The following is a 144179-nucleotide window of genomic DNA, read 5'->3' as shown; positions in this document are numbered from 1 at the left end:
TATAATAGCATCTAAAACAATAAAACACTTATGAATAAATTTAAACAGGAGGTGAAAGACCTACATGCTGAAAACTATAAGAAACTGTTGAAAGAAATTGAAGAAGACATAAACGGGAAGATATCCTGTATTCTTGGATGAAAAGATTAATATTGTTAAAATGTTCATTTTACCCAAAGTGATCTATAGCTTCAGTGCAATCACTATGAAAATTCCTATGGGATTTTTCATAGAAATAAAAAAAAAATCCTGAAATCTATAAGGAGATACAAATGACTCCAAGTGGCTAAAACAATCTTGAGCAAGAACAAAGATGGAGACATCATACTTTCCTGATTTCAAATTATATTACAAACTAATAATTATCAAAACAGCATGGTGCTGGCATAAAAACAGACATTGATCAATGGAATAGAATAAAGAGCACAGAAACAAACCACACATACATAGGCATAGCTTGGAAATATGCTAGTTAGGTTCCAGACCACCTCAAAAAAAATGAATATTGCAACAAAGAAAGTGACATGACTTTTTCTGGTTTCCCAGTGTGTATAAAAATTATGTCTACACTACACTGTAGTTTACTGTGTGCAATAGCATTATGTCTAGATAAACAATGTGCATACTTCAATTTAAAAATACTTTATTGTTAAAAAATGTTAGCCATCATCTGAACCTTCAACAAGTCATAATCTTTTTGCCAGTGGAGGGACTTGCCTTGATGTTGACGGCTGCTGACTGATCAGGGTGGTTGTTGCTGAAGGTTGGGTGGCTATGGCAGTTTCCTAAAATAAGATGACAATGAAGTTCAACGTATCGATTGACTCTTTGACTAACAATTTCTCTGTAGCAAGTGATGCTGTTTGATAACATTTTACCCACCACAGAACTTCTTTCAAAAGTAGAGTCAATCCCCTCAAACCCTGCTATTGGTTTATCAACTAAGTTTATGTAATATCTGAAATCTTTTATTGTCATTTCAACAATCTTCACAGCATCTTCACCAGAACCACTTTCTTGCTCATCCATAAGAAGCAACTTTTCACCTTTTAAAGTTTTATCATGAGATTGCAGCAATTCAGTCACATCTTTCAAGCTGCGCTTCTCAATTTTAGTTCTCTCACTATTTCCACATGTGTCATTGAAATAATAACATCAAAGATCACAGACCACAGACCAAAGATCACCATAAAAATATAATAATAATGAAAAAGTTTGAAATACTGGTAGAATTACCAAAATGTGACACACAGACACAAAGTCAGCAAATGCTATTGGAAAAACGGAGCTGATAGAGTTGCTCAAGACAGGGTTGCCACAAATTTTCAATTTGCAAAAAAACCCAGTATCTGTCAAGTGCAACAAAGTGAAGTGCAATAAAATAAAGTATGCCTGTACATTTAACTAATCTTTGGCAAGGATGACAAGAAGACACAATGGTAAAAGACTAGTCTCTTCCATAAATGGTGTTGGAAAAAATGGATACCAACATGCAAAAGAATGAAACCAGATCCCTATCTTACACTGCACACAAAAATTTACTTGAAATGAATTAAAGGTCTAAATGTAAGGCCTGAATCATAAAACCGTAAGAAACCTAGAAGAAAACCTAGGACAAAAAGCTCTTAGACATTGATCTTGGCAACTTTTATCATTTTTGGTTTTTTGGATATTACACAAAAAGCGTAGGGAAAGAAAGCAAAAACAAACAAGTGGGACTACATTAAGCTTAAAACCTTCTGCACAGCAAAGAAAACCATCTGCAAAATGAAAAGGCAACCTACAGAACAGGAGAAAATACTTAAAAACCACATATCAGATAAGGGGTTAACATCCAAAATATATAAGGAATTCATACAACTGTATAGCAAAACAACAACAGCATACACACAGAAAAAACAAATTCCCAATTAAAAAAGCAAAGGGCCTGAATCGACATTTTTCCAAAGACATAACACAAATGTCCAGCAGGTACATGCAAAGGTGCTCAACATCACTAATCACCAGGTAAATGCAAATTAAAGCCATAAAGAGATATCATCTCATACCAGTCAGGATGGATATTATAAAAAAGACAAGAGATTAAGGAGGATGTGGAGAAAAAGGAACTTTGTACATAGTTGGTAGGAATGTAAATTTGGATAGTCACTGTGGAAATCAGTATGGAGGTTTGTAAAAAAAATTAAAAATAGAACTACCATATGATCCAGTAATCACTCTTACGGATATATACTCAAAATAAATTAAATCAGTATCTCGAAGAGATATCTTCACTCCCATTATCATTGCAACTTTATTGACAATAGCCAAAATATGGAAACAGCCTATGTTCCCATCAACAGATGAATAGATAAAGAAATTGTGATATAGATGTAACATCAATTAGAATATAGCTTATCTGAAATGACCCAATTAAAATGTTGCACTCTCAGATTACCTTTGATTAGATCTCTTTGTTGTGGAAATCCAGCTACTCTCTGTTATTGTTTCTATTATTCAGAATTCCTAGCCAAACATTTACAGTATAAACACCCAAAGAGGATAGATCTGATTGGTTCATTTGTCAACACCCAATACATAGTGACCCTATTGATTAAAATGTCAGCGTCTCATTATCCTATTGACGGGATTGTTCATATTTTTTTTCCCTCAGATATATTTACACAGGTAATTGGAACATGTGATACAAAGCATAGTAAACTCTGTGGGGGAAAAAAAAAAAACTTTCAAAACAAGGATTGAGTTCCAGTTAATCTAAATTTTCCCAGGCAAAGTTACCTTAATTGGTAGATACCTTGTATGGCTTTTACAGATAAGTCTTTCATAAGTTTGCCTGGAATGAAGTGAGCCCTTTCAGACTTTGTAGATGTCTTACAATTATGAATTTATTGTTCCTTCTCTTTCCAATCACTTTTTATCATCCATAGTGAACTGGTCAATTTGCACTATCATTAGCAATGTATATAAATTCCATTTTCACTACAAACTTACCTGCAGTTGAAATTTCCACCTCTTGCTGAATTTGTCATTCTTTTTTTTTTTTTTTTTTTGCGGTATGCGGGCCTCTCACTGCTGTGGCCTCTCCCGCTGCGGAGCACAGGCTCCGGACGCGCAGGCCCAGCGGCCATGGCTCACGGGCCCAGCCGCTCCGCGGCATGTGGGATCCTCCCGGACCAGGGCACGAACCCGTGTCTCCTGCATCGGCAGGCGGACTCTCAACCACTGCGCCACCAGGGAAGCCCCGAATTTGTCATTCTTAATGCACTGATTTGGGATGCTAACATCATTATATAGCAAGTCCTTATATTCGCATGTCTCAGTTTCTGGGATTTCTATTCTGTTTTTTTAATCTATTTTTCTAATACTGCTATAGTTGCTGCACAATTGCATGTTGTTTTAACACTATGACTTCATAATATAACTTGATATTTTTTAGACTTTGCTCCTTTGTGAAGAGATTCTTAGAATCCCCTGAAATATATTTTCTTCCTGTTCCCAAATAAGTAATTTTGTTCACTAGAAATTATTTGTTTTCATGGATATTCGCATGCATTGGCTAAACTTTCCAAAACACTGTTGAATAGCATTGACAATGGACACCTTGCCTTGTTACTGATTTTAGTTTTATGTTTTGTAAAGTTTCCACATTTAGTATGATTCTTGGTCTAAGATTTTGGTAAATATCTTTTGCCAGTTTAAGGAAATACTCCTATTTTTTATTAAAAAGCTGATTGTTTTTATTTCTTTGCTTACTTGTTCATTTTATCATATGTGGGTGTGGAGTTTTGTTAAAATGCTTCTTAAATTGTTTGATGGTATCTAAGCAAATGAGAGGGAAAACGGTATAAAAGTTGACTTATATTGTCAACTTTCCTAGTGTTGAACCATTTTCATTTATCTGGGATACACTCCCTGGTCATTTGGCATAGTTTCAATTGTCCTTTCTTTTTTTTTCCTTTTGGCTTTTGTGTTTTTTAAGTTAATAGTTTTAATTAGGCCCTATTTTATTTTCCAATATCCTTTTTTCCTGTTATGTGATCAAGGTTTTCTTCACTTGATAAAATACATTAGCTAAATTTTTCTTTTATATATTCCCTGAACCAGTTTATATATTGTAGACAGAATCCATTTCATGAATGTTTGGCATACTGTGCATGTAAAACATATTAAGCATGGTGCATTTTGGGGGTGCAGGACATTTTTATATTTCTTTCATTTCTTTAATCTTTATTGGTTGTGCCATAATTTTAAATATGTATAAATACATTCTACCATATGTACTGTATTTTAATTATAATCATTGCTTAAAAATTTTTAGTTTAAAATTTTAAAGATTTGTAAAAATGTTATTCTGAATATTCAGTTAAAATAACTGTTCTATTCAAGATAGTTAATTTAGGATAAATTCCGGGAATTATAAGATGGTTCAAAGACTTTACTATATTTTAGGACTTTGTATTACCAAGTTGTCCTTCATAATTTTGCAGTTATGGACACAAAATGCTTTCTGGGTACCCAATATCTGAAGCAACTGAGCTGAAAAAAATCTTAGTTGTTTCCCTTCTTATTCAGTACTGGGAATTTAAAAGAGGTCAGCATATTTGCGCAAGTTAGCAACAGCACACATTTTGACACTAAATACAGAAAGTTAGGATTGTTCAGTGGACAAATGATCCAATTGAACAAGCAGAAACCAGAGTCATTCTATAGAACTGAAAGCAATGCCTCCTGATCTCTAGTCTGTAGTACACTGTGACTTTATCTAAAACCCTACAAAAGAGAAAGCATGGGGATATTTAAAGGACATTACCTTACACATTTAAATAATGGGGATTCTGAGAAGTATTCATGTAGAGCAATTTCCAGGAAGACAAGACTGCCATCTAGTCAAGTAGATAGTATTTTAAGACATAATTTTTAAGATATTGCTATAAAAGAGGTCTCTATACCATACATTAAATATCAGTTTCATAACATATATTTAGTGTGCCTTCAAAATTAATTGTTTTATATTTAATACTTCTTTTTATTAACCTAAGGAATTTAATCAATATTATGTATAATTGAATCAATTTATTTATCAAAATCAAGAGATGGCAAATTATTATTTTTTCTTCTTTTTTGAAATATTGTACTGTGGCATAGTTGATTTACAATATTGTGTTAGTTTCAGGTGTACAGCAAAGTGAATCTGTTATACATATGCATATATGCACTCTTTTTTAGATTCTTTTCCCATATAGGCCATTACAAAGTACTGAGTAGAGTTCCCTGTTCTATTCAGTGGGTCCTTATTAGTTATCTATTTTATATATAGGAAGGTGTATACGTCAATCTCAATCCCAAGTTATCCCTCCCCAACACTTACCCCCCGTAACCATAAGTTTATTTTCTACATCTGTAACTCTATTTCTGTTTTGTAGATAAGTTCAGTTGTACCCTTTTTTTTAGATTCCAAATATAAGTGATAGTATATGATATTTGTCTTTCTCTGACTAACTTCACTCAGTGTGACAGTCTCTAGGTACATCCATGTTGCTGCTAATGGTATTATTTCATTCTTTTTTATGACTGAGTAATATTCCATTGTTTATATGCACCACATCTTCTTTATCCATTCCTCTGTTGATGGGCATTTAGATTGCTTCCATGTCCTGGCTATTGTAAATAGTGCTGCAATGAACATTGAGGTACATGTATCTTCTTGAACCATGTTTTTGTTGAATATATGCCCAGGAGTGGGATCGCAGGATCATATGGTAGCTCTATTTTTAGTTTTTTAAGGAACCTCCATACTGTTCTCCATAGTGGTGCTACCAGTTTACATCCCCACTAACGGTGAAAAAGGGTCCCCTTTTCTCCACACCCCATCCAGCATTTATTGTTTGCAGATTTTTTAATGATGGCCATTCTTACCTGTGTGAGGTGATACCTCATTGCAGTTTTGATGTGCATTTCTCTAATAATTAGTAACAGTTAACACCTTTTCATGTGCCTCTTGACCATCTGTATGTCTTCTTTGGAGAAATGTCTATTTAGATCTGCTCCTTTTTTGTGTGGTATGGGAGCCTCTCACTGTTGTGGCCTTTCCCATTGTGGAGCACAGGCTCTGGATGCGCAGGCTCAGCGGCCATGGCTCATGGGCCTAGCCACTCCATGGCATGTGGGATCTTCCAGGACTGGGGCACAAACCTGTGTCCCCTGCATCAGCAGGCGGACTCTCAATCACTGTGTCACAGGGAAGCCCTTCTGCCCATTTTTTGATTGGGTAGTTTGTTTTTCTGATATTGAGCTGCATGAGCTGTTTGTATATTTTGAAGATTAATCCTTTTTTGGTTGATTCATTTGCAAATATTTTCTCCCATTCTGAGGGTTGTCTTTTGGTTTTGTTTATGGTTTCCTGGTTGTGCAAAAGCTTTTAAGTTTCATTAGGTCCCATTTGTTTATTTTTGGTTTTATTTTCATTACTCTAGGAGGTGGTGGATCGAAAAAATCTTGCTGTGATTTACATCAAAGAGTGTTCTGCCTATGCTTTCCTTTAAAAGTTTTATAGTATCTGGCCTTACATTTAGGTCTTTAATCCGTTTTGAGTTTATTTTTGTGTATGGTGTTAGGGTGTATTCTAATTTCATTCTTTTACATTTAGCTCTCCAATTTTCCCAGCACCACTTATTTAAGAGACTGTCTTTTCTCCAATGTATATTCTTGCCTCCTTTGTCATAGATGAGGTGACCATAGGTGCATGGGTTTTTCTCTGGACTTTCTATCCTGTTCCATTGATCTATATTTCTGGTTTTGTGCCTGTACCATACTGTTTTAACAACTGTAGCTTTGTAGTATAGTCTGAAGTCAAAGAGCCTGATTCTGCCAGCTCTTTTTTTCCCCTCAAGATTATTTTCACTATTCAAGGTCTTTTGATTTTCCATACAAATTGTAAAATTTCTTGTAATTCCATGAAAAATGCCACTGGTAATTTGATAGGGAGTACACTGACTCTATAGATTGTTTTATGTAGTATAGTCATTTTCACAATATTGATTCTTCCAATCCAAGAACATGGTATATCTCTCTATCTGTGTCATCTTTTATTTTTTGCATCAGTATCTTAGTTTTCTGAATATAGGTCTTTTGCCTCCTTAGATAAGTTTATTCCTAGGTATTTTATTCTTTTTGATATGATGGTAAATGGGATTGTTTCCTTAATTTCGCTTTCTGATCTTTCATTGTTAGTGTATGGGAATGCAAGAGATTTCTGCATATTAATTTTGTATCCTACAAATTTACCCAATTCATTGATGAGCTCTAGTAGTTTTCTGGTAGCATATTTAGGGTTTTCTATGTATAGTATCATGTCATCTGCAAACAGTGACACTTTTACTTCTTCTTTTCCAGTTGGGATTCCTTATATTTCTTTTTCTTCTCTGATCGCTGTGGCTAGGTCTTCCAAAACTATGTTGAATAATAGTGAAGAGAGTTTACATCCTTGTCTTCTTCCTGATCTTAGAGGAAATACTTTAAGTTTTTCACCATTGAGAATGATGTTTCCTGTGGGTTTGTCATATATTGTCTTTATTATGTTGGGTAGTGTCCCTCTGTGCCCACTTTTTGGAGAGTTTTTTTCATAAATGGGTGTTGAATTTTGTCAAAAGCTTTATCTGCATCTCTTGAGATGATTATATGTATTTTATTCTTCAATTTGTTGTTGTGGATTGATTTGCAGATATTGAAAAATCCTTGCATCCCTGGGATAAATCTCACTTGATCATGGTGTATGATCCTTTTAATGTGCTGTTGGGTTCTATTTGCTAGTATTGAGGATCTTTGCATCTATGTTCATCAGTGATATTGGCCTGAGGTTTTCTTTCTTTGTGACATCTTTGTCTGGTTTTGGTATCAGGGTGATCGTGGCCTTGTAGAATGAGCTTGGGAGTGTTCCTTCCTCTGCAATTTTTTGAAAGAATTTCAGAAGGGTAGGTGTTAGTTCTTCCCTAAATGTTTGATAGAATTTTCCTGTGAAGCCATCTGGTCCTGGACTTTTATTTTTTGGAAGATTTTTAGTCACAATTTCAATTTCATTACTTGTGATTTTTCTGTTCATTTCTTCTATTTCTTCCTGGTTCAGTCTTGGAAGCTTATATCTTTCTAAGAATTAGTTCATTTCTTCTAGGTTGTCCATTTTATTGGTGTATAGTTTCTTGTGGTAATCTTTTATGACCCTCTGTATTTTTATGGTGTCCATTGTAACATCTCCCTTTTCATTTCTAGTTTTATTGACTTGAGGCCTCTCCCTTTCTTTCTTGATGTGTCTGGCTAAACATTTATCAATTTTGTTTATCTTCTCAAAGAACCAGCTTTTAGTTTCATTGATCTTTGCTACTGTTTTCTTCATCTCTATTTCATTTATTTCTGCTCTGATTTTTATGACTTCTTTCCTTCTATTAACTTTGGGTTTTAATTGTTCTTCTCTCTCTAGTTGCTTTTGGTGTAAGGATAGGTTGTTGATTTGAGATTTTTCTTGTTTCTTGAGGTAAAATTGTATTGCTATAAACTTCCTTCTTAGTTTGCTGCACCCCATAGGTTTTGGATCATCGTGTTTTAATTGTCATTTATTTCTACATATTTTTTTTTATTTCCTCTGTAATCCATTGATTATTTAGTAACATATTCTTTAGCCTCCATGTGTTTGGTTTTTTTACAGTTTTTTTCCTGTAATTCATTTCTAATCTTGTAGCATTGTGATTGGAAAACATGATTGACATTATTTCAATTTTTGTAAACTTACTGAATCTTGACATGTGCTCTATCCTGGAGAATGTTCCATGAGCACTTGAGAAGGAAGTGTATTATGCTGCTTTCAGATAGAATGTCGTATAAATATCAATTAAGTCTATCTGTTCTAATATGCATTTAAGTCTTATGTTTCTTTATTAATTTTCTGTCTGGATGATCTGTCTATTGGTGTAAGTGGGGTGTTGAAATCTACCGCTATTATTGTGTTACTGTCGATTTCCCCTTTTATGGCTGTTAGCATTTGCCTTATGTATTGAGGTGCTCCTATTTAGGTGCCTAAATATTTATAATTGTTATATCTTCTTCTTGGATCAATCCCTTGATCATTATGTAGTGTCCTTCCTTGTCTGTTGCAAAAGTCTTTATTTTAAAGTCTATTTTGTCTGATATGAGTATTGTTACTCCAGCTTTCTTTTGATTTCCATTTTGCATGGAATATCTTTTTCCATCCCCTCAGTTTCAGTCTCTATGTGTCCCTAGCCCTGAAGTGGGTTTCTTGTAGATAGCATATATATAGGTCTTGTTTTTGTATCCATTCAGCCAGTCTATGTGTTTTGGTTGGAACCTACAATCCATTTACATTTAAGGTAATTATTGATATGTATGTTCCTATTGCCATTTTCTTAATTGTTTTGGGTTTGTTTTTGTAAGTCTTTTTTCTTCCCTTCCTCTTTTGTTCTCTTCTCTTGTGTTTCCTGCCTAGAGAAGTTCCTTTAGCATTTGTTGTAAAGCTGGTTTGGAGGTGCTGAATCCTCTTGGTGCCTGTCTGTAAAGCTTTTGATTTCTCCATCAAATCTGAATGAGATCCTTGCTGGGTAAAATATTCTTGGTTGTAGGATTTTCCCTTTCATCACTTTAAATATACCATGCCACTCCCTTCTTGCCTGCAGAGTTTCTGCTGAAAACATCAGCTGAAAACCTTGTGAGGATTCCTTTGTATTTTATTTGTTGCTTTCCTCTTGCTTCTCTTACTTTTTTTGTATTTAATTTTTGTTAGTTTGATTAATATGTGTCTCAGTGTGTTTCTCCTTGGGTTTCTCCTGTATGGGACTCTCTGCACTTCCCGGACTTGGGTGACTATTTCCTTTCTCATATTAGGCAAGTTTTCAGCTATAATCTCTTCAAATATTTTCTCAGTCCCTTCTCTTTTTTTTCTGGAACCCCTCTAATTCGAATGTTGGTGCATTTAATGTTGTCCCAAAGGTCTCTGAGATTGTCCTCATTTCTTTTAATTCTTTTTTCTTTATTCTGTTCTACAGCAGTGATTTCCAGTATTCTGTCTTCGAGCTCACTTATCTGTTCTGCTTCAGTTATTCTGCTATTGATTCCTTCTAGTCTTTTTTCATTTCAATTATTGTATTGTTCATCACTGTTTGTTTGTTCTTTAGTTTCTAGGTTCTTGTTAAACATTTCTTGTATCTTCTCAATCCATGCCTCCTTTCTCTTTCCAAGATCTTGGATCATATTTACTATCATTACTCTGAATTCTTTTTCAGGTAGATTGCCTATCTCCTCTTCATTTTGTTGGTCTTGTAGGTTTTTACCTTGCTCCTTCATCAGCAATATATTTCTCTTGCCTCATTTTGTCCAACTTACTGTGTTTGTTGCCTCCTTTACACAGGCTGTAGGGTTGTAGTTCCTCTTGCTTTTGGTTTCTGTGCCTTGGTGGGTGAGGTTGGTCCAGGGGCTTGTGTAGGCTTCCTGGTGGGAAGGACTGGTGCCTGCCCTCTGGTGGGCAGGGCTGTGTCCAATGGTGTGTTTTAGGGTGTCTGTGAGCTTTGTATGACTTTAGGCAGCCTGTCTGCTGATGGGTGGGGCTGTATTCCTGTCTTACTGAATGTTAGGCCTGAGGTGTTCCAGCACTGGAGCTTGCAGGTTATTGGGTGGAGCCGAGTTTTGGTGCTGAGATGGGGACTTTGGGGAAGCTCACACTGATTAATATTCCCTGGGCTTGGAATTCCCTGGTGGTCCAGCAGCAAGGACTTGGTGCTCCCATCACAGGGGCTTAGGTTCAACCCCTGGCTGGAGACCAGGACCCTACAAGCTGCATGACATGACCAAAACAAGACAAACAAACAAACAAGCAAAACAAATAATAAAAACAAAACTAAGCCAAAAAAAAAAAGAAAACAATAAACAAACAAGAAACCCCCAAACCAAAACAATAAAACAAAACTAACAAAAACCAAAAAAGCAAATAAAACAACAAAAAAGCAAAAAAAAAAGAAAAATAAAAAAACAAAAAAAGCCAAAAACAATAAAAAATTAAACAAAAAATATATCACAAAATTTTAAAAATAAATATAAAAACAAACAAGAACAATATCTGGGGCCACTATTATAAGTGTCCTCACCCCCAAGATGAGCCACAGACAACCCCCACATTCCCAGGAAGTCTTGCAAGACCTCTATATAAGTCTCTGGACCTGCTGTGGGCACTGTGGGGTAGCTGATTGTGATCTGACCCAACTCCCATATGTACATGCCCACAAAGTCCATAGCTGCTAAAGCTAGACTCATCTCAGTTGTGGGAGTATTCATCATCCATTAAGATGTTCCTCAGGCACTGGGTTTACCAAGCTGATCACAGGGGTTTAATCCAGGGTTTGTGCAGCTACAAGGAGAGATTTCTGTTCTTATTCCTTAGTTGCACAGCCCCTGGGGCTCAGCTTTGGTTTCAGCCCCACCTCTATGTCTGGGCCACCCTCAGGCAACTGCTCACCCTCCCCAGGTGAGAGGGGGAGAAGGCAGCGACTGACTGGGGCATGTCTGTTCTCTTAGGTGGGAGGGGCAAGAGACAGCAACCAACTGGGGTGTGTGAGCTGGTTCTGGCAGGAGACCCTACCAGTGCCTGCAGAGGCAGAGACTGGCATGTGGGGAGAGAGATCATGATGGCAGCCCTGCCCTTCACATGCCACTCAACAATGGCACCTCCCTTACACAGCAGCCTGTGCTTCTTCCAGGAGCATTCCCAGCTGTGGAGCCCTTCACTCATGTCCCCTCAGGCTGACTCTGTGTAGCCAACAACAGTCCTCTCCCCTGGTCCACTCTCCAAACCCCATACTTAAGCACCCAGCCCTTGCCAGCACTGGCAGACACATGTCTCAGTTTGGGGCATGCAAGGATGTTGCACTGACCTTCCATATAAGTATCATTCTGTCCTGCCTGCCACAGACTGGCCACTGCACTTTCCACTGATAGCCCCCAAATCTCCCCTTCTATTTCAGCTGATCTTGCCACCAGTGAGGGGTCTTCCCTGGGTGCGGTAATCTCTCCTCTCCTTCAGCTGCCCCCAGGGGTGCAGGTCCCATCCTGTGCCCTCTTTTCTTTTTCTTCCTTTTTTCTCTTTCATCCTACCTGGTTATGCAGAGATCTTTTCTTGTTCTTTTAAGTGTCTGTGGTCCTCTGCTAGTGTTCATGAGGTGTTCCGTGTGAATTGTTCTACTTGTAGACGTATTCTTGATGTAATTGTGGGGAGAGGTGAACCCCAGGTCTTCCTATTCTGCCATCTTGACCCAAACTCCATCTAAATTCTTTTGGCAATTTATTTTTATAAGCTGAATCAGACCCACAGCCTGTTTTTGTACTACCCATAAGCTAAAAGTGTTTTTTATCTTTGAAAAACATCAAAAGAAGAATAGTATTTTATGCCATCTAAAATTACATGAAATTCAAATTGTGTCCATAAATGAAGTTTGTTGGGACACAGTCACTCATTTGTTTACATACTCTTTATAGTTGTTCTAATGCTATAACTGCAAGATAGGTGGGACAGAGACTATATAGCCCACAAAGCTCAACATATTTACAATTTGGCTCTTTACAGAAAAAGTTTGCAAACCCCTGATCAAAACTAAAGACAGAATTTGGACTTCTTTTCATAGTTGGTAAACTGTTTTCCTCTTTTTGACATTTCTCTTTTCTTTATCCCAAACTCTGACTTCCTCTTCATAATTTAAATGTCAGTGTTCTCCCTCATACTTTATTTTTTGGCCTGTCAACTCATCAACTAATGTTCAGATATTAGCAGTGAACCACAAAATGCCTTTTATTAATGTTTAAATTCATTCTTGATCTGTTTTAAGAACTTCCACAACATCATTTCATGTATACCATTAATTACCTTTAAGATATATAACTGTTTTTATAAATAACCATATTCATATTCAATATTATTAACTAAGAATATATTTTAGGTATTTATATGTATGTATTTCCATATTTATTATTTACTGATTTGTTTTGCTTCACTCCACTCTCTAACATTCCTTCATTGCTATCAGCAGAATGCATCTTTGTGAAGTTTGGTGTTTTGCTTTCTTGTTTGTTTGTTTGTTTAACTTTGCATGTCTGAGAATGAAGTATATATCTTACAATTAGAAGCAAATGTCATTTTGGACTGGAAAATATTTTTTAGACCATGCACTTCATTTTTAAGGCTATACTCTGTGTTGCCTTAGGTTGATATAGTTTATAAATTTGAAACAACATAGATTTTTATTTATTTTTTTTAACATCTTTCTTGGAGTATAATTGTTTTACAATGATGTGTTAGTTTCTGCTTTATAACAAAGTGAATCAGCTATACTTATACATATAGCTCCATATATCCTTCCTCTTGCATCTCCCTCCCACCCTCCCTACCCCACCCCTCTATGTGGTCACAAAGCACCGACCTGCTTTCCACATTTGAAGCCAATTACTTCCCCTTATAAGTTTGGATGATTCTTTACTTTTTCTTTATAAACATAATAGAATGGACTTTGGTAATATTTTCTCTTTGTTCTTTTTACATGGGACAAGTGCAGGTTCCAATTATTTCTAGTCATTTCACTTAAGATTTTATAAAACATTTAAAATTTAACCTATATTGATTGTCTTCATTTTGTTCTATGTTCTAGCTCCATGAAAACAATGACTCTAATGTTGAACCACTATGTTCTGTACCCCATGTCTATCTTTCCTCCCAATATATTTACTATCATATTCATTTTTCTGAATTCTTTGTATTTCTCATTCTATATTTTATTTTAATTCAGCATATGTGTTTTATCAAACAATTGTTTTCATATAGATTCTACCAGCTAACACTTCCAGTGTTACTTTGAATTGTACCATGGTCAGAATTTAATTCATTTCATCCTAGTTTCACAGATTCAACACATTTTCTTTTAATCCCCTTGAGAAGAGAAAAAAAGTAATTTTATATACTGTATGTGGATTTCCTGTGAAAGATCTATATTTGAAAGAATTTTGAGTAACACAATATATAGAGATACTTTACTCTTCAATAACTGTAGAACATTTAAAATGTAAGTATGTCAGTTCAATGTGTATACTGTTAAGTAGCCTCTTTCCTACTACATATTATCCTGGAAACTCATGGCTGTGGCTTCCTGTGCTGCATTTGCTTTCTATCTTCCATAAATTTCCTCCATGAATGCTTTCTCTGTTTTGTACCACATTTGTTTCTTCTATAAGTGACTTGAAATTCTATGTTTACTAATGATTTCCATCTACTTTTCTTTATTCTCTAGGATCATCTATTTCCCATTTTCTATCCTAATATTTTCTTGGGATATCATGAGGGAAAATGAACAAATTAGTGCAGATAATTTCTTAGAATAATCAGCAGTTTCAGTGATTCGTTCATTATAGTTATTTAACTTTAGTGTCTAATACATATGCATATATTTCCCACATTTTTCTCACAATGATTTGCTAGTCATTAATATCAAAATGATTATAATCTCAAAAAAGTAATTGTTTTGATACTTGTAGATGTAATGTGGTGGGGAAGGGTAACTGTTCACAGTACGGAAGTCCTTTCTCTGAGCCAATAAATATCTGGAGCTAAACTCTGGTTATCTGAAAAGCCTTTGCACCAACCCCCTTTGACTACTTTCCTTTTCATCACTTAGCTTGGAGGCCAAAGCCAGCCCTTGATGGAAGCATTATCTCAGTAGAAACCAGCTGCATACCTTTGATATGATTTTATTTGAAGTCAGTCCTGGGTCTTCTGAAGCCTATCCCATCTACTTTGTTCTTGAATAGTGTTTGTGTTTGTTCTTGAATTTGTGTTTGAATTAAATAGTCACCCATTTTGGTGCCAATGGTAGGGAAGTGATTCAAATCAATTGATATTTTCTTTTAGGATGACCTTGTAAAAATAATAAATGCTGGAAGCTAATGATTTCATTTTGTTTTGATGAGAAAATAGAACCTGGGGTTGCTAGCATTTTTACTTTTCTTTATTGTCCCATAAGTCCTAGTAAACCTATTTTTCTTTTGTTTTCCTATTTTATTATTTTATAATTATAGCTGACTTTTATTGGGGGGAATATTTTTGTGTCAGAAATTTTGCTGCATTCTTTATACATATTGTCTCATACAATTCACATAAAAGCCTATAAATTATTATTCGTGTATCCACTTCAAAGAGAGAAAACTAAATCTCTTACTGGTTATGTAAATTACTAAAGTGGACACAACTGGTAAATGACACACTCAGCAGTCAAATCCAAATCTATGAATATGAGATGCTGTGTTATACCATCTTTTTCACTGTGACAGTAGTAAAGTAGAAAGCAGGTACTTTGGCTTAACTTTTGTCCTTCACCTTTTTGCAAAGCCTAGTAAGTTATGATGAACATTCTCACTGTTCATTTATTTTCTTAACTGGGTTATACTTTTAAAATAAAAAATTAATTTATCCTATTTATTCCACGTTAATAATAAAATTCAAGATACTTCTTTTTACTGTAACAAGATATATACAATTCTAGAATAACTTTAAAGTCTAATTCTTAGAGTGGGAAAAAAGTAAATACATAAAATCTTTTTCTGAAATTCCTTTTTGTGCTCTGGGGTTGGAAGATTGCTGACATATGAAATAGTACCATATTTGCATGTCATGACATCTTTGCAAAGAGGGGAGTTATCTGAATACTTTTTCTTTCATATTGTCACCTAGATATGACTTATATACATAGATTTTATATTGCAGGAGACTTATGGGTAATTATCCTTTTTATGTTGATTTTATGTTATGAGAATTTACTTATATTTATTAAGCATGTAAAATATGTATTAAGAAATGAATAATGTAAGACAAATTATTGCTAATCACTCCATGTAGAACTTATCAAAGAGATTTACAATGAAAAAAATTAAAACACACACAACAATAACAAAACAAATTATAAATTAGAACCATCAATACTACATGTTGTTACCTTCCAGTATGTGCAAAAAGGTTTGGAGATAGTTTCATACTTTTCTCCTCATTCCTACAGATTTCTTTGCAACATGAATTTGTCCTTGATGTTAGTGGAACCACTAGTCTTAGATTAGCTCAGTGAGTAAATCCAAATAGAAATTGGCTTATTTAGCTGTATCTGAATCTAGCATATATAAAAATCCTACTGAAGAGCTAATGCTGTGACAAAGTACTACAAACTGAGTGTCTTAAAACAATAGAAATTTATTGTCTCACAGCTCTAGAGGCTAGAAGTTCAATCAGTGTGTTGGCTCCCTCTATGTTACCTATAGGGGAGAATCCTTCCTTGCCTTTTGCAGCTTCTGATGGTGGCTGTCAATCCTTGGTGTTCTTTGACTTGCAGCTACATTGTTCCAGTCTCTGCATCCATTGTCACATGGCACTCTCCCTCTATGTCTGCATCGCAAAAAGTAGTAAACATCACCTTGCCACTCAGCTTAGTAACTGATGCACAAATTTTCTTTCTAAATTAATATGTATTGATATCAAATGATATCAGAATGATATTAAGAACAGGTGAATAAAGTATCAGAATCTGCAGCACAATAACTGAACGACCACTGCCAATTTTCTGATGACCCTTTTTGCTTACTCTTTTTTTTCCCTTGAACTTCAAAATTCAGGAATTAATTTAACTAAAGATGTGAGAGAACTGTACTCTGAAAATTTTAAGACATTGAGGAAAGAAACTGAAGATTATCCAAATGAATGGAAATATATACTGTGCTCATGGATTGGAAGAATTAATATTGCTAAAATGTTCATACTGCTTAAAGCAATCTACAGATTCAATGCAATTCCTATAAAGATATCCATGGCATTTTCCAAAGAACTAGAAAAAATAATTCTAAAGTTTGTATTGAACCACAAAAGACCCCAACAACTAAAGCAATCTTGGGAAATAAGAACAGAGCTGGAGGTATCACTCTCCCTGATTGCAAACCATACTACAAAACTATAGTAGTCAAAACATTGTGGCACTGGCACAACAGACACAGTGGAACAGAATGGAGAGCTCAGAAGTAAACCCACACTTGTATGGCATATTAATCTATGACAATGGAGGCCAGAATATACACTAGGGAAAAGTCTCTTTAATAAATGGTGTTGGAAAAACTAGGCAGGTATACACAAAAGAATAAAACTAGAACACTGTCTTACAACATATGCAAAAATAAATTCAAAATGAATTAAAGAACTAAATTTAAGACCTGAAACCTTAAAACTCATAGAAGAAAACATAGACAGTAATCTCTTTGACTTTGGTCTTCACAGTATTTTTTTGGACATGTTTCCTCAGGCAGAGGCAACAAAAGCACAAATAAACAAAAGGGACTACATCAAACTAAAAAGCTTTTGCACAATGAAGGAAATCATCATCAGAATGAAAAGGTGATCAACTGAATGGGAGAAGACATTTGCTAATGGTACACCTGATAAGGCATTAATATCTAAAACATATAAAGAACTCATACAACTCAATATTTAAAAATTTGATTAAAAATATTTCCTGCAGACCTGGAAGTTCAAGTTAATAATAGAAAGTTGCTTAGTTTTCAAAGATTGTTGACATCATGTAGTATTAGAACAAAGAAGAAAGAACTGAAAAGACATTTTTGCAAAAAGGCATACAAATGGCCAATAGGCACTTGAAAAGATGCTCAGTGTTGCTAATCATCAGAGAAGTGCAAATCAAAACCACAATGAGATATTACCTCACACCTGTCAGAATGGCTATCATCAAAAAGACAACAAATTACAAGTGTTGTCAAGGATGTGAAGAAAAGGGAACCCTCCTGGACTATTTGGACTACTTCTGGGAAAGTAAATTGGTATGCCACTATGGAAAATAGTATTGAGAGTCCTTAAAAAAATAAAAAATAGAACTACCATATGATCCAGAAATTCCACTTCTGAGTTTTTATCTGAGGAAAGCACTAATTTGAAAAGTTACAGTCACCCCAATGTTAATTGCAGCATTATTTTCAATAGCCAAGATATAGAAGCAACCTGGGTGTCCATTGACAGATGAATGTATACAGAGATTGTATAAGCCTTTTCTAGTTAAACTTAGCAAACAAGAAAACTTTAATGAATTATCTTATTGTCCTCTCACAAACCAATCAATAGCAACTCCTTCCCTCTAGAGATAATTAAAGTTGATCAAATTAGATTGCCTTCACTTACAAGCATCATGTAGAGTTAATTTATTATCACACCTAGTTCACCTATGGGGATTATTATACTGTAATAATGGAATTATTTTTGCAAATCTTACAACAAACTATGTACAGACACCTGATATTTTTGCTTGAAGAATGATTTTTTTCTTTGTTATGAGTTATAAATCATAAATATAGCTCATTATCTGTGGCACCATGTAAACCTGGTGTTATGTTCCATTAGAACATTAGAATGTTAGAATTAACAGAACTTGATGATAGATTGGATATAGGGTATGAAGGAAAAGATGCCAATTGTGAGCCATAAGTTTTTAGTATGTTTTAAGCCATAAGTTTTAGTTTTTAACACTATGTAAATTATGTGACATTTATTCAGGTGGGAGATTACAGAAGGCACAGGTATGAATCATAGGATAGATGGTCATACATGTCATCTCAATTTGCCCAGGAAAGCTCTGTATCCCAGCCACTTTAGCATCATTTTATATTAAATTTTTAAAATAAGGAATATCAATAGTGTTTTTATTCAAATGAGATTGGATGGGCTTGTCTTCATAGTGTAGTTGCAGCTTCTGCCTTTGTCTTATCTAATAGTGGGCATAATGGATGTGCATTTTCCTTGTAGTTATATCAGTTTTTGCTTCACATATTTTGAAGCTGTTAGTTGCATATACATTTATGATTGTTTATTTTCCTGATAAATTGAGCCCTTAGGATTATGAAATGATTTGATTTATCGTTGGTGATATTCTTTGTTCTGAAATATACTGTGATATTAATATCAGACTTTCTTTTGATCAGCTCTCACATGGCATAACTTTACTATTATTTACTTTTAACCTATTTAGATCATAATAGTTAAAGTAGATTTCTTGTAGGCAGCATATTGTGTGCAATTTAAAAAAATCCAATCTGAAAATCTCTGTCTTTGAATTGGTGTGCTTATACCATTTGCATTTACTGTAAATATTGATATGGTAAGATGTAGGTCTACCATTTCATTATTTGTTATGTTTGTATTTTTTCCCTCCACTCTCTGTTTACTTGCCTTTTATTTTTTACTTCTTATGTTTTACTGTCTCATTTTAATCTATTTACTGGCTTCTTTGCTATATCACTTTGTTTTAAATTTCTAATAGTAATTTCTAGGGAAAGTATACACATACTTTAATCTACTTAGAGTTAATATATAAAATCATAAGTAAAACATAGAACTTGACTACAACATAGGTCCCTCCCACAACCCATTATTTTAATTTAATTTAATTTAATTTTTTTTTTTTTGCGGTACACGGGCCTCTCACTGTTGTGGCCTCTCCCGTTGCGGAGCACAGGCTCCGGACGCGCAGGCTCAGCAGCCATGGCTCACGGGCCTATCTGCTCCGCGGCATGTGGGATCTTCCTGGACCAGGGCACGAGCCCGTGTCCCCTGCATCGGCAGGCGGACTCTCAACCACTGTGCCACCAGGGAAGCCCCAACCCATTATTTTATACTTCTCATATATGTGATATCTGCATACATTGAAAATCACCTACACAATCTTATTTTGTTTTTTATCAATCCTACATACCTAGGGAATTTCAAAGATGAATTATAGGCTGTTATATTTACCCAGATATTTGCCATTTCTGTTGCTTTCTCATTCCTGAAGTTCCATGTTTCCCTTTGGAATCATTTCCCTTCAACCTAGAGGCCTTCCATTAGCATTTATTTTGAAATAGTTATGCTAGTGATGAATCCTCTTAGTTTTCCCTAATTTTTTAAATTTAGCTTTATATCTAAAGAATACTTGCATTGGATATAAAAATTGGGGTTAACATTTTATCTAATACCTTATAGATATTGTTCCACTGTCATGTTTTTTGTTAAAAAATCTGCTATCATTTGAATCATCATTCCTTTATATATAGTATGCCATTTTTCTTTTATTGTTTTTTTTCCTTTATATTTTATTTTCTGTAACTTGATTATAATATATTTGGATGGCTTTTTATATTCTTTATTTTTTGATGTTTATCCTCTATGGGGTCTGCTGAACTTCTACAATAATTTAATTTATGCTTTTCATCCAACTTGCAAGATGTTCAGAATTTATTTCTTCAAATACTTTTCATGTGTCAATCATCTTATCCTATCTCTCTGAGATTGCAATGACAAGACCATTAGCTCTTTTGATATTGCCTTACAGGTCTTTGTGAATCTTTTCTTTTTCTTTTTACAATCCATTCCTCATATTTGTATCAGATTCCCAGGGCTTCTGTAACAAAGTACCATAAACTGTGTGGCTTAAAACAACAGAAATATATTCCCTCATGGTTTTGAGGCTAGAAGTCTAAAATTAAGATGACAGCAGGGTCATGATCCCTATGAGAATCTGGGTAGCATCCTTCCTTGCTTCTCCATAGCTTCTGGTGGTAGCCATCAATTCTTGGCATTGCTTGATCTGCACATGCATTGCTCTAAACTCTGCCTGTGTCATCACATTGTATTCTTCATGTGTGTGTCTGTCTCCCCTTATAAAAACACTAGTCATGTTGGATTAAGAGCCTAATCTACACCAGTTTTGATTCATCTTAACTAATAACGAGTGTAATGACTCCATTTCCAAATAAGGTCACATTGTAAGGTTCTGGGAAGAACAGAAATTTTAGGGGAACACTGTCTAACCCAGTACAAAATTGTATAACTTCTATTGATCTATTGAAAATTTCACTGGCTCACTGGCTCTTTCTGCTGTCATCTCCATTCTGATACTTAACCTATTACAGTGGATTTTATATATTTCAGATATTGTAATTTTCAGTTAAATTTTTCAATTGTTCCTTTTCTTTTACTTTCTAATTTTCCTGCTGAGAACTTTTCATTTTCCATCCATTTTAGCATTATTTAGTTTTATGTTATAAAAAATGGTTATGATAGCTGAGTTGAAGTTTTGTTTTTTTTCTGATAATTCCAACATCTGAGTTATCTCAGATGAAACAGCATAACTTCTCCAAGAAAAATGCTAAAGGAAGGTCTTCACATTAAAAAGAAATAATATAATCTAGGTATTGGTATGATTTGATTGCCCTTTCTCTTAAGTATTGTTCAGAATTTCCAATTCTTTGTACGTCAGAAATTTTGGATTCTATTCTGGAAGTTTTGCACATTATTTCTTAATCTGATTCCTTTAATAATCCTACAGAAAAAGTTATTTCTGTTTTACTTTGTTTTATTAGATGTTATGAATGTAATTGTGTCTCTCAAAATTCATATGTTGAAGTCTTAACTCCCAATGTGACTATATTCTAAGATAGGGTCTTTAAGTAGGTAATTAAAGTTAGGACGTAAAAAGTGGGGACCTAATACAATAGTATTGATGTCCTTATAAGAAAGAAAGAGAAACCACAGCTCTCTCTCTCTCCACATACATACAGAAGAAAGGTCATATGAAGACATAGCAAGAAGGTGGCTGTCTGAAAGCTTGGAAAAGAGATTTCACCAGAAACTAAGACTTCTGGCATTTTGACCTTCAACTTCTAGTCTCTAGAACTGAAAGAAAATACATTCTTGTTGTTTTAGCCACCCAGTATTGTGATATCTTGCAATATTAGACTGATAATGCAGTAGGCAACCAACTAGTTTAAGGGTAAGACTAAAAATTTTATCTTGCCTTCTGGGAGTAGCAGCTCCAATGTAAATTTATTTTTCACTTTCTTTGCTGTGTTTGGATCCACCAGCACATGTACCATTCAGAAGATACAGAAGATATTCTGGTATTTGGTCACGGTTTATGAGATATTTCAGTTCCTAATGGTTTGATTATGCTTTTAAAAATGTTTTGGTGTCTGTTACACATGTGTACAGCTTGAACATAAATAAGCCCAAGACTAATGTCAATTCATATGCAAAATTAGTGAAGACCTTTATCTTTGGGGCTCATCCCATACATTCTGAAACCATTTTCTAGTTTCCCTGTCCAAAAGATATAATTTTCTTAGAGTTTTATCCTCTTCTACTGTTGTGTATTGCCATTTTACCATGCCCCGATTTTAAAGACTGTCACATTCTTTGGACAGTGGACCTTCCTTCATTTTCAAAGTCATTAAAGGGGGGTAGAGTACTTTTCACTTCCTATCATTATGACCCAGTCTCCAGTATCCTTTATCTGCCTTTAAAATTCAAATGATTAGATTGGGTTTATCCTGTTAATCTAGGATAATCTTCCTATTTTAAAGATAGCTGATTGGAAACCTTAATTACATTTGTAAACTTAATTATCTTTTGTCATGTAAGGGAATATATTCACAGGTTCCAGGCATTAGGATGGGGACATCTTTAGTGAATTAAATTTGCAGGGAAATAAAAGCTCTTAAAATTCATATTCTAGTACCCTAGAAATTTGTGTTTTTTTAAATTTTTTTGTTTTTTTTTGAGACCAAAGACAGGTAATTCAGTGACTATCCTATACTTTGATCATCTTTTGGCACACCTATGTCTAGGTTGGTGTAGGAAACAGGAAAGGAGTACAAATGTTAGTCATATCATTTGTGGAGGGATTCCCATAGGAAGTGGGACCTGTGTTGAGTTTTGAAGGATAAGTTGTAGGAATAAAGATAAACAGAGAAGAAAGTGCATTGAAGGACATTGCAAATGAGATACGACACACAATTTTTGAAATGCAAGTGGTTTACTATGGCTACAGAGATGCATGTCTATGAGTATTAATTTGATGACACCAGCAAGCTGTAGATGATCTCATGTTTGAAGGAACATGTAAGCTCAGTGCAGGAAGGTTACTTGGTTTTTAAAAAGCCACAGGAAACTAAAATTTTATGTTTTATGCGGATCAGTGACTGGATTAGATAAGATCCTCCTTCCACAACTACTACTATGGGTAGCAGTGTGGCAGTTCTAAAAAAGAGCAGGAAAATTAATTCTTTAAATCCATGCAAGAAATGATGTGAGTTTAATGAAGTAGTAGCAGTGGAAATAGAGAGAAGGATAAAATACTTTTAGGAATTGAGGGTTGATTGGATGTGCTGGGATGAGAAAGATAAAAGAGACTAGGATGATTCCTAAATTTATGTCTTTGAAAAATTCAAGGACCTAGATAAAATTCACTCAGGTAAAAGGTATGGAAAGAGGAGAAGAGTGGCATGAACATATAATAATTATGGTTTTAATATGCAGGGTTTGAGTAGATATGGAATATTCTAGGAGCTATTTACAGTAGGCAGGTGAATATACATGTTACATTCATGAGAGAGGCCTGTACTAGATATAATTTGCTAATTATCATTGTTTTCTGAAGCTTAGAATGTAAGCCTCATGAGAAGCAGACTGTGTCTGCTTTGTTTACTACTGTATTTCCAGCACCTAGTAAGTTTTCTTCCATAATTATGCATTCAATAAATGTTTGTTGAGCAAATGAATCAGTTTGTATTTGACATTTAGTTATAGGTGTTGATGAGATTACCTAAGTAGATTATATAAAATGAGAAGAGCAGAGGACCAAGAGCAGAGCCATGAGGAAAAGAGACCTTTATGTAATGTCAATTTCATTACAAACAATCAAAATTTGGGAAGGAATAGCCACTGACTTAAATGGAAACCCAGAAAATGAAGCATCCAGAGGTAAAGAAGGAGAGAATTTCATAAAGATCGTCAGAATGATGTCAATGGCTACAGAGAAGTCATGTCAGGAAACAAAAAGGGTCTGCTGATCCAGGTGTCAACACAAAGATTGGAGGTGACCACATGATTAGACAAAAGTTAGATCAAATTATGTTGAATGATGAAACAGAAAGGAGCAAGTGAAACATGTTAACTTACTTGCTGTGAAACAAAGGCAAAATATGAGTTATAGCAAAAGCAAGGTATAAAATTAGCCATTGTATACTGAAGGGAATGAGACAATAAAATGGAAAAAAATAGAGGATACAAGAAAAAGCAGTCAAAAAAGAAGTAAAAATTTACAAAATTTAAGTTCAAATGCTATTTCTGTATTTAACAGTGTGTTTCTGAATGCATGCACATTGTTGAATGGGCAGTTATACATAGGATTAAACATATTTTTAGTTAAGAGGGTTTTTGCTCAGTGCCTTGCAATGAATGCTAATGAGGTCTATTGCATACATTGATACTGATTTTCATCTGTGCATCAACCCTGTTAATAATAGCATCTAATTAAGACATTCATTAAAAGTCTATAATGTTAATTTAATGGGAAAAATTCCAATAGAATGCCATTAGGTTTTCCTTGTTACTTTAAAATTATACAAGTAAAACAAATGCCTTAATTAGTTGGTAAAAGAAAGGAATATAATAAAATTTAATTTAGTATTATTTAATGTAGGTAATAGCATTTTCCAGGGCTAATGCTTTATTTTAGTGATGTATATAATACTGTGGAGCATGTGGAAAGTAATATATAAAATAAAATTCTAGAGAGACCTTTATAAAGCCTTTATGGTAGTCCTTATGTAGGTAAAATTCTCATTATTTTGTTTCCTTCTTAAATGGAAGTTCAAGATGGTAATAGAAATTTGCTTAGTTTTCAAATATTGTTGACATCATGTAGTATTAGAACAAAGAAGAAATAACAAAATTAAATTTTGTTGAGATAAAATACTTTTGGTTTTCATTAAGTAGGTACAATCATTATGCTTTTAGTTCTGATTGCAGCTGTGGTTGCATTTTTTCCTCTTAATTTTAATCCTATGATTCTCATTTTTTACATATTCTGTTTTTTTCTTAAGAGGTATTTTGATGATAACATTTTATGATTAATAATGTTAATAATTAATTATTAATAGTAACATTAATAAAAGTATTCACCTGCAAATTGTCCATAATAAAAGACCTGACACAGTTCTACAACTAAAAATCAAAGAATTTGGAGAAGTCTTACTTCTAATGCACATTAAAAATTATAATACTCCTCAGTAAGTTCAGAAGGCTAAAAATTAACCAGAACTAATGAGCTTAGTAACTTGCCTTTTCCTTTTGGATTCAGATGATATAAAAAGTCTTAGGGAAAATAATATCTATTCAAAACCCAAGTAATTCCTATAATCTGATGACATTCTGGATGTCAGAGAAATATGTCATGTCTCCTGGATTGTCAGTCTGGGAATCTTGACTGGCTTACTATTGAATGGGAATAACAGTTTCCTTTCAAGTAAGCTTCCCCACAAGCAAAGCCTGAGATGGGGATTGTTGGTCAAGTGCTGTACTGTGGGAGTGAGGGAAGAGAAGTGAGGGAAGCAGGGTCGAAGAAGGAAAAAAAGTGAAGTAAGCTTGCTGTTTTAGCTGGAGACTAGCTGCAGTTTGATCACACAGGGAAGAGTTGATGTATAAATTGCACCACTGAGTTAGTACCATGTTGAAGCAAGAGGAGAACTTTTTATTCCTTTCTGTCAGTTAGTTGACTCAGGGCTGCCTCAGAGCAGGAGGAGGAAGCCATAAGGCCTCCACATGCAGCGTGTGTGTATCCCAGGTCAGTCACTGGGTGAAAGGGAACCTGGAGTAATTAGTGAACATTCATAGCGGCTGATAAAGCATTTCTGGGTGTTTATTTTTTGAATAGTCATTCTCCTTTACTTAGTCAAATGTTCCCTTAGTTCTTGCTTTTACTAGATTTTCTGAATTATTAGAACTTGTATTTGAGTGTCTGAAAGTGCCTGTAGTTGATTTTCAAACTATTACACATGCATATTGTTTTTCCTTATAATGAAATTAAAAGTATGATATAGTCACAGATTGGATCTTTTGTGATTTTTTACCCCCAAATGCCTAATTCAGAGTTTATTGATCAAAGAAATAAACATGTGAACAGAGACTGAACCACAATTTCTGAGTAAGCTATCAGAACATTTTTACAGACTAGAGATAATAAAGCCAAATACATTGCAATAGCTGTTCCATTTTGTTAAAATTTTACTAAAAGACATGCCAAATAGCACAAATGTAGCAGAAGAGCTAAAACAAACATGGAAAGATAAACATATTACAACACATTTTTCCTCCAAATTAATGAAAAATTATATATAAAATAGCTGATTATACTTTAAAATACTTTCTTTCATTTTTACATAAATAGGTGGTATTGTTCCTATTGTTCCACAATTTCTGGAAAAGCTTTCTACAGGAGGGTTTGTGGGACACACTACAACCCCTGCAGCTGTAATTTGTCCTGAGTGTAAAGCTGATATTCTTTAACTTTATTTTGGAGGGGTTACTCAAGCCTTTGAAGGCAGCCCTAATCTCAATCATTTCCTCAAGGATGTGATATTTTTGTTACTATCTTGGTGGGCAGCTCTGTGTGTGAGAGAGCAGTTTCAGCATGTGTAAGGCAATATGCAAAGTAACTCAGAACTTAACAAATTTATTTAAACTTGTCAATTGAAGCAAACAAACACTAATTACAAAGTCAAACACAGGAACAAGCAAGAGCTTAAAGTTAAGGGTGGCTAATGAAGTATTCATGGAGGAGGTGGGAAATGACAATGTATGTTCAAAGAATAGTAGAAACTGGGCAGAGAGGCATGGGAAAGTTTTAAAATATGAAGGTAAAATAATGTATGGGGGCAGAGATGTGAAATGCATGTGTTAGGAGCAGCAGACCAAGCTGGAATTGGGTGCTGTTGTAGAGAAAGAGAAAAATATAACAGTAGGAAGGGAATTGTAAAAGGTCTTGCATCATATGCTCAAGGAATTATTCTTAGAGAGCAAAACTATTTGACAGAACTTTGAAATACAGAATGATGAACAGAGCTTGACTTGTAAAGATGGACATGGCCACAGTGATACTGAATGGTATGGTGAAAGAATGATATGGAGAGGCAAACAAGAGCAACAATTTTAATGTGGTTCTGAATTACACCCTAAAAATACAGTAAAGATTTAATTTTATAATTGCTATTGAAAAAATTGCAGATGTTCCAGTCACATTGCACGTTGCATGCAGATTTCTTTTCATTACAAGCACATCACAGATGTCACTGACAGGCTAAATCCCACCTCTTCCTCCAAGGAAATAAAGAATAAAGAGTGTACATATGTGCTGGATGCATATATTTCTTCTGTTTCTTAGCCAAAAACAATATGTGCATATATGCTATCGGTAAGGTTTCCATTCTTATTTCAAAGTAATGTTGAGGTCATAAAGGTTATCACAGTGATAACAAAAATGAACCACCTTGATATTTAGGATATATGTAAATATATAGATATATTATTCCATATTGCATGCATCACAGAATCAAAAATTTTTATGGACTAATGCCAGAAAATTGAAAATAGAATTTCATACAGTGCCAAAACAAGAAACACATCACTCAGCTGGCTGAATCATGGAGAATGTAGAATAAAGGAGCTTCAATAGGAATTAAATTGTTTTGATTCAAAGTGTCCTTGTAGCTATAAGTCTCAGTTCCTTGGCACAGAAATGAGATTGTGAATACAAAGGGCAGGGATGGTGTCTTTGCAACCATAGTAGCATGCACTATGTACAGCATTTTCAAATACTGTGTTCTAAATTGAATTATTAATATTTAATTTTAAAAGTCAAAGAAAAGAACAAAAAAATATTTGCCTGTTGCTTACAAATGGGTTGGATTCCTAAAAGTTACATAAACCAGTGACTTAGAACACCAGATGCATGTTTCTCATCAAATCAACAAAAATTGAATTTATCCACTTATTCATTTCAATAATTATTTATTGAGTACATACTTAGTCACTCTGCTAAATATTGCTAGTAAAATATTGAAAAGATATTATTCCTGCTCTTAAAACTGCCCTTTTATATAGCTTAGTGGAGAAGAAAACATGTCAACAAGTCGATCAACACAGCCTGTCAAATTCATAGTATAATAAATGTATGACTGAGGTGCAATGGAACAAGAGAGGCAGGTGCTTTTTTTCTACTGAGGTAAATACATGATTGAACAAAGAGAAAATTGGGAGACACTTAGGCCAGATAAAATGGCCTTACACATGTAGGAGACTGAGGAGTTACTGAGAAGTTTTATGCGGTGGAGAAATAAGATACCAAATCATCAATGTCCCAATGGAGACAAGACAGAAAGAAGAGAGAATAAAGAGGATTTTACAATAGCCAAGGTCAAAAAAACGTGAGACTACAAACTAAGGCAGTATCTTGAAGTAAAAAGTAATACTTTGTATTTTTTTTAAAGATATTAGAGCAATTGGATGTTAAAGGGGGAGCATCAAATCCAAGAAAATTCTTACCTTTCTGGGTTAAGTGGCCAGTGGCTGGATGACAGTGTTTCATGCCAACATATAAGGTTCTATTTAGTGCACAATAAAGCCACATTATTGGGCTTTCATATCCACAATCTGATGTCAGTGTTGTTTCCCTTGGAATGCTGGACTCCAGAACCAAGTAGAGATTTCCCTTAATTTCCATGTTCCTGTATCAATGGTTAAGGCAGCATGATAAAGCTGTGGTGGTGAAAGAGAGAGAGACAGAGAGACAGAGAGACAGAGAGAAACAGAGAGACTTTTATCTTTTCCTCTTTCAATTCTCTGGGTGGAAGATATTTGAGCTAAAGCACTTCTGCTTCTTTTGTTTCTAAAATGCACTTTTTCTCACGCTTTGTGTGTCATAGAAAGACTTAACCTGCAGAAACTCTTTTGTAACTTATGATTATGTTCCTACTTTAAGCTATATTACATATATAACAAATTTTGTTCTATATAAGAACATCTACAAAACTTTGAAATCAATACAAGTTCTCCCAGAGAGAGTGAACATTATATAATCAGATACTATGGAGGATGGAGTTATACTCAAGTTTCTGGCTTCTCTGGATTCATAAGTAAAAGAAGGTGAAACAATGGAAGATGTAATACAGGTTGAGTGGGCTTTATCAAAATTGAACAGGCCAATATACTCCTTTTTAAACTTTTTTTTTCCTTCTTTGTCACTTCATTTTCTCATTTTCTTCAGCCAATTCTGTGTTTCTTTGATAAACCTTATGTTTAGGACATGTTTTAGCACAATCACATCTCATAATAAGTATTAATACCATGAAATGTCTATTTAATGTATTCATAAGTCTACATTTTAGTGTCAGATAACAAGTTAATCTTCATATGCAGATAAGAAAGCCACTGCCAGCAGGACCAATCAAATCACTGCCAGCAGGACAAACCCTTCTGAGAGATACTAACGGTAAAGTGAGAGCATGTAACAGATTAAATGTTTTTAGCAAGGAAAGAAAATGATCTTCCACCATTTCTCAATTCCTAAGTGTTTCAATGCAGTGGTGTACAATGGTAAATAAAGTGAGGCATAATGGATGTACAACTTAAGTGAACTGTTATCTTGGCTGACTTGAACCAAGGTCAGTGGAAGAAAAACAAAACAAAACAAGAAAAGCAATAACAACCAATAGGTTTATGACCAACTAAGGTATCCTTAATCACAAAGCTATTGTTAATCTTTTCCTATCAATTTTTATCCTTAATTAAACCATATTATATCATATTGCATGAACTCCATCCACATATCTTCCCAATTCTTTTCCCCAGATAGAGCCAATTATACTATGCATTGTTCTACCTCTAATTACTATTTAATTATATTTTATGGTTTTTCAATAATAAAGCCATCATCATAAGATAGGTGTCATATTTCCAGGATACACAGTTAGTGTATTCATGGATCAGACTAAGCTAGATATGCTGTTATCTTTGGTCAAACTCCTTCTTCTAATACAATAGATTTTCTCCTATGAATTATTCCAGGACCGTGCTGTTCACACAACAGAAAAAAAAAATTAAAGGACATTATTTTAGTGTGTTGTAAACCATTTAAATAAGTTTAAAGATTTATCCATACTACTGCCAAATGTGTAGCAAAAAATACTATTCCTGCATTTTCCTAAACTATTCTAATTTATTTCAGTTGAAGACAATATAAATTTTGATTAACTGCAGTAATTTTAGTTTGATCTTGCAATTTGAGCATTCTTTTTAAGTAACTCTTTCTCTTTTAGATGAATGTCCAATCTTTAAGAACTCCTCTCTTTTCATCCTCTTCTCCAGGTTTAAGTGCTCCCTTGTGTCCTATTGGTTGAAGGAAGGAAAGTTCCTCTGATTTGGACTTGATATATTTCAACTGCCCTCAGTCCTAGTATCTACCATGACTAGTTTCTTTCCTGAGAATTAGGTCAAAATTAACTTCCAGTGGTTGAAGAAGAAGAAACTCATAGTCTGCTCTCTCTCTCTCTCTCTCTGCTTAATACAGTACTGTAGGCTGTAGTCCTGGGATGGCTTTGGTCCAGTGGTGCTGTAGATTTCTTTAAGTTCAAATTTAAACTCACATAGTACCCAGTCCAGGTTGTCTGCTCTTCCACCCTCCATCACACAACCACTTTGTACCTTCTAGTAGAAATTTCCTTCAGGCAAGCCATCTGGTTAGAGCCCCTTAGCTAAATACCACACCTGTCACAGGGGCAATCAGGAACTTTCTGGTCTCCTTATGAGTCAGGAGAACTAGGGGAAAATAAAAACTCCTAGGCTTTATACACAAATTATTTTACCTTGATGTCCCACCCCATCTAGTCTGGGGAGCCAGTAACATGATCTCTTTCAAGAGTCTCAAACATAAAATTTGAATTCAGACAAAACCCCCATGCCTATTTTTTTTTCTTAAATTAACCTAACACACCTTAATCACATTTCACCTAACACCAAAGAGCAGAGATCACTATGACACATGTCTTTCCTCCCTTTTTTTCCTTTCTTTCTTGTATAATCATCCTTGTCAGAAGAGAAATTCTTTTGCTCTTCCTTCCATTTTTAATTGGGATTAATCTATTTTATATCCTCTTCCCCAGGACAAAGGCCCTCATTGCTTATACCGTGGGCACAAAGTCTATCTTTTCTACCTTGAGGCTGAAAGTTGATCTGAATCATTCACTGCTGATAACTGATATGACAAGAAATTCAGAATCATTTTTCTCTATATAAACATGGCTTTTACGCATGTGGTGATGCTGTAAAATAGGATTTTAGATGTAAGAATTTCTATATTAAAATTTTAGCCATACTAAGGGTATTAAAATCCTATTCTGGATCAGAATTTGATTTTTTTTCTTCATTCCTATTAAAATAACTGTAAAGTATTCCCTTTCCCTCTGCCCAAACCACCTCCTCAAAAACAGACAAACAAACAAAAACATAGAAACCTCAGATAATTAGATGCCTCAGGCTGGCTGGACAAATAATACATCAGCAAATATTCATTAATATTTCTCAAATTATTGCCCATATTTTACATTTTGACAGTTATATACTCATATCCATAGTTAATCCAGATTGTTTTTATGATATTAACATTAAAACAGTAATTTAAACCTGATTCTACTTACCCAGTGAAAGTGTTTACTTTACTGTTTCCTTGTGACTCAGGTCTCCCTTACTTATGTGTCCATGGAAGGATTTTGGTTAAGAATCCCCTAAATCTGAGCACAGAGATTTTATGTATGTGCATTTATTAATCATTTTCTGAGGAAAAGAGCAATGTTTTCATCAGTTTCTCACAAGGGACTATGACAAAAAATATTAAGTATCTTTTCACTGAAGTGAATAGGAAAAAACAAGGTGTAAGAAAGCCAATTAAAATAAGTAAACAAAAACATAGAGAAAATACTCCTTAAAAATTAAATTGGCACAGGTGAACTTGTATTGGTGTAAATGATTATTTTTTTAATGCTCTTTAACTCCCCATCTTTGTTTTTTTTTTTAACATCTTTATTGGAGTATAATTGCCTCACAATGGCGTGTTTGTTTGTGCTTTATAACAGAGTGAATCAGCTATACATATACATATATCCCCATATCTCCTCCTTCTTGAATCTCCCTCCCACCCTCCCTATCCCACCCCTCTAGGTGGTCACAAAGCACCGAGCTCATCTCCCTGTGCTATGCGGCTGCTTCCCACTAGCTATCTATTTTACATTTGGTAGTACTTATAAGTACATACCACTCTATCACTTCCTCCCAGCTTACCCCTCCCCCTCCCTATCTCCTCAAGTCCATTCTCTATGTCTGCATCTTTATTCCTGTCCTGCCCCTAGGTTCTTCAGAAACATTTTTTTTTGTTTTTTACATTCCATATATATGTGTTAGCATATGGTATTTCTTTTTTCCTTTCTGACGTACTTAACTCTGTATGATAGAATCTAGATCCATCCACCTCACTACAAATAACTCAATTTCATTTCTTTTTATGGCTAAGTAATATTCCATTGTATATATGTGCCATATCTTCTTTATCCATTCATCTTTCGGCCACTTAGGTTGCTTCCATGTATTGGCTATTGTAAATAGAGCTGCAATGAACATTGTGGTACATGACTCTTTTTTTTTTTTTTTTTTTTTTTTTTTGCGTTATGCGGGCCTCTCACTGTTGTGGCCTCTCCCATTGCAGAGCACAGGCTCCGGACACGCAGGCCTAGTGGCCATGGCTCACGGGCTTAGTTGCTCCGCGGCATGTGGGATCTTCCCGGACCAGGGCACGAACCCGTGTCTCCTGCATCGGCAGGCGGATTCTCAACCACTGTGCCACCAGGGAAGCCCCATGACTCTTTTTTTTGTGTGTGTGGTATGCGGGCCTCTCACTGTTGTGGCCACTCCCATTGCAGAGCACAGGCTCCAGATGTGCAGGATCAGTGGCCATGGCTCACGGGCCTAACCACTCCGCAGCATGTGGGATCTTCCCGGACCGGGGTACGAAGCCATGTCCCCTGCATTGGCAGGCGGACTCTCAACCACTGCGCCACCAGGGAAGCCTGTACATGACTCTTTGAATTATGGTTTTCTCAGGGTATGTGCCCAGTAGTGGGATTGCTGGGTCATATGGTAGCTCTACTTTTAGTTTTTTAAGGAACCTCCATACTGTTCTCCATAGTGGCTGTATCAATTTACATTCCCACCAACAGTGCAAGAGGGTTCCCTTTCTCCACACCCTCTCCAGCATTTATTGTTTGTATATTTTTTGATGATGACCATTCTGATGGGTGTGAAATGATATCTCATTGTAGTTTTGACTTGCATTTCTCTAATGATTAGTGCTGATGAGCATTCTTTCATGTGTTTGTTGGCAATCTGTATATCTTCTTTGGAGAAATGTCTGTTTATCTTCTGCCCATTTTTGGACTAGGTTGTTTGTTTTTTTTTGATATTGAACTGCTTGTAAATTTTGGAGATTAATCTTTTGTCAGTTGCTTCATTTGCAAATATTGTTTCCCATTCTGAGGGTGGTCTATTGGTCTTGTTTATGGTTTCCTTTGCTGTGCAAAAGCTTTTAAGTTTTATTAGGTCCCATTTATTTATTTTTGTTTTTATTTCCATTTCTCTAGGAGGTGGATCAAAAAGGATCTTGCTGTGATTTATGTCACAGAGTGTTCTGCCTATGTTTTCCTCTAAGAATTTTATAGTGTCTGGCTTTACATTTAGGTCTTTAATCCATTTTGAGTTTATTTTTGTGTATGGTGTTAAAGAATGTTTTAATGTCATTCTTTTACAAGTAGCTGCCCAGTTTTCCCAACACCACTTATTGAAGAGGCTATCTTTTCTCCATTGTATATTCTTGCCTCCTTTACCAAATATAAGGTGACCATATGTGCGTGGGTTTACCTCTGGGCTTTCTATCCTGTTCCATTGATCTATATTTCTGTTTTTGTGCCAGTACCGTACTGTCTTGATTACTATAGCTTTGTAGTATAGTCTGAAGTCAGCGATCCTGATTCCTCCGACTCCATTTATCTTTTTCAAGATTGCTTTTGCTATTCGGGGTCTTTTGCGTTTCCATACAAATTGTCGATTTTTTTGTTCTAGTTCTGTGAAAAATGTCATTGGTAATTTGATAGGGATTGCATTGAATCTGTAGATTGCTTTGGGTAGTACAGTCATTTTTACAATGTGGATTCTTCCAATCCAAGAACATGGTATATCTCTCCATCTATTAGTATCATCTTTAATTTCTTTCATCAGTGTCTTATAGTTTTCTGCATACAGGTCTTTTGTCTTCTTAGGTAGGTTTATTCCTAGGTATTTTATTCTTTTTGTTGCAATGGTAAATTGGAGTGTTTCATAATTTCTCTGTCAGATTTTTCATCATTAATGTATAGGAATGCAAGAGATTTCTGTCCATTAATGTTGTATCCTTCTACTTTACCAAATTTGTTGATTAGCTCTAGTAGTTTTCTGGTAGCATCTTTAGGATTCTCTATGTATAGTATCATGTCATCTGCAAACAGTGAGAGCTTTACTTCTTGTTTTCCAATTTCGATTCCTTTTATTTCTTTTTCTTTTCTGACTGCTGTGGCTAAAACTTCCAAAACTCTGTTGAATAATCGTGAGAGTGGGCAGTCTTTTCTTGTTCCTGTTATTAGAGGAAATGGTTTCAGTTTTTCACCATTGAGAATGATGCTGGCTGTGGGCTTGTCATATACAGCCTTTATTTGTTGAGGTAAGTTCCCTCTGTGCCTACTTTCTGATTTTTTTTTTTTTTTTATCATAAATGGGTGTTGAATTTTGTTGAAAGCTTTCTCTGCATCTATTGAGATGATCATATGGTTTTATCCTTCAATATGTTAATATGGTGTATCACACTGCACTGATTGATTTGCATATATTGAAGAATCCTTGCATTCTTAGGATACTAACCACTTGATCATGGTGTATGATTCCTTTAATGTGCTGTTAGATTCTGTTTGCTAGTATTTTGTTGAGGATTTTTGCATCTATGTTTGTCAGTGATATTGGCCTATAGTTTTCTTTCTTTGTGACATCTTTGTCTGATTTTGGTATCAGAGTGATGGTGGTCTCGTAGAATGAGTTTGCAAGTGTTTCTCCCTCTGCTATTTTTGGAAGAGTTTGAGAAGGGTAGGTGTTAGCTCTTCTCTAAATGTTTGATAGAATTCACCTGTGAAGCCCTCTGGTCCTGGGCTTTTGTTTGTTGGAACATTTTGAATCACAGTCTCAATTTCAGTGTTTGTGATTGGTCTGTTTATATTTTCTATTTCTTCCTAGTTCAGTCTCAGAAGGTCATGCTTTTCTAAGAATTTGTACATTTCTTCCAGATTGTCCATTTTACTGGCATATAGTTGCTTGTAGTAATCTCTCATGGTCCTTTGTATTTCTGCAGTGTCAGTGTTACATCTTTTTCATTTCTAATTCTATTGATTTGTCTTTTCCTTTTTTTTCTTCATGAGTCTGGCTAATGGTTTATCAATTTTGTTTATCTTCTCAAAGAATCAGCTTTTAGTTTTATTGATCTTTGCTATTGTTTCCTTCATTTCTTTTTCATTTATTTCTGATCTGATCTTTATGTTTTCTTCCGCTAACTTTGGGGGTTTTTTTTGTTCTTCTTTCTGTGATTGCTTTAAGTGTAAGGTTAGGTTGTTTATTTGAGATTTTTCTTGTTTCTTGAGATAGGATTTTATTGCTATAAACTTCCCTCTTAGAACTTCTTTTGCTGCATCCCATAGGTTTTGGGTTGCCGTGTTTTCATTGTCATTTGTTTCTAGGTGTTTTTTTAAAATTTCTTCTTTGATTTCTATAGTGATGACTTCGTTATTATGTAATGTATTGTTTAGCTTCCATGTGTTTGTATATTTTACAGATTTTTTCCTGTAATTGATATCTAGTCTCATAACATTGTTGTCAGAAGAAGATTCTTGATACAATTTCAATTTTCATAAATTTACCAAGGCTTGATTTGTGACTGAAGATATGATCTATCCTGGAGAACATTCCGTGAGTGCTTGAGAAGGAAGTGCATTATGTTGTTTTTGGAGGGAATGTCCTATAAATATCAATTAAGTCTATCTGTTCTAATATGCATTTAAGGCTTATGTTTCTTTATTAATTTTCTGTCTGGATTATCTGTCTATTGGTGTAAGTGGGGTTTTAAAGTCTCCCACTATTACTGTGTTACTGTCGATTTCCATTTTTATGGCTGTTAGCATTTTCCTTATGTATTGTAGTGCTCCTATGTTGGGTGTATAAATATTTACAATTGTTATATCCTCTTCTTGGATTGATCCCTTGATCATTATGTAGTGTCCTTCCTTGTCTGTTGCAAGAGTCTTCATTTTAAAGTCTATTTTGTCTGATATGAGTATTGTTACTCCAGCTTTCTTTTGATTTCCATTTGCATGGAATACTTTTCCCATCCCCTCACTTTCAGTCTATATGTGTCCCTACGTCTGAAGTGAGTCTCTTGTACATAGTATATATATAGGTCTTGTTTTTGTATCTATTCAGCCAGTCTTTGTCTTTTGGTTGGAGTAATTAATCCATTTACATTTAAGGTAATTATCAATAGGTATGTTCCTATTATCATATTCTAAATTGTTTTGGGTTTGTTGCTGTAGGTCTTTTCATTCTCTTGTGTTTCCTGCCGAGAGAAGTTCCTTTAATATTTGTTGTAAAGCTGATTTGGTGGTGCTGAATTCTCTTAGCTTTTGTTTTTCTGTAAAGGTTTTAATTTCTCTGTCGAATCTGAATGAGATCCTTGTTGGGTAGAGTAATCTTGGTTGTAGGTTTTTCCCTTTCATCACTTTAAATATGTCCTGCCACTCCCTTCTGTCTTACAGGGTTTCTGCTGAATGATCAGCTGTTAACCTTATTGGGATTCCCTTGTAAGTTATTTGTTGTTTTTTCCTTGCTGTTTTTAATTTTTTTCCTTGTATTTAATTTTTGATAGTTTGATTAATATGTGTCTTGGTGTGTTTCTCCTTGGATTTATTCTGTATGGGACTCTCTCTACTTCCCGGACATAATTGACTATTTCCTTTCCCATATTAGGAAAGTTTTCAACTATAATTTCTTCAAATATTTTCTCAGTCCCTTTCTTTTTCTCTTCTTTTCTGGGACCCCTATGATTCAAATTTTGGTGTGTTTATTGTTGTCCCAGAGATCTCTAAGCCTGTCCTCAATTCTTTCATTCATTTTTCTGTATTCTACTCTACAGTAGTTATTTTCACTATTTTATCTTCCAGGCCACTTGTCCATTCTTCTGCCTCAGTTATTCTGCTATTGATTCCTTCTAGAGAATTTTTCATTTCATTTATTATGTTGTTCATCATTGTTTGTTTGCTCCTTACTTCTAGTTCCTTGTTAAACGTTTCTTGTATTTTCTCCATTCTATTTCCAAGGTTTTTGGATCAACTTTACTGTCATTATTCTGAATTCTTTTTCAGGTAGACTGCCTTTTTCCTCAACATTTGTTTGGTCTGGTGGGTTTTTACCTTGCTCCTTCATCTGCTGTGTGTTTCTCTGTCTTCTCGTTTTGTTTCACTTACTGTGTTTGGGGGGTCTCCTTTTCACAGGCCTCAGGTTTGTAGTTCCCATTGTTTTTGGTGTTTGCCTCCAGTGGCTAAGGTTGGTTCAGTGGTTTGTTTAGGCTTCCTGGTGGAGGGGACTAGTACCTGTGGTCTGGTGTATGAGGCTGGATCTTGTCTTTCTGGTGTGCAGGACCATGTCCGGTGGTGTGTTTTGGGGTGTCTGTGACCTTATTATGATTTTAAGCAGCCCCTATGCTAATGGGTGGCATTGTGTTCCTGTCTTGCTAGTTGTTTGGTATAGAGTGGCCAGCACTGTAGCTTGCTGGTCATTGAATGGAGCTTGGTATTAGTGTTGAGATTGAAATCTCTGGGAGAGCTTTCGCCATTTGATATTACGTGGAGCCGGTGGTCTCTGGTGGACCAATGTCCTGAACTCGGATCTCCCACCTCAGAGGTGCAGGCCTGACACCCAGCCAGAGCACACATGGCTCAGAGGAAAAGGGAGACAAAAAGAAAGAAAGAAAGAAAAAATAAAATAAAGTTATTAAAATTAAAAGTAATAAAAAAAGAAAGAAAGAAGAGAGCAACCAAACCAAAAAACAAATCCACCAATGATAACAAGTGCTAAAAACTATACTTAAAAAAAAAAATGTAGAGACAGAAGCCTAGGACAAATGGTAAAAGCAAAGCTAAACAGACCAAATCACACAAAGAAACATACACATACACACTCACAAAAAGAGAAAAAGGAATAAATATATATGTATATATTAAAAAAACTAGTGAGGAAGAGAGCAACCAAATCAATAAACAAATCTACCAATGATAATAAACCCTAAATACTAAACTAAGATAAACATAAATACAGGAACAAATTAAATGCAGAAAGCAAACCCCAAGTCTGTAGTTGCTCCCAAAGTCCACAGCCTCAATTTTGGGATGGTTCATTGTCTATTCAGGTATTCCACAGATGCAGCATTCATCAGGTTGATTGTTGAGATTTAATCCACTGCTCCTGAGGCTCCTGGGAGGAATTTCCCTTTCTCTTCTTTGTTTGCACAGCTCCTGGGTTCAGCTTTGGATTTGGCCCCTCCTCTGTGTGTAGGTTGCCCTCTGCCATCTGTTCTTTGCTCAGATAGGATTGGGTTAAAGTAGCAGCTGATTAGGGTAATCTGGCTCACTCAGGTCAGGGGTACGGAACGCGGGGCAAGCCTGCAGTGGCCGAGGCCAGCGTGACGTTGCAACAGCTTGAGGCACGCCATGTGTTCTCCCAGGGAAGTTGTCCCTGGATCATGGGACCCTGGCAGTGGAGGGCTGCCCAGGCTCCTGGGAGGGGAGGTGTGCATAGTGACCTGTGCTTGCCCACAGGCTTCCTGGTGGCTGCAGCAGCAGCCTTAGTGTTTCATGCCTGTCTCTGGAATCTGCACTGATAGCCTCAGCCCGTGCCTGTCTCTGAAGCTAATTTAGCTGTGCTCTTAATCCCCTCTCCTCACACACACTGAAACAATGGTCTCTTGCCTCTTAGGCAGTTCCAGACATTTTCCTGGACTTCCTCCTGGCTAGCCATGGTGCACTAGCTCCCTTCAGGCTGTGTACACACCACCAAGCCCACTCCTCTGCCTAGGATCTGACCTCCGAAGCCCGAGCCTCAGCTCCCAGCCCCCACGTGCCCCGTGGGTGAGCAGACAAGCCTCTCGGGCTGGTGAGTGCTGGTCGGCACTGGTCCTCTGTGCAGGAATCTCTCCACTTTGCTCTCTGCACCCCTGTTGCTGTGCTCTCCTCCGTGGCTCTGAAGCTTCCCCCCCTCCTCCACCCACAGTCTCCACCCGTGAAGGGGCTTCTAGTGTGTGGAAACTTTTCCTCCTTCACAGTTCCCTCCCAGAGGTACAGGTCCTGTCCCTATTCTTTTGTCTCTGTTTTTTCTTTTTCCCTACCCAGGTACATGGGTAGTTTCTTGCCTTTTTGGAGGTCTGAGGTCTTCTGTCCACATTCAGTAGGTGTTCTGTAGGAGTTGTTCCACATGTAGATGTATTTCTGATGTGTTTGTTGGGAGGAAGGTGATCTCCATGTCTTACTCCTCTGCCATCTTGAAATTCTCCTCCTATCTCCCCATGTTAGAATTTCTCCCCTCTACAAATTACTGGTCTTCTTCACCTCACTTGCTTCCCCCTAGTGTCCATTCATTTCTTTCTCTAATCCACTTCCAATACAGTAGTCAAAGAAATCTAAAATGCAAATTTGGTCTTGTCACTCCTCCATTCAAAGTATTTTGATGTTTTCCCATTGAAGTTATTTAAAATATACAGTTCTATAGTACAGGGAACTCTACTCAGTGCACTGTAGTGAGCTAAATGGGAAGGAAATCAAAAAAAGAGGGGTTATATGTATATGTATAGCTGATTACAGCAGAAGCTAACACAACATTGTAAAACAACTACACTTCAATAAAAATTAACTATACTTCAATAAATTTTTTTTAAAAACTTACAAATCAAAAAAAAAAAAAAAAAAAGAAAAAGCACAGTTCTTAGCATAGTATTCAAGGTTCTTTATGATCTGGCTACTACTAAATTTTCCAGTCTCATCAAGTGCTATTTTCTGTCCCAAGGTAGACTTCCTTAGATCTCCTTAACTTTATACTTTCCTCTAGGACCATTTTACATGTTGTTGCTTCTGCCTAGAACTCTTAGGCTGTCCAGATATTATTCACCTTTTAGGCTTCATTCTACATGTTACTTTATCAGAGACTGGTTATGTTCTAAACAAAATTTTGATACCAGTAAAGCAAGACATCTCCAAATCTTATTACATTATTATACTCTCAATCCCTTTTTTGGTATTTCACAAATATTTGTGTATTAATTGAAGAAGGCAATGAAAAGGATAAAGTGTGAAAGTCAAAGACTAATGAGAAATATTTGTATTTTAATATAAACAACTGGTTTATCATCATTTTTAAATTACATTTTTACTCTATAGTGCCACAGTCAATTTATTTTGAGCACCATATTAGCACCAGTTAGTTATTCTTATTAGTCTGAGTCCCAGAATATAATGGATAGGCACAACAAAAAATGATAAATGATAAAATTGTAATAAAATGACTGATTACAAAGGTGTGGGACAATTTAATGGAAATCAAGAATCATGGCATACTCTCAGGGTAACAATAATCTCGTAACCACACCTACTCATGAAGAAGCAAACAGGAGCAGGAGTTAGGGAAAGCAGGCATTTATTAGGAGAGGGCCATGAAAACAGAACCTATGACCGTAGTGGAGGACTGCAGCTACTGTCAACCCACAGTGGATCAGGTGAGAGAGAACTAAGACAAAAATATCTTGGGCTTTATGCTCCCCCTGCCTTTGATTCTCCTGCTGATGCCTCTCATTAGTTATACCCACTCAGAAACCAGAGAGCAAGGGGATCCTACTGATACAGTGTAACAAGCTTCAAAAATCTACACCACAGTACTGGGTGGAAAACTGTGAAGAGTGAATCTAGAGGAGGAAAAGGGTAACTAGGTGAATAGGATAAAAGAGAATGAAGACAGTCTGACTTTGTGGGAATATCTTAACTTGGCTAGCTTGTTAGTTTTCAGTTCCGCTTAACAAATTACCTCAATTAGTGACTTTCCTTATTGTTTACTTTCCCAGTTCAATATTTTGCTGCCTCCTCATATTACATACTTGCAGAAAAAAAGAGATTATATCTCTTGTTTCTGTATAGCCAAAAGAAATCTTTGTAACCTTTAAAAGTAACATTTTATTTCAGTTATATGGTGTGTGGGTGTGTAGGCATTGACTCTATTGTTAGTATTATCTGACCCTCACACTAATTAATTCATGCATAGTCAATAAATGATTCAGTTATTACAATGGATGAAAATGCTAAAACTAATATACTCATTTGATGTCTTTACATGTCTCTGTTGCCAAATATGATGCTATCTGTAAGTTGATTATACAGGTTTATTATTAAACAGTTGGATTTTTATTTATAATGCAAGTATTCAAGCCTAGTGGAAGTATAAAGAAAATAATTATATTACATAAAAAGAATAAAATATCTCTATGTTGAAATTAATATCTTGCAGGCTTTTATCCATTTACTTAATGTTAATGTTTTCTATATTTATCATTAAAAATCAACAACCATGAGCTAACTATAGTATTATTTAAATCCATTCTACAAAAATATAATTATACTTGCATTATTCCTGTTTATGTCCTTTGCTTTATAAATACATTACTCAGTTTTTCTCACCATGCCAGAGGAAAACTATTGTTTTAGTTTTTATTTGCATCAGAAATTAAGCATTTTCTGCATTATACTGTATAAAGCAGTACACACAAATTAGCACATTTGTAAATGGAGCATTTCTAACTTATTTCTCCTAGGTAGGAATGTGAGGAAATAAAAATTGATACTCCATTCACAGTTATATTAAAATGTGTAGTACATATCATTTTAGGGTATAACATAGATGTTTCATGAATGAATTAATGGATCTTTTACCTACTGCTTAAAGATGTAACAATACCACATGAGCTTCTACTTGCTGGCATTTATTCTAGGCACTATATAAAACCTGCTAAAGGCAGGTGCTAGCTTATGGAATTAGATGCAACGTCTAATGAAAGAGTACATATTCTCTTAGAGTATGTTTGCAAAACAGCACAGAGATAAATGATTAAGGAGCAACAGATTGATCAAAGGAATGGCCAGAGATTAAAATATTGCATTTGTTAGATATTGAAGGAAATCCTTGACATTGAAGATCCTTAAACGTATTCACTTGCCTATATTCTTTTTTGATTTCTTGTCTGGAATATTGTATTTGTGTCCTAACAAATTGTTTTTTATTTTGCTATCCTCCAATATAATTTTTTTTTTTACTGTTCATAGAGTGGCTTACTAAAATGCAATAATATGTTATTTCATTGGTAAAAAATGTCATAGTCACTCTCCAGGACCTTCAGGATTAAATGTAAATTCATCAAGTTGATAGTAAAGGCATTACTCTAAGCATCATTGCTTGCTATATTGTATACTACTTCAGAAAAATAATATAATTACACAAATACATATTTATGGATAAATTATTGATTTGTTAACAGAGGATAAAGAAGGTAAAACAGTTTCCAGTTAATAAACTTGATAGTGATATGCTGAGTGGATTGGAAGAGAAGTGGACCATGTAGTTGACCATATTTGAAGCAACTGCATTAATTAGGTTTAGTGTGAATAAAGGTGCATTCTAGGGAGTTGAAGAAATAAAAGACAGCAACATTTCAATAAATATTTCAAAGGAAGAATTAAAAAGCCTTAGTGTTGGGCTTCCCTGGTGGCGCAGTGGTTGAGAATCTGCCTGCCGATGCGGGGGACACGGGTTCGTGCCCTGGTCCGGGAAGATCCCACATGCCGCGGAGCAACTAAGCCCGTGAGCCATGGCCGCTAGGCCTGCGCGTCCGGAGCCTGTGCTCCACAATGGGAGAGGCCACAACAGTGAGAGGCCCGCGTACCACAAAAAAAAAAAAAAAAAAAAAAAAGCCTTAGTGTTTAATTGGATAAGAGTGGACCTCTAGAGAGAGATCACTACTTTGTGTTAGGATGAAAAGATTTAGAATGCAGGTGGAAGATCTTAGTAATGGAACAACATGATCAGTCATGTTTTAGAAGCTTTTATTTTGAGGTGAAAATGAGACTTTCAAGTGTAAGTTCACCCTGGAAATATAAAACTAGAGCTTGAGGCCAGAGCTAAGAATAAAAAGTTATTAGCATAGAAGTAATAGCTATTCAACTAAAGTAACAAAAGAGGAATATTTCTGTAACACAATAATAAGAGAGATTCAAAACTGAGAGAGAGGAACTGAGTCACATCTTCACTCTTTTCCACACTGCCTTTCTTTTGAAGTTTCAAGACCCACATTAAATATAGTGAAATCTTTTACTTTTTCTTCTATTTTTTCAATAAATAATAGATGATAGATGGATAGATAGATGGATGATAGATAGAAAATAGATGATGGAAAGACAGATGATAGATTTTCTCATTTATGCTCCCATAAAATTTTGTTTCTTCAATTAAATGCTTGTTCACAGTTATATATACATTTTTGCACATATATCTCTGTTTCTCATCTCAGAGTAAACCCCTTAGAGTAAATCTACTTGAAATTTTACCCTAATTGTAAGCAAACCTGCCAAATTTTGTGGATGCTGAGCCTTGTCTTACACATATTTATCCCACTACTCAAGCGCTAACATAGTTCCTTAAACAAGAAAAATACTTTTTTGAATTTGAGTCTACTCATCAATGAATATCAGAATAACTAGGGGCTTCCCTGGTGGTGCAGTGGTTGGGAGTCCGCCTGCCGATGCAGGGGACACGGGTTCGTGCCCCGGTCCGGGGGATCCCACATGCCGCGGAGCGGCTGGGCCCATGAGCCATGGACGCTGAGCCTGCGCGACCGGAGCCTGTGCTCCGCAACGGGAAAGGCCAAAATGGTGAGAAGCCCGAATACTGCAAAAAAAAAAAAAAAAAAAAGAGTAACTAGACCTGCCCTACACACACACACCCCCACAGACATTAATATATGTTAATGGGAATTTGTGACAAAGTTTCGCTGTGAGTCATGTTCATTCAAAAGTAGCCCATGTTTACAACCCTTACAAGATATGTTGCTTTTCTATTCTTTTAAATGGCAATGTCTCTTCTTCTGTATTATTAAACCTATACTATATACTTTCTCCTTAACTTCATTGCAGCTGATGAACTTCATCTAAAATAAGACAATTAGACAAAAGCTACCTCATCTTCCCACCAACACATTTGCTAATCCATTTCCCTAATTTCTCACTTTCCTTAGATGAAGGCAGATTAAGTACCTCCAACCCTATCTAAGGCTTCAATCCATTCTGGATCTTAACCAATTTCATCTCAAGAGCTCTCCCACTCATCAATTTCTTACTCTCTATTGGATCATTCCTATTAGGAAACAAACATGGTATTTCTTTTTTTATAGTATTTCTTATATTAAAAATTAATTATCTCCATTGATCCTACATCCTCCTGCAGCTATGACACCGTATCTTTACAACAAATATTCATAAAATAATTGAATAAATTCTTGCCTTTTCTTGCATTCTTCAATTGGATTATATTCCAGTAAACCCATGGCAATTTTTCTAGTAAATTATACCAATGTCTACCACTCTTACTTAACCTCTCAGAAGAAATCAATATAATTGACATTTTACCCCTTAAAATTCATTCTTCTTTTGCCTGTGGTGATGCCACACCCTTCTGGATTTCTTTCTAATTCACAGTACATACTTGTTTATACTTTGTTGCCTTCTCCTCTTGGGCTTGATCACTTATTGTCCTAGTGCCCTATAATCTTTGTCCTATGCCCTCTTCTCATTTTCTTTCTCAGGGACACCATTTGATTTGAAGGTATTAAAGAAAATCTATTTCTCATGACTTCCACATGCATCTGAAGCCCTGGGCACACCCATAAAATCCAGACTGGTATTTCTAACTGCCTAACTGACCTGCTTATTAAAATTATAAATGGTGTATTAAATTGAATATAATCTAATACTTCTTTACATATCCGTTTTCTCCACAGTCTCCCAACTTCAGCAAATGTTACCATCATTCACAAAACTTTTTCAAGGCAGCAGTCTATAAGATATTTCTGATCTTTGGTTTTCCCTAATTCCCTACATTTGATGCAAATCCTATTTTGGAGAATGATCTCTCAAAACATGTAATAAATCTGTCCAAAATGTTTGTTCTGGTTTATAGATATTGCCTACCTCATTCAGTTTGCTCTAGTTACACAGCTTCTTTTGGTTTCTCTATTAAACCAAAGTAGTTTTTGAGGAACATCTATTCTAGCTGTTCTGTCTATAATGTCCTTAACCTTGTTATTTGCTTAACTGGCCTTAACTGATATTTAGATATTAATTAAGATCTATGTTAACTAATTTAAATTTAACCAGAAAGAGGTTGATGAAGACTCCATCCTTGATCAAACCTTAGATAGGCTCCTCTGAGCCCTCTTCTCAACTAGTCTTCAACTTGGCATCAGTCAGTCCTTGCCTGGCCTGCCTAGACCAGTTTTAGCAAGAATCCTACTAAGCCAGTTTAGACAGAATCAATGGACCTTGATATCTGATCATCCTGCCCTGCCTTCAACAAGAATCCTGTCATTTTAGCAATAACCCCCTTACCCTTGATGTCTAGTCTTACTAATTTCCATCCACTGATCCCTTCACTCTACTCATTGGCTATAAATCTCCAGCTGTCTTTTCTGTATTTGTAACTGAGCCTGATCTCTCTTCCCTACTGCAATATTCTTTTTAGATAATCTTGAATAAAGTCTTCCTGACTGTTTAAAAAGTGTCAGAATATTTTTTTCTCTAACAAGGTTTGACCACATCATTCAATCTAAAGTAGTCACCCACTTACTATCCTTCTTCTTATATTAATTTATCTCTCTATACAGCACTTACACTGCCAGATAGTTTTAATATTCTTTCCTACATTTGTATTATTTGCTTTATTTCTTCCTTTATTTCTCCCTTTCTTCCTTATTTCATTCTTTTCCTCATTCTTTTTTTTTCACTTTGTTCTCCTTTACCTTTCTTCTTTTTTAATTGCCTCTACCCACTATAATGGAAGTTTCATGTAAGCAGGCATGTTATCTCTCTTTCAATCACTGTATCCTCAGTGATTGAAGAGCAATTGCCATAGAGCAAGTTTATAAAAACTTATTAAATAACTCATTGAATTATTATAAAAATCTAAGCACATATTAAGGTAGAGATTAAGACAAAAGAGCTAAAATTTAGAACAAAGGTAAAAAGGTATTTGTCTAAATGGGAAAGTACAACACAGGACATTATAAATGATATGATCCACAGGAGGGGTAGTGTACTATGGATTTAAGTTAGCTATTAAGTGAATAAAAACAAATAAGGTCAAGTGAGAAGAAATAGAAATCACTAATTAATTATCACTCTTCAAATTAATCTAACATCTCCCAATACTATTCAAATCATACCTTACATTTAATAACAATAACAGCAGGACATTAAATGCTTGATTCTCTTCTCACATCTTACAAATAGAATTAATACAAGAAATGTTTAGTATATCTTAAAAATATTCAGTTTATAAAATGATTCTGTTAGCTACTGTTACAGATAAAGTAATATAGAAGGAGTTACCATTGATACATCAGATGCAAACTCAGTGATATCTGCTTTTTATTGCACCACAAGTCCATAGTTCTTTTTTCAGTTTTTTATGTCTGTGAGTATAATTTATACAGTCTTCAGACTGGTTAGCTCTGAGAGATTAATTGATGCATGGATCTGTTAGGACAATCTGTGTAACGATTTATTGATTTAAAATGAAAGTGTAACTACTGAAAGTACACAAATGTGTCTTATTTACCTCCAAATAAAATCTACTTAGGAAAGATATCATTTTGAAGCTTTCTCATTAAAGCTAGGTTCAGAATAAATGACAAAAGACTATGATAGTCTGATGCATCTAGTTCCATGACAAGCCCCAAAAAACTAAAAAAAATAAAAGAATAATTTTATTGACCACAAGGTAATTTTTCAAACATAAAGTTTTATTTATTTTTAAATGTGATAAGAGGAAGAACAAATTATCAAGAACATAATATGTAAATTTACACTTGGAAGTCAATCCATGTCTAGGAACTTAAAGTGCAATTATGTTACTGAGTTTGTTTGGTTAAATGTACTGACATCTACACGTCTGAATAACTCCTCAAAATGAAATTAATCTTGTAGGGTAAATATGTACTTGAAATGCTCATGTGGCCTAGTCAGAATTAGGTCAGGTTTGAAATACATCTTGTTGGGGATTTGTTTTCCTTAGGCTTAACTATGCCCTTTAAAAAGTAACAAGGAAGGGAAGAGAGTAGACCTCATATGTCCTATGGAATTCCAGGCAGATTTCCCTGGTGGAGAGAAAGAATAAAAACAGAGTTGTTCAAAGTGATTTTGTTGATTTGCTAAAGTTTAGACTGTGCTGCTGCTGTTGTGATTTGTTTCATTTTAATTCAATAAAACATTTAGTTTCTTTCCTATTTTTAAGACATTCTGAGGTCATGTATTTGCCAAGTATAATATCACAAGGTAATGATGTAGGGGCCTTTTGTTTCTATTGCTTTAGCAAAATATTTTGTATCTACTTGCTAAAGAAGAAAGTTATATTCAAAATCTTTTTCCAAAGACCTATGACTGATTTGAAAGACTCAAGTTTCTCTTCTTCTAGACAGCAAAATATAAGGCAAAAAGCCCTGATTATTCTTTCTTCTATCATCTGTTCCTTTGCTGCTACAATGAAGCTATCATTTTAAGAAAAGCCATGACAGTAAAGTCAGCAATCTAACAGCATCATCATTTAAGGTCAGGGTGCACGAAGTCTGTGGCAAGTTTAGTGGAGACTTTGATGAGACATAAATCTTTTTAGCACTATCTTACTGAACTGGTAGACTCCTCAGACAGTCTATCTTCAAGAGTAAGTCCCCTAAGGTCTTCCTGAGTGTGGCTAAATTTGAACCAAACACATTTGTGGAAGCATGCAGCAGACCTAGGAGCCTAACAAAACATGGCCATAATTTCCAACAAAACTATGTCATCAATTCTGTTACAATATCTGTTAGTCTGCTGTTAATATGTTATTAATTTATTTAAACATGTTTATTGGGTATTTATTATTCTACATTGAGGTGTATAGCAGGGTATAAGAAGTCAAGGTACTTTACTTAAGATAAAGAAAAATACATTATTAATGAAATAAGATAATTTAAAATAACATTAAATGTTATGAAGGTAATCACACAGGGTTGACATGGTGAGTAGGAATAACTAAATGAGGTCATCTACTTTAGATATGATGACAGATAACTTTAGAAAAAGTGACATCTCTGGAGGGGTAACATTTTATAAGATCTGCACAAGGAGAATTGACCATGTGAAAACTTGGAACCAGAACATTCATGCAAATGGAGTAGCAGGTGAAAGTTTATAATGCAAGAGTGACATGAGAGTTTTATAGATTTGGGGAAAAAAGGGCTAATCTTACTATACCACAGTATACCAAGTAAAGTGTAACAGGCAAAAATATCTGACAGGAATTCAGAACCCAAGTTATGTAGCATCAGGCTGATTATGAACTGGAATTTTATTCTATGTATGCTTCCCCTTGTACATAGTAGGTACTATAAATACTATACTGACATGATCTTATGTAAATGTTTAAGAGACACACTTGTATATGTCTCTGTTTCATTTCCTCCTTATTTTTTCTATTTCTCTAACCTTCTCAGACCTTGATTAGTGTGTGTGTGTGTGTGTGTGTGTGTGTGTGTGTGTGTGTGTGTATACGTTCTGACATATGGGTACACACATGTAAAATCAGCCTTGCAGTGATCCATGGACCTGTGAAGTCCAGCCATGTTGAACACTCAGAGACTCATCAACTTTTCTTTCGATTAATGATGTGATACATCCCAGATGTTAAGTGAACCCGTTCCCAGATGTCCTCCATATTAAGCAGTCACAGATCTAATGAATTGTAACTTTGTAAGGTGTGTTTTTAAGATTAGTGAAGTAAATGGAGTGCAGAGAGATTTAGTTAGAAGGTGGGAAACATATGCTTGTTTTAGGGTCACTTTTGAATATGTGTGAGGGCAATAGAGCCCCCAAATATATTTTTTGTCTGTTCTCATTGGTGTGGTTGTGTAAGTAGCCATGGGATTTTTCATAAGTTCTTTCTTAAAAATTATATTGGAGTATAATTGATTTATAACGTTGTGTTAGTTTCTGCTGCTCTTTATTGCCATACAAGTGCAGATTGCCATGTTACAGTAGGGTCTATTTTTTTGTAAGAGTAAATATGCATTTAAAAACCTTCTTTAATCAAATTTATCAGTTCTAAGTATGAATCATTCAATTTCACAATCCTCCAAATGCAGCAACTATATGTTTTTATGTGTATGTGCATACATGTGAATCATTGCTATTCAATTAAATCAAAATAGAAAAATTCAAAGTCCAAAAATGTTGTGTTTCATTAGAAGATCAAATGCCTAACGATACCTGCTTAGTTTCTAATGAAAAGTTACAGTGACTCCAAACCTCACTCTCAAATAAGACCCACAGGAGATCTGGACCATCACTTATCCACGGAGTTGATCCTCCCTTAGAGAACCCTAGGCCCTTCTTTTTACCCACCTCATTCATCAAATTTGGAAAAACACTCAAGGGTACAGTGACAAATAGGGATTACTAACATTGCTAAAACTTTCTCAGTCTGCTTCTCTAGTTCTAGACTTTAGATACACATACAAAATACTGAAGTAAATCTCAGGATTCTTAGGACCATTAATCACCAATGAACCACATCTTTTACTGAAATCCTTAACAATTTCCAGTAGCTCAAAACAAGAGATACTTATTATCAAACTACAAGTATGATTTGTAGTTCTTGAGGCAAATAAGGTATAAGATTACATGAAAGTCAAATCATATAAACAATGAAAAGTCAACTTACAAAACACATTTTCCCTTCATTTGAGTTTTGGGGCATTCTGATTTTGTTATGAAAATATATGACATGTGTCTTAATAACAACTTTTAAGCAATTCCAGAATTGTCACTTAAAATACTGTTCAATACAAAATGAATAATTTGATTCACAACAGAGATTTATCTGGAAAGAAAATTCTAATAAATCTTCCACCCCACTGGGATATTTTGACAAGTGCAATAACAGAAGCTGTGGTTGGCAGTCTCTACAAGTGATATCTGGGCCTGTCACCATAACTCTGACCATAGGACTTGAATTAGCTTCTACACAGTTTAATAATAAAAGCTTCCATGTTTGACCCTTGAGGAGATACTCGTGAATAGGTGAGTACTTTTGGTTATCTGAATTATGAATCATGTTTTAACTATTTCATGATTTTAGGCATTCACATAATTGATACCTGATATCAGTTACATTGTCCTCCTGAGGAAGCATGCTCCATGAATATAAGCAGTGCAGAATGTCAAGAGCTGTTTCAAAAGTGGTTCTGAGTGGAAAGTAAAAGGAGAATATAGGGAGTCTTAACAGTGTTTACCACTCTATCAGCAGAAATGTGAAGCATCTGAAGCTTCTAGTCACTCTGTATTGCCTCATGCCATGTTCAGGAATGCACAATAGAGGAGATATCAGCACCTATGGATCACTGTGAAATTCAGTGGGCAGTGTTGCTTGCCATAATCTTTAGATATTCTACCAGCATGCAGGGAGCAAAGGCCAAGGATGTTAGATATTCTGTGGGGAGTGGTCATGCTCCCTACCAACATTCAAGTAGATGCAAAGTCCATGTATAACTACAAAGTAATGTTAGCTGAATATTAATATACAGTAAATTTTCCCTGAATACAATTGGCACGTATATTTTAGAAATTTTACATTATGTTTGGAATTTTGCTCATGATTATTCACAACTGAGAATATTTGGAGTCTTCAGTTTTATAAATTTGTTTTAGTCTGAGCTCATGATTATTCTACATGTTGGTGCAAATATATGATTCCTTCAGTATATGTTCTAGTGTTGTCCTGTTTAAGTATATACATGTTGAAATACACATTATTTCATTATAACTTTATTTTCTTCTGTATGATGAGGAACATTATATAAATTATTTGGAAATTATGTGAGTACATTCTTTGTTTTGTTTATGAATGTCATTTCACCACAGTAAAGAAGGACTTTCAAACATTTTTTTAAAACAGCATCATTGTGTCTGATAGGGTTGAGAACCAATGTCAACAGAGGTTGTACCGGGAATAGGTACTGCAAAGTCATGATACTAAAGTTGAGTCGGAATACCTGGGTTACAATCTTGTCTCTGTTCTGTGTAAGTTTCTATGTCTCAGGAGAGGTTTGAAGTATTGAGCATACAATTAGTCATCTGTAAAATAAGAATAATTACAGAGAGTGTACAGATCTGTAATTTATGAGACTGATATTAAATCTTGCATGTAAAATTTATTTTTTGTAAATTTTAAAGAATGATAGAAACAGAGGCTATTATTATTATTTAATAAATTTGCAAGTGCACTTCTTCCCTTCATGGTTTTATTTGATTTCAAAGATGATTAATCCCTTTTTATCACAGACATTGTGATTAAACACCGTAAAGAGAACAGAAATTTCTTCATTCCTTAACAAGCATTTCCAAGCCAAAATTTAGTACAAGGTATTGTTCGAAGTCCAGAGGATAAAAGGAATGAGTATGAGAAGTGTGTTTTGTAGTTTACTTTTATCATTATACATAGTTAAATTTAGCATTTATACAAGAATATGCACATATAAATATGCACTTTCAGTACCTCTTTTAAAGGTGAAATTCTTGATCTTTAGTTAATCTACACATTATGGTAAACATTTAGCTATACAGATAGACGAAGATAGATTTAGACATAAATGTAGAGACAGATGTGAATAGAGGTAGATAGCTTTATCACATCCTTTAGGAATGACATTACCCTTTAGGCTGAACTGCTTCACATATTCACAAAACAGCATGATCCAAATAAAATACTACTTCAATATATGAATACAGCTACTTTAAAAAATATACTTACATTGTACCCATGTAGCCAGAGGCTTTTTATCAATTGATATTCTTGGTTTTAAAGAACACATTTTAAAGGACATTAATAATACAAATATCTAAGTGTTTCATAAAATTACTTAGGAAAATCAAAACAAAAGAAAACATAAAGGCTTTGTAGAAAATTTTCTGGAATATTTTGGAAGTATTTATCTACCCTTTACACAGAATACTTAATTAAAATTTCTCATGAATTCTAGAATTATGCTAATAGAATTTCTTCAAAAATCACAATATAAACAATGTTTCAGAAAATCTGTGCTTTGAATTTTGTCAATGAGAATGATCAGAACTGACTGGAGTTACACTGTTTCCATATAATTTCTAAAGTGGTTATACTCATGTTTCTATTCTATTCTATTCTATTCTATTCTATTCTATTCTATTCTATTCTATTCTATTCTATTCTATTCTATTCTATTCTATTCTATTCTATCCTATTCATTTAAATTGCCAATGACTCAGACATATCAGTACAGAAATTCAATTTACCAGAGCACTGCTAGACTTCTTTACACCAATCTGAACTAGTCTTCAAAGTGGAGACATTTTTTTTTCTTTCTCTATATTTTCGGTCTTACCCTTTGAATCCCCACCAGAAAGTACAAACTGAAAGTATATGTTATGTCCTTTCTAGTCAAGATGGTAGAATTCCATTTTGACATTAAATTTATGAATTCAGAATGTATTTATTAGGAACTACTTTATTCAAGACACTTTAAAAACAGTGTATGAATTTAATGTTGTCCCCCAGATAAAAACACGTTGAAGTTCTAAACCCCTATATGTGACCTCCTTCCCATCCACCCTAAGCCCATCCCTAATGTATCAATGATCTGTCATTCATATCTAAAATTCTGTCATTTGAAATACTACTTGGATGAAACCTTACTCAACATAAGTTTTTGGGAATTGTCATTTTATTTTATTTTATTTTATATTTATTTTTTTTACTTAGAGTAATCCCCTGAAGATTAATTTTAAGGTATTATGTGGTATATCTAGGTGTATCCACATAGTTCCCTTTTATTACTGAGTAGTATTCTATAACATATATATGTACCACAGTTTAACTATGGACCTGATTAAGGACATTTTGGATGTTCCAGTTTAGGGATATAATAGTCAAGCTGCTATAAACGTTAGTGTACAGGTATTTGCGTGAACTAACTTTTTCTTTCTCTGAGATAAATACCCAAGTATGCAATCGCTGGATCATGTGATAATTGCCACTCAAAGTCAGCTAATTAGCAACCTTAATTCCACCTACAGCTTTAATTACTTTATGCTATGTAATCCAACATATTCACAGGTTCTGGGGATTATGATGTGAACATCTTTATGCAGGGGTGGGAAGGACACTTTTCTGCTTAACATAATTATTTTAGTTATTCTCGAGTCTGTGCCTTAACATACAAATTTTATAAGAAGATTGTTTCTACAAAAAATCAATTTGGTAATAATTGACTTATTTACTATGTTATGTTGAATTTTCCAATCCATGAACATGGTCTCTCCATTTACTTGGGTATTTCTAAAATTTCTTTCTTCAGAATTTTGTTAAATAGATACTATACATATTTTAAATAATACCTAGGTTTCATTTACTTGGAGCAATTGTAATAGAATTATATTTTTAATTTTGGCTTCCACATGTTCATTGTTAGTATAAGGATATGAACTCTAAAAAACAATAAACAGCTTTACTGAAATACAACTCACAAAAAATTCACACTTCAAAGTGTACAATTCAGTGATTATTAGTATATTCACAGAGTTATGCAAAACAGAGGTAATGGCACTATATAATGTTAGAACACTTTAATTATCCAAAAAGGAACCTCATACCATTCACAATTAATCCCCACTCCCATCTCCATCCACTGCTTATGGCAAACTTATTGTACTTTTGTATCTATGGATTTTTCACAATCTGGAAATTTTATATAAAAAGAATTATATAATATGTGGCTTTTTTTTTGTATTGCTTCTTTCACTTAGCATGTTTACAAGGCTCATCCATGCTGTAGTATGTGTTAGTACTTCATTTCTTTTTTATAGTCAAATAATATTCCATTCAATATACTGCAATTTGTCTATCCATTCATATGCTGATGGACATATGTTTTCATTGTTTTGCTATTAGGAATAATGCTGCTAGAAACAACTGTGTGTACAATTTTTGTCTTAACATATATTTTCAATTTTCCAGATTATGTATCTAGGTCATATACCTGGGTCATATAGTAACTCTGTGTTTAATTTATTTATTCTTCAATTGAAAAGACTATTTCTCTTGTCTAACACAATGTTTTTGACTTTAGTCAGATGCTTTTACTCAATCCACCAAGATAATACTGTTTTCCCTTTCATTCTTTGATTATGGCTTATTATATTACCTGATTTTTAAAACTTAAATTAACCTTGAAATCTGTGAATAAACCCTGCTTGATCACATGATTCTTTGTGATATATTGTTGAATTCCTTTACATGATATATTCTTAAGCATTTCTATATTTATGCTTATGAATGGTATTGGTCTATAATTGTCTTTTTCTAAATTAACTTTTTCAGATTTTTATTTGTGGTGTCTAAAATGAGATTCTTCATCCTATACTATCTGAAAGAGTTTCTATAATGTTACCGTTATTTCTTCCTTGTGTATTTGTCAGTATGCGCTAGTGAAGCCATTGAGTGCTGGAGGTTTCTTGGTGAAAAGATTTTAAATTTATGCACTCAATTTCTTTAATTACTGGATTATTTTGATTTTATATTTCTTATTTCATTTCAGTACACTCTGCTTTGCAATTAATTGTCCATCTTTGTTGTCTCATTTATGGAGAAAAATTGTTGATAGTAGCTCTTCTTTACCTTTTTAATATCTGTAGAATCTTTACTTTTGTCCTCTTTTTGATTTCAGATTTTGGGAATTATGTTTTCTCTCTTTTTCCTGATCAGTCTTACTTACTAGGAGTTATATATTTTTAAAAGATCTTTCAAAGAAGCAACTTTTGTCTTTGGTGTCTTTCCTTATTATTTTCTTGTTTCCTTTTTTATTGATTTGCACTCATATTTGTTGTTTGCATTTTTCACTTAACATGTGTTTAATTTGCTCTATTTTGAGGACTGGAATTTAGTCAGAAATCTGCTTAAACTCAGATCACCTCTGCTTTTTAACTCTTTGAAGACAATTTTAATTTCTTCTCTCCAATAAGGCCCTAAGTCTAATACTTCAAGGCTGTTAGATCTCAGCACTGAGTCTGCAAGACCTTGAAATTGTGAGATCACCTGACTACAAGACCTCCAGCATGCTATATATCAAGACTGGACACTTAACAACACAAGGACCTCCTTTTTCCATGGGTCCCAGATTAAGAATACCTGATACACAAGTATATTGTAAGTTAAGATAGGATGCAATGTAGGTCCATTAGCATGGGTTTGGTGAAAGAAATCAGTGTCATAATCGAAGCTGTGTTCTTTCTAATTAACTTTTAATTTACTTGTCCTGTCATGTTAGGAATTGGGTAGGCAACGAGGCAGTGAAGGGTTAAATTTTCTTGACAGGACTTAGTAATTATAGATATTGATTACTGTAAAACATCATTGAGCTGACAGGATAAGAAAAGCCCACTTGTCTCACTGTTTGGTCCTTTTATTTTTCACAAGATGGATGAGTTAATAAACAGGGAGCAAGCACTCCCATAAATTCAGCATCTGTAATATTTGTCACCTTTGGAATTACTTGGATGAAAGGAACATCCTTTATGTGAATCACGGAAGAGGACTAGCAGAATTTCCCTAGAATCTGTATTCCACACTGTGATTAATACTATGTTGATGTTAAAAAAAGCAGTGTCATTAGTAGAAAATGCAGTGAGCAAGAACTGTGATTCCTGTAGAGTGCATCCCAAATGCTAAGCCTCTTTCTATAGGCTATGGTTTTGTGCAGTAGTGTGGTTTTTTTACTTCTTATTCCTAGTAGCATAGTTTAAAAGAGCAAGAAATTAAACTACATATTACACACACAGACATAGACAGTTTCTTGAACAAGGGAGCCCAAATAATTGTCTCCAAGTTAGAAATAGAATGAATGGCCATTTATAATGTTAATGTAAAAGGTCATCTAGTTATATTCTCCCACTTTAAAAAGGAAGAAATTAAGACTTAAAGAGGAGATATGACTTTTCCAAGGCTACAGGAATATTCAATGGCAGAGCCCCCTACCTATTCCCATTCAAGTATAGAGGAATTAGGCTTATTTAGTACATCATGAGAGCCTGTTCAGACTTTGGATAGCTTACTTTTACTTTTCTCTTTTATAAAAATGTGGTATTTGTAAATATCTAAATTCTATTTAGTCTGTGGATGAAGTTCTTTTTTGTAAGTAAGTAAATGTTCATGCTTCTACATGTCTGGAAATTAAAATTTTTATAAATAGGTACAGATTTGAGTTTGGTTTCTAAAACTTGAGCTCAGTCAATGGAAATCTTAATGTAAACAAAAAATAAATATTCTTCAATTTATATGAGTTATTTTTTCAACAATAGAAGAATCAGGATTTCTTACCTATAATGGTGTCTCTAATAAAGTAAACTCATCTAGTAGATAAAACTATATATACTTTCTTCAGTATTTGACATATTACTGACTTCTTATTTACCTGATGCATGTATAGATTCTCCTTTTCAAACCAAATCATTGTGAAACCAGATGTCTGGACACACTAAATATGGAGTTTTTTTGTTCCATTTGACTGGTCATTGGCAAAATTCATTCAATAGTCAGTAACCATGACAATAAATGTAAGTCTTTATTAGCAGAATGAACTTCAGAATAGTGGACATGTAAAATGGCAGGAATTTAGTACAGTCTATACTTCTAGCATTTTGTAATTTGAGGTTTTATTATCCCTTTTTAATGAGAAGTCATGAGGATAAACATGTATATTTTAGTACCTGTATAATTCTAATTAAACTGATCAATATTTGTCACAAAAATAATCAAATTTAAGTTATTAGAATGCCTCATCAAATGTAAGATTTAAAACTCATGATTTTATTTAAAGGTAATTTTTTTCGTCACCCAGCATCTCTTTCCAGCTTGCTTGAGGCTAGAAACATGCACTAGGTCTAGAAAGGGTGTGATCAGCATCTTTTGTCTTTTTTCTCTGCTCCTCATCACACTTTCTTTAGTTGATACTTCTGATTCTTCCAGAATCTCATGTAGGAATTATGTACAGAGAAGAGGTATAGAAAGGGGTAGGGAAATTCTTTCCCAAGCAGCCAAAGAAATATGGGGTTTGGTGAATCTTTAAAGCTAGCTTTTTATTTTCTATGACCACATTTGTTAATAAGCAAGAAGACTAAAAACAAGAAATCTGGTTTTAATAGCTTGAAAAAATCCACAAAACACAGGTGATTATAGTCTGAACTGTCACAGGAGATAGTCACAAATCAAACTGACAGAAATAAGGGGAAGTATGCATCTCAGGAATCTGGCTTTTTGGACCGAGAGATATCTGGAAGTATAATTTGTGGCCTTTCTATAGAAAGAAAAACCTCCTAGATCATGAGGCATTTTCTAAGGTATATTACTTATAATCACTTTTCTGGTGATTCTGACCACCAGAACAATAACCATAGTACATGCTTGAAATCTCCCTAGGCAACATACACTTTTATTTAAATAGAGAATAAGAGGTTTGTTTTACTAAATAAGAAAGGTGAAATAATAAATATGTGGAACAAATGAACTCATGCTAAAGATAGGGAACTTGGATGAGTAGCTCTATTTTCAATTGTTGGGTGAGGAAATTGTTTCTCTATTTGTATGACCTTTTACATTTTACACTTTCTCTGAGTAACCTCTGCTTCCTGGAGCTCTATTTTTCTCTTCATTGCCATGGAGTCGGACAAGATGAAGACACAGGACAATAGTAAGGATGTTACTTATCCTTGGCTCCTTCTAGTGGAAAGGACAACTTCTACACTGAGTCCAAAATGACGTTTATTCTCTTGTTAGGCAGATAGATGAATGTAGTGTTAACACTCCTTGTACGTTTTCACCAGCATAAACAATCATATTGTAACCAGTTCATGCTCAAACATCTATTGGTTGCAAGAAAAGAAGTCGATTCATTTTATGTTGCCTGAAGAACTACACATGACCAGTGGCTTAAAATTATAGTTAGTTCAGCATAAAGAAGGGCTTTCCAGGTATCTAACTAGAAAAATAAAGAATGAAAAGAGCTGTCTTGGAACCAATCTGTTTCTATTAAGTGAGTATGTTCTGCTAGAGACTGGATAAACACTTAAGGTGCTTTATAAGAACAGGTTTTTAAGCCTCCATATTTATGTAAAATCTTTTCAGCTATTCACATATTGGCATGCTATTTCTGCTATAAAAATTTTATATTTAAAAAAATCAACTTTGGTTTTATTTACTTAAAAAAATTGGCTTCAACCTAAGTGACCATACTCATGAAATCTAGGCATTTTTATGCTAGTAAGAGCTTAGTTTTCTATTACATATTAAAATAAGTTGATAGCTATTAAAGTTTTAAATATCCATCTGTGTGGCTTCTAAATCATCTTACACACCAGGCCTGAGAAACAGTATTCTAGTCTGGAAGAGATAACCATTAAGCCTCCTTCCTGCCACAGAATTTCATAGCTTCCTCAATTTTACATTATATATGCATTTTTATTTGTACATTTTATGTATTCATATTTTCATATTTATGAGCATAATTATGTATGGCATATGTGATATTGGTGATTAATGTTTAGGTCCGAGCATAGTTGCCACTGTACGTTTTTGGTAATAAAAACATATCTATTTTTTCTCATATAAACTCATGTAAAACTACCTTGGCAGCACTTCACTGCTTTAAAAATTAAACCCAATGGGCATTGCTGCTTTAAGCAATGTCTCCATGCAGTAAGATATATTGTAGTCCAAGTTAGTTAACTTTTAAGAAAATAAATTTACCCACCAATAGTTTCACATGATTTTCCTTGGTTTATAGGATCTTTGAAGATCTGCTGTCTCCAACCTTTCCAGCCTTATCATCTCCCTCTGTCACTTCTATTTTATGTTCCAGATATGCTGGTTTTCTCCAAATTTTCTAAATCTTCATTCCGTTTTAATTCCTGTATCTTTCCATTTGCCTGACAACATCTTCCTCACTCTTCCTCACAATTTTCACTCATTCCACAATGGAATATCTCTAAGGGAACTTCTTTGACTGTCTTTTCTAAATGCTCAAGGTATGTATTTTCAAATCTTTCTACTTCCTCTTCTGTAATAAGTAACATTTGTCTGACTATTTCAAGGGATTTTTTATTGAATTTATTTTGGTATACAATTTTATGAACTTAAACACATGTATAGATTTGCATACCATCATCACAATCAAGATACAAAATAATTATTTCAGCCCCAAAATCTCCTTCTTGCTGTCTCTATAATCACACTATCCCCAAGCCACTATCTCTTCACAACCACTGTTTTTTTTTACTGCTGCGATTTTGTCTATCTGAAAATGATATATAAATGGGATCATACAGTATATAAATTTTTGAGGCTGGTTTCTTTCACTCAGAATGATATCTTTGTCAGGGTAAATGCCAGTAGTGGGATTTCTGTGTCATATGGTAAAGACACATGCACCCCAATGTCCATTGCAGCACAATTTACAATAGCCAGGACATGGAAACAACCTAAATATCCATCGACAGATGGATGAAGATGTGGTACATATATACAATGGAATGTTTCTCAGCCATAAAAAGGAACAAAATTGGGTCACTTGTAGAGACGTGGATGGACTTCGAGTGTGTTTTACAGAGTGAAGTAAGTCAGAAAGAGAAAAACAAATATCATATATTAAAGCATATATGTGGAATCTAGAAAAATGGTACAGATGAACCTATTTGCAGGGCAGGAATAGATATGCAGATGTAGAGAAAGGACATGTGAACATGGTGGGGGGAAGGGAGGAGTGGGATGAACTGGGAGATTGGGGTTGACATATCTACACTACCATGTGTAAAACAGATAGCTAGTGGGAACCTGCTGTATAGTGCAGGGAGCTCAGCTCAGTGCTCTCTGTTGACCTAGATGAGTGGGATAGTAGGGAGGGGAGGGAGGTCTAAGACGCTAACACAATGTTGCAAAGCAACTATACTCCCATTAAAAAATATATATATATTTAAAAAGAATAATGCCTTTGTGATTCATCCATCTTACTTCATGTACCAACAGTTCATTCCATTGTTATTGCTCATTTGTATTGTATAGTATGGTTACACCACAAATTGTTTGTTCATTCACCTATTGAAGGACAATAGGATTATTTCCAGGTTTTGTGGTTTATAATGGAGCTACTATGTTTTGTGTGAACATGAGTTGCTATTGTTTATTTTTTCCTACTGTAAATATCCCGTAGTGTAATTAGTGGCTCATATGGTATGCATACATTTAACGTTATAAGAAACTACCAAATGGTTTTCCAGAGTTGACATACCATGTTGTGTTCCCACCAGCAAGGAATGAGAGTTCCTGTTTCTCTGCAACCTCTCAACTCCTTGGCGTTCTCACTATTTTTTAATGCTAGCCATTCTAATAGGTATGCAGTGGTATATCACTGTGACCTTATTTTACATTTCCCTGATGACTAATGATGTAAAATATCTTTTAATGTGCTGATTTGCCATACATATATCCTATTTGATAAAATAGCTGTTCAACTGTTTGCCCTTTTTAAATTGGGTTGTGTACTTAATCTTAGTTTTGAGGGTTCTTTAAAAATTTTGAATGCAAATTCTTTGCTGGATATATGGTTTACAAATACTTTTCACACTCTGTAGCTTTGTGTTTTTATTTTCTTAACCACGTCTTTGACAAATAAAAACTTTTGAGCATTTAAATAAACTTTTTTACTTTAGAATACTTTCAGATTACAAAAAATTATGGAGATAGTAGGGAGAATCCCCATATACCCAACACACTTTTTCCCTGTAATTAACATCTTACATTTAGATGGTGTATCTGTAAAAATTGATGAACCAATAATGATTCATTCTTATTAACTAAAGTCCATGCTTTATTCAGATTTCAATGTTTTTTACCTCATGTCCTTTTTCTCTTCCATGGTCTTATCAAAGATACCAAATTATATTTAGCCACCATTATTCCTTAGGGCTCCTATTGATTGTGACAGTTTCTTAGACTTTCATTGATTTTGATGTCTTTGACAGTTTTGAGGAGCACTAGTCAGGTATCCCATAGTATGTCCTTCAACTGGGATTCATGTGATGTTTTTATCATGATTATACAGAGATTATCGGTTTTTGGGTGAAAGACTACAGAGGTAGAGTTCTCATCATATCATAAGAGAACATATTATCAGCATGAGTTATTACTGTTCATATAATCATGGACCAACTGGCTAAGGTAGTGTTTGTCTGGTTTCTCTCATGATAAGTTACTCTGCTTCCCCCTTTTCAAACTTTACCTTTGGGAAAATGTCACTATGTGGAGCCCACACTTAAGAAGTGAGTAGTTTTACCCCACCTCCTTGGGGGCAAAACAGCAATATAAATTATTTTAAATTCTCCTGCAAGGAATATATGTCTATTCTCAGTATTTTTATCTGTGTATTTATTTATGTAATTTTGTATTTATATCTGTATAGGCTGTTGGGTATATTTTATTTAGCTGGTGATTCAAATTGTTCCAACTTTGACAAATAGGAGCTCTTTCAGTTGGCTCCTGTGTTCTTATGCCAGATATAAATTACTCTGGGATTTAGTAATAATTATAATAATAAAAAATAAAAGTTCTGTCTCACCAGGTACCTTGTCTTTTTACCTAATTATAACACAGAGATCAGTATGTGCTAGGAACTGTGACTATTTGTATACCTTTATTTAGTTTTTATTCCATTTTATAGTTGAGGAAAGAACAAATTAAGGCAGGAAAGGAAAAGAGTGTGGCCCTAATAATAAATTTCAAAAGCTTAGAAGGTGATTGTATTGGTAGTAGTGAAGTAGTGGCTAGGGTGAAAAGTAAGAGAAGATAGATTTTGACAAGGTGCACAAGAGGTGGGTATGCTCTTCTTGATCAGTGTTTCACAATCATTTCCTAAATCTGTTTAGACTTCCCCATACACTCCTTTCCATTCTGATCATCAGTATTTCTTGCTTGAATTCTCAAAGAGCCCATAAGTTGTATTTCTATTTTTAGTCTTGCCTTTCTGAAATCCATTCCCATCAGAGAATTTTCCAAAGACACATTTAATTAAGAGAGACAGTTGAGCATTATGAAATATTACAGACTTTGGAGTAAGATTGGTATGGGTTTAATATCTTCTTCTACTCCCTCTTTGCTTTAGGCAAATTATTGAACTTCTCTGAGCTTCACCTTTCTTATGTGAAAATATTTACTAAGCATAGGGCCATTGCAAATATCACAAAAAATAGCTAGCATTAATATCATTACTGAGTGCCTACTTTGGGACACACATGAAATTAAGTGTTTGCTGTGTACATCACAATATCCTCATGAGCTGGAGATTACTTGTAGATATGAAAACTGAGACACAAGAATTATGTAATGATTCAAGTTCACATAGCTAGCAAATGATGAAGCAAGGATTCAAACAGGCATTTTAAACTCTAGAATCCATGATTTTTAAAACCATGCTGGCCAATTTCAGACTGAGAATGTTGTGGAGCTAAGAGTGGAATCCAAGTTTTCTAATATTTCAAACTATGTAATATTATTTTCTAAAAGCAAAATATGTGAAAACCCTAGTACATTGTCCAAAATACACAAAATATTAATAAATAAAATGGCTCTCTTTATTATTACTTTTATAGCCATTATTACTTGACTTACATACCTTGCATGGTAATCAAGAAGCCATCATAATCTAGTCTTTGATTTTGTATTGAGATATTCAGATCTATCTTCAGGTTTGCCTTTCTCTGCCATCTCTCTTTGTCCATCTCTCACTCTGTTACAGACACACAGACACAAACAGATACACACAGAGTTAAGACAATATATATTTTATTACAAAATTTGGCAGGCTGTTTTATCACTCTTTTTGTTATGCTAACTCCTTTGTCTGGAATAACTCATGACCCTTTTCAAGGCTGAATAATGCCTAATGTTCATTTAATATTCTTATGAAATGTTTCTTCCTCCAAGGAATCTTCCCCAACCTTCACCTCATACTTTTTCTTCCCATATTCCATTTTCATAGTATACATTACTCTATCTTACATTCTTTCATATGTCAGATCACCCTTTTAAGCAATACTTTTTTTGAGGTCAAAGATTAAGTTTTACATCTATGCTCCTCTATAGTTAAGACAACTACACAGCACATTAAAAATGATGATTATTGATAGCTAGTAAATGAACTGATATAATGACTCATTCTCTAAAATTTTCAGAAAAATATTTTAATCTGAACTATACAACTGCATTACCAATCCCCCCCAAACCCTTTCCCCCCCATTTTGTAAGATAGCAGCTAAAAATGCTTCCCTATATCCAGCTTCTCATCAGCTTTCCTAGTTAGAAACATGGATGGCTATACAGAGTTCAGAATATACTGGGAATCATACAAAATTGCAGTGATTCCTTTTTTCTAATACTAAGCAAACCAATGGCTCTGTAAATTCAGCTTAAATTTGAGTATATCATGGTTTACGAAAGGATGTGAGCCGAAAAAGAGTCCACTTTTGACTCAATCTAAAAAGTATATTTGACTGAAATCTTTGATTTCATGTCTTTGCTTTAGCAATTTGTGGCAGAAAGAATATGTGTAGACATGAACACACATATCCATGCTAAATTTTATTGTTACTTTGTCTACTTTTGGTTTGAAATTCAATAAGTAGTCTTATTTGAACAAGTTAATGTTAATATCTACAGAAAAGATAATAGAATTCAAAGGGGGAATAACCTGTTATGAAGTCCTTCATAATTACTTATACACTGAATTGGTAAAAAGTAAAACCAATCCGGGAGATACTAGTCTTTGTAATACAATTAAAATCATCATTTTAAAAAGCTTCAGATTTGTCTGAGGAATGCAACAAATATTAGGATAAAATATTAGAGAAGCTAACAGAGGATCAGTGTTAATAAATATGCTAATTGTGTTCCAGTAATTTAGAAGAAAATACTACCCTTTGTACTGGAATTCAAAATATGGAATTATCTTGAAAGTATGCCATCACTAAAACAAATATGTACCATCACTAAACACCTAGGCTATGTGATAAAATTCTCTATGGAATAGTGAATAAAAGTTGAAATGATTAAACAAACCTCAATATATCACAGTAGATTAAATCTTCAACAGTGAATGGGAGGAAAATCCATTTCTTTTTGCAAGCAGAGTGATCATATATTTGAATATTGCCTCCCCTCACTTTAGTATATCGTTAAGCCTAAAATTCATAATTCTACTTAGTCCCCAGACCTGACCCCAGAATGAAATCGAATGGATTAATCACTATTAAAAATCCAGTTTGGAACCCTTAATTGGACAGATTTATGTTCTTTTCTTTTTTCTCTTTTTTATTTCCCCAGTAGAGTTAGAATTGTGTATGAAAAATATATAACACACTGTTGCTGAGTTGAAATAGGGAATTAATTTTATAATTTAAAGGATAACAGCTTCCAAAATTAGTTTAACTGTATGAGAAAATAATTTTCATCAAAAATTTATTTAGTATTCTTCAGTCTCTTTAATTAGTAATATAGTGCACTTATTAATATATGTGATATTTACATTTTCAGATAAAATCTCATTTTAATATTTTAACTGCTCATTAGAAAAATTACCACTAATGAAATGATTAAACAAATTATTGCAACTTATTCCACAATTTTATTTAAAAGAGACCTCAATTTAGGTAAATAATTCTATAATAATAGTGTTTGGCCTAATTAAACTCTCTCTTAATTGAATCATTAAATTTTCCTTGCAAACATAGAACAAGAATTGTACAAAAAAGTACAAGTTTTGCTTGAAAATTTTTTTAATTTTGAAAAATTTTACTATTATTTATATGAAATCTATTTCCCATATTAAAAACATAAAAGTAATTGAAATTGGAATAATTTTTAGTTTAATATTAGGATATTCTTCTAGTATCATTTCTAATTCTTGTTCATAATGAATAGCTGGTAATGCACAAATTATAATCTATATATATAATCATAAATTTGATTTATTTGACACACTGATACCCAACCTGGCAGAGTAAAGTGGTTTCATGTTAGAACTGAGGATGAATTGGGATGACTTCTGAAACATTTGCATATTTGTTTGAGAATTTTTAAAAATAAAACTGCATAATACATTATGCAAATGCAGATTATATATAACATTTACAAAAACTATAGCATGTTTTCAAGGATTTTCCAGAAAAACAGAGTTAAATAAGAATGTATTAAGTATGAGACAACATGATACATGAACATAGTTTTTCTAAAGCGTTGGCTAAAAACTTTAAATTTATACTTGGAATTAGGTATGAATATATGATTTTCAGTAAAATAAATCTCACTAAGTAGTAGAGTAGTTTAATTTTGGTTAAAAGTATTCAAAAGATTACAAGAAAAAATACTTGCTTTCAATTGACACACACACTGAACATGTTTTCCTCTATAAGATCTAATAAAATACAGAGATTCAAAATTAGATCACTTTATTGTCCTAATGATGATGATTCCAAGTCTCCCATATATGTCCTTCCTCTATGGAGTTTCCTTCTGATGACAAGACTAAGAACTTCAGATGTGATTACACCATTGAAGAAGTCACAACAACCACTGATTCACAGAGAGGGAAGTGAAATGTCTGGCCAGCCTGACAAATGTGCTGCTGTCAGGATTACATGAGTTTTCTGCTAGGAGCCACTTCCCCAAGCCAGGTACTGCTAAATGCAGGAGGTATCTCTATAGACCATGTCTACTGCAGGAAGTGTTACGCTCACTGAGATCTTATCCACCAAAAGAAACCATTATCTTTGATACCTATTCTGGATGACAATTCTAAAGTAACATTTTAAGCTATTAAGATCAGAGGAAGACCTTGCCTTTTCCCCAGTGTTCTTGTCAAAATGAGTGTACCATATTGAAACTAGTCAACATTACTGTTCTTTTTCCACAGAGAGTTTTCAGTCTGCAACCACAACTGCCTATCATTTTTACACAAATTGTGTCTGATGCTGAGTGAGGAGCCTTGATTGCTGGACTGAGACCTGTCCAGCTGTTGAACGCATGTCACCCTTATTAAGACTTTCTCCTTGGGGCCTTTGGGATTGTCTTCTTTGAAGTATCCTTGCTCAGTGTCACCCCAGACATCAGAAAATTTGAATACTTTTAAACCACAGTAAAAAAGTTAGAGTACTAACATTTTTCTTGTCAGAAGAACCCTTGCTTCTACTCATATTATCCTACCCTTTAAATAAAATATTCCGGTGGATATTGGGAAATAGTTGAATGAATTTCCCTTCTTACAGAATAAGGCTCAATTCACTTCCTGAACATAAAATCCTCCCTTCACACTTTTCCTAGAATTGGTGCTCCACTGCCATACTCCACACATATACATCCATAAAAATAAGGAAAAAAAAAAAAGCCACAGTAGAGATTCCAATTAGAATAGTGAGGATCCAGTTCTCAGGGACTTTAAATTAAAAATAGGAATGGGTGATCATTTTCAATGTTCAGTTTTATTGACAATTATTATAATACTTTTAATAATATAAAATAAAAATTGTGTCTCACCATGTGCCTTGTTTTTTTAGGTAAATATAACACAGTGATCAGTGTGTACTAGTGACAGAGGTCATTCATATACTTTTACTTAGCTTTGGCTCCATTTTATAGAGGAAACATAACAAAGTAAGGCAAGAAAGGAAAATAATCCAGCCCAAATAATAATAAATTTCAAAAGCTTAGCAGGCCATTGCATTGGCAGATGAGGAATATAAAATTGGAATTATATGAATCTTCTTAGTGTTTTAATGTCCATTCTAGGAAACAATTTAAATAAACAAGGGGGAAAAGCACATTAAAAACCTGAGAAGTTCTTCAAAAATACAAAACAAACATGGGATGAAGCCAAAGCAATTCCAAGAGAGTACTTATAGAGATAAACACCTACAACAAGAAAAAGGTAAGATCTCAATCTAACATTACGCCTCAGTGAACTAGAAAAGAAAAAGAACAAACAAAGCCCAAAGTTAGGAGAAGGAAGGAAATATTAAAAAACAGAGAGGAAATAAAGAATAAAAAATCAATGGAAAAGATCAATGCAACTAAGATAGGTTTTTTTAAAAAATTTAAACAAAATGAACAATTTTTAGCCAGACTTCCCAAGAAAAAAAGAGAGATGACTCAAATAAATAAAATTAGAAATAAAAGAGGAATCATTACAACTTATACCACAGAAAAGCAAAAGATTATAAAAGACTACTGCAAACAATTATATGCCAACAAATTGTACAATACAGAAAGTGGATAAATTTCTAGAAATCTACAGTCTACCAGACTGAACCATGAAGAAATGGAAACTCTGAACAGACTAAAAACAACTAAGGAGATTAAATCAATAATCAAAAACTCCCAACACATCTATGTCCTGGGAAATCCCAGGACCAAATGGTTTCACTAGTGAATTCTACCTAAATTTAAAGAAAAGTTAGTACGAATCCTTCTCAAAATCTTTCATAAAATATAAGGGAGGGAACTCTTCCAAATTCATTTTACAAAGATAGCTTTATGCTGGTACCAAAACCAGACAAGGACAACTAAAAGAAAATTACAGGCCAATATCCCTGATTAACATGTATGCCAAAATCCTCAACAAAATCCTAGCAAACTGAATTCAAAGGTACATTTTAAAAAATCATACCAGTGATCAAGTGGGATTTATTGCAGAGATGCCAGGATGGTTCAGATCCACATATCAATCAGTGTGATACACCATGTTAACAAAATGAAGGATAACAACCATATGATCACCTCAATATATGCAGAAAAAGCAGTTGACAAAATTCAACATCCTTTCACTATAAAACCTCTTAACAAACTGGGCACTGAGTGAACATACCTCAACATAATAAAGTCTATATATGACAAGCCCACAGCTAACATAGTCAACAGTGAAAGCTGAAAGCTTTTTCTCTTAGATCAGGAGCAAGATAAGGATGCTCACTCTCCCTGTTTTTATTCAACCAGAACTTACTCACAGGAAAAATAAATACAAGACATCCAAAAAAGGAAGAAATAAAACTGTCTCTATTTGCAGAAGACATCAAACTGTATTCAGAAAACCCTAAAGTGTCCACAAAAAAACTGTTTGAACTAAATCAACAATTCAATAAAGTTGTTGGGTACAAAAATCAATATACAAAAATCAGTTGTGTTTTTATACACTAACAATGAAATATCAGAAAGAAAGATTAGAAAAACAGTCCCATTTACAATTTGCATCAAAAAGAATAAAATACTTAGGAATAAATTTAACCAAGGATTTAAAAGATCTATGCACTAAAAACTATGAAACATTGATGAAAGAAATTGAAGAAGATACAAATAAATGGAAAGATAGCCAATGCTCATGGTTTGGAAGAATTAAAATTGTTAATATATAAATACTATCCAAAGTTATCTACAGATTCACTGCAATGTTTATCAAAATTGCAATGACATTTTTAATAGAAATAGAATAAATAATCCTAAAATTTGTATGAAACCACAAAAGGCCCCCAAAAGCCAAAGCAATCTTTAGAAAGAACAAAGCTGGAGGCATCACACTTCCTGATTTCAAACTATATTACAAATCTGTAGTAATCAAAACAGTATGTATTGGCATAAAAACAGATACATAGGGCTTCCCTGGTGGCGCAGTGGTTGAGAGTCTGCCTGCCGATGCAGGGGACACGGGTTTGTGCCCTGGTCTGGGAAGATCCCACATGCCACGGAGTGGCTGGGCCCATGAGCCATGGCCGCTGAGCCTGCGCGTCCAGAGCCTGTGCTCCGCAAAGGGAGAGGGCACAACAGTGAGAGGCCCGTGTACCGCAAAAAAAAAAAAAGCAGATACATAGACCAATGGAACAAAGTACAGAGCCCCAAAACAAACATGTGCAGATATGGTCAATTACTTTACGACAAAGAATCCAAGAATATACAACAGAGAAAAAATAGTGTCTTTAATAAAAGTGTTGAGAAAACTGGGCAGGCACATGCAAAAGGATGAAACTGGACCCTTCTCTTACACCATGCACAAAGATCAATTCGAAATGGATTAAAGACTTAAACGTAAGACCTGAAACCGTAAAATTCCTAGAATAATACATAGGTAGTAAACTCCTAGACCTCAGTGTCTGCAATGCTTTTTAGGATTTGAGACCAAAAGCAAAAACAAACAAGTGGGTCTACATCAAACTAAAAACCTTCTGAAAAGCAAAGAAAACCACGAAGAAAAGGAAAAGGTAACCTACAGAAAGGGAGAAAATATTTGCAAATCATAGGTCTGATAAGGAGTTAATATCAAATGTATATAAAGAACTCATACAACTCTATAGCAAAACAAAACAAAAAACCAAATAATCCAATTAAAAAATGGGCAGAGAAACTGAACAGATATTTTTCCAAAGATGGCCAACAGGTACATGGAAAGATGTTCAACTTCACTAATAATCAGGGGAATGAAAATCAAAACTACAATGAGATATCACCTCAGGCCTGTTAGAATGGCAATCATTAAGAAGACAAGAGTTAACAAGTGTTAGTGAGGATGTGGACCTTTGTGCATTGTTGATAAGAATGTAAATTGGTGTAGTCACTATGGACAACAGTATGGAGATTCCTCAAAATATTAAAAATGGAACTACCATATATTCTAGCAATCCCACTTCTGGATATACAGTTGACCATTGAACAATGCTGGAGTTAGTTACAGTTGGCCATCACTGTCCAAGGTTTGTCATCCAAGCAACCATGGAAGCTGTAGTACTGTAGTATGTAGTTTTTGAAAAAAATCCATATTTAAGTGGACCTGCGCAGTTCAAATTCATGTTGTTCAAGGGTCAACTGTATATCCAAAGGAAGTGAAAACAAGATATTAAAGAGATACCTATACTCTCATGTTCACTTCAGCATTTTATACAATTGTCAAGATATGGAAACAATCTAGTCTCCATCAAGGATGAATGGATAAAGAAAATGTGCTATATATATAAACCAAATATTATTCAGGCATGACAAACAAAATAAAATCCTGGCATTTGCAGCAGCATTAATGGGCCTTCGGGGCATTATGCTAAGTGAAATAAACCAGACAAGAGAAAGACAAATTGCATGATATCACTTATATGTGGAATCTTTAAAAAATTTACACTCATAGAAAAAAATAGTAGAAAATTGGTTGCCAGTGGCTGGGGGAGAGGGGTGGGGATGGAAATCAAGAGAGGTTGGTAAAAGGGGAAAAAAACCAGAATACCCTTGATTAATCAAACATTAATTTTTAAAGTAAATACATTATCTTGCCTTTTGTAAACCATACCAAGTTCACTTTATTGATTATATACCTACTTTGCGGTATGGTCAATATATTACTAAAGTGACTTTTAAAAGCATTTAGCAGAAAAGAGAATAAATATGATTTAATTCAATTACATTTAAGATACATAGAACAGGTTGGAGGGTGAATTCATTTTATTTAATAGATAATTAAAATCTATTGTATAATATTAACGTTATTTTACTAGTGGTTAGGATGAAGGGTGGAACAGGCCAAAGGATACTTTTGAAAAATAATCAGATTACATTTCCTAATATCAGACAAGCGGAGATACATAGATAGGAGAATTTGTTTCTTGCTCTGGCGTTTAAACCCAGCTTTGGCCTTTTAAAATGCTAAATGTCTGAGTGTTATGTTGACTCAGGTGCTTTGCTGGACTCTGTTGCTTAGAGGGAATAGAAGTCTTAATGAGAAGCTACCAAAGTCATAATTCATAACTCGCTTTTATCAGCAGACTGTCAAGGTGGAAGCGTAGGCTTGAAAAGTAAGTGTGTTTTGTCATCATCATAAAAGAAATTTTTAGTAGCTGAACCTGAGGCTTTTGCACCCCACACATTATATCAAGCAATTTTGTTGGCCTTTTGATCTGTCACAACTAGTAATAACTTTTCCTGTTAAGTGGTACTGGTCCAAAACTTTTTGAGGAAATGGTATACAAGGACCACTCATATTAACAGTTTTATGTTTTCCTGTCAACATCAGTGGGAGATGGGGTAAGCTGTAGTGGAAGTTTGCTATATCAAATATATCACAGACTTTCTAATAAAAAAGCATTTCATATACAGTAGCCTGAAGAACTCAGGTAGCAAATTATCATCAGCCTTTTCAGCAGGAATCTAAGTAAAGCGGAGAATACCCCTCTATACCAATATATTACATTATTTTACTAGAGCACCTTTCAACCATAGCTCTTTTAATGCACTTAGCAGACCATATCTCAAGAAGTTCTCATTTCTCCTATTGCTAATAGTAAATCAAACACTAAATGACATTTTCTAACTCTTTCAAAATAAGGGTGGAAACATTTTTTGGTGTATATGGCCCTGAAGGACATAAAGGGAAAGAGTTCAAAAGAAGTTGGTCTGCCTTTATTCTCATTTCTTTAACTTCTCTGGTGGAAGAGAAAAATTGACCTTATGAAATCCCGTGAGGCTATTTATTAGATGTAGTAGAGTCTTAGCATTGTTATTTATTAAATACAGGAAAACATACTATAGAGATGGGTTAGAAGGACACTGATTTGAAAAAGAAATGCTCATCGTCTGTATAATGTACTCTTTTTTTTTTTTTTTTTTTTTTGCGGTACGCGGGCCTCTCACCGCTGTGGCCTCTCCTGTTGCTGAGCACAGCCTCCAGACGCACAGGTTCAGCGGCCGTGGCTCAGGGGCCCAGCCGCTCCGCGGCATGCGGGATCCTCCCGGATCGGGGCACGAACCCGTTTCCCTTGCAGCGGCAGGCGGACTCCCAACCACTGCGCCACCAGGGAAGCCCTGTATAATGTACTCTTTAAGCATTCTGTAATTATCTTTTATAGAATTATCACTCATAATTAACATATACACACAAGAATATAAGATTTATGAAAGTGGGAAGAACAACTGTCTGGATTACTGGTCTATTCTTAGTGTTTTGCACAGGGCCAAGTGCATTACAGGAGCTCAAATAATGTTCGTAAAATGTTTGAAAAAATAAGCAACCTATGGCATTCCTTTAAATACTTTTACACTTCCTATTGTATTTCATTTAGCTTAGAACTCATGAATTGGCCTCACCCTCCAGAAGCCATTTTTCTACTTTCCTTTTGTTGCAGGAGAAATTCAAGGAATCACTGGCATCTTTCCTTAACAAAGCAAGATATTGAGATGTCTGATTATAGACTCTTTCCTTGGAAAGGCTGAGTAGAGGCTTTTGTACAATCTCAAAATTTTTACCACTCTAGATAATTATCATGTATGTATCTGATTAGTCTACCAATTTTGTGTGTGTATTTAAAACAATTGTCTGTTATGAGTGTATTTGACTCTTTCTTGACTAGATTGTAGACATATAGTGGGTGTACTTATTTAGCATATCTAGTTCTGAAAGATTATATCTTCTTAATTTACTTTCATAAAACAATGATATTAATAGTATTGTATGGACTTATCCTTGCCACTTTTGTTTCTTTAAATCAGTTAATCTTTCTGGTTATTATTCATAGATTCAATAAGAGAAAGATACTTGTATTTCTCATTTAAATAAGAGACTTTTACTTGATGTCCAACAAAGGGTCTGATCTTCAAGGCACTTAGAATGATTTCATTCTATTTGACAACTATGTTTACTTCATAGCTAAAGTCTAGTTTCAAAAAGTTGAAATAGAATGATTTTATCTTGGTATTATTGCTTTTCATACTTCGGGTTATGTCCTCTATTTTCTTTACAATGTGTGATTATGGAATTTATTTTAAACATATTAATGACAACATAATAGGCCTTAAAGTTGAGTGTGTTGACTAGGATGAAGTCATTGGACAGTAGAGTTTGTCTTATTAGAATGCTGGGTAACACCTTCCTTAACATTTTTGACATGCACTTGTTAATGGCATGTAAACTCAGTAATGATGAAGAAGCCTTGCTACTGATTCATAATAGTCATTATAGGTGAAGTTGACTTGTCAAAGCTTAATCAACGCTTGTATTTATCATTATTACTAAGTACAATCTAAACATATCACTCTAAACTCATTTAAAGAAAAAATATAATTTCATAGAACTCCATTCTGAAGCTTTTTCTGAAGCTTCAAAAGAAGACAAACTCTATACAACGGTAGATGTTGCTTCCATCCTTACTCCAGGGGCAATGCTATATTTGTCTGATACACTTTGTAGACTTAAAAAAGATAGTTTATCCTTGTCATTATCCTTATAGCCATTAACTGTATATATGCAAAATACTATATTAAATATTAACATGTTCCCAGACTGTATGTTCTCAGTCGAAAGATTTGAATTATCTGTAGGACAATGAAAACTGGAAAAAATTAAGCAAAAAATTAATTCAAAATTTGTAAATTAAAGAGCTGTAATTATTTTTAAATTGAACACTGACTTGAATTATAAACCAAAAAATGGTGGATGGAAAAAAACTTTTCTTTAATTAGAAATCGAAAATGTTTCTGTTTTAAAAGAGTAGTCTTCCAAGAAAAACAACATTTTTAATTGGTTTGAGGTGTGTGTGTGACAGATGACGTCAATGCTCCACCTGTATGCTTTCAGATCTTTTTACTATTTTCACGTTGTGCTTTCACATCCAACAGGTAACACCTGCAAGAAAAGCTAGACATACCTGGGATTTACATCGCCCTGGGAAGAGCCCTAGCAAATGACTCCCTGCACAGAATTAGAAACTACTCCAGCTTCCTCTCCCCTAGTCCAGACTGCTCTGAGGTAAGACTGTCCAAAATTTTTTGTGGAGTTGAGCCTAAATTGCCCTTCATAGGACTTTGTTTGATGTCGAATATCTGCTTGGCTTCCTCCTCTTCCTGGTCTCTCTTCCCCAATCCCTTACTCTTTTTTTTTTTCCTGGCAAAACTTCCTAATAAATTATTTTCATATGGATCCTCATCTTAGAGTCTGCTTCTGGGGAGTCCCTCTTAAGACATAGTATAGTTATTAATGCTGTTTATTAATTTTTCTACTCTCTGCCTTCTGGGTACAACTGAGGGCTGTACTTCCCGGCCTCCTTTTGTTGGATGATAGGCCAAGTTACCTGCTCTAGTAGAGGTGATGTATGCTACTTCTGGGCTGAGCATCACATTCCTAGGATGAAACCCTTTAGAGCTTTGTTGTGGTGACCAAGAATGCTCCAATTTGTGGCTGTTCTATCAGCCCAGGACCCAGAATCAGTGTGAGAAAGTGGAGAAGAGGCCCAGCCCTGATTCAGTAGTCAAAGTGAGAAATAAACTTTCATTGTGTTAACCTACTGAGAGTTTGGGAGTGTTTGCTATACTACAATATACCTAGCATATCCAAGAGATATAGAGGGTAAAAAAAAGAGAAGAACCAAGGATGACTAAGATTTCTGACTTGGACTATTGGATAGATAGTGCTAATATTCTCTGGGGTTGGGAAGAGCAAGGAGGAAGAGCTGGCTTTTATAACTTATTTATTTATTTTTTATTTATTATTGATGTATAACTGACATATAACAATGTCAGTTGTTACATATGCATATATATATATATTTCCACATAATTTACTTTCATCCTATCTTTTGATTTACATTTAATATCATTTCTTCTGTAAATAGCATATGATTAGGTTACTTATCTATTTCAACAGTCTTTGCTTTCAATTGGAGTATTTATACCATTAATAATTTAATTATTGCTATGTTTCAATTGTCAACTATAATGTTACTATTTTCTCTATTGTACTTGTTGCCTGCATTTCCCTGTCCCTCCTTCTCTTCTTATTTTGACTTATTTAAATATTTGAGGAGTTCCATATTTACTTATTTATGGCTTTTAGCAATACCACGTTACCCTTTTTGGTTTTTAGTGGTTTCTCAATCATTGTTTTTACATTGTTTACAAATCTAATAATCTTTATATAAACAGTACAGCAATCACTTTTTTAGCAATCACTTTTTCTTGCTCTTTGATTATTTTGATTAAAATTGAACTGATTTAATTTTTAGTCTTAGTTACTAACTCAGCTAGTACGACTAGATTTATCGTCTAGGATGGAGGGTGGGGTCAAAGATCTGGGTTGATATATGATTGTGGTTTGGGCATAGATTTTGTGAGGATCCAGGATATGAAGATCATATGATTTCAGGATAATTTTACATAGCTAGTGATATATGATGATTCTTATTTTCTTTATAACTGCTAATATATTAGTTTCAGGTGTAGACATAATGATTTGATACTTGTATATAGTGCAAGATGATCACCACAATAAGGCTAGTTAACATCTGTCAACATACATAGTTACAAAATTGTTTTCTTGTGTTGAGAATTTTTAAGATCTACTGTTAGCAACTTTCAAATATGGAATACAGTATTATTAACTATAGTCATCATGCAGTACATTACATCCCCATGACATTTTCTTCTTTTCAACTATACTGGTTATTATAATTGGAAAATTTACTATAGTGATCTCTAATATATTTTAATAATATAAATTATAATTTTTAACAGAGATGTATGCTTTCTTCATGCTATTTATAATGGGAGTTAATATGACTGAAATTATTTTTAATTTCTAAAATGTAACGATTGACTTTTAAAACAACAGTAAGTAACTTAAATGTCTCAAATTTTATTGTTTTTTCCACACTTCTATTTGTAGTTAAACCTGTAAAAAACCACTATCTTTCCCCTGCAAAAAACAGACAGCATTCTGTATGTTTGACATTGTGTATTGTGCTTATATATATATTTTTAATAATTAATTAATTTATTTTTGGCTGGGTTGGGTCTTCGTTGCTGCATGCAGGCTTTCTCTAGTTGTCGCGAGCAGTGCTACTCTTCATCGCAGTGCATGGGCTTCTTATTGCAGTGGCTTCTCTTGTTGTGGAGCATGGGCTCTAGGCACACGGGCTTCAGTAGTTGTGGCACGTGGGCTCAGTAGTTGTGGCTTGTGGGCTCTAGAGCGCGGACTCAGTAGTTGTCACGCATGGACTTAGTTCCTCCATGGCATGTGGGATATTCCTGGACCCGGGCTCGAACCTTTGTCCCCTGCATTGGCAGGCAGATTCTTAACCACTGCACCACCAGGGAAGTCGCTGTGCTTATATTTGTGATCTGGCATGTCAAAACTCTGAGTTTGATAAAATTTATATCATGGTAATGCACAGATCTATCCAAATGAGATCTAGTTTTACTACACAGCACTTGTGGCATCATGAAACTTTGGGTATGTTTGTGTATGTGTGCGTGAAAGAGCAGGAGTGGGAGAGAGACGGTGAATGAGAGTTCATTCACATGTTTGTATGCAAGATTTTAATAAGTAATAGGAAAGAAAATGTTGTAAGTCCAAGAAACAATATGACAGTCCCCACTCTATGCTTAAATGTCTGTTCCATAGGGGATACAGAAAGTCTGAGTTCCATAAGTCAAATAAATGCCAAACCACCTGATTGTACATTGGAAGTGATCTGGTATCCAAGGAAAAAAGGGAATCCACACAAATTAGTTTCATTTTTTTAAACACCTTTATTAGAGTATAATTGCTTTACAATGGTGTGTCAGTTTCTGCTCTATAACAAAGTGAATCAGTTATACATATACATATGTCCCCATATCTCTTCCCTCTTGCATCTCCCTCCCTCTCACCCTCCCTATCCTACCCCTCTAGGTGGTCACAAAGCACCGAGCTGATCTCCCTGTGCTATGCGGCTGCTTCCCACTAGTTATCTATTTTACATTTGGTAGTGTATATATATATATGTCCATGCCACTCTCTCACTTTGTCCCAGCTTACCCTTCCACCTCCCTCTATCCTCAAGTCCATTCTCTAGTAGGTCTGCATCTTTATTCCCATCTTGCCCCTAGGTCATTCTGACCATTTTCTTTTTTTTTTCTTTCTTTCTTTTTTTTTTTTTTTTTAGATTCCATATATATGTGTTAGCATACAGTATTTGTTTTTCTCTTTCTGACTCACTTCACTCTGTATGACAGTCTTTAGGTCCATCCACCTCACTACAAATAACTCAGTTTCATTCCTTTTCATGGCTGAGTAATATTCAATTGTATATATGTGCCACATCTTCTTTATCCATTTATCTTTTCTCCAAAAGGAGCTTATTTCCAACTTCACTCTTATTGGAGGTAATTCTATTTCCATTAAGCCCTCAGTATATGTGTTTGTCAATTTGTGACACCAGTGCAAATTTAATTAAATAATCTTAAATATGTGTACTTAAAAGTCAAATGAAGAAATTAAGATCCAGTTGTTCACCTGCAACTGCTTAATTTATCCTGGCTATTTAATTGAAAGTCAGTATGTGGAAAGGAAAAGCATATTCACTTGACATTATGTTAGAAACTGTAAATCATAATCAATTGCATGATTCACAAGTGTATCTATTTACTTGAGCTTAAAATAATAATTTTGTCCTCTTCAAATATGTGTATCAAATGTATATGCCATTTTAAAGTAATATTAAAATTATTTATATTTAATATTAAATATTCTCATACATTTGAAAACAGAAGTAAATTTAAGCTACCAAAGGCTAAACTTATTAATGCCACACATATTTCAGTTTTACTTTAGTTATATTTTATTGTCATGCATATAGAAATATTTTAAAAATCACATTCATTTTTAACATCATATTAAAGAGATAACTACAGTTATGCTTTAAGCATGAGGTCTTTTACTTACACCCATATAAACACTCTTTCTATATAAGCCTTGTGTTTGGTAATCACTCTGTATAATTTAGTTGACTTGTTTTTCATATCTATCATTTCTGCATATATTTGTGCTCAATGGAAGGCATAAGCAATAAAATATTTTCATTTATTACAATTTTTAAAAATTATTTTAACTGCAAAGGAGATTTATTTAACTGGGAAGCAGATTCTTACATTTAATTTGAGGGCACTGGAGCCTGAGTGCTTTGAGTTACGATACTAACCCTATATTTACTGTATGACTTTGAAAAAGTTGCTTAACTTCTCTGTGTCTCATTTCCTCTACTATCAAAATGATGTAGCAGCCAGAATATATTATTTTTTATTTTTATTTAAGGTGATTTTCTGGAATAATGCATGAGAAACAAGGTAATAAATACTTAAAGTTTAAAAAAAACTGGAAGAGTCTTTATCATATATATGAAGCAGAATAGGGAAATGAAAATCTGTAAGAGGAACCAAGATGTCATTTTTTGTATGGAACATTGAGTAAGAATTTTAACTACCTTAAACATTAGTTTCCTCCATTGTAAATTGGGGATGATTATAATTATTTTTCCTCATAGATTACTTCTATAATGAAATATTGTATTTTGGAATTCCTTATAATTTATAAAGTAATATACATGCTACTCTACTATAGTATTGTTAATGGTCATCACTGAGACCTGGATGAGTCACATTTCTTTGATAAGAAATCTTTTTCAGGACTGACAAATTTACCAAATTTACTTAATATAAAATCACAATATCATAGACTGTTGATATTCTGTCAAATAACGTGTCTACTGTTTCATGAATTTACATACCCACTCAGCACATATAAGAATCTTACCTACTAACACTATTACAGTCAAGCTGTTATGTCCTGCTATGTTTATTAAATATAAATTTTATCCTCTCACATCTATGGCAGTATAGCTACTGTTATAATCATTGGTATCTCGTTTCAATTAATCATATATTATAAAATTTCAAATTGTTTGCTTAGGAAGGGATGTAATTATTCTGAGAATGACAGCTACCAATTGTTGATTTTATATATCACAGTTAATATATTTTTATTACATTCCAATCAATTGTACTATGTGGTTTTGTAAGGCACAAAAATGCAGAAAGCATTAGGGCTACATCTTACATATGCCTTTGAGATTAAGTGGCAGATTTGATGAGTCTAACAACCAGATTTCTCTTCTGGGAGGACACAGGGAGAAATATTGAAAAATACAAAGCAGGAAATACTTTGTGATATTTTCTAATTTATGCTTTCTATGAGTTTTCTTTAACACATTTTCCTCTCCACTTTTTAAAGAGGTAGACTTATTTTTGAAAAAAATGATGTTACCATTTGTTTTGAAATTCTAATTTTCTTGATCAATTTTAACATTTTGACTTATTAGCAGAATTAGTAGATTAAATGTCCCTAGCAAAATTAAATTTGTGGTACACTTTTTCATGGGTGGAATAAATACATTTGCTCCAATATCTGATTCTATATTAGTAAGAGCAATGTAGAGAGTTTCAGGTAAAATGATGGATTGTATGCTGGTATCTACTTTCACAGTATAACAAAATCCTGAAAAAAAAGTTAAAGGGACTATTTTAAGGGCATGAAACTCCAGTGATGGAGAGAACTAGAAGGCAGACAAGAGCAACACATTTGAAAGCTAGAATGCAGATGGAATGGTGGTAAGTGAATTAACAGACCTGAATTGTCAGACCTGAGAAGTCCAAATTCTTAATCACTAGTGGTACAAACTGTGAATCATTCTTTCATTATGGAATTCCTCATAGCCTCGGGAATTGGAGGATCAGATACTGCTGGGAGTTGGGGCGAAAGAGATGGCTACAATTGTTGTAAGTTGTTTAAGAGGCAGTGGGATAGCTAGAGCTCCTTAACACTACACAACCTAGTAACAGCCTCTTCTAGAGGGAAATCAATTCATTTTCTGGAGAGGTTAACAGAGTGAGAGCCTGGGAAACAACAGGTATACTTGGGGACAAGGTTATCACAAAGAAAACCTTAGTGGCACTGGTGATTAAGTAACAGAATACATAGTTTCTGCTGAAAACCAGGATCTTTTTCAATATTTGACACTCAGTATTCGGGCAGTCAGATCTTTTCAAATCAGAAATTAAAAGTGGATCCGTTTGATGTGAAAGTACAAAGAATTTGCTATCAGAGGTTTCATCCTGCAAAAAAATTTCATAGCTGGCAAACCCCTAGTCATATGCTGAGAGTTCTCCATCAATCTTTTAAATCCCTACTTACAAAGTGACCAGTAAACTGAAGAAAGCCTCTACTGTGAAAGAGAAAGCTTCTACTGTGTGAGAGAGAGAGAAACCAATTTGGGACCTTCAGTTTCCAGTACAGGTATAAGGAACTTAGAAGTTGCTACTCTGTCCCAAACAAAAGCAACAAGTTGAACAAATTGAAAAACCAACAATCCTTCTTAGAACTGTCAGAGAGGTGGTCACAGGGTAAACTGCTGATGCCAAAATTGGAGAGACAGGTGGATATAGAGAATCATAATTTATCAGAGCAGAAACTCACAAGCAGAACCTCTGTGGGAACCAATGCTGGAGTAGGAGGCTGTAATTGATGAATTGCTAGAAGTGCAATGTGGACAATTCTGAGAGTCAAAATTCTAGGAGGTTGTCATAGGAGGGTCCCAACACTTTTGAAAGGTTGACCTTCTGGAGGTCTACCAGGTCCTCATAGTGATTATCAGAGAAAAATCCCCTTGAGCTTCCAGCAGGAGGTTGGAGCCTAATCTACTTGGAAGAATGGAAGTACACAACTCCAGCCTCATCCACCCTGTCCCACCTAAGTGGAGGAAAAAAACCAAAACAAAACATGAGAAGCACTGGTGAAGTTCATGGCCCACAGATGCAGGTTAACCAAAAACTGAGACATACTCGTAGGCTACATAATGCTTCCCCTTTTTCCACAACTTGCCACTACATTATTAAAGGCCTATTTATCACAATTCCTTCTACCCATAACATTACATTCACCTTTCAGCAAAACCTTTCAAAGCATACTGAAAGATAAAAAACAGTTTCCTTGCAGTATATGTATGAGAAAAGTATTTTTATACAATTAATTGCTCCACTTGGCAACATATAGAGATTCTAATTGCCTTTCTGATTTAACCATTTTTTTCTATTATATCCTTTTAATTGATGAAAATATACTAATTAATATATGTTTACTTGACATAGTCACCACACCAGACCACAGGGTTGTTTTGGTGATCAAGATGTGTTTCCACTGGATTTTGTTAATTTTTTGTTTGTTTGTTTTCTTTTTTTTTTTTGCGGTACGCAGGCCTCTCACTGTTGTGGCGTCTCCCGTTGCGGAGCACAGGCTCCGGACGCGCAGGCTCAGCGGCCATGACTCATGGGCCCAGCCGCTCCGCGGCATGTGGGATCTTCCCGGACCGGGGCACGAACCTGTGTCCCCTGCATCGGCAGGCGGACTCTCAACCACTGCGCCACCAGGGAAGCCCAGGATTTTGTTAATTTTTGATCACACTGTCCTAAGATGGCATGTTTGAGTATTTGTTTTTTAAATTGGACAGAAATCCCCTTTTCTCTATTACCATGTTATACTTATCTCCTACTGAAATCTAGGAGCTCAATAAATATGTATTGATTAATTTCAGTTCATAGAACTTGGTACTAACATTGCTTTGTCATGTCTGTCCAGAGGGGCTAGAGGCATAGGCATCAGGTATTAGAAGAAATAACTTTCTGTTATTTCTTTAAAGTCATATCGATTATCACATATTTTAACAGTCTAATGAATCTCAAAAGAAAACCTTCACACCTCCTTAAAAATTTCCCCATTCTTATCTTATATCTCCGCTTTTCCTTGGGCCTGGGATAGTACAAGTAATAAAAAAAAAAATGCTCCAAAGTAGTGCAGCAAGGTACATTGTAAGTGCCTAGAGGCAGAAAGAAGACAATTCTGTGACACGTACTTAAAACAGCTTGAAATATCAAATGCCCTAAAAAATCTGGTCTACCCATCCATTCAACAAACATTTATTTAGTTCCTACTGTGCTCAAGACACTGTGTTAGGCATTATTCATGAACAATAGATGAATAACACAGATTTTTTGCCCTTAAGGAATTTATTTTAAATATAGTAGCAAAACATATAATATAGTAAAGATTATGCTATAAAATGTTCATAGAAGCCACAATCAGCTAAGATTTGTTAAGCTATTGGATGTATTAGTGTTAGAATATTATCTTCTAAGAAGATTTAAATAAAAATTAAGATGCTATAGGTGCTTATAGGTGAAATCAAATTTTGTTGGGGGGAAAACATTAAAATAAGAAGAGACATTGAATTATCACCAACAGAAGGAATTTGACATTTCTTAAGTTTCTGGTGTTGTGTTTTATATTCAGCTGTGTATAAAATTGCACATTCTGTTCATTCTATTTTGTTTCTCTTTCCCAGTCAATTTCTTTTTTTCTCACCATATGCAATGTTAGTATTTTCTTCTCTCATAATTTCAACACAGGAATTCTCAGTTCACCTTTCTGTATTGTAAGGCTCTTAATTATCATTGACTTTCACACTTCATTATTTGTAGTAAACTATCATTAATTGTGCCCAATTGGGAAATAAAAGTTAAGTCTGAATTAGAGAACATTTAAGAAGAAATGATACGAAATAAAATAAAATAAATAAAAATAGAAGAAATGACATGAAATAAAATATACATATATTAATCTGCTGACAGCAATTGAGGAATGTGGGAATCAATCACAAATGTGAAGGAAAAAAACTGTTTTGAGCCTAAAGATACTCATAGACAAAATTTATTTTATTGCCATATACAATATTTGAATAAAACCACTGCTAAAATGGATTAAAATAATTTTCTGGCTTTTACTTGAAAATAGGCTAAATAGTACCTTGATTTGCCCTCTAGAAAGTAATCTTTTGAGGGTGCACATATGTATTTCAGTTAAGCTTACCTTAATTATCATAATTTCCAATTTTTAATTAAACAAGTTTTTATTGTTTAAGGAGTAAATTCATCTCATAAGACAAAGACTATAGCATACAAAGTTCTTGTCCAAAAGAATAAATAATTTTAATTTTGTAGACTCTTGAACCTGATAGTAGATAGTACAATTTAGGATTGATACTACTTGCAATATTTTTGTCTTCTAAGAACACATTTAAAATTGCATTAAAGTTACAAAAATTTTCCAAGTTCATTAAAAAAAATAGATAAGTGCACAAAGATGTGGCTTATGTTTATTTATCTATTGGTTATCTCTTCTGGTTATCTCTTCATTTACTTTCTTTGGCAATATTTCAAATTTCTGATTCACTTGCTCACTTCCTGCTGAATGACTCTAAGTGTAAGCAATTGTAGCTCATGCTGAAATAACAGAAGAATTTACTCAGCAGCAAACACCACACTTTTGGAAAATATTTCTAGGAAACATTTTATTTAAATAGGAATACGGGAGAAAAGTTTAAGGAAGAGTCAGTTTTGTGCAAACACAAATCTACTGAGTTTTGGAAAACAGGAGGGACCATAAAAGAATGGGATAGAATTGACAGAAGTGCCACTTAAAGACTGAGCTGAGGTAGTTATTGAAGTAGGATAAAGTCCATAAGAGAGGGTTTTAGAAAGGAATGAGGCATCAGTAGTGCAGAATATCTCAGGCACCTAAAAGCTCAATATAAAACCATTTTCCTGGCCAGAGGAATTGTAGAAAAGAAGTCTGTAGAGTTTGGGGAGATTTTCCACTTTTTTTCCATTTTCTTATAGAACTGATCTACGAGGGTAGCTCCAGAAGAATGGAACTGCTTTGCAGCATGGGAAGCTAAATTACCGAGGAAATAAATAAACAGAAAATATATTTATCCAGCAGACAATGTAAGGGGCTCTAAAGGATACAGAGAATGTGGGGCAAATCCTGGAGAGAAGTGAGCAAGAGCAGAGAGCTCCTGAATTGTCTGTAATTGTAAACAAGTCTGCACTCACCCTCATGGAATTAATGGAACAATTCATTGAAGCACAGCAAAGGATTTGAAAACCAAACTGACATTGGAACCACTGCAGATGCCAGTTAAATTGTAAATTTGATAAACCTCTAACCAGACTAACCATGAAAAGATAAAGAATCCTTTCAACCTAGAATTCTTATTTTTTTAATTGAAGTGTAGTTGACTTTACAATATTATATTAGTTTCAGGTGTACAACACAGTGATTCAATATTTTTATAAACTGCACAACACACAAAGTTATTACAATATTATTTACTATATTCCCTGTGCAGTACATTATATCCCTGAGGTTTATTTATTTATAATTGGTAGTTTGTACCTCTCAAGCCCCTTCACCCTTTTCATCCATTCTGCACTGCCCCCCTCTGGCGAGTACTATTTTGTTCACTATAACTGTTAGCCTGTTTCTGTTATATTTGTTTTTGTTATATTTGTACATTTTTTTATTGGTTCCACTTATAAATGAAAACATACAGTATTTGTCTGACTTTTTTCACTTCGCATAATACCCTCTAGGTTAATCCATGTTGTCACAAATGGCAAGATTCCTTTCCTTTTTATGGCTGAGTAATATGGACACTTATGTTGCTTCCATATGTTGGCCATTGTAAATAATGCTACAGTGAACATGGGAGTGCATATATGTTTTCAAATTAGTGTTTTCCTATTCTTCAGATAAATACACAGGAGAAGAATTTTGGGATAGTATGTTAGTTATATTTTTTATTTTCTGGGGGGAGTCTTCATACTTTTTTCCATAGTGGCTGTACCAATTTACTGATACATTCCCACTAACAATGCAGAAGGGTTTCCTTTTCTCCACATCCTTGCTAACACTTCTAATTTGCTGTTTGTTGGATGATAGTCATTCTGAAAAGTGTGGTGGTATCTCACTGTGGTTTTGATTTGCATTTCCCTGAAGATTAGTGATGTTGTGTATATTTTCATTTGCTTTTTAGCTGTCGGTATGTCTTCTTTGGGAAAATGCCTATTCAGATCCTCTGTACCACCCCTTTTTTGATGGTAACTGGCCTTAATTTGGTGATAATATCCTAATTAATAAAAATATGAAATTATTATGTTGTACACCTAAAACTAATATAATATTGTATGCAAATTATAACTCAACCTATTTTAAAAACACAGTCTTTTTTTATATATTGACTTGTGTAAGTTCTTTATATTTTGGATATCAATACTTTATCAGACAAATGATTTGCAAATATCTTCTCCCATTCAGTAGGCTGCCTTTTCATTTTGTTGATTGTTTCCTTAGCTTGCAAAGGCATTTTAGTTTGATGTGGTCCTATTTGTGTATTTTTACTTTTTTACCCTTGGCTGAGTAGACAGATCCAAAAAAACATTGCTATGACTGATGTCAAAAAGCATACTGCCAATGTTTTCACCTAGGAATTTTATGATTTCAGGTCTTATATTTAAACATTTAATCCATTTTGAGTTTATTTTTGTCTGGTGTGAGAAAAGGGTCTAGTTAATTATTTTACATGCTGCAGTCCAGTATTCTCAACACAACTTATTGAAGAGACTGTCTTTTCTTCATTGTATATTCTTGCCTCCTTTGTTGTAGATTAGTTGACCATATATATATGGGTATATTTCTGGGCTTTCTATTCTGTTCCACTGATCTATGTATCTGTTTTTTGTGTCAGCACCATACTGTTTTGATGACTACAGCTTTCTAGTATAGTCTGAAATCAGGGAGCTTGATACCTCCAACTGTTCTTTCTCAAGATTACTTTGGCTATACACAGTATTTTGTATTTCCATGCAAATTTTTGGATTATTTGTTCCAGTTCTCTGAAAAATGCCATTGGTATTTTGAAAGGGATTGCACTGAATTTGTAGATTGCTTTGTATGGTATAGACATTTTAACAATATTAATTATTCCAATCCATGAGCACAGTATATCTTTCCATTTATGTGTGTTATCTTCAACTTCTTTCTTCAGCGTCTTACAGTTTTCAGAGTACAGGTCTTTCACCTCCTTGGTTAAACTTATTCCTAGGTATTTATTTACTTCAGACATGATTGTAACTGGGATTGTTTTCTTGGTTTCTCTTTCTGATAGTTCATTATTAGTTTGTAGAAATGCAACAGGCTTCTGTATATTAATTTTGTATTCTGCAATTTGACTGAACTTATTCCAATAGTTCTAATAGTTTTTTGGGGATAGCCTTTAGGGTTTTCTATATATAGTGTAATATTTATAGAGTGACAGTTTTACTTCTTCCCTTCCAATTTGGATGCCTTTTATTTCTTTTTTTCTTCTCTGATTGCTGTGACTAGGACTTCTAATACTATGTTGAATAAAAGTGGCAAAGGTGGGCATTCTTGTCTTGTTCCTGATCTTAGAGGAAAAGCTTTCAGATTTTCACTATTGAGTGTGATGTTAGCTGTGAGTTTTTCATAAGTAGTCTTTACCACGTTGAGGTATGTTCCTTCTATACACACTTTGTTGAGAGCTTTTACTATGATTGGATGTTGAATTTTGTCTGATGTCTTTTCTGTGTCTACCAAGGTGATCATATGGCTTTAATCCTTCATTTTGTTAATATGACATGTCATATTGACTTGTTTGCAGATATTAAACAATTCTTGCATCCCTGGAACAAATCTCATTTGATCATGTTATATGATCCTTTTAATGTATTGTTGAATATGGTTTGCTAATATTCTGTTGAGGATTTCTGCATCTATGTTCATCAGTAGTGACATTAGTCTGTAATTTTATGTGTCAGTGTCTTTGTCTCATTTTGATATCAGGATGATAATGGCCTAATAGAATAAGTTTGGAAGTGTTCCATTCTGTTCAATTTTTTAAAATAGTTTGAGAGCATAAGTATTAACTCTTTTTAAAATGTATAGTTGAATTCCCTTGCAAAGCCATCTAGTTCTGAAATTTTGTTTGTTGAGAGTTTTTTTTTTATTATAGATTCAGTTTCATTACTGTTAATCAGTCTGTTAAGGTTTTGTATCTCTTCCTGATTCAGTCTTGGAAGATTATATGTTTCTAGTAATTTATTCATTTCTTCTACACTGTCCAATTTTGGTATATAATTCTTGTATTCTTTTGTGATTGTATTTCTGTGATATTGGTTGTAACTTCTCTTTTATTTCTAATTTTATTTACTTGGGTACTCTCTCTTTTTTTCTTGATGATTCTGGCTAAAGGTTTATCCATTTTTTAAAAGCTTTTTAGAAAACCAGCTCTTAGTTTCATTGATTTTTGTCTTTTTTTTTGTATCACTTTTATTTATTTTTGTTGTGATTTTTAAATTTACTTTCCTCTACTACTTTGTTCATTCTTCTTTTGCTAATTCCTCTAGATGTAAGTTTAGATTGTTTATTTGAGATTTTTCCTGTTTCTTGAGGTAGGCCTGTATCACTAAGAACTTCCCTCTTAGAGCTGTTTTTGGTATGTCCCATAGATTTTGGAAAGTTGTTTTTCTATTTTTAATCATCTCCAGGGGGTTTGCCTGCAGTCTTGGCAAGCTGACTAGAGTGCCAGGCACTTTTCAATTTGCTGCCTTTGCTTTGGGACTCAGAGCAAGTAAATTTATGTGTGAGCCCTTTAAGAGCAAACTTGGTTTCCTACAGACCTCCAGCTCTCCAGGTCAAAAGTCTTGCTGTTTTTCAGAACCATTTAAGGGGGCTCATCTTCCTGGTGCCTGTCTCCAGGGCAGGGGTGCCCAATGTGGGGTTCAAATCCCTTTCTCCTCAGGGAGGACCTCTGAGTTTGTGATATTTCCTTCCTTTTTGGGGTTGCCTACTTGGCAACTAAATCATGTCTCTGCCCCTCCTATTCATCTCAATTATTCTTTTTTCTTTATGTCCTTAATTGTAGAAGAGCTGTTCTACTAGTTTTCAGGTTGTTTTTAGAGAGAGTTGTTCTATATATAGTTTTAGTTTTGATGTATCTGTAGGAGGAGATGAGTTCAGGATCTTCCTATTCTGTCATCTTGATCCCACCCTCTGTTGACCTAGAATTCTGTGTCCAGTTACAATATCCTTCAAAAATAACAGTGACATAAAGACATTCTTAGATTAAGGAAACATAAGATTACCTGTCAGTGGCAGAATGTCCCCCCCAAAAATAATTTAAAGAAAGTTTCTTAGGCTAAACAAAAATGATTCCAGAAGAAATCATATAACTTCAGGAATGAAGGACAAACAAAAGAAATAGTAATTATTTTAGTTAGTAAAATAAATACCATATAAAGCATATTCTCTAACCATAATAAAATGCTAGAGATAAATAACAAAAAGATATCTGGAAAATCCCCAGAGTTGGAAATTAAACAATACACTTCTAAACAATCTATGAGTGAAGAGGTAGTCTCAGGTATATAAGAAAACATTTTGAATTCAATAAAAATATACTATAGCAATACCTGTTGGGTACAGCTAAAACAGTTCTTAGAGGGAAATTTATAGCATTAAATGCATATATTGGAACAGAAGAATTATCTAAAATCCATAATCTAAGTTTTCACCTTAAGAACTAGAGAGAGAAGGGCAAAATAAACCTACAGGAAACAAAGAATATAATAATAACGATTAGAGCAAAGATCAGTGAAATTAAAAACCAAACAGTAGAGAAAATCAGTAAGCCAAAATGTGTTGTCTTTTTAAAGATTAATTAAATTGATAAACCTCTAGTAAGGCTAACAAAGAAAGGAAAGAAGACTCAGTACATGCCCCTCTGATATTAAAATAATAGTAGGACAATATTACAAGTGATTATACAGCAGTAAATTTGAAAAAAATTAGATGAAATGCACCAATCCCTTAAAACTATCAAAATTTATTCTCAATGAAATGAGCCACAAGTAGTGCTATGTCTAACAAAGTAAATCTCAGTCTCTGATGGTTTCACTGGTGAAGTCTACCAAACATTTAAGACAGAAGTAATATATTTTCTACATAATGTCTCCAGAAAATTGAATGGGAGAAAATATTTCCCAATTTATCAGTCCAGCATCCTGATATCATAGCCAGATAAAGATTACAAGGAAAGAAAATGCAAATATTCATCTTGAATATAGACACAAAATCCTCAACTAAATATTAACAGAAAAAATCTAGCAATAAATAAAATGATAATATATTACAGCCAAGTAGAGTTTGTTTCAGTAATGAAAGACTAGGTCAACATTTCAAAATTAAACAATGCAATGCACCATACTAACATATTAAAGAAGAAAAGTAGTATAGTAATTTAAAAAGAAATACAAAAATACATTTTATACAATTCAAATATATTCATTAAAAAATACTCTCGGCAAAATAAAAATAGAGGAAACTTCTTTAACCATCAAGAATGTGTACTTCTACAAGGCAAGGACTATGACTTGGTTATTTTTTCACCCATGCTTAGGATAGTCCCTGTTACAAAGGTGAAAAAAAGATTTATAAATAAATTATTTATAAATACATAAAGTAAGAGTGCTTGATTTAAAATAAACACACACACACACCAAGTCTGGTTTGTACAAATAGGTTTAATCACTTTATCAAATCTAATGAACATCATCTAGCAGTGAAAGATCAAAATAGGAGGACATAAAATGTGTTTGTGTGTTGTGTGTGTGTATGGATTTGTGAAAGTAGGTGTTTATTTGCAAAGCAAGGTTTGATCCTGTAGATAATTTATCTCGAGGAGCTAGATTGTTAAGAAAAAAGATCTTTCTTTATTTTCCCAAACAACATCATGATATCTAAAATTTGTTTTAGGAAGCTGATGCATTTTAATATGCTTGGGTAGTTTAAAATGGGTTGGTGAGGGGGCTAAAACCATGAAGAATTTTATTTCAGACATGATGATCTGGGTCTTTATAGTAGTAGATTTGATAAAGATGAATAGGTAAGAAAATTATATTAGAAATCTTTGTTTCTTAAAATTTCATGAGGTAAATAAATCAGGCTAAACTTAAATATGTGTTTTCAAGAAACAGTATTAGAAATCACTAATTTAAAATAATTACTTTGTTTTTTGGTAATAGTTAAATTCAGCTACAGTAACTGAAATTATATTGTAGTTATTTATTCATTTATGTATATTAATTGATACATATACTTATAATACGCATTTATATTTACATTCATATTTATCTTATCTAATATCTTCTAGAGTATGCATGGATTAATACCATTTATTAGACCCACATATCCCATATTTTCCCTAATTCGGTACATTGACATTAGAAGATATTCAATACCATCACGTAGAAGTACATGATAAATGAATTAGTTATCAAGCAGCGTTACTTGTTGCAAAGAACTAAACAGTCCTGTTTACTCTAGATGTATCTTGTCAGTCAGGATGTATTTCCTAAGCTTACTGCACATTTAACTGGGTGTGATTAAGAGAAACATCTGTTTTATAAAAGAACATTCTTAAGGTGAATTCTATTATGGGCCAAAGGTTTTCATCCCACTGAGAGGGCAGATGGATAAATGTTTGGTTACTGGTAGATAAACTTCTGAATTAGATTTCAGTTCATCTTATCTTCAACTGGATAAAACTTCATATGCTTCAAGGTAATAACCTGATGTAGTTCTACTTAGCCTTGTCTTTCCTGTTCATTATTTAAAATTGTGCTTCACAAGGTAAAGATAGATTTATAATTTATGTTTGAGTTCTGAATGCAGAAGTTGAATCTTTCATATTGTTACTTTATTAGAATTGTTCTTTACATTTATTTTCTCCTGTTATTTATAAGCAAGACAAAACTATGTAGAAAATGAGTATATGCATGGCTTTAAGGAAACTATGATAATGCATCAGATTCAGATACTAAAATGATTATTTTAAGATCACAGTTTTTCTGAATTCAAGATCATAATACTCTCCATACTATTTTTTGGTTTGCTTTTTTGTGACTACACACTTCATTGCACAAAAAGTGAGCTAATACTAAATGAGATGGTGAGAGTCTGGACTGTGTGATGTTCATATGGTTTACACAGCAGAGGCAGCTGTTAGTGCCAATTATGGAGTAATAAGCTTGAGCAGCTGCCAAAAGAATAAAACTAAGTTTGACTTGAAAGCAAGTAAGTCATGCTGCTTGAAATCTTCTCTCTCCCAGGATAAGTGGGTGCCCATTTTTAAAATGTAGATAGAAATTGGAGCCAATAAATCAAATGGACAAGGACTTACTGGCATCACTTATGATTATTTTAGCCATAATAAAATTGTACTCTTAAATTTCTAAATTTTCAAAAATTCTCTGAACTTTTCAAATGACTATTAAATGTATGATTTAGAAATATAGGCCCATTTATATCAAATCACCATGCTGAATATACATACACAAGAAATAAGCTAAACATACAGATTGCCTCACTTATAATAAAATGTAGCCACTTCGTCAGGGGAATTAAGCAGATGTTTAAAATTTTTCAACAAATTTCAAAAGTGACTTAAGGCAGGAAATGAATAAAATTATATCAAATTTAAGCTCTAGGAAGTGTGTAGACAGACTATAATTATCTATTATTAAGGCAACTGGTGTAAAAGATAGAAAACTTCTATCTAGAAAGAAGGTTTCTTCCACTGGCTGGTCCTTTGGAATTTCAGCAAGATGACAAATGAGGAATCCTTTTATATTCTATGGTCATCCATCTCCGTTCAAGCTCTGGTCCTTTTATTCATTAATTTATTTGTATACATTCAAACTTTTTTTAGATATTGGAAAAAATTCAGTTAGTTAGCCAAGGAATAGAGCCTGATTAATAGTTGGTAGTCTAAAAAATATTTAATCATTTGTGTCATATATTCTTATCTGTAAGTTATGAAAAATATTATAAATTCAAAATGTCAAATTCTATTTGAAATGCCCGCCACTCCAGAGCTTGACAGCTTTGAGGGCTTGAGGTCTTCACTACTTTAGAATTTTGAAAGTGAAAAAATTTGCTGCAAATACTGAACAGAGCCTTTCCTCAGGGTCTTCCAGAGGATGGACTTTTGGCTGAAGGAGTCCTTCATGCTCCATTCTCTGCCCCCTAAACTGGGAAACCCAGACTTCACCACTTAGAAGACTCCTTAGTCAAGTCTCCCACCTTCTACAGGTACTAAATACCTTATTGTCTAGTAAATCCATGGTTAAAGAGAAATTAATCATCATTACTATCTTTCAAGTAACCCAAGGAGATAAAGCAATGAGCAGCCAAAAATATAAATTGATAAATTAATAACGAATCCAAGAAGATCCAGTAGCCATGTGAAAAATACAGCTAAAACATATGGATTAGGCAACTACTAATGAAATAGAACAACTGGGAAGAAATACATTTAAAAGAATAATAGTAAGAGCACTAAAGAAGATTAAAGTGTAGCACAAATACAACTCAAACTGAAGAAACAAGGACAAAAATAATAGCAAGCTAAGATTTGGGAACAAATTTCTGATCAATACCATGCTTCATTGCCTGTTTTCAACTCAGATTCACCAATAACATCTTTGAAAATTTCTTCTGTGTATAGAAGAGAAGCTGGGAACTTAAAAGCTAGAGTTGGTGACATGCTTGAGCCATTTATATCCCTTGGAAATGATAAATTAAACATTAAATAATTCTGGAGTCCATTTTCTTCAGTGCTGTTCTTAAGTTCTTGATACTCAGCAAGACTCTAGGATTACCACAGTTTCTTTGAGGTGAATTTAAAATAATATAAAAAACACTTGGAAAGCACAGTATTTCTGTAAGTTAATGCCAAGTGTCAGTCAATGAGATTCCACAATACAGATCCTCTGTCATTTGGTATGAGTTCCAACACTCTCTTTCTGACATGAACCATCAGAGCATTTAACAGAAAACAGATAAACGAGTGTGAAGAAGGCATTGTGACAAGATTGCAAAAACATGTTGAATACCAAGGGGATATAAACAATATAGAAAATCTGATCCTAGTTATTCATAAGTCTCTGTCTTGATGGAGTATTCACTATCAAATTAGTATTACAAAATAAGATCTCCCTGTCTTCTTAGTCATATTCTCAAATCTCTCCAAAGACAAATGTCTTATATTTTGTGGTTATCCTTTCCTATTTATAATTAGAGTAGCCTGCAAAGAGAATAGAAAGGCAAATAGCAAAGAACTAAGTAAATGTGAAGTTTTATCCAGAAGTGATTTATCTGATAAGCTCATCTATCTCAAATTTACTAAGAAATAAGTATCAAAAGATTTACCAGAGCAACCAAAACAAATGTTAGCATATCCATACATGAATAATATGGACAAGCACAAGTAGTGTTTATTGTAAGTCAGATCCAGTTCAGAGTGCTGTCCTTGGATACCAACTCATTTAATCCTCACGGCAACTTTATGAGATAAACACTATATTTATCTCCATTTGACAAATGAGAGAACAGAAACAGGAAGAGTTTAAATAACTTTTTAGAGGAAGTTCAGCCAGCAAAGGCATTAGTAAGTATTCAAAATAGAGTCCTTACTGTTAACCACTTCAAGTGGTTAATCTCAAATCTCTATTTATTCTTTACTCAAGCATTTATTTAATGTTTAATGTTTTCAGTACTCAGAGTTGCTTGGTGTGAATGAAGAGAAATAAGACAGGTACATAAATCAATAAATCTCATTTAACATGTGTTGTGATATGAACACAAAGAGGGGATTACCACTTGAAAAATAACAAAAGGAAAAACAAGAAGGAAGTTAGATTAACAGTAAACGGTTCTATATATCTCAAGTTCACATTGTTGTATAGCCACTTGTACTTACTTACACTGTCAATTATATTCATAATCATGGCCTCAAGTTGCCAAAGAAGATTTAATATATGTTCGCAGAATTTCAGTTAAGAAAGAAGGCAGTATGTTTATAAATGTTTAGCTTGTATAGCTTAGTTTAGCTCTGCATAGCTTATTTATGTTTTGGAGCAAATACTTATTATTTTCCTTATATTTTGGAATTATTTTCTTTATGGTTGCTCCAAGGCTTACCACATGAATTTTAGTTTATCAGAATCTACTTCAGATTTATACTAAATTCCACTGAGATGTAGAAATGCTACTCATATATAGCTCTATTCTGTCTTTTTACTTTTATCCTATTATTGTTATAAATATTGCATTTACATATGCTACAAAATGAACTACACTGCTATGAATTACTTTGCATAATTTCATGTAAATTATAAAAGCTGAGAAAAGAAATGAGAGCAATTATATATTTATATATTTTATTATATTTACCTTCTTAATTACCATTTATAGTTCTCTTCACTTGTTCCTATGGGTTTGAGTCATCATCTTGCTCTTACCCACCTCTTTTGTGCTTCTTTGATATACTACATTTCTATATGGTACAGACCAAACAGTACCATTTTATACATACAATTGCCTTTCAAATCAGTTAAGAGGAAAAAAAGAATAAAATATGAATTTACATGGTATTTTATAATTACATAGTTATCTTCACCAGTACTCAATTTTTCACATGGATTTGAATTTCTATGTAGATTTCCTTGCTTCCAATATAAAGAACTTCTTTTATTAGTTCTTGAACACTTTCTTTGCAATTACAAGAACTGTCTCAGTTTTTGTTCACCTGGGAATGTCTTTATTTTACTTTCATATTTGAAAGGTAGTTTTGCTGGTTTTAAGATTCTTTGCTGTTTTAAGATTCTTGGTTGACAGTTGTATTCTTCAGCACTTTGACTATGATTTCCCATGCCTTATGACCTCCATTGTTTCTGATTAGAAATCAGGTGTTAATATTATTGTAATTGATGAGTGGTTTTTCTCCTGCTGCTTTCAAATTTTTATCTTTGTCTTTCAGTATTTTTACTATCATGTATTTGTGTATAGATCTCTTGCATTTATCATATTTGGGATTGGCAGCTTATTAGGATAAATATTAACCTAATGTATAGGTTAATATTTATCAGCAAATTCAAGAATTTTAAACCAATATTTCTTTGAATATTTCTTTTTCTGTCCTTTCTCTTTCTCCTTTCCTTGTGGTACTTCCATTATGCTATGTTTGTGCACTTAAAGGAGTCTCACATTTCTCTGAGTCTCTGTTAATTTTTCTTCATTATATATTCTCTCTATTCTTCAGGTTGAATAATCTCCATAGAGCTACCTTCAAGTTTGCTGATGCTTTCTTCTTCTAGTTCAATTCTATCATTTTTTTCCTCCAAAGAATTTTGAATTTTAAATATTGTACTTTTCAACTCCAGAAGTTTCACTTGCTTTTAAAACTTATGTCTAATTCTTTATTCATATTTTATATTTGATGAAGCATTGTCTTTATATCTTCCTATACTTATTTAAGCATGGCTTCCTTTAGTTCCTTGAACATATTTATAACAGTTACTTTGAAGCCTACCTGTTAAATCTGACACAGTTTCTTTTGTCTTGTTTTTTGTGTGTTTGTTTGTTTGCTTTGGTCACAGTTTCTGCTCTTTCCCTGTCTCATGATTATTGTTGAAAACAGGACATTTTCAGCAATTTATTTTAGCAACTCTGGATACTGGTTTCTTTCCTCTCCAGGGCTTGTTTTCTTATTATTTGTTTATTTATCTGTTTTAGGACTTGGCTATTCTAGTGAAATTAGTTTCTACCATACTGTGCAGCTTTTGGTGTCCTTGGACGGTACAGCTTTGAGCATGCACACAATCACCATGAGATGACAGTGTTATGACCCCAACCGGACTATTCTTAGCTTTCTTTTCTTTGTTCTCTCTGGTAAATTAGATGATCTATGGTTTAGCTTGTTGTTCTTAATTAAGGTATTATTTTCAGTGTCCTTACAAGGGAACTTCCCCAAACTTTGTTTCAAATAAAGTCAGTAACTTTGGGGATAACTTTAGAGCTCTCTATTTTTGTGGATTTCCTCTCCTTTTGGGAAGACTCTCTGAGCCACTACTATGTGCTGGATGTGGCTATAGCCTCTGGTTCCCCCAGCTTGCCTTGCCAGCATGGAACATCTGCCCAACAAGCAGGCTGGAGTGAAGGCGCTTGACTCCAACATGTTTGGCTAGCCATGCCTGATGTAGAACCTCTATCCAATGTGTAGGGGATTGGTAGATGAGGGAGCTCCTGACCTGTTGGACTTACCAGGCATTTAGCTCCTTCAACTTAGTGTGGAAGGGGATAAAATATGTTGGTGACCTGACCTTCACAGATATGGCAACTCTTGACTGGGAGATGAGGAAAGAAAAAGCTCTGTCTTCTTGGCCACACCTACCCAAGTATAGCCTCCATCAAGTTGACCTGGTGATGGGAGGGAGGAAGAGTGTTGTGACTCAAATGCATAGACTTCCACTGTTCTTGCAGAGTTTTAGGAGATTTTCTTAAATTAGTATTTGCTTCCTTTAATACAGTGCCCTTAGTGTTTCCCTAGGTCAATTTTAAGAAGCTTTACTTATTTGTATTAGCAGTTTTCACCAGATTTGCTCATTTCTCTAGAGAGAAGTTCTGAAGAGCTCTTCAGGGTGCCACTGTGTATGTAGAATAAATAGTTATTTTTTAAGGATACTTTCAGTTATCTGATTATTTCATTAATATAAATAACAATATCCTTCCTCAGTAATGTGAAATAAATGAGGTATAACCATAAATGCTTAGAATCAATTTAAGAATATTCTGATTCTCTTCTCTTGGTCAAAAGACAACTTAAAATGAAAGACATAATAACTTTCTAATCCAGTTTGCTGTTGCCAGCAATTGGGTCACATATTTACAAATATCATTTATAAGGTCTACAACACATCCTTGAAAATTCATTACTTGCCTATTATTATAATTTTTACATTACATTGCCTTTTATCCCCAACTACCCATCCTCACCCCTGCCATCCCACCAGCCCAGAGAGTTAGTTTCTTTCAGAATACTTTGAGGCATTTTTTAATCATCACCAATATCCTTATCATAATAATATTTATTATTCTTTTTATCCCCAGAATTTCAAACTCAATTTATTTTTCCCCTGAGCTGAACATCAAGAACATTGGTCCAATTTGTTTGATAAATGGAATAATAAGTACTGGTTGGGAATTAATTTATTCTATGAACAGTGATAGACACTTGCTTTCTGTCAATTACTATTCTAAGTACAGGAACTGAGGAAACTCAATGGGAGATGAGGTATGATTCCAGCTTTCAATGAGTTTACCATAATATTGTGGCCAAAGAGAATTTAGATACTATGTAAATTGAATATTTTTATTATGAAAAATAAAGCATTTTAAAATTTTACAGTTGGTGCAAAAATGAGTTGCCAGTTTTAATTGGACTGGAAAGCTGCTGGACAGCATCTCAGCGTTGGTATACCTTGACATATGGTTTCAGTACTCTAGGCATAGTTGCAAAACACAGGTAGTTTGTGATGAACAAGTAGTTCCATTTGACTGATATCTCAGATTTATGGAAGTAGGATGTGAAGGCAATAACTCTAGAGAGTTCTGCAGGGACCAGATTATGGTGAACTCTTCATACTTTGTTAAGGATTCTTTATCTAGCAGGCAACAGGAAGCAACTTCATGAATGGTTTGAAGTTAGGATATAATGGGGATCACATTTTTATTGTTGTTATTAGTTTTAGAAAGATTTCTCTGCTGAATTTTGAAAGAAAAGGCATCTAGACTAGTTAAACGACTAGAGCGATAGTCTATATAAGAGATGTTTGCCTGAAATAAAGCAGCATCAGTGGAGATAGAGCAGGAAGATATAAAAGTTGTTAAAAAGATAGAAAAACAGGGCTGTGTTACCAATTATGTACAGACTGAGAGGAATAAAATATTTGAAGACAAATTCTAGGTTGTATGATTGTGTAACCACAGTGATGGTGATATAATTGATTTTTGGAGGAAAATTAATGCTTTCAGTTGTAGATACTGTGGTTTTGATTCATCCATGGTACACCAGTTATTCATGCCTGGAAGGCAGTTCAATATATGTGTTTGAAGTACAAGGGCAAGCTCTGTGCTAGAGATTTTTGGTGGAAAATATTCACACATAGGAATTCATGAAGTCATGAAAGTGAGGAAAATATCAGTTTAAAAATGTGAAGTCTTGGGCTTCCCCTGGTGGCGCAGTGGTTTAGAGTCCGCCTGCCGATGCAGGGGACACGGGTTCGTGCCCCGGTCCGGGAAGATCCCACATGCCGCGGAGCGGCTGGGCCCGTGAGCCATGGCCGCTGAGCCTGCGCTTTCGGAGCCTGGCCTGTGCTCCGCAACGGGAGAGGCCACAACAGTGAGAAGCCCGCGTACCACCAAAAAAAAAAAAAAAAAAAAATTTGAAGTCTGAATGATAGAACTCTGTGGGAAAGCAACATTTAAGGAAAAGGCAAACGAGAACTTATTTAGGAAAGTAGTCTATCTTTCCTACATTAACAATTATCTGAAGTTTTGGGGTTTTTTTCCCTTTAATTCCCTAATTTATAAAATGATAATTTAAGGTTAACAGTTGTAGCTCCTGGTTTGTTCTAATGTGGAGAACCATGGTGATACATGCTAATGCAAGCAAATAACTCAGAAAACACTTATATGGAAACTATTTGCATTTCATCAGAGAAACAAATTAATATAAGGGATTATTTTTTAAAGTATAAGTACATGTATGTATCTGCGCTTAAATAGCTGTTCTAAAAGCCTTACTTGAGTAAATTAACAGATATATCTAATGCATTTGCCAAGACTCCAGTTCAAAATGCCTTAGTAAATTCTTCTAGACAAATTAAAGCATATGTTGATCTTCATTTATGGTCATTTATTAATTCTTTGAAGATTTATATTCTCTTACATTCTTACCAAAGTTTTTATTTGTTGAGATTATGTATTCAGGAGATTAGATAATCATATGAGGCCATGTAATTAGACAAATAAGCTTTTAAATTTTTTCCAAATAATCATTATTAGAGAATCTTATAAATAAAATAATTAAAACATTTTGTCTATAAACTAGACTCTTGCAGTGTGTGAACTTCCATTCTTGATAATTTACAGTTCTTTATAATTTACTATACTTTATAATTTTGTGAAAAAATCATTTTTTAACTCCTCTAGACTTTGAAATTCACAGAATTCAAGTGCTTTGTCTATGCTCCACACATACTAAGAGAATAGAGGTGATGTTAACCAGATCTTTTTTTCTGTAGTGTCCTATCATCTTGCTGGGAGGTCTGGTTCTAGATAAGACCAGAAGACACAAAGAGAATGTATGTAAACGTTTCTCATAAAACAATCCCTTATAATGCTCAAAAAGTTCATTACATATGGTTTTGTATTAATTATATGGTTTCTGAATAATTCCAACATGGCCAAATATTTCTTCACTCTTTGAAGAGCTAGTAGATTAAAATTGGATTTGTTCTCTGAGACTAGAGAGATAAACATGCATACAGATATGCAAATCCTTTTAGATATCCATTTAGACACACACATACATACATACACATAAATATAGGCATAGATTTAAACAGTATCTTTGTTATAGTCTTTGCTAAGTAAAAATAATTAAATGCACAAAAGTTTACTCCATTGTACACTCTGCCAGACCCTGCTTTTCCTCTGAATAACTGAAGTTTATGTACCAAATGTTGTTAAAAGGAAGTAACACTCTGTAAAAAGGCTTTCTAAGTACTACAAAGTAGAAAGTGAATTAGAACAAGAAATGAGAGATAGAAGAGCTTTTTCTTTCAGGCCTATGCTGAAGTCCCCACTGTTCTTCTAGTGACAATTCTAAGACCCTAGTGACATAATCTTGAGGTAGTTATTTTGAAATGATCTATGTTAAAAAGAACACTACCCTTAGTGCATTCATTTTTCATATAAGAGTTTTACTTTCAACATGAGCATTGGCAATGTTGGATTAGAATAAGTTATGCCCCCAGTTATTCTCTTTTATAACTAAATTCAATAGAGCTAGTCACATTAGGGAAAAAGTGTGTGTGTGTGTGTATATGTATATATATACATATATATATATATATATATATATATATATATATATATATATATATATACAGAGAGAGAGGGAGAGAGAGAGAGAGAGATGCTGTAATATATCAAATGTTCCTATACATTTTTAGTGTCTTGCAGCTGTAAAAATATAGGTATAACTACTTTGTAAATGTCTTGAAATTTTACTTTTGTATGTAGGCTGTACACTAAAATCATCATTTTTTAAGTTAAAACAGAACTCATGACTAACTAAAGGAAGTGTCGTGTTTTGATGAACATTCTGTTTGCACTAAAATACATGATATGATCATGGATGAAAATTTGAGAGAATTGAACTTTTAACGATAAAATAAATATACTTAAGTTACTGAGACTTAAGCTTCTTCCTTTTTGAGTTGGAAAATTTCCATAACTATGCTTGAATTTGAAGACCTCACAACTAGGAACCGTTTTCTACAGAGACTTTCCCGGAAATTCTACACAGAAGAAAAACATTGCATGCCATATATGGTGATGCAGCATAATTCCTATTTTTGAACCAGATAGATAAAGATAAAATGATGAAATGCAAGTTCCTCTTTAGTATACTTAGCAATATGTCAAATAAAACTATTAATATATATTCATCAAATTATCTTTTATGTTGAAAATTATTCTTGCTGGGACAAAGGGGTTTGAAAAAAGGGACCTGGCTATAGAGGTTTATGAAAAGGCAACATTTTTACAACTAGTGTTATATCCTTCATCTCACCAACATGAAATGATGAAACTAGGGATTATAGGCTGCCAAAGTTTTCCCAAACAATGGTTAGGACAGGGTAGAGGACAAGGGGCAGTAGTACTGTGTAGCCAGAAACATTTCTTTTTCCCATCCAATGAAGTATACATTTTTTTTTTGGAAAATATGACTTCCCTCCCTCACTGTGCATATCATATATTTTTGAAATTACCAGATGAAATAGCAGCATTAATATATCTTGAAAGAGTGCTTTATTAGAATTCCCTTAAAGACTTTAAAAAAGATTTCTTTTATAATTGATATATCATATCTATATTTTCTTTATATAAATATTCAGTTCAAGAAGACAACTTGATTCTTTCCTTTGCACCTAGAAACCCTTTTGCATTTCTTGTCCCTAACTTACCTCTCTCCCTTTCAGTTGGTAAAGTGCTAAAATGATGTCTATAAATTCATCCTCAGGTCTTCATGATTAACACATTCATAACAAATAATTTATGATTCCAGCATTATTGCTTGTAGACTTATTCTACCCTTCCATAGTTTTGGGCCCTTTCACTAGTTATTTTCTTAGCTGAAGTTCTTCTACTTTACTTGTCAAGTATTTTATCAAAAGCCACTTCTGTTATGAGGATTTCCAGGTTTTTCCAGACAGAACCAGTTGTCTCCTCTTGTGTGGTTCTACAACACTTTACGCATGCTGCTATTTTAGCATTTTTATGCTGTGCTTCATTATGTGTCCAGGTGTGTCTAAAACACCTAAGCACCTAGGATACGCACTCTACTCCAATCACCAAGCTAATTCTGTGTACCAAATAAGCAGTGAAAGTGCTCAATGAATGAATGAAAGAGAACAAGGTATGTGTAAAGAGATAGGATTGGTGTGCTGTGATGAAGATTTGGAGAGCACTAATAAAGGAACTAGTTTTGAGAGGATGAAGCAGGGGAAAATAGAGAGTCTGTCCAGTATTGCCTATTATCCAGATTTGTCTATGGAGAAGAGGCTATTTTAAAACAGAAACCACTATTATCTTCTTACACACATACCTTTACCTTGTGTGATCTTTCTTGAATCTAAGACTATTCAAGGAAATAATATTTTAATCAATAATGTGTATAGGAAATTCATCGAGTTAAATATTTTTCCCTTAAAAAGAAGGAAATTTTATGGGCTTCCCTGGTGGCGCAGTGGTTGAGAATCCGCCTGCCGATGCAGGGGACACGGGTTCGTGCCCTGCTCTGGGAAGATCCCACGTGCCGCGGAGCGGCTGGGCCCGTGAGCCATGGCCGCTGAGCCTGCGCGTCCGGAGCCTGTGCTCCGCAACAGGAGAGGCCACAACAGTGAGAGGCCCGTGTACCGCAAAAAAAAAAAAAAAAAAAAAGAAGGAAATTTTAAAAAACTAGATTGGAATGAAAGTACATTTCTATGATAATTTCTAAAGACCTATTTTATTAAGAATGAATCATAATTTGGTCCATATATTTAAAAGTGGAATTACAATGGCCTATATATTTTAAAGTCTAAAAATATTGTGCCAAATACATTGCTAAACTAATGGAATATTCAAGAAATGTTAATTTAAATAAAAAGATTTTGAAAAACATTCAATGACCCCCCCAAAAGACACAGGCTGTGTTTTCCTTCCATTTAGTTATCTAAGCACGCCTCATGTATTCTAAACTCTGAATACAATTTGATCTAAGCCTATAATAGAAATAAGAATGCATATAAACAAACTTAATATAATTTGGTAGTTTCAATGCATAAAATCTAGAAAATATGTATTATGTATACATATATATCTAGTTTCTATGGTGACCTGGTCACTTGGAATATAGTTTTGCATGAACAATTGTACACAGTCATCACTGAATTTCCTGACCTATCTTTTCTTCTTAAATGCTGCATTAGCGGATTTTAGTAGCTACTGTTTAGCATATCTTGTAAATTGTATTAATGTTGTCTGTCTGGAGTTCAACAGTTCCTTCAGGAAAAAAAAAAAGTTTTAGTTTTCTTTGAAAAGTTTTATTTTAGCTTTAAATAAGCCTTGAGATTACAGAAAAGCAAAACAATTATGAAAGATGCAGGAAATTATACATTTTTTAAAAATTACCCATAGCTTTTAAGCTAAAAATAAAGAGAAAACAAGCATTTCTATACAGTATCTATGAAGTTATGGATTAAAAGGTATTTGAAACATTCTTTAAAATTAACATGAAATTTCTATAGCTAGCCTAAAGCTACCATATTTATAATGTCATTATAAAGTTTACAATGTCAGAGAAAGAACACTGGGCCAGGCACCTGGGGTCCTAATATCAGGTCTGTTAGTGTCACTTATATTTTATTACACAAGATAATAAACTTTGCAAATTCTGTTACCTTGTCTGTAAAATGATGAGTAATAAAAACATAAAACATTATTTTCTATTTCTCTAATTCTGTAAGTGTAAAGGCCTATATAAACTTCAAGTGAAAAAAAAATCACATATTATTAAAAATCCTAATGATTGCATGTTTAATAATAGCAAAACTAGATTAAAAATAAATACTCCTAGCAGTTGGGGAATGTTAAATGATCTATGACATATGGTGCAATAAATATTTTGTTAGTAAGTGATAAATATGTGGACTGTGTATATTAACATAAATGTTTGTATACAATAGCTTGTTAAAATGCTACAAAAATTGCACTGAAGGCAGTTGTATAAAAAATAAGAGCTCATATACAAAGATTCAAAGATGTCAGGTTAAATTAAAATAGTGTGTTAAGGGCTTCCCTGATGGCGCAGTGGTTGGGAGTACGCCTGCCGATGCAAGGGACGCGGGTTCGTGCCGCGGAGCGGCTGGGCCCGTGAGCCATGGCCGCTGGGCCTGCGTGTCCGGAGCCCGTGCTCCGCAACGGGAGAGGCCGCAACAGTGAGAGGCCCGCGTACCGCAAAAAAAAAAAAAAAAAAAAAATAGTGTGTTAAAAGTGTCATTTGCTTTTTGCTGCTGCTGTTATCTGTTCTGTTATACTTGGTCAAATACGTAGTTTTTTAAAAGAAAATATAACTGATGCTTTTTTGCAATCCTAATATAACAAGAAATAGAGACAAAAGAACTTAACATCAGTTCTTAATTGTGAAAAAGAGTACTCTGATCTGAGTTTACCCGTGACTGGGGTACATGAGTAGGAAATTAAAATATCCTTAAAATCCAGACAAGTTAGTTAATCTCCATAAAGATTGGCTATGTCATATGAAAATGTGGCAAATAACATAAAATGTCCCATAAAATCAATCTGAAGTTTATAAGTAAATGCAAGTGATGTTTTTATCATAAAGCCTAACTAGTAAATACTAAATATTCAATAATATCACACTACAATTTATTAGATAGAAGATAGAGGATATTTGTTCTTGCTTCTAGAGTTGTAGAAATACAAAAGTTGTGATATGGTCATCCTAATATTAAAAATATCATATGTTTCATTCAGTTTTAGTGGTTTTTGCTACATGACTTTATAGAGAAGTGGATGAATTTAAAGGGGGACCATTTAATGCAGTGTAACACACAATGGATTTTTTTGGCTTGGCTTCTCTGGATATTACCAAGATGCATAATGTATTTAAAAAGCAGGGAAATATGTGAATACAATATCTGCAGCAGTTAGTCTTAAAGAAAGATGCCAGTAGCTCTCAGAATTTGAATGATTGCCTTAGGAATACTGGATGAAGTGAAATGGTTATAAATTGCAATAAAGGGGACTTAGTAACAAGAATTACTTGACACCAGGACTATATAAAAATGTCATGAATTCATTTAATCCTGAAGTTTTGTTGAAAAGAGTAAATGAAAATATGTTATAAGATTAAGAAAGAGTGACCTAATTTTTTTAATGCATTCGTTATTCTGGAATGAGTGTGTTTATGGGTGGATTGGTATAGATGGTTAGGAGAAATAAATGAGCTAAACTAAGAGTATCTACCTATACCTGACATTGAACACCAAGCATCTAATATCTTAATACTTTTGTTATTTAAATCTTAACATAAGGAGTTATGTGTATGTGTGTGTATGTGTTTGTAAAATAGAGTCAATGTATTAACTCGAGGAAATCAGCCACTTTTTAAAGGAGAAATGGAGAGGAGAATAGATAACATCACAATTTAACACTTAAAAGTAATCTTTCTGAAAGTATGACTACAATTTGGGCTGCATTCATCATTCTTTGTATAAGAGAAGCAAAGGAAGAGAAATAGACACATTGGAGATAATAAAGTGTATGTGATAAGCAGAAAAACAAAAGTGAAGAATTTTGCATCTCTTTCCACATGATGCATTTGACAGAATGACATTATTAAATTTTCATGAGGAGGAAAATTCATAAAGCAGTTAGGAAAGACAAGGTATATAAATTAGGTATCTGCATTTTTTTCCAAAGAGAAGAGATTTAATATTTATTTGCTGGGATTCAGGAAGAAAGAGGTAGATTAGGTAGATATTCCTTGTTTTGACTAATATTGTTAGAGTTTTCTGGGGCTCTATGGGTGTCTTCAAATTCAGAAGTTATAAAAATGTCCTACTTCGTGTGTAGATAGTCAAAGAAAGTATTGCACAGGTCTAAATTCTTGTTGCTAACACTATGTGAGAGTTAAGTGACATTTCAGGTAATTCAAATAGAGGAAAGGTGTATTATTATTTTTAGATCTTTGAAAGTTAGAACTTGAAGCTCCAGATCAGCACTGTGTGTTTGTACTCAATTTAGAGTTCTATACCAACAGACTAAGATCTTCATTGAAACATTCCTTTTATAAACAATACGAGCCATATCCCATTAATTTATTTGCCAATTACTTTATTCTACTAATTCTGTTTGTTAAATATTGTCTTATAATTTAAATCTCTAGGTGGAGAATATAAAAACCCAATTCATAGGAGATCAGCATAGTGATGGTGTTGTTAGTATTTGGCTTATTTTTGAATATTGAAGATTCAGTCATCAAAATGTGTAAAAATTTTATTTAAGGGAGCATTAATATCTATATTGAGAACCAGAAGGAACTGTATTAATTTTGACTAGAGAGTTCAGAGCACAAGTGAGGTATAGAAGTATAAATGTAACACATTAACTCTCTCTTTATCCAAACTCTGAAAGTGTTATTTCCTTCATCCCTATCCAACCCAAAGAAGCCAAGAAGATATTTACTGTTGTATCTACATTGTTTAGCATTATGATCTCCTCAATAAATGGTACTGTATGGGAAAAACTGGATATCTACATGCAAAAGAATAAAACCAGACCCCTATCTTACACCTCTCACAAAACTAACTTGAACAGGATTAAAGACTTAAACATAAATCCTGATACTATAAAATCCTTGGGGAAAACATAGAGAAAAACCTCCATGATACTGATCTTGGCAATGATTTTTTTTTTTTTTTTTTTTTTTTTTTTGCTATGTCACCAAAAGCCAGGAAAAAAAGCAAAACTAAACAAAACTATATCAAACTAAAAATCTTCTTCACAGCAAAGAAAAACATCAACAAAATGAAAAGGCAGTCTATAAAATGGCAGAAAAATATTTGGAAACTATATATCTGATAAGGGGTTAATATCCAAAATATGTAAAGAATTCATACAACTCAATAGCAAAATAATAATAATAATAATAATTGATTAATATAATAGGCAAAAGACCTGAATGGATATTTTTTCAAAGACATACAAATGGCCAGCAAGTACATGAAAAACTGCTCAACATAACTAATCATCCAGGAAAGGCAAATTGAAACCACAATGAAATATCACTTCATGCCTGTTAAAATGACTGTCATCAAAAAGACAAGAGATACATTTTGGCAAGGGTGTGGAGAAGAAGGAACACTTGTACACTTTTGGTGAGAGTATAAATTGATGCAGGCATTATTGAAAACAGTAGGGAAGTTCCTCAAAAAATTAAAAATAAAACTATTGTATGATCCAGCAATCTCAATTCTGGATACATATCCAAAGGAAAAGAATCAGTATCTTGAAGAGATACCTGCACTCTCATGTTCATTGCAATCTTATTCCCGGTAGCAAAAACATGGAAACAACCTAAGTGTCTATAGATAGATAACTGGATTAAGAACATGTAGTATATATACATAATGGAATATTATACAGCTGTAAAAAGAGGAAGCCTTGCTATTTGCAACAACATGAATGAAACTGGAAAAATTATGCTAAGTAAAATAAGCCAGACAAAGACAAATATTGTATGATCTCACTTTTATATGTAGAATCTTTTTTTTAATGTCAAATTATAGAAATTGTGGTTTCCAGGGCCTAGGGAGTGGGGAAAATGGGGAGATGTTTGTAAAGAGTACAAACATTTAGTTATAAGATGAATAAGAATAAAAAAGCCCTAAATAAAATCTATGAGAAAAAATAAAAGAGAAAAATAGTGGGTTTTCTTCTTTTTGATTTCATGTAGAGATAATTTTAAGTTGATGCACAATTTTTTTAAACATCTTATTTTTTTTAACATCTTTATTGGAGTATAATTGCTTTACAATGGTGTGTTAGTTTCTGCTTTAAAACAAAGTGAATCAGTTATACATATACATATGTTCCCATATCTCTTCCCTCTTGCGTCTCCTTCCCTCACACCCTCCCTATCCCAACCCTCTAGGTGGTCACAAACCACCTAGTTGATCTCCCTATGCCATGTGGCTGCTTCCCACTAGCTGTCCACCCTACATTTGATAGTATATATATGTCCATGCCACTGTCTCTCTTCATCACAGCTTACCCTTTCCCCTCCCCATATCCTCAAGTCCATGCTCTAGTAGGTCTAGTGTTTTATTCCTGTCCTACCCCTAGTCTCTTCATGACATTTTTTTTCTTAGATTCCATATATATGTGTTAGCATACAGTATTTGTTTTTCTCCTTCTGATTTACTTCACTCTGTATGACAGACTCCAGGTCTATCCACCTCATTGCAAATAACTCAGTTTCATTTCTTTTTATGGCTGAGTAATATTCCATTGTATATATGTGCCACATCTTAATCCATTAATCTGTTGATGGACATTTAGGTTGCTTCCATGTCCTGGCTATTGTAAATAAAGTTGCGATGAACATTTTGGTACATGACTCTTTTTGAATTATGGTTTTCTCTATGCCCAGTAGTGGGATAGCTGGGTTGTATGGTAGTTCTATTTGTAGTTTTTTAAGGAACCTCCATCTGTTCTCCATAGTGGCTATATCAACTTACATTCCCACCAGCAGTGCAAGAATGTTCCCTTTTCTCCAAACCCTTTCCAGCATTTATTGTTTCTAGATTTTTTGATGATGGCCGCTTCTGACTGGTGTGAGATGATATCTCATTGTACTTTTGATTTGTATTTTTCTAAATATTAATGATGTTGAACATTCTTTCATGTGTTTTTTGGTAATCTGTATATCTTCTTTGGAAAAATGTCTATTTAGGTCTTCTGCCCATTTTTGGATTGGGATGTTTGGTTTTTTGTTATTGAGCTGCTTGTAAATTTTGGAGATTAATCCTTTGTCAGTTGCTTCATTTGCAACTCTTTTTTCCCATTCTGAGGGTTGTATTTTGGTGTTGTTTATGGTATCCTTTGCTGTGCAAAAGCTTTTAAGTTTCATTAGGTCCCATTTTTTTTTTTTTCCATTTCTCTAGGATGTGGGTCAAAATGGGTCTTGCTGTGATTTATGTCACAGAGTTAAACATCTTATTATTAAAACTTAGTTACCTCTTATGTGCCACTAATAATATTTACTGTTATAAAAGAGAAAAATAAATGCAGAATATTTGAGTTCCTTTAAGATTCCATGACTTAAGCTTGTATACTAAGAAGATTTAAGAACTTAAAATATGTCTATATTGCTCAGAAACTGCTTGCAGTAAAAAAAATTTTTTTTTTTTACATTTTGATAGACTTTGAAAGTAGAAAATTGTTGGGCACTTTGATGGACCCTGCTTTTTAAAGATTTTCCTAAGTGACAATTTTATATTCTCCATTGTTAACAAAGAGGTTGCTTTCCTCCTCACCTCTGAGACCTCAGAGTAGGAAAAAAAACTTCCTTGGAAAGGAAAGAATCATATATTACAATATTTTATAGTATTGATTTATATTTTGGAATTGAAACTAATGAGAAAAAATGAATGATTCTCTATATGAAGTCACATTTGGAGAATTTTGCTTTACAGTATAAATATGAAAGAATTCAGTTTTGACCAATAAAGTTCTTTTGAACTAGATAGAAACTGATATCACAAGAGACAATAATATTAGTGGGGGTAAAGTGGGAGGAACACCTCTTTTCTAAACTTCTGTTGCTAGGATTTTTAGATTTTCTAGTTGTCCTGACCTACATTTTACCACAGTCTATGTTGTTCTGTTTGTTAATTTGTTTTACTTCTTTTTAAACAACCACACTTGAGAAATAAACATTGAGAATGTTTATTTCTTCTTTGCTCATGTCTTATTTTAGGCTGAGTAAAAAAGTTACATTATGCAATAGTTTTTTCTCAAGGTATTAGATAATTTTCTGAAGTTTTAGTTTATTCCAGTTATAAAGTCTTGATTTTATCCAGTCTCCTTTGACCTAAGTTGTAATATTCAAATTATGTACTATTTGAATGACACAACTCCTGAGTGTTTAATTACTCCTGATGTTTAGCTGATATAATTTTTCTTTATATCAAAGAGTTATATGATTTAATTATCAGCATTTATTTCCAAAACTACAACCTAAACAATATTTCCTAAGTAACTTTTTACTTTATAAAGACTGGTTATGGCTATCAAAGAATGAACTTAATTAAAAGCAATATCTCAAAACTGTAATGTAAGTGGGTGGGAAGGGATATAAAAGCCTTTTACAAAAGTTATTATAACAAACTCAACTCTTTAAATCAAACCAAATAGTTCTCAGCATGAAGAGTTATTAAAAAACATCAGCTCCAAAGACTAATATTCATTGAATATAGGAAACATGCCTTACTCAGATATATTGGTGCATAATCTAACAACCAAAAAAGAAGTCAAATTGTATGTCAATTAAAATTTTTTTAAACATATGAGCAAGTGCTAAAATGTTTGTCTTATGAAATCTTAATCATATCCACCCTTGAGGAATGACAGGACTATGTCATCAGATATTAGTTCTATTGAAAAATGTCATATCTTAATGTTGGTCAAATGGTTCAGATGAATTAAAACACACACACATACACACACACACACACTATACAAAGTTGACTAATTCACTTGAAATAGTAACACTATATTGGCCTAGTATGATGAGGATGAAATTTCTGCTTTATGTAAGAAAGTAGAAAAGTATTTAGGGAGCAGCATTGTCCAAAGAGAAGCCATATGATTAAAAATGATTAACCCTTGGGCAAGTGACATCACCTTTAACACTCATCTTTATCCCTCTTTCTCGCATCTGTAAAAAGGGAAAATAAAAATCACTTAAAAAACTAATTTAAACCAAGAATTAACATAATTTATATTTTCTTGACATAGAGATAGGTATATAATAACAAAGTTATGAGTGTAGACACACCATATTTACCAATTTTTAAATTTAAATAAAATTAAATCACATGAAAGAGTATATTTTCTACCAAAATAACAATTAAAAAAATCACTATGAAGTAAAGTTCATTTAAAACTTACCATGAAAATTTTACTGCTTCATCATTCCATATAAGTCTAAGCTTACTGAAGAAACCTTAAAATTACAGGTGACCCTTGAAAAACATGGGTTTGAACTGTGTGGGTCCACTTACACATGGATTTTTTTCAACAGTAAATATTTCGGTACTATACAACCCATGGTTGGTTGGATTCACGTAGGAGGAACAACAGGTATGGAAGAAACATGTACAGTACACAGAGAAACCACATATACAGATGGCTGACCATAAATTATAAGTGGATTTTTGACTAAGCAGAGGGTCAGCACCCCAACCTTCCTTTTCTTATCTAGATGTGACTACCTGAGGATACATTAGAATAAGGGATACTAATGCAGAAAAAACTGTTTTGTTATACTCATATGATTCCTTTTGTTTATAATTGTTCAAAATTGTGTACTTTTTTGCTTTTAATCTTTTTGGATTTTTTCAGGGAATCTATTTTAAACAACATAAGAATCAGCTTTTTGCCCCCTGCTCCAGAGACCTTTAACTCTTAAAGTTTAATCTATCTCCATTTATTGTGTCACTGATAGACACCCTCCCATACTATTTTGTTTTTTATTCTTATTTTATAGCTTTCCCTTATAGCCTTTTATTTGAGTGATTATGGTGGAAATTTGTCTTTTTTTTTAAATGAGCATAATGGGTATAAGAATTTCTCAATTCTTTCCTCTGTTGTCTGAATGTTGAAATTGTTATGCAGATAATTGTTTGAAACTTAATCTGAAATCTAAACTTCTTGGATTTCTTAGTCATGGAAAGGAAAAAGAATAGAAACAGTAAAAATTATAAAAGAACCTATAGTTTCTACGTATCTACCAAAGTGTCCTGATCTTATGGGTTCCAGATTTGTAAATTTAACCTGAATGTCTAATCTGACTGACAGGTGCCTTATATCTTTGAGACATTTTCATTTTTGATTCAATAAATATTTTTGAGTTCATTATTGGCTAAGACATTGTGATAGGTAAAAAGACACTGAGATAATGTTAAAGTTATAGAAAGAAGTTTCCTTTGAGAAGCTTGAAAGCATACAGTGATACCATAAAAATTCCTAAGTTTATGCATTTTGTAAAATTGGTTCTAAAAATTTTTCTGTATATTTCCTGAACTATGTTGAAATTTAAATAATGTGAAATTGCCCTAAATATTACAAAACAAATAACATATATTGAGTCATTTTCATATGCATGGTCAACATACTAACAAATGTTAGTTGTTCAATAACTTACTTGCCCATAAGGCCTCAGTTCACCATCAAAGCTGAAATTCACAAGACCCTTCTTTGAAGCATATGTATATGTGCATATATTTGGGTGCAACCTTAGGAGTATCAAAAACTGGAGTTATAATAACTATTTTCTTAAGAATCATACACATGTTGAAGATAAAATTACCATGATAAACCACAAAATATCTACATAAGAGGTTTTTAGCCACAATTATGTTGCAAAGCCGCTTCAAGAGGAAAACTGCATAGCCAAAGTGCATTTTGAGCAAGAAATCTACATGGTTTTATTAGTTTTTTCTAAAAATCTTGGAGAGATAAAAGTGTTCTAATACAATTTGGGGCTTTTATTCACACTTCATAAAATTTGTTGAAGTGTGTTTAATTATAAAGTACAAAAAATGTGCACCATGTTTATAAAAATATTAACAAAACTATTTTACATGTGTAAATTCATTTTGAAATATGCTAAGCATAAATATGGGCAAATTAGTGATTTACTTGCTTTTTATGATCATTATGTCAAGCTAAAGACATTTGCTAAAGACTTAGCTACTTGTGTGGTAGAAACCTGGTTTTTTCTTTTCTGTCTCTCCAAGTCTAGGAATGTTATCTATGAAAAACATGAGAAACCACTCAAGATTTACCCATTTGTTTATGCACATTAATGATTTAAAGGAGGAAGTAGACAGTGAGTAAGTGAGATCGGCTCATACAATTAAAGTGGTTTCTACTAGTTAAAATTTTCTTATTTATAAGAGGTTGCAAAAAGTCGAAATAAAGTCAATAGTATATGCCACATAATAATATACAAAATCCTATTATATATATAGATACGGATATGTAGTTAAAAATAATTTAGTGATTTTTTTCCACAATTAGATTCTGATATGTAAAGATCTATTAAAAGAAAAAAAAATTTTGAAAGGCTTTATAAAATGGGTTATGGATATTATAGATACTTCTTAGAATATAAAAAGCAAAATTGAACTTAATGTAGAAACAAACCAAAGCCAATGTACTGCATTTAATTTGGTGATTGCAGTGAAGGAATATGTCATAAGGAAAAAGACATCCTGAAAATGTCAGTATGCATAGTACCATTTATAAGAAAGTAAGTATAGAAATATATTAGAGACAGTATTTTCCTATTTTCCAGATACAGGAAATGAAGTGGAAATTGAATGAGTCATGAAAGTTTAAGAAAGATGTGGTAAAAATTGATCCATATTGTTTCTTTACTATTTTAACAAAGTGTGTATAAACAACGTAGAAGAAATTAATATCAAGTGCATTTACGCAAATAGAAGAAAATACTTCACACAGCATTGTAGAAATATATTGCCTTTAGAAGGTTACAGAGCCAAAAACTGTAACTGATTAATAGGACCAATAATAATATTTGTATTGGCCAACATGAGGAAGTTGGGGCCAGCTCCATGCTAGCTTCAGGGACTTTTCTCTGAATGGCATCCAAAGCACTTTCTAGCTTGGGGGCCCTGAGTGTGCTTAATTAACTCCGTCTGACCCAGTCACACAGAGTAAAGTCATCAGTCTATCAGATTTGGCTCACTTTCTTTCAGGGAGTTGTAGATGAAGGTCTTCCACCTATTTTTGAATTAACAAAAGCAAATCTCTACTCTTCCAACACACACACACACATACACACACACACATACACACACACACACACACACACACACACACACACACACACACACACACACACCAAAGAAGAAAGCATGGTCTGGTAAACTCAGCAGTTTGACCTATACTGATGAGTACATAAAATTTCCTATCCTGACTCTATGGAGACTATGTAGTAAAACAGACAAAATATAGAATGAAGAGTCAGAAAATCGGACTAAAAATCAATGTCTTCCTTTACTGACCATGTGACTTTGGGCAAATCACTGAACTTCTCACAGCCTTAGTTTTCTCTGTGAAAAACATGGAAACAATCATAATAAAACTCTGCTAGGGATATAAACCCTAGGTCACTAATAAAACTAATTTTTGTTGAAAAATCTATTCATAATTGAGGAATTCTCTACCACATATGAATATAAAACAAAGCTTATTTTGGATCCTTCCTGCCTTTTTTTTCTTTCTCATGTATTTTCACTTTTCCTCAATATTAATGCTATTCACCATATGCCAAAGTCTGTACTGCTCCACCGGTAGAGTGCACATTTATTTCACATTATTTTATTTTGGCTCATTCAAGAAAACTGCTGCCTTAATCAATAAAATAAAGTCAAGTAAATGAAGGCTGTTAATGGGAAAAATGACCCACCAAGAAAGATGTTTGACTTGGCCTCAGTCTCATTTCTCATTCCCAATATTCACTTCCTCCTTACGTATTTCCCTCTTTTTACCAAGATGGCTTCAGGGATTGCTTCTCCCAACTATACGTCATGGGAAAGTAAACTATAGGTACATTGTTTTGGTATAGACAGCAAAATGGACAACAAAAAAATTGTGCTTTCTTCCATAATATAGGTGAAGCAGCTACCCAAACATCCTTCTTCCTTACGGTTTCCAGGTGTCCAGGTGTAGTGATGTGATAGAAAAATCATAAAATGGAAAAAGCCTGGCCTCTAGATAACCACATAGAGGAAATCTGCCTGCCAACTATAACGTTTATATAGAACTGCTTTAAGAGTTAGAAATAAACTTTTATTGTGTTAAGCCACTGAAATTGTGGGGTTTATTTTTTAAACCTACAAACATTACCCTAGCAAATACCCAATTATACAGATGAAAAACATTTAGGCCATGCAAACAGATATTTATAAGTGCTGAGAATAACAGAAAAAAAAAAAATGAGTGTGAGATAGACCCTGGTAATCTGAACTCCCACAATTGCATTTTACTAGGAGTTACAGATAGTACACTGCATCTTGTATCTCGGTCAGCTTCAATATGAAGGATGCCATCTTAACACTTTCTATTCAGAGCCAGACATCTACTCTCCAAAAGACAAAACCTAAAAGAGGGAAGGCCAAAGAGAAATGGTTATTTCTTTATCTAGCAATATAAAGGCTACTTTATGCACTTTCATCTCCTTTCTTATTAGCCTCTTCTCAATGTGAATGAAAGGAGACATGGTTACCCCTTAAAGGAAATACTAAGCCTACTCACAAGGTTATGTTCTAACCTACAGATAATGATAATTACTATCTCAACATCTCTAAAACTCCAAATTCAAATAAGGGAAAGTTTTAAAATGTGCAGTGTCAGGAGCATAATTTCATTACAACTCAGTTTCCTTTTATCTTCTAAAATTTTCTGATCCATAAGACAAAAGTCAGAAAACTTTTTCTATAAAGGGCTGGATAGCAAATATTTTAGGTTTTGCAGGACATACTGCCTCTGTCATGACTGTCACAACTACTCAATTTTTCCACTGTAGCACCAACACAGCTATATACAATCCATAAACAAATGAGTGTGGCTATGTTCTAAAAAAATTTTATTTACAAAAACAGGCAATGGGCTGAATTTGGTTCTCAATCATAGTTTACAACCTCTGATTTAAGAAATTATTATACACAGTGCTCTAATTTTTAGTTCCTATTCTTTTCCAGTGGCCTCTCTATAATCACAGATTGATTTCATAAAACTCTAATATCTTTTCAGTGAGACAAATTATTATGAGTGGGTAGGAACTGGTAACTTTTAAAATCATACAACTGCATGGATCAAATGAAGTGTTTTAGTAAAATATTTTTTTAAATTCTCTTGTTCTGCCACAGTACCTTTTCACCTAATATTTTAAATCAATGTATAACTTTAAAAAAGGAAAAAAAAACACTGAAAATAACTCTTGGACACTTTTTTTTAGTCATTCCTGGTTTTTGGCCTGATACACATTCAAATTATGAATGTTCATAAATAGTGATGTCCAAGACCTATGGATCTTATGCTACAGACCTTGGCATGGAGTCGGCAATCTACAGCCTCTTCTAAATGATCCTCACCCAACTCATTCACTGCCCCTAATCAAAAACTGCTCATGGGGCTTCCCTGGTGGCGCAGTGGTTGAGCATCCGCCTGCCGATGCAGGGGACACGGGTTCGTCCCCCGGTCCGGGAAGATCCCACATGCCGCGGAGCCGCTGAGCCTGCGTGTCCGGAGCCCGTGCCCCGCAACGGGAGAGGCCACAACAGTGAGAGGCCCGCAAACTATTCATGACCACCTCATCGTAACAGTGCAGCTGGACCAGAGGTGGACACCTAACCCAAGAATAGCCAGTCAGTATATCAGCCAGTCCCATTTGATCTGGTCTGCAAAACTGGCTAAGTTAATCAGACATCCTTTCAGAAATAGAAATTAAGCAGTTAGGAATGGAGTTCAAGGTAAAAATGTTATAAGTATTCATAGAATCCCAAATTTTTGAGGAAACATAAGTTATAATTATGAAGAGGCAAAATTTATGAGTGAACAGAAGCTGTAAATTAAATACATGTCCTCACACAGTGGAGAAAAAGGAGTTGTAGCACAAGGAGAAGAAATAAGTGTGTAGGGAATAATGCAGGATGTTAATGGTAGACATTAGAGTGAAAACCTGTAGCTCTGTTCCAATCCTGTTACTGCCCATCTTGAAGCTAGGATGTTTGGCTTCTTCTTATAATACATATGAAATTCTGTTTTTCACAAGCACATGAATTTAATTAGATAAATGACAAACTATAGATTTCTTTGAAGTATAGGATAAACAAAACAAATAAAACAAAGAAACAAAAACCTTTGATTGCATCTTTAGAAAAATGAAGTGGAATGAGGAAACTGTCTTTAAAATTAACTAGACAGAAATTATAGTATAGTAAATACAGCAAGTTTTGGTGCCAACCACAATCTTACACTTTTTAGCTGTGGGATCTTTAGAAAGTTACTTAACTTCTCTTGCATTTATCAATACTTCAATATCTACCAAATGGAGGTAAAATTTGTACCTGTCTCAGAGAGTTAATGTGATGTATAAATGTTATTACATCTAAAGTGCTTAGAGGAGTACCTGAGGCATAGTAAGATTTCAGTGAATGCTGTCTTTATTTTTATCTTATCATATGTTATCACATGCTTTAAAATACTTGTCATCTGTACATTTGACCAAAAACACTGTCCTAATTTCATCAGAAGATGATGCTCTTGCATAATAATAGCATAGAGATTGATAATGTGTGTTTGAGTCTATAAAAATTTATTCACATAAAATAAGTTTGTATAGCTTATTTGAGTGCAGAACAAGCCAAGATGCAAATCCTTTGTTTTTCTAGTAGAGTTGACCATAGAAATAGTACTTTTAACTCTCCTTTGTAGAGGAAATAACTATTAGCTGTAGTTCAAGTCATGAACAGACAGGTGGAATGAAAGAACTGCAGAGTATTATCTTTCAGCCATTTCACTCCATGGAACAAATGAAGTCAAAGGGAACATTTCCACAAAACCTCACTTATTGTGAGGTTTTGAACTACTCTGGATTACTTCCTTCCAGGAAAACATAGAACTTAAAAGTTAAAAATTCCAATTTACTGTTGAGTGTATGCTTGCCATATAGTCCATAATTTAATTTTAAAGGTCTAGAATTTATGAGTCAGAGTTAGTGAATTGGAGAGAAGGACAAGAAAGGACAATAAACCAGACTTTATTTTTGTTTACCTTTAATATTTTCCATTAAGAGGTTTCTTCTATACATCTCCCATGTTTTTGTTCTTGTACTTTTCTCTCTTCAGTTAAGTACATTCAGCAAAGTCACTGGAAGGAAAGCACAACAGTTGTGAATGACTACTACTGCTAAATATTCTCTCCATTTGTACCAGAATCAAAAGAAGGCATTCCTGATCATTTGGGGTGTTTTACCAGTTTAGGGACATTTAAAGAAATGAATTATTTGGCACAATATATAATTTTAGGTTAAAACTTTGGAATACAAATTTATCATAAAGTTTAAATATGATAAATTAGAGCATACTCATTTTTGAATATACATATATTTATTTTTTTAAAATAGATCTTTATTGGGGTACAATTGCTTCACAATACAGTGTTAGTTTCTGTTTTACAACAAAGTGAATCAGCCATATGCATACACATGTCCCCATATCCCCTCCCTCTTGCGTCTCCCTCCCGCCCTCCCTATCCCACGACTGTAGGTCATCACAAAGCACCGAGCTGATCTCCCTGTGCTATGCTGCTCCTTCCCACTAGCTAACTATTTTACATTTGGTAGTGTATATATGTCGATGCTACTCTCACTTCACCCCAGCTTCCCCCTACCCTCCCCATGTCCTCATGTCCATTCTCTATGTCTATATCATTATTCCTGCCCTGCCACTAAGTTCATTAGTACCATTTTTTTTTTTTTTTTAGATTCCATATATATGCTTTAGCATGCCGTATTTGTTTTTCTCTTTCTGACTTACTTCACTCTGTGTGACAGACTCTAGGTCCATCCAGCTAACCACAAATAACTCGATATTGTTTTTTTTATGGCTGAGTGATATTCCACTGTATATATGTGCCACATCTTCTTTATCCATTCATCTGTTGTTGGATATTTAGGTTGCTTCCATTTCCTGGCTATTGTGAATAGAGCTGCAATGAACATTGGGGTACATGTCTCTTTTTGAATTATGGTTTTCTCAGGGTATATTCCCAGTAGTGGGATTGCTGGGTCATATGGTAGTTCTATTTTTAGTTTTTTAAGGAACATCCATACTGTTCTCCATAGAGGTTGTATCAATTTACATTCCCACCAACAGTGCAGGAGGGTTCCCTTTTAACCACTACCGTTCCAGGATTTATTGTTTCTAGATATTTTGATAATGGCCATTCTGACAGGTGTGAGGTGATATCTCATTTTAGTTTTGATTTACATTTGTCTAATAATTAGTGTTGTTGAGAATCTTTTCATGTGCCTCTTGGCCATCTGTGTGTATTCTTTGGTGAAATGTCTGTTTAGGTCTTCCACCCATTTTTTAATTAGATTATTTGTTTTTTTGATATTGAGCTCCATGAGCTGTTTGTGTATTTTGGAGATTAATCCTTTGTCATTGTTTCTTTTGCAAATATTTTCTCCCATTCTGAGGGTTGTCTTTTCATCTTGTTTATGGCTTCCTTTGCTGTGCAAAAGCTTTTAAGTTTCATTAGGTCCCATTTGTTTATTTTTGTTTTTATTTCCATTTCTGTAGAAGGTGGGTCAATAATGATCTTGCTGTGATTTATCTCATAGAGTGTTCTGCCTATGTTTTCCTCTAAGAGTTTTATAATGTCTGGCCTTACATTTAGGTCTCTAAATCATTTTGAGTTTATTTTTGTGTATGGTGTTAGGTAGTGTTCTAATTTCATTCTATTACATGTGGCTGTCCAGTTTTCCCAGAACCACTTATTGAAGAGGCAGTCTTTTCTCCACTGTATGTTCTTGCCTTCTTTGTTGTAAATTAGGTGACCATATTTGCATGGGTTTATCTCTGTGCTTTCTATCCTGTTCCATTGATCTATATTTCTGTTTTTGTGCCAGTACCATACTGTCTTGATTACTGTAGCTTTGTAGTATACTTTGAAGTTGGGGACCCTGATTCCTCCAGTTCTGTTTTTCTATCTCAAGATTGTTTTGGCTGTTCAGGTCTTCTGTGTTTCCATACGAATTGTAAAATTTTTAGTTCTAATTCTGTGAAAATTGCCATTGGTAGTTTGATAGGGATTCCATTGAATCTGTAGATTGCTTTGGATAGTACAGTCATTTTCACACTGTGGATTCTCCCAATCCAAGAACATGGTATATCTCTCCATCTGTTTGTATCATCTTTAATTTCTTTCATCAGTGTCTTATAGTTTTCTGCATACAGGTCTTTTGTCTCCTTAGGTAGGTTCCATTTTCTGGAGAGTTTTTATCTTAAATGGGTGTTGAATTTTGTCAAAAGCTTTTTCTGCATCTATTGAGATGATCATATGATTTTTATTCCTTAATTTGTTAATATGGTGTATCACATTGATTGATTTGCATATATTGAGGAAACCTTGCATCCCTGGGGTAAATCCCAGTTGATCATGGAGTATGATCCTTTTGATATGTTGTTGGATTCTGTTTGCTAGTATTTTGTTCAGGATTTTTGCATCTATGTTCATCAGTGATATTGGTCTATAATTTTCTTTTTTTGTGATATCTTTTTCTGGTCTTGGTATCAGGGTGATGGTGGCTTTAGAATGGCTGTAGAATTAATTTGGGAGTGTTCCTTCCCCTGCAATTTTTGGAAGAGTTTGAGAAGGATCAGTGTTAGCTCTTCTCTTCTCTTCTCTATAAATGTATGACAGAATTCACCTGTGAAGCCATCTGGTCCTGGACTTTTGTTTGTTGGAAGATTTTTACTTACAGTTTCAATTTCATTACTTGTGATAGGACTATTTATATTTTCCAATTCTTTCTGGTTCAGTTTGGGAAAATTGTACCTTTCCAAGAATTTGCCCATTTCTTCATGGTTGTCCATTTTATTGGCATATAGTTGTTTGTAGTAGTTTCTTATAATCCTTTGTATTTCTGCAGTGTCAGTTGTGGTTTCTCCTTTTTCATTTCTAATTTTATTGATTTGTGTCCTCTCCCTGTTTTTCTTGATGAGTCTGGCTAAGGATTTATCAATTTTGTTTATCTTCTCAAAGAACCAGCTGTTAATTTTATTGATCTTTACTATTGTTTTCTTTGTTTCTATTTCATTTATTTCTGCTCTGATCTTTAAGATTTCTTTCCTTCTGCTGACTTTGGGTTTTCTTTGTCCTTCTTTCTCTAGTCACTTTAGGTGTAGGGTTAGATTGTTTATTTGAGATTTTTCTTGTTTCTTGAGGTGAGATTGAATTGCTATAAACTTCCCTCTTAGAACTGCTTTTGCTGTGTCCCATAGATTTTGGGTCATCCTGTTATTGTTGTCATTTTTTTAATGTATTTTTTAATTTCTTCTTTGCTTTCTTCAGTGATCTCTTGGTTATTTAGTAGCACACTGTTTAGCCTCCATGTATTTGTGTTTTTTACAGTCTTTTACCTGTAATTGATTTCCAATCTCACAGCATTGTTGTCAGAAAAGATGCCTGATACTATTACAATTTTCTTAAATTTTGCAAGGCTTGATTTGTGACCCAGGATGTGATCTATCCTGGAGAATGTTCCATGTGTACTTGAGAAGTGTATTCTGCCACTTTTGGGTGGAATGTTCTATAAATATCAATTAAATCCATCTGGTCTATTTTGTCATTTAAAGCTCATGTTTCCTTATTTATTTTGTTTGAGTGATCTGTCCATTGGTGTAAGTGGGGTGTTAAAGTGCCCCATTATTATTATGTTACTGTTGATTTCCCCTTTCATGGTTGTTAGCATTTGCTTTATGTGTTGAGGTGCTCTTATGTTGGGTGCATAAACATTTATAACTGTTATATCTTCTTCTTGGATTGATCTCTTGATCATTATATAGTGTCCTTCCTTATCCCTTGTAACAGTCTTTATTTTAAAGTCTATTTTATCTGATACAAATATTGCCACTCCAGGTTTCTTTTGACTTCCATTTGCATGGAATATCTTTTACCATCCCTTCACCTTCAGTTTGTATGTGTCCCTAGGTCTGAAGTGGGTCTCTTGTAGACAACATATATATGGGTCTTGTTTTTGTATCTATTCAGCCAGTTTGTGTCTTTTGGGTGGAGTATTTAATCCACTTACATTCAAGGTTATTATCAATATGTATGTTCCTATTATTTCCTTAATTGTTTTGGGTTTGTTATTGTATGTCCTTTCCTTCTCTTGTGTTTCCTATGTAGAGAAGTTCCTTTAGCATTTGTTGTGGAGCTAGTTTGGTGGTGCTGAATTATATTAGCTTTTGCTTATCTGAAATCTTTTGCTTTCTCCATGGAATCTAGATGAGACCCTTGCTGGGTAGAGTAATCTTGGTTGTAAGTTTTTCTCTTTCTTCACTTTAAGTATATCCTGCCACTCCCTTGTGGCCTTCAGAGTTTCCACTGAAAAATCAGCTGATAACCTTATGGGGATTCCTTTGTATGTTATTTTTTTGTTTTTCCTTTGCCGCTTTTAATATTTTTTCTATGAATTTAATTTTTGTTAGTTTGAATAACATATGTCTTGGTGTGTTTCTCCTAGGGTTTATCCTGTATGGGACTCTCTGAACTTCCTGGATTTGGGTGACTGTTTCCTTTCCTGTGTTAGGGAAGTTTTCCACTAAAATCTCTTCTCATATTTTTTTAGACTCTTTCTTTTTCTCTTCTTCTTCTGGGACCCCTATAATTTGCATGTTCATTCATTTAGTGTTGTCCCAGAGGTCTCTGAGATTGTCTTCAATTCTTTCCATTCTTTTTTCTGTATTCTGCTCCTTGGCAGTTATTTCCATTTTGTCTTTCAGCTCACTTATTCGTTCTTGTGCCTCAGTTATTCTGTTATTGATTTCTTCTAATGTATTTTTCATTGCAGTTATATTGTTGTTCATCTCTGTTTGTTTTTTCTTTAGTTCTTCTAGATCTTTGTTAAATATTTCTTGTGTTTTCTCAATCCGTGCCTCAATTCTATTTCTGAGATTCTGGATCATCTTTACTCTCATTACTCTGAATTCTTTTTCAGGTAGGTTGCCTATTTCCTCTGCATTTATTTGGTACCTTCATCTGTGACATATGTTTTTGCAGTCTCAGGGGGTTTTTTTTGTTTGTTTGTTTTGTTTTGTTTGATGAGTGGGATTGTATTCCTGTCTTACAGGTTGTTTGGTTTGAGGCTTCCATCACTGGAGTTTGTAAGCTGTTGGGTAGAACTGGGTCTTGATGCCAAGATGAAGACCCCTGGGAGAACTCACTCCTATGAATATTCCCTGGGATCTGAGGTTCTCTGTTAGTCCACTGGTTCAGACTCAGAGCTTCAACTGCAGGAGCTTTGGCCCGACCCCCGACCTGTGAACCATGATCATGCAAGTTGTGTGGAGTGGCAAAAAAAAAAAGAAAAAAAGAGAACAATAACAAAGTAAAAAATATAATTAAAGTAGGAAACTAACTGATATGTTAGAAAGAATATAAAAATAAAAATATAGATGAAACAACTACCAGAAGGCAAAACAGAACCACAGTAGTAAAAATGAGGAGAAAAAAAACGGTAGAAAAAGCCTTGGTGGAGGGCGGGGCCTAATCAGGGACAGGGTTTGGGCAATGGGTGGGGCCTATGCTTAAGACCCATAGGGCTGGAAAGGGCCCTGGGGGCTGTGGGGGGTGGGGCTTAGACTCAATGGAACAGGAGGGGCCCAGGAGTGCCTCCCACCTCTGGACTCAGAATGTGGGGGACCCCACCTGGGAGCTCAGTGGGACCAATGTCCTCTGCTTCTCCTGCTCCTCCAGTCCTGGGGGGTCCCTCTCGCCTGCATCTTCTGTTCTCCCCTGGCCTCCCTCCTATGCTCCCAGGATCAGTGCAGCCCAGAGGGGTCCTCTGAGTGCATAGGACCTGGCCGGAGAGCTGGGCAGACTTCCCCGGTCGATTGGGCAGGGGAAATGCTGGGCACGCTCCTCCTGATCCGAGTCCCAGAGGGTCCCTCCAGGCATGTAAATGCCTACCCCTCTCACCCACCCCTCAGGTGTGCTGGTCCTGTCCAGCTTCCACTTGTCCTCTCCCCCCATCCCCCCACATCCTACCGGTTCACTTGGGGGTTCCTCCTGTGTCTTTGGGTGCCAAGGTCCCCCACCAGTGTCCAGCAGGTGCCCTAGTTGTAGGGAGATGCGAACTCCATGTCTTCCCACACTGCCATCTTGACTCTGACCCTGAATATATTTTTAGAAGGCTTGATTTTACACTCTTATTGGTTAAATTAATCTTCAAATTATTGATTACCAAGTAACATTGTGAACTGGTCTTCTACAGCATGAATCTAACTACCGTGTTTGTTTTATCATTAATCTTTTTGGTCATTATATCATTTACTGTTCATTATAGCAAGAGATAAATTGCACAAATTCTTAATATTGTTAGTTCAGCTTGGCTGCCTTCTTTAGTGACACTAATTCTACAGAGCAGTTGGGCAAAATCAATGTCTTATGCACCATTTCTCTTAAATTATGCTTGTTATGTGATTGAATCAACACTACACAGAGTTTTCTCAAGTTAATTGATCAACTCCTACAAAACAAATTAACATGATACATCAAAGTTATGGAATTGTCTTCCAGAAGGAACATAATAAACATCAGTGCTGAAAGAAAACCGGTATTCCTCCTGGAATACTGAAATTCTCAGCCCTAACCAAATGGCTGGATAAAAGTATAGAAGAGAGAATGCTAATGGAAGTTCAAAGGGAGACATTTTTACTTTTCTAGAAGGATTTAAGATATTTATGTCAAGTAATATAATTGCATTTGTTGAAACATTGTAATGTTGCTTGATCCTCCTCCAATCCCTTGCCCCTAATCAGTTAAGAAAAAAATGGTATCTAAAGTATCACTTAAAGTATTTCTTTATTTTTAACTTTTCTAGTTCAAATAGCTATTATTTACCATTATTAGCCATCTTCCTAAAGTTAATTCTTAGTAAATATTTCATGAGCCACTTTTCATGTTTTATATTATATCAATATTAATATTGTTAAAATACATTTCTGAGAACAGCATGTCAAATTTATCCAATCTGCTAAATATTACTATGTTTTATAATCATTAACATATTCACTAGAGTTCCAATGTGGATTAAAGTTTATTTTAAGAAAATAAAAATATAAATAAATATTATGTCAAGTTTTTGAAATAATGTAGTCCTTATATTTTTGTAAACTTGAGATTTTGAAATTTTGAGCAAAAGCAAAATATACACACACACACACATTTGACATTTTGAGCCCCATTTAGATAAGTATTATATAAATAAATTTTAAAAGAACATGTCAATCCTATGTGTTTATTATATGTGATTTGAAAATATATTTAATACTACAGAAAATACTCTACTTTGTTGAAGTACAATGTTAAGTTTAATCATCTGGGTGTACTTAAAGTAAGAGTAATAAATAAGAGAAGAAATGAAAGTATTTAAAATAAATAAACAGTGGCATCCAGCTAACTACATGGTTCCTCACCAAGGAAATGAATTTAAAATTAGAAGAAAAAACATGTTAGGCTACTTTAGCTATGTTTTGTAAAGACGAGTACATTGAACAGTATTCTGTTTATCTATGTCCAGATAAGGATAGTGTGCCTGACTCTATATATTTATTTAGAGTATGAGTCTCTCTTTCAGTTCTTTCCTCCACTCAGTGGCATGCTATGTCCTTTCTCTCCCTAAGTGTTCCTTAAGTATTTAGATGTAACCCTTAGAAAAGGATGATAGGCTTACTTTGGTAATGAATTAGTCCTTTCAATCTTTTCTGATTAATATCAAGTTAAAAAATGTATGTAAGTTTCCTGAACAAACACAAAATAACTATATATTCAATATCTTCTTTTTAAAATGAATGACATACTGTTAATATGTTCCTCTGTTAAGTGGCATCTGTTGAGTGGAAGTATTAATTCCAAGCTATGTTTTTTCTGACTATGTTTTGGAAATTTTATAGAATTAAATTCCCAAGGGACACTAATTAAAATTATTTTAAGTAATTGAGTCATCAAGAAAATATTTTAAAGTTTCAATATTTTAAAAACTAAAAATAAAATATTTTACCATGATAACATCACATCCTACATATTGTCATGTATTTCAGTAAAAATTTAATGGTCATAATCCTTGTACCTTTAATTTACATATTCAAACTTCAATTTATTAGACAAATTAAGTTTTGTTTATTTTAAAAGTTTGCTTTAATTTTAATGATGTTATAATCATTTAAATTGTATTTCATGCAATATAAAAATATAATATATTTATCAAAAGAATTGACCAAAATATATCTATACCTGTAAAATAGTAACTGGTAATTAAAGATATAAATGAGAAATGCTGTCAATACTGTAAAAACATTATGCTAAATTAATGGTACTTTTATATAATTTTGCTATGAAATATTGATATTCTTATTTATATAATAATGTTTCCATGGAATTATATATAATGTTTACTCTTATTCACCATAACAATTAATTGCAGAATGTTGAGGTACCATGGCACTTTACTTTCACAGTACCTGTGACCAGTTGTATCTAATTCATAGACATTGTAGGATGATGGAATAAATTAGGTCATTCAGGACCCCAAACTTTTATCCCTGTAGTATTTTCATCATTGTAACTAACTTAAGTATATTTCCGAAAAATAACTTTTTTTCTTTAAGATGGTTAGTGGAAATCTGAAGCAAGTATTAATTACATGATAGAGAATGAATCTTATGTGTGTATCTTTATAACATTAAAATTCCAGGTATTGAAAAAACAGAATTTTTTGAATCACCTTTTTTTTTTTTTTAACTTTTGTCTGGATGTTTTTTGCCACATAAACACAATGATTAAGAGATAGCTTTTCTTGTACTTTGGCATATAATTAAGGGTTTTATTTTAGTCTATAAATTGCAAACTCTGAAAACAATTTTGGCTTGAGTAATGTATTATCTTTTTTTGTCCTTGTTATATGAGAAATTTGGCTAAAGGTAGTCTGAGTATGTGGTGACTCCACCATGCTGTCAGAGATCTAGGATCCTCTGATGTTTTAATCACTTATTGCTAACTTGTGACAGTCGACTTGTAGTTCCAAGATGGTTTCTTATTTCTGGGCATTGCATCAATTTTCCTGACAGCAAGAAGGGCAAGGGGAAAATGTCACACAACGTTGGAGTCAGCCATCCTCCATCCCTTCACTCGTATAATTTAAAGAGCTTGTCAAAGGTATAGTCAACAACTTTTTTTTTTTTTTCATGGAAAGGCATTTTATTTTAAATATAGCAGTGTGCATATGTCAATCCCAAACTCCCAATCTATCCCCCTCACCCTTCTCCACGGTAACCATAAATTCATTCTCTAAGTCTGTGAGTTTGTTTCTGTTTTGTAAATAAGTTCATTTGTATCATTATTTTTTAGATTCCTCATATAAGCGATATCATATGATATTTGTCTTTCTCTGACTTCTTCACTTACTATCATAGTCTCTCGGTCCATCCATGTTGCTGCAAAAAGCATTATTTCATTCTTATTAGTGGTTGACAGCTTTCAGGTATATCCCATTGATGAGAGCTGTGTTACATGGGTACTCCAATCTACAAGGGAAAGTGGAAAATACAGGCTTATTACACCTGATGAAATCAGGATTACATTTATGGGTGAAAAGGAAAAAATGGGTATTGGCTATGGAAATTGCAGTCTTTGCCTCAGTCTGTGTTACAGTTTTACAGAATAAATTTATCATCAGTATTGCTATATAAAATCATTTTCAGGGCACACTCTGTCCAGAAGCCAGAGTAACATCTGAGAGATTTTTGCTTCTGCATGGAAGTGTTTAATTAGAGTAGAATCAGTATGGATATTAAGGTCAAGCAGATGAGTTTGATTCCTTACATTGTCTCTTACTCAGATGTGTTAACTTAGGCAAATGCCCTGACCTGAAGTTGCCTCAATGACCTTATACTGTTATTGAATGAATTAAACTATGAGTATAATGAGCATGGCACATCCTTGGTACTCAATACTTGTTAGTTCTCTCCTCCCACCGCTCTATCTGATTTTCCTTTCTAGTCTAGATAGGACATTTAAAATCTTTCCTTCTACAAGTCAGTAAGATACTGTTTCCAAAAATGCCATAAGAATGGAAAATATTTCACAGAGATGAACCTTTATGACCTCTAACACCATTATTATTATTATAAGAGTTTTCACCATTATTAATAAATTAACTTTCAATATAGAACCCAGAGCTGTATGTCAGTTTGCCCACTTATCAATACACCATAACTGACAGAGTCTTTCAAAGTCAAAATTAATTTACCAATGTCTTTTTAGATATTTTGCTTTCCCAGGCAACTTTTGTAGTCTTCTGGATCCCAAATTTTCTGGTAGCTGTTCTTTGTCATTACTGGGGTTTTTATTTGCTTGTTTTTGTCATTATTGTTCTCTTTTTGAAACTTCTGCATACCAAACCTCCACCATGGCAGCTGTTAAATTGTTAAGAGTTTATATCTTTAGTAAGTAGATCTTAGGGCAAATTAGTTAGAAAGAATATTACTTAAAAAAGTGTAAAATAAAAAAAAACTAGACATATTTGCCTAGTGCCTCTTAATTTTAAGCCTCTCATACATTCCAAACTTACTGATATATGTTTAAGTTTTGAAATATTTAATACTCTAAAAACAATTTCTCATGATTGTATTTAAAATTAAGAGGAACAATTTCGACTTTTTCCAAGTATTTACAAAATGACATTAAAATATGTAAGTATGTTCTATTTTAAACTGAAAAGTAAAACAAAACAATAAAAAATTTAAAAAACAAAAATGAATATGAATATTTCTTTTAATCTCAGAACAAATTAGAAAGACTTTATGTCTTATAATAATAACAATGTATGTGAATAAATGTTACCAGTAGAATGAAATTATTTTATGGAAAATTAAATATCAAAATATCACTCAGAAAATTTTATTATAAAATTAAGAGATTATTCAATTAGCATAAAAATATCAAACATAAGACATAAAATTCTTTACTACTTCTTCAATAAATCATTTGATGCTTAATCAAGTAGGGCAAAGGAAGTATTCTGAAATATATATGTTAATATGTTTACATTTCTTGGCTTTTTCTCTGAAAACACTGAGGTCTCATTTGCTATTATTCTTCACAAACCCTCTGATATAGGTGGTCTCATCAGCACACCATAAAAATCTTCCTCTTAGAATTTTTTTTTTAAGCACTGCTTCCTGTGCTGGTATTATCTCTTAGAGGAAGCCGCCCTGAATGTTTCAGTCATTGGGGATAATTTCCTCAGACTTCATAGGCCATTTGTGGCCTCAACCATTCATATTCTCTGTAGAATTTTCTACCTTATAATGTTTTTCATTGCATGCTTGTCCCTTCTCTGCAACTAAATCACAAACTCTTACAGGCAGATGTAATTTCTTATCTTCAAAAAATGGCACATGATTTATTCATGTTTATTATTCCTGATGATATAAAGAACAATTTCAGCAAAAAACAGAATTGTGACCAAACTCTGCAAGGGATAGGCAAAACCACACAGGATTGATAATTTTTAAATGGTTGATGAAAAATATAAAGAAAAAAACTGATGTTTAAATCAACATTGCTTCAAAGATGGTTCATGTAAGAAAGATAGAGCATAAATACATTATCTCTAGCCATTCATGAAAACAAGAACTTCCTCAGATTCCCTGAGCTCCAAACAAATGAAATGAGACAGAATCCAAAAGAAACACCGGGCTCCATATCTGCTTAGCTTGGTTTACTTGAAAGATGGTCTGTAAGATTATATTTGCTGTGGGCAGATAAGGTGATTACTCCTCACATGGAAGACCAACATGCTGAGCCTTGCTTTGGCATAACTTATAAAACAGGAAACTCATCAGCTGTGTAAATTCTCATTGATATATTTTTACCCCAGATGGATTGAATTAGCTGAGAATAGAAAGCAATTCTGCTACATCTCTAGAAACTTTCTGATCTTGTCTCATCTTTCTCTGACCATAGAGGTGTCCGGAATTGAACAAGTTTAGCTACAGTGTTTGTCATAGTAAAAAAAAGAATAGTAAAAATGTTTACTCAAACAGTCTAAACAGAGAAAGCTATCTATAGAATACCACTATCAAAGTTCCTTTACTTTTTTCCTATAATCTAAAAGGAAATAAGTGACAATGATCAGTTGTTTTTCCTTTAAAATTTGGAACTTTAATAATGGATAAGAATTTTTGTTCATAAAATAGTCCTTTGGGGTTACTTGTAAGGCTGATGGGAGATATTCGTGGACCAAATGTAGTTGCTTAAGGCTTCTTTGAGAAACCATACATTCCTCTCTAATGAAGTAACATTTATGACAATAATGTGGTAGAGGAAGGGGAAAATCCAGTTGTTATCATTCTGTTGTTATTCCTTCAGTTTTAATTTGAGCAATTGAGTTAGGCAGTGCTAGGCAACAGGTGAGGTAAGATTCTTTTTGACTTCAGTGTTATTCGTATGGTTTGTTTATCATATATAGAGATGTTTTTTTCTTTTCATTGGTTTAATATGTTCGTCTAATGTATCTCACATCTTATTTAAATGCATATTTTCTTATGGTGAAATCATATCTGTTATGCTTTTTACTTAAACCATTTTTTTGGAACATATTAAGCAATCTGGAGTATGAAAAAATAAGTCTGCTGAACAAAATCATAGATTTTGTTTTCTTCTTCATCTTGAAATAGAATGCTGTAAAAGGATAGAAAAAGAAAGCATAAAAAGAGTTGCTTATGTGTTCTCCAAAATCAGACTATATTCATTAAATTATATGTAGAATTCTTATGGATATAAAAATTGAAATCCCTTATCACATTGATAATTATTATTTGTTATATATAGTAATTGGCAAATATTGATCAAAATATCAAATGCCTTCTTTCAGTCCTTCCTTAAACTTTCCATAATATGTCATTTTTCATAAACGATGTACTGTTTTAACTGCTTACATACTAGTAACTAACATGGTGTCAAGTATTAATATAAAAACATACAGTTCTTAAATGGATTGGGTCTTAAAGGCATCATTTTTCTGATGCCTACCTACCCTTTCAAAGTTACTTACCCTTCTTCACTTATCTCCTTTAGCCATTTCTATATCTGTATCTCCTTTAACCATCTTATCACATTCAGCAGGCAATTAGACTTGAGCTTCTTCACTTTTCTCTTCTTTCTATGTACAGTGAGAAACAAGAGAAACCAAGCCTGCATCGCTGAAATTTTATCACATTGATATGTGCCTTATTTCCTGATGTCCATAAGAAAACTAAACTCTTTGTAATAAAAGTCCTTCAATCTTTTAAATACCTGTGAAATATTCCTTTAGATTTTGAGTGTTTAAAGTATTAATTCAGATATCTGGTGATGTAACTTTTCTTTCCATATCCTTTTCTATATCCTGTAAACCTTCTCAATATATAATTTATATATGTTATCCATTCTAAAACAAAACTTCTATTGTTTATTGCAAAATGTACAACCTTTCATTTTCTGTTTTTACATCTTCTATTACTTAAAAATCAAAAATGCTGATATGGTACTATGTGTCTTTATTTTCCTCATATATATAATTAATATATTAACGTACATTAAATATATATTTGATTTATTTCTTTATCCATTTGACCTGTATTCTTGAATATTTATTTAACATTGTGTCATAGAATCTTATTGAATTTATTTCAACAATCATACTTCTAATTCACAAGGTCTATTTCTTATTCTTTTAAAGAGACTTTTCTCTTAACATCTTTTTCATCTTCTCAAAAGTACACTGAGATTACCTATCATAATGCTTTAAAATTTTTCAAAGATCTCTTGTTTCATCAAGCATTAAAGGGCTTTTTTTTCTTATTTGCATAGTTTTTCTCCAACATTATATGTGTTTTCCTCCTTAAAGTGTAGTGATTCTTGTTGGACCATTAAGAATGTGGGATCTTGCCAGAGTAGTTAAGAACAAAGAATTATATTGATTTTTCTTATTGGCTTGGGTGGATTTCCTCAGCTGTTTTTTGAATTATTTTGTTTCCTATTAAGCCTCCCTCAGGACTGGGAACCAACTAGTTGTTCTTGTGGGGATAAGAGTGGAGTGGGGAAGGACTGACCTTGTGTACTGGTGGGTTTCCTTACATTATGAACAGAGAGGAGGTCAATTCAAGAAAAAATTTCAAAAAGGACTTCAGGTTGATATGGAAAAATATTTGCATTGTGTGTTTGTTTCATAGTAGTAAGAATCTACAGATGACCTAGAAGTCCATCACTGGAAATGGGCCTATGGTTAATGCATGCTATGGGGAGCCATATAGCAGCTAGTTGCACTAAAATATATATACTAATAAATATGAAGGTAGAACTTTAAGGTAGATCTTAAACATATCATTTTAATTTCAGTAAGGACTAAAGAATAGGTGGTGAATGAATACAATCAGTGTGTCCATTTGAATCATAAATCACTCAAACCTCTATTCCATCCTGGTTTTTGTGCCTGGTGTAATTTGCCTGTTAGTATTACAGATTGTATAGTCATAAAACCCACACTTCATATTTTGTTAACCCAGGTAAAATTGACAAAGTGTTACTTTGTGCACTCTCTTGACTCTCCTTGTGTATATGTATGGGGCATCAAGGGTAAATCATGGGTTTTGAAGTGCCTCACAGAGAGGTGCCCTCTGTTAGGCATGGAAGAAATCTCCCAAACAAACATTGGTTGCCTAAGTACACTTAATATGGGGATTTTGGTTAATTTCTTCCTGTCTTTGGGGACACTGGGTAGTGGTTGTAGTAAAAGCTAATCATTCAGCTAATCGTCACTCTCTACTTATATCCACCCAGCACCTTCTTTATAGAACAATAGCTTATCCAGCCTCAAACATCTGTCAGAAGACAAAGTCTTAGAGTCTCTAATACCCTGTAGAACAAATGTTTACTATTAAGTAGCTTAAGTGTCTGGGTTAAGAGGACATGAGCAACACAATTTACCACTCCCTTTTCTCCCCAGTTGTCAACTTTAGAATTAAAATGAAATTAGATCATTGCCATTTGATTAATATTTCATAATCAGTGACTCTACAAGTATCCAAGGGAAGAATGACTTATTTTGCATACATAATTTTTAAAATTTTTATCTTAAATGACAGTCTCTCTGTCTCTCCATTTGTCTATCTCTGTCTCTATCTCTCGCTTTAGGTTCTATCCTACCAGAGTGGAAGATAATAATATTACTAAGAAAAATGTGCTTCTAGATGTTTTCTTATGCATCAAGGTTTTTAAAATTGGCAAGGCCTGCTGTGGGCCACTGGTCATCTCACATTTGTACTCATACATATACTTGTGGAAAAAGAAAACTATACCATAAAATAAAATAAACACGAGCTTCAACTTTTGTGTGTTTTTCTTTCTTCTCAGATTATCAGAGGCATGTTTTTATTAACAAAACTAACAAAAATTTCTAAATATTCTATGGAATTGATGCCACTTCCTCATTTTCCCTCATTTATTAGTTTTTAAAGAAATAATTCCATGTGGTAAGCTGTATGCTAATGCATGTCATGGTTAGCCTTAGCATTAGTAACTGCTTCTCAATGCTTGCTTTTCCTCTTCTCAATTTACAGAGCAGAAGTCCTGATCAAAGTGCACCCAGGGTTAAGATACAGTAATTGCATTTTGAATGATACCTTTCGTTCTAGCAGCTGAGTTCCATTTACTCCTTTGCCTGCCAAAGATGGCATTTTTGTACCCTATACATGGCATACTTTTCTCTTTTTTCTTCACTTACCTTTTTTTCTTTTTATGGACTAAATTGGCTCCACATTCTAAGCTTAATGAGTATGTAGAGGTTGGCAGGCAAGAAAGAGTCATTTATCTAGAGGGCTGAGCCAGCTGCAAGGTACAGAGCTTTCATTTCATCTTGAGGAAATAGAACAGAAAAAACCCTAATTTTATATTAATCTTCATGTTCAGATGGGAAGCATTTTAGGAATCTTTGGTAAATATGGAATAGATTAGGCACACCATTAAAATTACCAGCACACTGCAGTAGTTAACACCTATTATGAAATAGTATCCAAAAAAAGTGAAGGTAGTTTGTTAGAATTTGTATGAAATAGAACATATTAAAGAAATACCACTGTGGAAAGATTCAGTTTGTATGTATTCTTCCTCAACAACTATGCTTTAAAATTTAAATTCGAAAAGGCGTTAGGTGAGTAGTTACATAATGATTAGAAATGGGTCTTAGAACTAAGGAAAGCTTATTGAAACAGTCTGTTTAGCTACCATAGTGACTTTTATTTCTTTCAAAATGATGTTTTATGATAAGTTTTCACTATTATGATTTAAGAGGAAATATTTATATTTTATATATAAAATAAAAACAAATCAAGAGAGTTGTAAACTAAAGGGAATTAAAGTAATTAATGTGACTAATCTAGGAAAAATGCATTATCAGAAATAGAAACCAACTCACACAAAACACAGCTGACTCTAATATTACTTTGCATCCATCTTATATAAAAATGATATAGGGCTATTACCTACACCCAAGCTATATATTTTAAACCCCTTCAAGCTAAGTGCTATTTACAATATCCAAATCACAAGCAGTTACCCCAAACCTCTCCTTGCCGTGATATTTACATTATGTCCAAATGACTACCTAACCAGTTATTGAAATCTGAAAATAATTTAAATCTGTTTGTAGGGACTTGTGAGACCCTGACAAATTACACTTGCTATGTTCTCCTTCCTACTTTTTTTACTTGTGTGCATTGCATGTAAGTTAAATTGAACATATAGAAAAGACTCACTTAAAGACCAGTTGGTAAGTCTATGTATCCTTTCCCACCACCAGTACCCATTAGCTCTGTTTCTCCTCCCAGTGTTTTTCTTCAGAAAAATCAGGCAAATTAATTTATCTCACTCATGTCTCTGAGTACTTAAAACCAACACTTTAATTGGTTTCCTAATGAAGAGGCATTTATTGTATGTAGTGTGACCTAAATAACTGCAGTATATACACCATAGTTTCTTTTGTTGATGACTAAGGCACTAGTCAACAGGAGAACAATACATTGATCTATTACATGTGCCAATATTAAAAATGATTATTTTAATCTACTTAACATTGCATCTAAGTCAAATATAGCAAATATTTAGATCATTCCCTCCTCTGATTTGTACCAATTTAGCAGAACATTCATGCTACTTTTTCAGAATCCTCCTTAACATAATGTTCCCAGCAGCCAATATTAATTGTTCAAAACTTCTGATGAAATAAAAACTATTTGACATTCCTGCTACAAAGAATGGAGATTAGTGGGGGATGAATATTTTTTGTTTAATGTAATGTTAGTAAGTCTGAGCTGCTCTTCATGACTGTATTTCCCAGCTTGCTCTGTATTCCCAGTCCCCTCTGCAGAACAGTTGCTCTCACAGTGAACTCACTGAGACTCAGCCACTGTCACTGAGGAGTGGAAATTTAGCTAGAGCAGGAATGAAGAAAAACAGCTTTTTAGGACAAATTCTGCTTGCTAGGCCTTCAGATTTCTCATCTGTTAAAATAAGTAATCTATGCTTAATATTTAGCGATCATTGAGTTCCCATTTAGGTCTATAGTAGTATCACAACCCAATGCCAAGGCATTGGCTCCTGGGAAGCATTATGAATTAGGCTTCAAGTATTTAACTTTTGAGATTTTAATACTCTGCTATATTTTTTATGGTTTAATAGTATGCAGCTTTCATAGAAACAATTGTATAGTTATTTAAAACACATTATGATTACCATGATGGTGCCTTTGCTAATGTGATGATGTTTGTGGTGAAATAGAGTTGCTTTTACTCCTACACAACTTTCCTGAAAGAAAACTATGCTTGTGGGTGAAATTACACTTTTGCTAATAAAGCATTATAATAATTCTTGAAATATATGTTCATATCAAAATCGCTATTTTTACACACAAGCAGAATATAGCAGTGCATTATGACCATAAAACTGATGAATTCAAGGTCCAAAGATCTCTGCTGCCTTCTTGTTTCTTCCTTTTTATCTACAAAAAGTAAGCTTTTGTTTTTGAATTCTGAAGGTAAAAGGAAGTGGAAATGATTGTCATTTCATTTTGACTAAATATTTCCTGTTATTTGGATTTCTTCATGGGAAAATATATATGATATGCTATCAAAGAAAAAGTGAAGCATAAAATTTACACCTGTATAAACAAATGCATAGAAAGAAGTCAGAAAGAAAATATATCAGCTGTAACAGTAGCTGTCAGTGTAGTTAACATGGGTGATATGTTTTTTCTTTTCTCTTTTTTTATGAATTTTAAATTTGCCTTAACTAATATTTTAAATATTTTTAAAATAACTACAAATGATTAAATGTTATAAATAATGTTCTAATAAATACATTTAAGTGAGTCTTACTGAGAAGGCTGAGGTCTACTCAAGGAAAGAAAAAATGAACAAGGGGGAAAGTTTCTGAGTTCCCTGAGTTTACAACACAGGAGTCCTTTTCCCTGGCATACACAGGGTTCTAGTTAATTACTGTTCCTCCCCATCACTTCATGTATGTGGCACTTTCTTTAAGGCCTTTCTTTCTGCCTAGGCTTTCCCTAACCCTTATTCAGAGACATTTTCTCTTCCTCTCTGCTCCTGTTTCACTCTTGATTTTCTCTTATGTTTGTTAGCAAAGTCTGCTGCCTTGTACCTTATTTTTTGTTGGCTTATTACTTCAAAAGAGAAAAAGTTTCTTCCAGTTATTGGGCAAGTTTTATTTCTTTTTTCCATACCTCCAAATTGTTTAATATTAATTTTTAAAATAATTCTCATTTTACTTGAGGGTTCACATTTTCTCACTCACAATATTAAAGAAAGAGAATGAAGAAACCAGCAAAATTGAAAATTTATATTTTCCACTAAATTCACCCTTTGTCATAGGTAATGGAAATTCTAGCCACATCCCTTGTTTTCTTTTACTGTATTATCATCATTTTTTTTCCTTGGGTAGCATACATGTTACACAACCTGCTTGTCTTGCAGAATTCTCTTTCTAAAATGCCTAGATAGTAATTTTAAATGTTGATAAAAATCACAGAAGTATAAATGCTAATGACTCCTTCCCTCAAAAAGTAGTACTAATAAATATTAGCAATGAATGAAAAACTGGGGTAATACAAGGGGTCTCTCCTCGTTGGTGACTCTAGGTTTATTCAAGCTATGAAAATAAGGAGATATTATTACCATGCTCTGACTTTGCTCAGATCAATGATGAAGTATTTTACTGCAGAGAATATTAAAATTCTCATGACACAATCACACAACGTTTAATCTTAGTCAGGAAAGGCAGGTTTTTTAAAAACTTTTACAATATCCTTAGAAACTGTAGCATTGAAATCAAATACCACTTAGCCTGAGCTTCCCTGTTGGCGCAGCGGTTGAGAGTCCGCCTGCCGATGCAGGGGACGTGGGTTCATGCCCCTGTCCAGGAGGATCCCACATGCCGTGGAGTGGCTGGGCCCGTGAGCCATGGCCGCTGAGCCTGCGCGTCTGGAGCCTGTGCTCCACAACGAGAGAGGCCACAACAGTGAGAGGCCTGCGTACCGCAAAAAAAACCCCCCAAAAACAAACAAAAAAAACACCACTTAGCCAAATGTATCCCAGTTACTCAAATAGGTGATACCATGTTTTACAACTAATGATATATGGTGCTGGGACCATTGGGAAAAAACCTAGAAGGTCAGAAAGAAGTCATTATTTTTTTATCTTTGGATTTTTTAAATAACATGACTGAAATACTTCAGTGTTTGGGAGCAATATACAGTGCTAAAATCAATGCTTTAATTCCAGTCCTATAAATTTTGTAATAATATAGGCATTATTTCATAAACTCATATTTTAATATTTCCATATTGTTACTCTTTATCTTTATTTTCAGTTGGAATTTCCATAACAGGCATTAAAATGTTTAGACTAATTTTCTTTTTTTTAAAAACAAACTAAAACAAATCCCTCTCATTATTTCAATTTCAGCCTATTTGTACTTAAAACTTTTTTCAATCTTTAATTTCATCAGTATTTTTTCAAATTTTTACTCAGTAGAAAAGGGTTTTTACTATCAGTGTGATTTTATGAATATTTTTTAAAATGTAGAAAGTATTTGCAATGAAAAATCATAATAATGCAATAGAATGGCTATGACTCAAAACAATGTCATGGAAAAACTGTTATTTCTAGTTGGACTTTCTAACTAGTCCGTGTTTGCAGGATATATAATTTAATAAGATTTTTAAACAATTTATTTACAAAAAAATTTGCCAGTCAATGAGTTTATACAAATGTATAAAGTAATATAACTAACACCATCATCATGATATAGAACTTATATATCATGTCAATTGTTCCTCTGTACCCCCTTATAGTCAAGCCCCATCCTCAATTATTAGTGTCTCGAAAACACTGTTATGCTCTATAATTTTGTCTTATCAAAAATTTCATATAAATAGTATTTAAAAGTATATAATATTGTATCTAGTTTCTTTCACTTAGCTTAATGATTTTGAGATTCATCCAAGTTGTTGTGTGTATTTGTAGTTTTGTATTTTTTATTGCTAAGTAGCATTCCATACTGTGGACATACCAGTTTGTTTTTCTTATTCTCTGATAATCATTTGGCTTGTTTCTATTTGGGGGTATTATGAGTAAAACTGCTATGAATAGTTGAGTACAAGCCTTTTTGTGGACAAATACTTTCACTGACCTTGGGTAAATTTTAAAAAGCGGGACTTCCCTGGTGGTGCAGTGGTTGAGAGTCCGCCTGCCGATGCAGGAGACACGGGTTCGTGCCCCAGTCTGGGAAGATCTCATGTGCCACAGAGTGGCTGGGCCCATGAGCCATGGCTGCTGAGCCTGCGTGTCCGGATCCTGTGCTCCGCAACGGGAGAGGCCACAACAGTGAGAGGTCCGTGCACCGCAAAAAAAAAAAAAAAAAAAAAAATTTTTAAAGCGGGATTGCTGAGTTTAGGGGAGGTATATGTTAAAATTTATAAGAGTATGACAAAATATTTTTCAAATATGTACTATTTTTCATTCCCACTGTCAATTAATGAGGCATTTAACATTGTCAGTCTTTCTAATTTTACCACCGCTGTCCGTATACTAATATCTTACCACATTTTAACGTCTTTCCCTAATGACTGATGTTATTGAGCATCTATATATGTGCTTATTTTTCATTTGTAAATCTTTCAAGAGTTATAGGCAAGTCCTTTGTCCATGTTTTTTTTTTATCAGGGTGATTGTCACCTTACTATTGGACTGCAACATTTTACAGCTCTTTGTATCCTGGACCCATGTCCTTTATCAGATTTATGTTCTGCAAATACTTTCTCCCAATCAGTTGCTTGAATTTGTAATTTCTTAAAGTTTACTATAAAGTGTGAAATTGTTTTCAATTTGAAAACTCCAATTTGTCATCTAAAATTTTTTTCTAGTTCATGTTCCTTTTCCTCATCTAAGAAACATGTTGTTAAACCGAGATATATAATATTTTCTCCTTTGTTTTATTCTAGAAGTTTTATAGTTTTATCTATAACATTTAAGTTTAAGATCTTACATTTTGAATTAATTTTTGTACATGATCTGTGGTAAGGCCAAGTTTTTGTTGATATATATCAAATACATATGTGTGTGTGTACACACACACACACACACACACACACACATATATATATATATATGCATTTGGATATTCAATTGCTCCACTGTAATTTGTTGAACAAGCCATCTTTCCCAAAGTGAATTATTTACAGTGGCGTATTTCTCAAAACCAGTTGACTATATATATGTGTGTCAGTCTATTTCTACAATTGCAAGTCTTTCTAAATAATTTTTATATCTATCCTTCTTGCAATACCATACTTTCTTGATTACTGTATCTTTACAGTAACTCCTAAAATCAACACTTGGATTGTTTTTACTCCTTAGCTATTGTGAATAATGCTGTTATTAATAGTAGTGTAAAAGTACTTATTCAAGTTCCTGTTTTCGATTATTATTTTTTTTAACATCTTTAATGGAGTATAACTGTTTTAAAATGGTGTGTTAGTTTCTGCTTTACAACAAAGTGAATCAGTTATACATGATACATATACATTGTTCCCATATCTCTTCCCTCTTGTGTCTCCCACCTTCCCTATCCCACCCCTCTAGGTGGTCACAAAGCACCGAGCTGATCTCCCTGTGCCATGCGGCTGCTTCCCACTTGCTATCCACCCTATATTTGGTAGTGTATATATGTCCATGCCACTCTATCTCTTTGTCACAGCTTACCCTTCCCCCTCCACATATCCTCAAGTCCATGCTCTAGTAGGTCTAGTGTTTTATTCCCATCCTACTCCTAGTCTCTTCATGACTTTTTTTTTTTCTTCCTTAGATTCCATATATATGTGTTAGCATATGGTATTTGTTTTTCTCCTTCTGACTTACTTCACTCTGTATGACAGATTCCAGGTCTATCCACCTCATTACAAATAACTCAGTTTAATTTCTTTTTATGGCTGAGTAATATTCCTTTGTATATATGTGCCACATCTTCTTTATCCGTTCATCTGTTGATGGACACTTAGGTTGCTTCCATGTCCTGGCTATCGTAAATAGAGCTGCAATAAACATTTTGGTACATGACTCTTTTTGAATTATGGTTTTCTCAGGGTATATGCCCAGTAGTGGGATTGCTGGGTCATATGGTAGTTCTATCTGTAGTTTTTTAAGGAACCTCCATACTGTTCTCCATAGTGGCTATATCAATTTACATTCCCACCAGCAGTGCAAGAGTGTTCCCTTTTCTCCAGACCCTCTCCAGCATTTATTGTTTTTAGATTTTTTGTTGATGGCTATTCTGAGTGGTGTGAGATGATATCTCATTGTACTTTTGATTTGCATTTTTCTAATGAATAATGATGTTGAGCATTATTTCATGTGTTTGTTGGCAATTTGTATACCTTCTTTGGAGAAATGTCAATTTAGATCTTCTGCCCATTTTTGCATTGGGTTGTTTGTTTTTTTCTTATTGAGCTGTATGTGTTGCTTATACATTTTGGATATTAATCCTTTGACAGCTGCTTCATTTGCAAATATTTTCTCCCATTCTGAGGGTTGTCTTTGGGTCTTGTTTATGGTATCCTTTGCTGTGCACAACCTTTTAAGTTTCATCAGGTCCCATTTGTTTATTTTTGTTTTTATTTCCATTTCTCTAGGAGGTGGGTCAAAAAGGATCTTGCTGTGATTGATGTCATAGAGTGTTCTGTCTATGTTTTCCTCTAAGAGTTTGATAGTGTCTGGCCTTACATTTAGGTTTTAACCCATTTTGAGTTTATTTTTGTGTATGGTGTTAGGGAGTGTTCTAATTTCATACTTCTACAGGTAGCTGTCCAGTTTTCCCAGCACCACATAAGGAAGAGGCTGTCTTTTCTCCACTGTGTTTCCTTCCCTCCTTTATCAAAGATAAGGTGATCATAACTGTGTGGGTTTATCTCTGGGCTTTCTATCCTCTTCCATTGATCTATATTTCTGTTCTTGTGCCAGTACCATAATGTCTTGATTATTGTAGCTTTGTAGTATAGTCTGAAGTCAGGGAGCCTGTTTCCTCCAGCTCCATTTTTCGTTCTCAAGATTGCTTTGGCTATTCGGGATCTTTTGTATTTCCATACACATTGTGAAATTTTTTGTTCTAGTTCTGTAAAAAAATGCCAGTGGTAGTTTGATAGGGATTGCATTGAATCTGTAGATTGCTTTGGGTTGTAGAGTCATTTTTCACAATGTGGATTCTTCCAATCCAAGAACATGGTATATCTCTCCAACTATTTGTATTATCTTTAATTTATTTCATCAGTGTCTTATAATTTTCTGCATACAGGTCTTTTGTCTCCTTAGGTAGGTTTATTCCTAGGTATTTTATTCTTTTTGTTTCAGTGGTAAATGGGAGTGTTTTCTTAATTTCACTCTCAGATTTTTCATTATTAGTGTATAAGAATGCCAGAGTTTTCTGTGCATTAATTTTGTATCCTGCTACTTTACCAAATTCATTGATTAGCTCTAGTAGTTTTCTGGTAGCATCCTTAGTATTCTCTATGTATAGTATCATGTCATCTGCAAACAGTGACGGCTTTACTTCTCCTTTTCTGATTTGGATCCCTTTTATTTCCTTTTCTTCTCTGATTGCTGTGGCTAAAACTTCCAAAACTATGTTGAATAAGAGTGGTGAGAGTGGGCAACCTTGTCTCGTTCCTGATCTTAGTGGAAATGGTTTCGGTTTTTCACCATTGAGAATGATGTTGGCTGTGGGTTTGTCATATATGGCCTTTATTATGTTGAGGAAAGTTCTCTCTATGCCTACTTTCTGCAGGGTTTTTATCATAAACTGGTGTTAAATTTTGTCAAAAGCTTTCTCTGCATCTATTGAGATGATCATATGTTTTTTCTCCTTCAGTTTGTTGATATGGTGTATCACGTTGATTGATTTGCATATATTGAAGAATCCTTGCATTCCTAGAATAAACCCCACTTGATCATGGTATATTATCCTTTTAATGTGCTGTTGGATTCTGTTTGCTAGTATTTTGTTGAGGATTTTTGCATCTATGTTCATCAGTGATATTGGCCTGTAGTTTTCTTTCTTTGTGACGTCTTTGTCTAGTTTTGGTATCAGGGTTATGGTGGCATCATAGAATGAGTTTGGGACTGTTCCTCCCTCTGCTATCTTTTGGAAGAGTTAGAGAAGGATAGATGTTACCTCTTCTCTAAATGTTTGATAGAATTAGCCTGTGAAGCCATCTGGTCCTGGGCTTTTGTTGGCTGGAAGATTTTTTTAATCACAGTTTCAATTTCGGTGCTTGTGATTGGTCTGCTGATATTTTCTATTTCTTCCTGGGTCAGTCTTGGCAGGTTGTGCATTTCTAAGAATTTGTCCATTTCTTCCAGGTTGTCCATTTTATTGGTATACAGTTGCTTTTAGTGATCTCTAATAATCTTTTGTATTTCTGTAGTGTCAGTTGTTATGTCTCCTTTTTCATTTCTAATTCTATTGATTTGAGTCTTCTCCCTTTTTTTCTTGATGAGTCTGGCTAATGGTTTATCAATTTTGTTTATCTTCTCAAAGAACCAGCTTTTAGTTTTATTGATCTTTGTTATCATTTCCTTCATTTCTTTTTCATTTATTTATGATCTGATCTTTATGATTTCTTTCCTTCTGCTCAATTTGGGGTTTTTTGTTCTTCTTTCTCTATTTGCTTTAGCAGCAAACTTAGGTTGTTTATTCGAGATGTTTCCTGTTTCTTAAGGTAGGATTGTATTGCTATAAACTTCCCTCTTAGAACTGCTTTTGCTTCATCCCACAGGTTTTGGGTTGTCGTGTCTCCATTGTCATTTGTTTTTAAGTATTTTTTGATATCCTCTGATTTCTTCAGTGATCACTTCGTTATTAAGTAGTGTATTGTTTATCCTCCATGTGTTTGTATTTTTTACAGATCTTTTCCTGTAATTGATATCTAGTCTCATAGTGTTGGGGTCGGAAAAGATACTTGATACTAATTCAATTTTCTTAAATTTACCAAGGCTATGTTTGTGAACCAAGATATGATCTATCCTGGAGAATGTTCCATGGGCACTTGAGAAAAATGTGTATTCTGTTGTTTTTGGATGGAATGTCCTATATATATCAATTAAGTCCATCTTGTGTAATGTATCATTTAAAGCTTGTGTTTCCTTATTTATTTTCATTTTGGATGATGTGTCCATTGGTGAAAGTGGGGTGTTAAAGTCCCCTAGTATGATGGTGTTTCTGTCAATTTCCCCTTTTATGGCTGTTAGTATTTGCCTTATGTATTGAGGTGCTCCTATGTTGGGGGCATATATATTTACAGTTGTTATATCTTCTTCATGGATCGATCCCTTGATCATTATTTAGTGTCCTTCTTTGACTCTTGTATTTTAAAGTCTATTTTGCCTGATATGAGAATTGCTACTCCAGCTTTCTTCTGATTTCCTTTTGCATGGAATATCTTTTTCCATCCCCTTACTTTCAGTCTGTATGTGTCCCTAGTTCTGCAGTGGGTCTCTTGTAGACAGCATATATATGGGTCCTGTTTTTGTATCCATTCAGCCAGTCTGTGTCTTTTGGTGGGAGCATTTAATCCATTTACATTTAAGGTAATTATCGATATGTATGTTCCTATTACCATTTACTTAATTGTTTCAGGTTTGTTCTTGTAGGTCTTTTCCTTCTCTTGTGTTTCTTGCCTAGAGAAGTTCCTTTAGCATTTGTTGTAAAGCTGGTTTGGTGGAGCTGGACTCTCTCAGCTTTTGCTTGTCTGTAAAGGTTTTAATTTCTCCATCAAATCTGAATGAGATCCTTGCTGGGTAGAGTAATCTTGGTTGTAGGTTTTTCTCCTTCATCACTTTAAATATGTCCTGCCACTTCCTCTGGATTGCAGAGTTTCTGCTGAAAGATCAGATTTTAACCTTA

This window comes from Kogia breviceps, chromosome 4, assembly GCF_026419965.1.
Source record: "Kogia breviceps isolate mKogBre1 chromosome 4, mKogBre1 haplotype 1, whole genome shotgun sequence".
Lineage (NCBI taxonomy): Eukaryota > Metazoa > Chordata > Mammalia > Artiodactyla > Physeteridae > Kogia > Kogia breviceps.
The sequence above is the reverse complement of the archived record's forward strand: the minus strand, read 5'-3'. Positions refer to the sequence as shown.